The 106,194-nt window shown below is 35.6% G+C and overlaps 8 protein-coding genes and 2 long non-coding RNA genes across 21 annotated transcripts; 5 read left to right on the top strand and 5 right to left on the bottom strand.

The window, feature by feature from the left end:
• Nucleotides 1-4,964: 4,964 nt before the first annotated feature.
• LOC137572405 (ring canal kelch protein-like) lies at nt 4,965-6,524 on the bottom strand. Of its 2 annotated transcripts, none has more exons than XM_068284168.1 (4): nt 6,260-6,524; nt 5,969-6,064; nt 5,687-5,895; nt 4,965-5,622 (listed from the first exon to the last, which is right to left on the bottom strand). In XM_068284168.1, exons 3-4 carry the CDS (start codon nt 5,837-5,839, stop codon nt 5,098-5,100), a joined length of 678 nt encoding a protein of 225 aa, XP_068140269.1. In that variant the 5' UTR covers nt 5,840-5,895; nt 5,969-6,064; nt 6,260-6,524; the 3' UTR covers nt 4,965-5,097. The 2 variants fall into 2 exon arrangements, with proteins under 2 accessions (XP_068140269.1, XP_068140268.1); XM_068284167.1 differs by lacking the exon at nt 6,260-6,524 and adding an exon at nt 6,134-6,255.
• A 1,433-nt stretch (nt 6,525-7,957) lies between these two features.
• Ziz (dedicator of cytokinesis protein Ziz) lies at nt 7,958-35,538 on the top strand. 8 transcript variants are annotated; one of them, XR_011031637.1, is made up of 14 exons: nt 7,958-8,826; nt 12,890-12,937; nt 24,636-24,752; nt 24,948-25,504; nt 25,577-25,880; nt 25,939-27,393; nt 27,457-27,792; nt 28,009-29,472; nt 29,536-31,146; nt 31,209-31,355; nt 33,752-33,962; nt 34,030-34,318; nt 34,380-34,790; nt 35,092-35,248. XR_011031637.1 is itself a non-coding variant. In XM_068284112.1 (14 exons), the coding sequence occupies exons 1-14, from the start codon at nt 8,731-8,733 to the stop codon at nt 35,175-35,177; spliced, it is 6,840 nt and encodes a 2,279-aa protein (XP_068140213.1). In that variant the 5' UTR covers nt 7,958-8,730; the 3' UTR covers nt 35,178-35,538. The 8 variants fall into 8 exon arrangements, 5 of the variants coding, with proteins under 5 accessions (XP_068140213.1, XP_068140210.1, XP_068140209.1 ...); XM_068284112.1 differs by having other exon boundaries at nt 34,380-34,498; nt 35,092-35,538; XM_068284109.1 differs by having other exon boundaries at nt 28,012-29,472; nt 34,380-34,615; nt 35,092-35,537.
• LOC137572401 (uncharacterized) lies at nt 31,414-33,601 on the bottom strand. Its single transcript, XM_068284162.1, has 3 exons — nt 31,918-33,601; nt 31,743-31,851; nt 31,414-31,676 (listed from the first exon to the last, which is right to left on the bottom strand). Exons 1-3 carry the CDS (start codon nt 33,522-33,524, stop codon nt 31,611-31,613), a joined length of 1,782 nt encoding a protein of 593 aa, XP_068140263.1. The 5' UTR covers nt 33,525-33,601; the 3' UTR covers nt 31,414-31,610.
• A 1,777-nt stretch (nt 35,539-37,315) lies between the features above and the next one.
• On the bottom strand, nt 37,316-48,092 carry LOC137572403 (uncharacterized). The gene is made up of 2 exons (XM_068284163.1): nt 47,964-48,092; nt 37,316-38,219 (listed from the first exon to the last, which is right to left on the bottom strand). The coding sequence occupies exon 2, from the start codon at nt 38,203-38,205 to the stop codon at nt 37,546-37,548; it is 660 nt and encodes a 219-aa protein (XP_068140264.1). The 5' UTR covers nt 38,206-38,219; nt 47,964-48,092; the 3' UTR covers nt 37,316-37,545.
• Nucleotides 48,093-58,431: 10,339 nt separating this feature from the next.
• Nucleotides 58,432-65,960, top strand: Gr28b (Gustatory receptor 28b). 3 transcript variants are annotated; one of them, XM_068284174.1, is made up of 3 exons: nt 58,432-59,016; nt 65,021-65,578; nt 65,654-65,960. In XM_068284174.1, the coding sequence occupies exons 1-3, from the start codon at nt 58,432-58,434 to the stop codon at nt 65,780-65,782; spliced, it is 1,272 nt and encodes a 423-aa protein (XP_068140275.1). In that variant the 3' UTR covers nt 65,783-65,960. The 3 variants fall into 3 exon arrangements, with proteins under 3 accessions (XP_068140275.1, XP_068140273.1, XP_068140274.1); XM_068284172.1 differs by lacking the exon at nt 58,432-59,016 and adding an exon at nt 60,276-60,946; XM_068284173.1 differs by lacking the exon at nt 58,432-59,016 and adding an exon at nt 64,002-64,634.
• A 2,708-nt stretch (nt 65,961-68,668) lies between these two features.
• On the top strand, nt 68,669-70,165 carry Gr28a (Gustatory receptor 28a). Its single transcript, XM_068284223.1, has 3 exons — nt 68,669-69,301; nt 69,395-69,997; nt 70,052-70,165. Exons 1-3 carry the CDS (start codon nt 68,669-68,671, stop codon nt 70,163-70,165), a joined length of 1,350 nt encoding a protein of 449 aa, XP_068140324.1.
• Nucleotides 70,166-71,563: 1,398 nt separating this feature from the next.
• LOC137572422 (uncharacterized) lies at nt 71,564-72,726 on the bottom strand. Its single transcript, XR_011031651.1, has 2 exons — nt 72,502-72,726; nt 71,564-72,325 (listed from the first exon to the last, which is right to left on the bottom strand). It is a non-coding gene; the product is annotated as an uncharacterized lncRNA (long non-coding RNA).
• A 3,817-nt stretch (nt 72,727-76,543) lies between these two features.
• LOC137572424 (uncharacterized) lies at nt 76,544-77,830 on the top strand. The gene is made up of 2 exons (XR_011031652.1): nt 76,544-76,855; nt 77,072-77,830. It is a non-coding gene; the product is annotated as an uncharacterized lncRNA (long non-coding RNA).
• A 2,735-nt stretch (nt 77,831-80,565) lies between these two features.
• On the top strand, nt 80,566-89,502 carry santa-maria (scavenger receptor acting in neural tissue and majority of rhodopsin is absent). Its single transcript, XM_068284114.1, has 5 exons — nt 80,566-80,816; nt 87,094-87,277; nt 87,484-87,789; nt 87,854-88,373; nt 88,434-89,502. Exons 2-5 carry the CDS (start codon nt 87,134-87,136, stop codon nt 89,165-89,167), a joined length of 1,704 nt encoding a protein of 567 aa, XP_068140215.1. The 5' UTR covers nt 80,566-80,816; nt 87,094-87,133; the 3' UTR covers nt 89,168-89,502.
• Nucleotides 89,503-93,415: 3,913 nt separating this feature from the next.
• Nucleotides 93,416-104,983, bottom strand: LOC137572392 (alpha-tocopherol transfer protein-like). 2 transcript variants are annotated; one of them, XM_068284147.1, is made up of 8 exons: nt 104,576-104,983; nt 95,488-95,720; nt 95,333-95,424; nt 94,353-94,506; nt 94,121-94,246; nt 93,877-94,055; nt 93,667-93,817; nt 93,416-93,602 (listed from the first exon to the last, which is right to left on the bottom strand). In XM_068284147.1, exons 2-8 carry the CDS (start codon nt 95,672-95,674, stop codon nt 93,553-93,555), a joined length of 939 nt encoding a protein of 312 aa, XP_068140248.1. In that variant the 5' UTR covers nt 95,675-95,720; nt 104,576-104,983; the 3' UTR covers nt 93,416-93,552. The 2 variants fall into 2 exon arrangements, with proteins under 2 accessions (XP_068140248.1, XP_068140249.1); XM_068284148.1 differs by lacking the exon at nt 104,576-104,983 and adding an exon at nt 98,877-99,007.
• Between the last annotated feature and the right edge of the window lie 1,211 nt (nt 104,984-106,194).

The raw sequence follows: 106,194 nt of genomic DNA, 5'->3' as shown, positions 1-106,194 counted from the left end.
CCCATAGGGTATCCTAAAGTTGCCAAAATGTATCTAACAGGCAGAAGCTTCTCCGACCCTATAAAGTATTTTTATTCTTGATCAGGATTAACAGCCGAGTCAATCTAGCCATGTCCGTCTGTCCGTCCGCCCGTCCGTCTGTATGAACCACCAGATCTCGGAGGCTATAAGAGCTAGAGCCACCAAATTTGGTATGTATACTCGTTGGCCACGCCACCTTACGCCCGCAGGAATCACATAAAACTATTTTTCTTAAAAAGTATCACAGCTAGAGACATCAAGCTGTGCGCAGAAACTAATTGTTCAAACTTTTTTGCCACGCCCTATTTAAAAATTTTGCCACGCCTATTTCCGCCTCCATAATTTAAAAAAAAAAAAGCCTCTAAAAGGCTCTATGAGCAAACATAAATTTATACAACTCGTCATCCGTCTTTTTGATGATTTTTTTATTTTTTGTTTTTTTATTTACATTTTTAATTTTATTTTGAAATTAACTTTTTTTTTGTTTTTATTATTTGAAGATATATTTTTAATCAGTATTTTAAGTAATAATTTTCATCCAAAAACACTTTTTAAAATATGCGCCAAAATCTAGAATAACTGCGTTTACCAGCACTAAAATGCAATTAAGCGGAATTTTAGCCGTTTTTCATTTTGCAACACTGAAATCTCGTAATTTAAAGTTATCGAAATCGACATTATCGGAGCAATACCAATCGGTTAATCGACATTATCGGAGCAATACCTATCGGTTAATCGATATTATCGGAGCAATACCTATCGGTTAATCGACATTATCGGAGCAATACCTATCGGTTAATCGGAGCATGTTCGAGCGAGTTCGTCCGTTGCAGTTCGCCTCATCGGTTGGGATTAAATGGTTGCGGTTGCCTCGGTTCGGTTCGGTGTGGTTCGGAAAGGGTATTCGTAGGGTATTCACTTTTTGTGGTGCAATTTAACAAAACATACATTACAATAAAAAAACAATTTTATTTACAAAATGTTTATGAGAGATTCGAAGATGTCATAAAACATGGCAGAATTCGAAAATCTTTAAGATGCTTAATTGTTATCAAAAATATTGATCTTCCTGCTTACAAAAATATATGGCACATCACCATCAATATATGTATGTATGTATATACAATATTATTATCATTTAAAAACAATTTTTAAAAACAAATACATATCCCATATCCATTTTGATATCAGCAACGCATTTCTATTTCCCGCCCAGAATTTTAGGGTGTTATTTAATTAAGATCACTTGCTAAGTCATAGACCATAAAGCTACGCATTCCACCACCCACGGCACACATCTGACTCACAAATGACTTCCCCTTGAGCTCCATCCGGTCGCTGTTCAGTTTTGTCAAAACGAACTCATCCTTATCAATGACTTGGAAAATGTTCTTCAGAGTCTCCTTAATACTGTTCACGAAGGCCCAGAAGAGAGCCAGCGTGTCGTAATTAATGGATCCGCATCCTTCCTGTATTTCTTTAAGCTGATTTCGGTATTCCTCTCTTTTGAATACAGTGTCCACCAGCAAAAGAACATTGTTTTCACAGCAGATATTCGATTCCTTTATAAAATAATTTAACAAATGTGTCACATCGAATACGTGTGGAGCTGGCACGTATGGACATATGTGCTCCACTATACTCAGGGCACGAATGTTCATCCGGAACCTGTCACACACTATGGCCACTATGTTTTGCATTAACATCTCCAGAATGATGTCAGCAAGTTCATCAGAATTGGTCAGCTGCAATGAAGCATAATGGATATATAATCTTGAAATGCAAAATATGTATATATGTATGTAGGTACTTACAAACTCCGTGGAAGTATCGCTTTTTGGACAAGCGCTTTTTGCATATATCAATGCTTGACTTCCAGTGATCAAGTTGGTCAAGTACATGACGAAAATCTGTAAAGAAATATATGTTTGTATGATATAGCCCCTATCTATGCAGATATGTATTTACTTTGTGAACATAGGGCAAGCTATGATGCCAGAATTCGTGTATACTTAGTCAAAACCTAAAAGAAGAAAGGAAGCACAGAAAATTTATAAAAATTGGTATGGGAATTCAATTTGTCTCCGCTTATATCCTGTGCCAATTCCTTTTTTTTTTATTTTTGACAATTTCAGAAATTTTTATTTATGCCGATTTCCGAACTTTGCTTGCCAATTTTCAGATATAATGGAATTCATTTCATTCTTACCTGGAATGGACCAATAGAAGATCCTTTTTGTAGAGCTTCAATTCGCCATGCATATGGGAATTAGATTTACGCAAATCCTTAATATGATTGTAAGTTGCTTCCTATACCTACACTTTTTTTTTTTTTTTTTTTTTTTGCATGCCCGTTTAATTTAATTTATTTTTGTAATTGTAAGCTTTCGCTATACTATGTTAGGTCGCTTGCCGTATTTAGGGAAACGAGGAAAATGAGTGACTTACTATATAACGACTTTTCTGTACTCTACAAAGAAAAAAAACTAATGTAAAAAAGCTTGTGATTTTTCTCAGAATTTCACAATTATGCTTGACCTTGACTTATACTCGTATTTGTACTAAAACAAAAAATAGAAAGTTGCAAAGAATCGCCAAACAGAATGTGGCCAAAGCAGTTAAAAAATCGGCTTGCTGCCTGACAATAGGTAGTATGTAATTTTTAAGCAACTAATTTATTTCGAAATTATTTATATATTGTAAAACAACCACAAAACAAATATTTTGAATTATTTATGAAATTTAACCACACATAAAGGAGAAACCCCCGCCCAAAAAAATTAGTAAATATCCTACACAAGAACACATACCAATATATCAGTTTATAATTGTTATTGTAAGAAATGAATTTGTGTAAATGAAAAATTGGAGAAACCCCCCAAAAAGAATATATATATATTTTGGCTTGTATTAAGAGTGAAATTCGAAAGGAAAAAAAAACATACATATTTAATATGGAATAAATTGATGTACGCATATGAAAAATTTGTATTTTGAAATAGAGAGCTCCTTTTTGGATGTCCGGGAATAAGTAGGTATGTACATATAACTTTATCTTTCAGCTACGAATGCTCGTGTTTTCTATATCCTTTGCAAAAAAGCTGGGAGTTTTTCTGATCTATGAAAAAGCATAGAAGAGATCTCTTTTGGATCTTGGCCAAACATGAAACTGATATTTTCTTTGGAAAGCTAAGTTCGTTACGAAAATTATTGATTATTTTTATCATGCAGTGAGATTTCATATTAAAGAATAATGTATATATGTATAGACTTTTATTTTGAAGCCAAGTACTCTGGATACCATTATATCATTATGATAGAGTCTGATTCAGTCTATAGGGTTCAAGATTGTTTAGAACAAGCTTAATAGCTATCTATTGGAAAGAGTTAATGGGGATTTGGATGGATATAACAGACTTTACACTTTGTTCGTCAAATCTTCAATTAGTGTTCATCTGTAAATTATAGTTAACCCTTTAACATACTATTATAATAATGAAAGTGGTCTATATACGATACAAAAAAGGATTCAAAACTGACATCTCTAATTCTCAAAATCAGGACTTGAAATTCCTTTCCAAGTAAAGATGCAAGCTATGTATTCATGAAGCCTTCAAAATCAGAATCGACAAATAGATCGGAGACAGGAACACCGTTCGCGTTCTAAAATCCAATCAAAAGGTATTTTGAAACTGCATCTTAAATATAAATTTATTGTTTTTAAATTTAAACATAAATTAAAATAAAAAAAAAACGCAAACTAAAATTTTAATTATTTGAAGCGAAGAGAGCTTCAAGTAGATAAAAATAAATAATCTTGTCTTAACAATGATAAAAAAGTTGTCAAATTTCGTGTCAGAAAATGGCATCAAATGGCTTGCATGGCTTTTTGGTATAGGGGAGATGGAATGATATATCCTCCATCCAACCCAACATATGATTGGATATCAGCGATTTTTAAAATACGACCAAAAGTTTACATGAATGTCTTTATCTTAGTTTGATCACAGTATTATAGATCAGTATAAAAACGGGGACTACATTAAAAAGCTCAACCTAAGCATACAAAATACCTAAAAACTCATTAATAACACTAAGATTACGACACACCAGATAAACACAGGAGTACCGAATACTTCTACATAAATCAAATCTTTACCATTTATGCTATACAAACACTAATCGGAATTTAAAAACTTCTAAATCCATATCTAAACTTAAAACCGAACCCATTACAGAAATGAAATATTTAAGCTGAAGCAATATTATTTATTTGTATATTGCTTAGTCTGAAAACTGAATGAATCTGAGACCTAACGTGAACCTGGGCAAATTTTAAAAAGTAATTAGACAAACTAACTGTGGGTCTGATAGCATGCTAGATAGATAACATTTTGAGTGGAGTTTAGGCGACATGATGTCTTAACAACAACTCCTTCTTGAAATATATTGAAAACTTTTTCAGATAAGTAATTGAATTTTACCTTCAAAACTTTAACAATAAGTCCTCTTTGTATTACATTGAAAATTTTTCAATCTAATTACATTCTTTTAGTTTTAGTAAAAAAACTTATTTCTTATTAATTCAACCCTTTCCAGTTGGCAATAAAAAGGACGTTTTCATTAGTTTTGTTTTGGTTTATTTTAATTGAAATTGTTTTTTTTTTTTACTGTTGATATAATCATTCACCATTGGGCCACTATATTTTGTTTGTATCGGTTGTCACGACACTACATGGAAGAGTATACGAAAACTAAGTATGAAAATCTTACACCATTATGCAAATTCTATCTTGATGAAAAAAATCTTTCTTATCTATAATTATAATAATATATATAATATATTCGGTTTGGGGTGTTAAATTTCGTTTTCAATTTTTGTTTTGTGTTTTTGCTTTGTCTTGGGCTGAGATCTAATTTTGATAGGAGGAAAAGTTTTAAAATTTGAGTTCTTACAATCAGTTTATCGAAATTTTTTTAATAACTAAAGCTCCACACATAAATATTATTGGAGTCTTTTTCCCAAATTCGAATACAAATCGATTAAAAACTTACTACACAAAAACAATTTTTTTTTTACTCATTTTGTTCAGTATTTTGGCTATTATTTGTCTCAGTCTCGTTGTCGCTCAATGTTACAGCTGCTTCTGCAGATTCTGCATCGTTTGGTAAGTTATCTACAGGGGCGGCAGCTCCACCCACAGCTCCTTCGAAATCGTCAGACAAGTCCACAGGAGCAGGGGGTGATGCCTGCTGTTGCTGCTGCTGTTGCTTTGGTTTGAAACTATTATTCTCTACATTCAAATTATAGTTCTTAAAAGAGTTGGACTGTGTTTGATTTTGAGTTTGTGTTGTTGCTGCTGCAGCTGCTGCTGCTTGACGTTGCAAGCGTCTCTGTTGATTGCTAAATGTAGGGCTCTCCGATCTAGCACGCTGCAAAAGTGGTCGCTGGTGTTGTTGCTGTTGCTGATGCTGCATCATATCCTGTGGTAAACCCACACCCAAACGTGGTGTTCCATAGGGATTGGACATTTGTGAAGCCACTGAAGCAGTGTCACAACTGACACAATCACGTGAGAACATAAAATTGAAATCGATCACCTGGAAAAGAAGTAAATGTAAGTGATCAGTTACTTCGAAATACGTAAACCAATTTCTCACTCACCTTGCATTCTGGTCCTTGACCCATCCAGAGGGGTAGCCACTTATTATTGACGAGCAGCCACTGCAAACTAGATTTAGATATGCGATTTAAAGCTCCATCACCAGAGGCGTTCGATCGTTGAGCTGTTGTTTTTTTGGCCACAGCGGCTCCCATAGAACCGCTGCTCTTCTTAAGTGTTGCAGAGGCCACAGAAGATGTCTCCACCGAGGCTAAATTCGAAGTAATGTTTTCAAAACTTACTTAAAACTTTATAAATTGATTAATTGTTTGCCCAATGCTCACCAGCTTATCCTGGGAGTATTGTCCACAAATGGGCTGCGGTTTGCTTAAATATTGTAATACATGTGCTCATGCGCACACTTTTAAAAAACAATAAAGCTGCAATGAAATGAAAATTTTAAATAATTTTTAATTGTCTTTGAAATTGTAATGCAAAAACAAATATACATATAGAATTATTTTATATTTTAATAACTATCCAAACGACTTTTCAGCAAACAAAAAAAAAAATTCGATGAAGATAATTCTGTTTTAAAGATAATTCTGTTTTAAAGATAATTCTGTTTTAAATACATTGGAGGGTAAATAATAGAGATGGGAGAAATGAGAAATCTGAACAAAAGTAATATGCGGGAAAATTTCCCTTTAGAGATGGAAGTGAAATCGAAATTCAAATAAAAGGGAGAGAAAAGTCGGGCTTTTTGAAACTGATAAAAGTAAATTCAAAATAAAACACAATAAAATTTTCAAAAGAAGAAGAACAATGGCGTGCCTTAAATTTAACATTTTGCAAAGCGAAATTTCATGTATTAAAAGGATTCCAGTATGGAAAGTCGAAGCTGGAATTACCGAATTTAAGCTACATTTGGAGAAATTTGAAAAAACCAAACCAAGTCGAATTATTCAAAATTTCAATGGTTTGGAACTTTTCATGAATGAGTCTTTTTTTATTAGCATCGACGAACTTTTCTTGCCCACCCTGGTAAGTGTAAAAGAGAGCGAAAATTTTGATACAATATAATATATATTACATACGTTTTAATTACAGACTGCAATTAAACCCGGACAGGGTACTGAGGAAGCCGGATCCTCTACAAAAAAATTCAGGACCGGGGATGTGGGCAAGATATTATGCATGATGGCTGTTTCCTTAGACGGTTCGAAGAGGAGCAGGTATACCTCCCGAATAAAGACATCCCATGCTCATCTTTATTGAACTTCTGCTCCATATTAGCCGTTACCATAAGCGCAATAAGGTAGCAGATCTTTCCCATACTTAAATTCGATTTTTCAAAAATCGTGTCTTTCCTAATACTTTCAAAAAATTTACACCTTTTAATAATTTGTCGCCGATTCTCTACGAATCGGTGTTGACGTTGACATCGGAAATTTAATTCCTTGCTCAATGTCGCTGGATTACCACAGGAGGTACATTTTACTGTCCTCCTTGGTACTCCATGAGCAAACAAAAATTCGAGCAACTCATCATCGGTCATTTTGATGATTTTTTTTTTTTTTTTATTTCCTATTTTTGGTTTTGTTTTCATTTTTAATTTTATTTTGAAATTTAATATTTTTTTTATTAATATTTTAAGATCTAATTTTAATAAGTATTTTAAGTCTTATTTTTAAGTAATATTTTTTTCATTTTTTTTATAGCAGTACTGAGTTGGGGGGAAAAAAATTGAAATTAACAAAACGGTTTAAATTGCCTGCCAAAAAAAGCACTGTTCAAAATACGCGCCAAAAATCAAGACAGTCTGGCAACGCCAAAACCTAGAATAACTGCGTTAACCAACACTAAAATTCAATTTATCGAATTTTTTTAGCCGTTTTTTATTTTCCAACACTGAAATCTCGAGTAGTAATAGTAAACATTTACCGCTGTTTCCGGCTAAAAAAAGCTGTTCAATCTTGAGATGGTGTTGCCAAATGCCGAATTTTGGATACTCGAATACGCGGGCTTTTTGAATCTTTTGTTGGCACTATTCTCAACAAACGAAAACATTGTTGAGTTTACAATATTTCTTGATTTTATAGAACAAATATAGTTTAGAATACAATATTCGGATGCCAGAGCAGCCGAATTTTCCTCGACTTTAGAAATTAGATTAAAATATTTGGCTACCAGGGCGGTCAAACACCGCGCCAAATAAAAAATAGCGTTTGACAACACTGAACTCTAGCTTTACCCGATTTTTCCACTTTCCAACACTGAAATCTCGAGTAGTAGTAGTAAATATTAACCGTTCTGTTTTTTTTTCAGTTTTGTTTTTGTTTTCAAGGTGGGAGGTTGCGGTTGCGTTCGTCGGTGATAATGCCGTTTTTTGAAAATTGAGAATTTCTTATGATAATTCCTATTGAACGAAGTATGAACGTGAAACGTGAAACGGAAAATTTAAAGTTAGTCGAAACAAGTTAATACGCCGTTGCAACCCAAAATAATGAATTGTTAAAAATATTAAATAAAACAACACAATTGGAAATACATAAAACAAATAAGTAAACAAGAGCAACCACAACAACAAAAAGAAGCAGCTGTATTTAAATTTAATTAGACTAGTGTTTAGTTAACAATTTTATGGGATGCTGTACAAATAAACGGGAAAAAGTTGATAAGAACCTGTCACCGACACACCAAAGGAATATATTTATGTGTGTATGTGCGTCTGTGTATATAGTGCGTGCGTGTGTGTATAACAAAAGAAGATTCTCACGTGTCCTTTGAGCAAAATTATAAGAAAAGTGAAAAGCACAGGAGGAAAGAAAAAGTGCAAAAAAAAAACTTTTGGCACAAAAGTGTGAATAATCGTGCAGTAAAAGGACGCAGGATTAGTCATCGACGGCGGCAAAGCATCCCGTCCTGCACTTGTATGTGTGTAGGTGTGCGCACGAGTGTGTCTTGAGCGCGTGTTTGTATGTGTCTATTTTTAAAGTGCTGCCGGTTTTTGCACATCAACAACAACAACAACTTGTTTCCCATGCGTATTTAACCCTTCGTAAACATACACACTCACACACTTCGTCACTTATAAGGGATAAAAATGGAGCGTAAATTTACGCGGGGCTTGAATAAGCATAGCTCTGCTGTCCAAATGAGAGAGAGTGTCTCTCAGCTGGTCCGTGAGAGCGCCGTTTTGGTAAGTTCTTTGGTAGTAGTATGTAGTAATAGTTGTTGTTGTTGCAACTAACTGCATTTTTTATTTACCTTTCATTCCCTTTGTTTTGCTTGTGGGTGTGTCTCTTTTGCTCTCTTTCTGTATTTTGGAATAGTATTTTTGCATTCCTTTTTATGCTATTGCAACGCACACACACACACACACACACACACACACACTAAGTCTCCATCATTCTCATCACATTTTATGCTTTTGGCCAAAATGTTGGAATATTTTTTTCCATAATATTATATTGTGTGTTCTTATGGAATACCCTGTTTTAAAAAAAACAAAAGTTTCATTGAATTAAAGAAGCTTATAAACGGAAAGGGAGTTACTTAGGGGGCGTGGTGGGAACTAACTACTATCTTTAACTTAATAATCCCAATACTTAAGCATACTCTTAGAGTAAGGGTATTTACGATATACAGATTCTTCTTATTCTGCGACATTACATAAGTCAAACAAGTGGGAGAGAGGGAGATGCCAGCCGGGCAGACGCTTGTGATGATGATGATGATGTGATGATAATAAGTATGTTTGTAGGTAGACAGAGAAACAGAGAGAGAGAGAGATGTACCATAGAGAGCATTTGTGGTCCGGCCAAGGTCATATGTTTTGAAATTCCTAAAAAGCTTCCACAAACAAATTTTTGTTTATATTGTATATTATTAATGTTAATGATAAAGATATTCTTCACACAGTCACACCTTGATAATGTTAATGGTTTACTTTGAAACATAATAAAAAAATATTCTTTTAACGACATAAACATATACAGAAATATGTTTGGGGGAGTATTTATTTATTTTAGAGATACAAATTTGCGTATGTTTGTATCTACATACATAAGTATGTGTGTATCTTTGCATATGTAAATTTAGGAATTTAAAATATTTCAGAATAAACATTAAATCGCAAATGCCACAATTGGGCAACGGACTCTAAAAATGTTGTAATTCTGTACATATTTTGTAATAAAATGAACCTGAAAAATCCAAATACAAATAACATGAAACAGTTTTAACTGTAGTTTAGTGTCTTAACATAAATTGGCTAAAAAGGTTGAGTATAATTATTAGATTGAGGGTTAGGTAGTGAAGGTAGAGACTGACTTCTCGATGAGTAAGGTCCAGCGAGTGGATTCTTTTTAGGCGATATGTAGTGATACTGTTGTCCAGCAGGTTAATGGCAAGCGGGTTTGAATCCTTGTCTAATTGTCCCAAGTAGTCTTGGGTGATTATCTTTGAGGCAAATATGGTCCACAGCTTAAGTTGTGGAATGTTCTAAGAAATCCATAATTTCAATATTCCAACGCAGTATTGGAAAGATACCTTCATTGTGAATTTCATTCAGAATATGCCAATTTTTTGCTCAATTGTGTCGGGGTTTTGGCTAGAGCAAAGGGATTTTTTTAAGAAATTATAAAAAACTGGTGCCAAAAGCTATCGTATTTTTGGTTAAAATTTCAAGGCGAACATGCTCTACCTGAGGAAACAGTTCAAATGTGGCTTGTTGCGGTTTAGCAGTAGAGATTTTGATTTAAGACATCATGGACAACAAAAAAAAAAAAAAAGGACTACACGCTTAACTTGATAAAGCTTCTTGCCAAACCACAGAAAGGGCTGGCAGAAACTTTGCCAGTGAGGAAGATGGAAATTTCCATATATCGTAGTTTGTATTTGGATCTCCTTCCAATTATGTCTATTGTCTCACTAATTGCATTATAAACCCAAAATCATATTAGGCCCAAAATTAGCCATGCTCCCTCAATGTCAATTAGAGTGTGCCCCCTGCCTCACTTCCTCTTGCGCCTCTCTCCGTGGCCCGAAGTATCAATAATTCAATTAGTGCGTAATAATTGGCTGTGGTAAAGTAAAAGTCGACTTATACAGAAAAAAAGCAATAAACACAATCAGCCATTGACAGGCTAATCATCATGTCATCGGGAAAATGTGTAATGAAGAGCCACAGAGAAGCCGCAGACGATTTTACTTAAATGTGACTAAATTTTTAGTTGCTTCTGTTCAGTCTTACTCTTCGCCTGGCTTGTTGGCCAAATTGGCCGATACTTATGTATTTGCTTAGGAAATTTCACTTAACCAACATTGTCATTTTGTCGTCATCGTCGTCGTCGTCGCCTCATTACCTTATCAACTTAAATATTCATTAAATATTTCAAAGGGTTACGGTTAATGTAGTTCACATTAGGTCAAACACAAGAAAAGATAATTAAGTTAAATTAAGAAAAATAAACCATTGACATTGACATACATACAAACATTTTGTTTATTTATGAAATTTCACATTATTTTTTTATAAAAATCATTTTTAAATGCTTTCTTTTTGCACTTGTTTGTTACACGATATCGCAAAATGTAATTTACACGAAATTTTTGCGGTTTTATAAGGGATGAGAATGAGAGAGGGAGAGGGACTGAGAACAGAAACAGCGACTTACACAATCAAAAGTTATAAATAAGTTACTGAATATTTTATAAACTGGATGGTAAACCTGATATGTACAATAGAAGTAAATATAACGACGACTTTTAAATCTTTCTTTATATTTATATATTTTTTATAAAAAAGTAGCAATTCATTAGAAATACATTTTAACAGAAGTCATTCCACTTTTTTAACACATGAAACGTATTCATTAAATTCTTCTCTCTTTTTCTGGTTAAAGAGGTTCTTAAAAGTTTAAAGTCAAATTTTTGAAATGTTTAGTCAAGTTTTGTCCCATTGTGCATGTTGTGAAGCTTCTCATTTTAGTTAACCTTGAACTCACTTCGATTACTTCCACTTTCAGCTACATAAAATCTCACCCAAGCAAAATTCTCAAAATGATTTATGATAAAGTGTTTCTAAGATTTTCGCTCGAATGTTTGTTTGTTCATTTTGACTACCTATGAAATGTGATTTGTTTTTTTGAATGACTTCATCATTTAATTATGTTCAACAGAAACATAAGATATTCCTGAAACTTTGAGGATTCGGCTGGCTTAGAAATAGTTTTTTAAAAGGGAACAATCCCCACAACAGTTGAGTAAACGTAATTAAAAACTTTCCTTTTAGAATTATTGAAATTTTTTCATGTTTAATGTGTCCAGTGAAGCATTTGTCTAGCGGACATAAGTTGGAAGTTTCCTCTGTTTAATTGCCGCCCCGACTGACAGACAGGGAGACAGACGGATAGACTGAGACTGGTATTAAGCATTTCGGTGCTATTTGTTTTATTGTTTTCTGAAAAGCACCGCTTCACGTGTTGACTGCTTTGATTCGTGTCCCCTCGCTTGTTTTTACCATGTGGATAGGCAGGAGGAGGAAGTGGCTACAATTCGTCACGGCTCAAATGATTTTTGGCTTTTCGCCTAGGGTTATATTTGTATATACCCTGTCTTTGTGATCGGATCAGATTGAATGAGATTGTAAGCTATGCCATGAAATCGTAAAAATCAAGTTTTATATGTACAAGGGACTTTTTAGGTAATCTAAAGGTACTTAAGGACTTTTGTTTGTATTATTTTTTAACATAGAGTATTATTCAAAAATACAAATAATCTTTAATAAGATAATTTTATATCAGTGGTTTTAAACTTTAAACCTTCATCTCCATTGTATTTACAGATCATCATACAGTCGATCACTTTTGGTTTTATTCACTTTGTTTGAATTGTGCGCTGCTTTTTGCGCATCTCTGCTTTGATATTGTTGATTTTTGTGTATTTATCGTGCTATATTTTGCTCCATCCACCCACATCTCTCTCTGTTAGACTTGCTCACTCACTGTTGACTCTTCTATATAGTATTTACTGGCGGAAATATTGCTTCTATATGTTTTGTATATACCTTTCTCTCTTGCCCTCTCCTTGGTTGTTTGCCCGTTTTGTGTTTCATTTGTTTGCGCTTTAATGAGCGCTACTTTTGATTCAATTTCTGTTTTAGTTTATCCAATTGGCAAACTATAAGCGACCGATATGAAAGAGTCTTCATTGATTTACACCATATATGTTGTCAATTTTGTTTCCTTCTATCATTTTAGATGAAGTCCACTGGCGGCTATCAACAGCAGCGCAGCCTTTCAACTATGGTAAAGGAACTCTTCTGCTGTTTCCTTCCTGTGACCTCAATTTGTCCCTGTAACAAGTGTTGTTTGTGTTTTATTGATTCTTTTTGTTTTCCCCGTCATGACCTTGGCCTGGCTTGACTTTTTCCCCTTAGAAAGTCTGATTTTTTTTGATTTCCTTTTACCCAAGAGGGATAGCGGCTGTTAGTTACAGCTAATAAATTGTTGCTCTAGTTAATATTTATAGTCGCTGGCAGTATAAGAGAACTTTTGTGTATCATATCTTTGACATAAAGAAATGATAGTGCTTGGAACAGCACTTTTTAGTATATTTCGGGTTCCTCTGACCAATTCAACCCCAAAAATATCTTTGGAATATTGCAAATCGAATTTAATAATTCAAAAGATTAATTAAAGTTTTCTTATGACACGAAATTTCGATAGATTTAATAAAAAATAAATATTACACCAAGTCTTTTTTAATTTTAATTTTAAATTTTTAAACAGTTACTGACACAAAAGGCAGTTAAAGTTAAAATATTTTCAGTATTTCATTCGAAATGTATTTAAGAAATGTTCCTTTTATCTTTGGCAATTTACTTTAACTATAAATGGTCAATAAAAGGGAACAAAATAATCTTACAATTTATATTAATATATGTTATCTGTTTGAATTGAATATTAGTTGTGCCTAAGCATAGAGTCTTAAATATTTCTGGCTCTCAGCACGTGTTTGACATAGTTTGAAAATAAAGTTTCATCATCTTCACATGTTAAAAAACCTTCAAGATTCACAGTTGAGGAGAAATTCCCAAATGAATACAGACAATTAAATGCAATGATAATGTTAATATTTATTTTCTAAAGTAATGCATCATTGCCTTGCCTTTTATAGAGACAGAGATTGAAAGACAAATAGACAAAGATTGAGATAGAGACAGAGACAGAGAGAGACAGGCGTGTAACTCTTCCCCATATTGACATTGAAAACCTGAACACATAACGACAACTGAAACTCTACATCAAAACTCAAACTGAAAACTGAAAACTGGTCTGCAAAAATAAATAAAAATAAATTTGCTGACTCAAAGTGAGAACATTTACAAGTTTTTTAGTTTTGTAGCAGGTGCAATATCAGTTTTTAACTGCTTTTTACATGGGGAAGTGTGTTTTGGGTTTGTTTATTCGTTTCTGTTCGTATTGGCACATTGTATCATGGTCATAATTAGGTTTTTTTTTTTTTGTTTTGTTTTTTGCTTTTTTCTATGCTCCATTTAAATTGTAAATTGGCGAGAAATAAAGAGAGTGATGCGAGACCTTCAATTCAATTTTGCTTTTTGCTCCAATTGATGCCAAATAACAACAACAAATAAGTAAATTACCGACAATTGTTGTTAAAGCAAACAAACAAAATGCACAAAAATTTATAATTTTATTATGTTTAAAGAATTGTATCAATTTAAACAATTTGATTTTCTCACCCAAATTCGTTTACTGGTGTGCGAATGCGTGTGTGTGTGGGGTGTTCTGGATGATATGACCCAAAAAAACTTTTTTGTCGATTTCTGCACATTATTCGCTGTCCAATTTCCCGTTTCAGTTCTCAATTTTAAAGTACCCCGTAAAAACGATTGGATAGAAGAGAATTTTAAACAGTCTATTCTATAAATTTCCAGTTCTTATTTCAAAATATTTTAATAACTGATTTATACATTATTCACTCTACTTATTCAACTAGAAAACTACTTTTTGTATTCTTTCAAGTTACAGGGTATCTCGCAGTCTTTAATCTTACATAGTTTATGGCACATGTTAATGCAAATTAATGGCATCTTAATTTATGAGTACAAATTGAAGTGTTTGTTGCTTAAATAAAAACTTGTTGCAGATTTTTTTCTCCTTTACTTCTACATAAATATGACAGTGCGGAAAGACGTCAATTTGAGAGTGTCTTAAATTTTGTGCAAGAGAAACTTTTGCGTCAAGTGAAAGGTGTTAAAAATGCTTGATTTGGCTTCTTTTTTGTCGGCTAATGCTAGAAAGGGCCTTTAAATCAACTGAATGCTTTCTTTTGCATGAACATACAAAGAAAATGAACAGTCAACTGAGAAGAAACAAGGAAATTGATCGGTTTATGGAAAGCGAAAAGGTTCAATGTTGTAAATTTGTAGGTAAGGAAAACAAGTAGAAAAAAATGTAGATTATCATTTGGTCTGTAAGGCGTCCAATTTAAGTGAAGACAGGTAAAAGGAACAAATTGCTCAGAGATTGAATATAAAGATAAAAATGCACCCAAATGCGCTAGCTTATCAACTGTCACTAACTTGCCACCAAAAAAACTGTTAAGTCGGCATCAACCTTAGTAAATTAAAACTAGAAACCGACAACGAAGTTTACAGTACAATTACGATCTACAACCCATGATATTTAAATACTTCCAATACTTTTGCAATGGAGTTTATTTGCCGTAGTTCCTAATAAAACTAAATTTGCTCCACGACATAATCTATTCATGCCCCCTAGATCCATTCATGATGGACACTCCCCAAAATATCAATCCTTAGCCCTAATAAGTGAATCTGCAAAGTGATGGGGCAATTTCGATCAATTCTGATGAATTTCTAAAATATTTTCTAGATCTGCCAACGATCATGTCGGCTGTGTTTCAGTATATATCTTATTGTCGACTAATATCAAAGTATTACAACTTTTCTGTTTATCCAATCTGTTATTCAACAATAAAAACTATCTAAATGGTAAATTTGATAGAGACCCACAATTTTCCCACAAATCGTTTCTGTAGCCCTAAATACGAATTTTCATTCGAGTCATTTGCCTAATTACTTTTTAATTATAAAATAGTGTTTCTACTTTACAAATTCTCTATAAAAATTGTTAAAAACTTAAACCATTAACATTACTTTTTACAAAAATTAATGAAAACAGATGTATGTAACTCATAATTCCTTTTTATAGAAGTTTGTAGCTTTTGAGATCAAAGATGTAAGCAAACAATATATAGGCCAAATGTTGAAATATCCTGTCGACTTTGAAAAATATAATTGATTACTCCTTCGCTGCTGAAAGGAACATTTTTTTAGATATTTGCATATTTGCATATTAATTGTAATATTAAATATAAATGTACATATGTATGTATAACTTGATTGGATTTGTTTGGATTTGTTACATCCGGCATGTTTTGATGAGATCTTTCAAATTATTTGACAAATGGTATTGTTTTCATAATTACGAGACGAAAATATACAAATAATGACGTAGCTTTTAGTGTAGAGGGTTGACTAAGCAACAACAGCACCAAAGGCTTACCAAATTTAGTGATCTTTTCGCCAACTACATATTACGAAATCTCCTATTTTGAGAAGGTGGATTGCTTACATTTGGTTACCACACCCATAAGTTGTATTGCCCCCCCTTGCCGCCACATCGTCTTTATCATTCGCCTTTTTATCTTCCACTTCAGACAACTATTTGTTGTATGTTTTATCTATTGGTTTGTTGACAGTTTTTCTAGACAGCAGCAGCAGCAGCATCCATATCCATGCACTTTGCTCTATTGCGCAATTGAAACTCATCGTCATCTATGTACATCATCTTGATGATGTTTCATTTTTTTTCTTATTTGTCATTTGTTTGAAACGATTTGCCTATGCATGAAATAAATAGTATTTCTTCATTTCCAATTGGCAAATGTCATTCACATTGTGAAATGGGTGAGAGGGGGATCAGTCCAGTGTGTATGTGTGTGACTAAGTTGTTAGCACTATTCTTTGTCCGCCATGTTCCTCCTACATCCATACATCATGTGACACACTTTGTGTTAAAACTCGCTTCCGTATGGAGGAGAATTCACAATGCTGGGCTTTTGTGTCAGAGTTTAGAGTTGGAGTTAGAGTTTGTTCATTGTCATGAGTTCTAGTGAATTTCAACATTTGCGAAAACGGCTTTGTAAAGGCAAATATGACTATGTGACATGTCAGCGACCTGTGTTTTTTTTTTTTTTTTTGTGTTTGCCTTTGCCATTTCTTCTTCATTTTATTTATGTGTGATTTATCACAAAAATTTTATGTTATGGCTTTGTGTTTGAAAGAAAGTTGGCTACTGTCCCCAAAAATTACAAGAGAAACACCTAAAGAGCTTAAGAGGAGGTGATCAGTTGAGAAGGATGTAAGTGGTAAAAAAACACAAAAACTAATCAATGTAGCTGCATATTGCTAACTGTAAAATAATTAAACTGTAATTTAAATGCAAAATATTTTAATATGTACATAAACTCAATTGAAATGTAAGTAAACAAACTTGCCTAAGGTAATTTGAATAATTTACCGTCAATTAGCAGCCGACCAACTACTAGCCCCTTAGCTACTAAACCTCATTATGGGCACTTAAACATTCTCACAAGTTGCTGTTGTTCGACTGGCTTTTAACCTGTCAAGGTCAAATGGCAAATGGCCGGATTTTCAAAGCAACAACTTGGTCAAGTCTTTTCTTACCTTTTTGGAGACAAGTGCCATGAGAAAAGTGAAAAGATGAAGAATGACGGGAGGGTGGGAGGAGTGGTATAGCGGAAAATATAATTTCCCACGGCGTTTGAGCTTATGCTTAGGCTTATGGGCTTCTTCTTTTTCTTCCTTTTCATGTCTTCAGCACAAATGATAATTAAAAGAAAAAGTGAGCAAAAGAAAAAGCCAACATACAAGCATTTTTAGAGTAAAAACGCATAAACAACAAATATATAAAACCGACCATTTTGTTAAAAGAATATTGTGTGTAATGGATGTTGCTGTAGTTGTTGTTGGTTGCTGTTGTTGTTGCTTTAATTACTTTACAACCGGGCGCAATTTTATAGACGACCGACAACTGGAAAGTTGACAGTTTTCGTTAGAAAATTGGGTGTGTGTGTGTGATGAAGCTCTTCTCCCCAATCATCTGTCCATCCATTCCCAGTAGCTTCTTTTTCTTTAGCTTCAGCTTCGGAATCGGTTTCTGTTTCTGCTGCTGCTGCTGCTGTTCACCATGTGTAGACAAAGCAACTTTCTAAAATGTACTTAGCACTTTCAATTACAATTGAAATTGAAGAAGACCAAAGAAAGAGGAGCCAGCCAATGAACCAACATGAAGCAAAGAATCTGCCGTCAAACTAATCACAATTATAGTTGGGGACTTTTTCCCCCCATTTCGGTAGAGTGTGAAATATGTGTTTAATTAGTTGTTTTAGTTGTTCAAACAAAATCTTTTCTTCTCTCTCTTTTTCTCCACTTTACTCCATTCCACCCATTCCCATTAATTGCTCAATTGCAAAGGTGAATAAACCTTTAGTTTTTATGTGAACTTTTCGTTATATATTTTCAATTGAACTTCGACTTGCTTGGTCCTCCCGGCACCATGGCACACCCACAAAAAGTTCATTATGAAATTGACATTTCCATAAAAAACAAAAAAATATATATGTTTGTATACTGTTCGCCCACGCGTTTTTAGACAAACAAGTTTTAAAGCAAGTTGAAAAAAGAATACACAATTATTATTGTGTCTGTGTAGTTGAAACGTCAAAAAGAATCACCAAAAACTGAAGTTTTAAATGTATAATAAATGGCATTACAATAATTTGATTTCCTCTTGTCAGACATATAAAGACTTTTAGACACTTGAATAAAAGGTAAATCCACCTAAATTGACTCATCCAGATAATCTCTAATAGAACTTAACGACGTTTTCATGAATAAGTTAAAAGATGATGCCTGATTACTATTAGCTGATTACACAGGACGTCAGAACTTAGACACAGAGTCCAGAGTTCTTGTTTTTTAATCTGCTGAATCCAAATTCCAAGTCCAGATATTCATATTGAATGATTATTAGGAGATATCCCGAACTAGATCGCTATTTTAGTAGATTGAGGCAGGTAGATTGAGGGATGTTTGTGAAACATTTGCATCTGCAAAATGACAACCTTGCCCATTTTTCAAATGTGTTTTCAAAGTAAACCAAAAATGCTGATTATTGATTGCCTACCACATTTCAGCCTGGTATAGTAAAATTTTATCGATAATTGCCCAATAAATGCAGAACCAATTGAATCACAGCCTGGAGTAAAGAATGCTTGAATTAAGTCATTAAACACCTTAGTTACTTATACCAACTTAAAGATGTTGTGATGGCTATAAAAATCAATGCTTATAATTGGCACACTCTAGGAGTTGGTTGAGATTTTCAAACTTTAAATATTTGCTGCATAAATAAGAAATATCCAGGTTTATAATAAGACTTGTGATTTTTCGAATTTTGTGCTGTCCTCTTATGGAAATAGAATTCTTATTGGTCACTCACTTGACATTTTTTCCACTGAGGCTTTGTGTCATAATTCTAGTCATTATATTAGTATTTAAGCTATTGATACAAGCCAAAATAATAAAGAGTTATCTTTTAGCTGGAAAAAACTAATAGAAACGACGAATTCAGGAAGCTTCTTTTCTTCTACGTTAAGATAACTCTAAAAGTAGTCAACACTTTAACGAAATAAAACGTAAAAAGTGCTTAATACATTTAAATTCAAATTGGCATAATATTACTCTATTTTAAATCTAGTTCTACCAAGAAGTGCCAAATGTAAACACTTTAAAACTGTTGTTCTCAAGTTCTAACCGCGAAGTAGGCGTTATTTCCCATCCGATAAAGCAATACTAAAAGGTACATAGTTTTGTTATGGGTAATGGAAAGGATTGACTTTGGCAAATAATACTTTTTTTTTACCATCTCTACCCAAAAAGTGGAATATTTTAACACATACAACTAATATGTACCTTTATAATGAATAAGAACAACGATTTCGCCTTTTTTATTGAGTTCCGTAGTTGACCATTTCGAGAATAAATGAGAATCCGATAAAGCAATACTAAAAGGTACATAGTTTCGTTATGGGTAATGGAAAGGATTGACGTTGGCAAATAATACTTTTTTTTACCATCTCTACCCAAAAGTTGTATATTTTAACACATATGTATAACTAATATGTACCTAAATAATTAATAAGAACAACAATTTCGCCTTTTTTATTGAGTTCCGTAGTTGACCATTTCGAGAATAAATGAGAATCTTATCACACGATGACCACTTTATAGATAAAACTACCCAATAAATAGATAAATATTTAATTTATTTGCATCATGTGAATAGAAAACAAGTTCTTAACGATCTGCAGATCTTTTCTTGTCATCGTTACATTTCTCTATAAAATCGTATATCAGTTTTATTATGCAATAATGGAAAGTTTTTGCAGCATTTTTACTTAATGTTTAACAACTTATGCAATCGAACAAAAGTCATCGATTAAGTGCATTATAATCTCTATATAATAAGAAACTTAAGTGCCATAGTTATAGTAACATGATTTAAATGCATTTTGTGCGACATTTATTTTGCCATTGTGTCAGTCGAGTGAACAAAAAGACCGTCAATGAATGGGCCTGAACCCGCTGTCCCGCCTCCTCGCCGTCTCGTCCGCCTTTTTTCTCTAATGACAAGCTTCCTCATTTGTCTGGGCCACAGCATGTAAATTTGTTTATTGGAATTGGGTGAAATTTATTTATTGTCGTTTTGCCTTTTTATATTTATTTTATTGTATAAATAAAGAAATTTTCGCTATCAAAGCGAGAGAATAGTTGAGAAGAGCTTAGAAAGTTGTTAGTTGGTGACTTGATTTAAATAAAGTTTTTGATAAAGTTGTATAACCCAAGACAACAGCTGACAATTCGTTGGCTAAAAGCAAATACAGGCAAATAAAAATTAGTTACTTACTTTTAATGACTATTTCAGTTACACTTATTGCCACTAATAGTTTATTGACCCCATAAAGAGGAAAATAACCACGCTGACGATGACCAAAACAAAACACTTGGGCCTGGGATTGGCCTTTTTTGAGCTGTGTCACTTTTTTGGCGTATAAAAACCGGCTTCAAGTTCAGTAGAAAAAAAAAAAACAAACTGTGAAAAAAACTATATATCTCTCTATATATAAAATGACGTATATGTATGTGTGCAGATACTTATGTATATATAAATAAACGATGACGAAGGAAATGTTCAAATGGAATTTTATCAATGCTCCATGTCGTCTCAAGTTTTGCAATTGCATAAAGGCATTAGCAGATGGAAGGGGAGTGCGGAAAGTCATGCTCTGGCATAATTTTATGGCATAAATAACATTCCGTCGGATGCACATAACTTTATATTATTTGTATATGCATTTATATAGATTGCCGACTGCTTCCTGGCATGGCCCGGCATCTAAACAAAGGGAAAATAGATTTTGTTTCTATATTTTCCGAACTCGGCGAAATGTAAGGGCTTCTGACTGATGCAGTCTGGGGAGGGAAAATGCTAAGTGAGGTGAATTCCATTAACCAGATATTCTATTAGACGAACTTTATATACTCTTTGAAAACAGAAACCAATTAGTTGTGGGAGACAGATAAGAGCTGGCATTCAAAAATTTGAATTTAAAGATAACAAGAGAATCCGAATTCGAAATGGTTTGAAATTTTTTTGATTTAGAGACCCACCATTATTGCAACTAGTAAATATTTCACTTTTACTACAGCTTGCTTAGACGTTTGTTCAAAAACAATAAAGGCGATGTACTTGTTCACCTCAAAAGGTCGACGTTTATGTTTTTTTTGCTTTACCTACATTTTCTGGAATAGTTATAATATAATAGTAGTATATAATAGTTGCCATAAATAGTTTTGACTGAAACATAAAACACCTTTCCTAAAATATTGTTTTCAATAGTTGTGAATTGTAATTATTTCATAAAAGAATTTCTAGTAGATGTCACAGAAAAGAGTTTTTCCGTTAATTAGACTTTGTTTAATGGGCAAAATAACAGATTACTTAAGCCCAAAAAATGGAAATTACTAATTTAATAATATTTTAATTTTTCTAATTTGTTGAATGGCTTTTGAGTAAAAGTCATTTAGTACCGCCAAGGCAGTTCTATTTATAGTAAAGCTGGAAGCAAGGACTTAAAAGGATACTTAATAATTTTTATTGTTTTCCGATGAAAACAAAATTCAATACATTTTTAAGTAAAAGTAGTTAAAAAAGACTGATATACAAAAAATCATAGAAAATTATAGTTAAATAGTTCCTACCTAATCTAAGAGCTTGACTATTGGAGTCTATAATATCGAATTCTTCATTTTGAAATGACCAAACATTAATAATTAAAGTCGTCTTTAATATTTTGAAAGGAGAAATATTTAAAACAAACTAAATATACCACTTAAATATATTTGTACCTTTATTGAAAGCTTTGAGTGCATAAGAATAAGTTAATGTTTTTTTTTTCTTGGATTTTTATAGAGATTTTTCTAAATGCTCCAATGAATTCTTTAACAGCCTTTTTGACATAAAAGTCACGAATACTCTTTAGGTAATACTACCTAACTTTATAATTAAGTTTTCCACCTTACTAAGGAAGTAAAAGTCCTTATGTCATGTCTCATGGCACTCGCATCATAACCCTTATCTCGTTGTCTGTGTTGTCCTTATATTTTTTGCAGTATTTTCTCAGCGAGGCTCTTGCAATGTCAATGCACTTGTCCACTTAGCCGCACTGCCAGCCAGTTGTTGGGTGTTTGCCACTTCAGAGAAAGCATTTTGTGCATTGTATAAACCTTTTCTACTCCCCAATGTACAAACTCCCCCCCCCGCTGCGTGTCTCGCTCATCAGTTTGCTACTCCTCCCCCAAGCAATCAACCTACACGCAGCTTGGCATGCAAATTGACTTGCCTTGACGCATTGCGTAATTAAAACTGGCGACGACAGGCAACTACCGATTACCGACCAGTTGGGGAGACAACAAGTGCCAACAAGGAGGCAGCATTACGCATAAACCATCACCAGCGTCAACAAAGGCCAAAATCGAATTTGGTTAGAGCCAAACTTAGCGAGAAAGTTTCGACCGCCCAAAAGAAAATACAGAAGTTAGTGCTAATGACTATGATCAAGACGAAGACGAAGATGATCATGCAACCGCAACTGGTTCAGTGGTTCCCCATTAGCCTATCGTTGTCTGCCTATTCAAGGCGTAAAAACCTCAGACCAAAAAGAGCTGCCTCTGCCACTGAGATTCAGATTTTGGTTAGAGTGAAGAAAACGTGACGTTTTTTATGGGTAGATGCATAATGCATTTTACCCATGGCAAGTGGCAATTGGCAGTTGGTTGGCTCACATTGGCAATGGCAATGACCGTCTAACCATCACCACACCACCTCACCCATCCATCTCACCAACCCAACCCAACCCAACCCAATTGAATTGGTTGCTGCCTTGTGTGGCATGGAATGTCACTTGAGTTGCGGCTTATCAATTTATAAATTGCAACAATGCAGTCCGGCGGCAGAAAAGAAGCTAATTTGATGTATGTAGAAATTTTTCATATGTAAAAAACGGGCGGCCTTTTTTTCGAGTGGAAACCATTCAAGTGGTCTTTTGATAGCCCCTTCTTCTCATTGGAATCCCCCCTTTATCATACTCAGACATTCACTCACATTATGCCCCTTTCGAGCCTATTTGCATTTGAAGCGAAAATTTTGATTATTCAATGGAAAAGTTTTTGTTTTCGTTTTGTTATTTCTGACCAAACTACACTAAGAGAAAATGATCTCTCTATGTGAAATGATTCCAACTTTTTCTAATCTGGTTGTTGGTCTTAGTATGTATTGTTCAAATAACTTGTGTTTCTCTCAGTGTATTTAGCTCACTCCCTGAGTATACACATATATTATGATTTGCTGTGTCTGATTTCTTAAAATGAACTTTTGACCCACTCACAAAAATAGTTTTTCAACTGAACGATTAATATTGAATGCTTCTTAAATTCAGCCAAACCGAAATTCAATTAAAAATGTTCTAAAATAACATTAAGAAAAAGGCATTTGCTACTCTATTTGTTTATTCAATCTGTATACTTTTACAAATATAAATAGTTTAAAGGAATCGTACCAACATGAAAGCTCTGACCTAAGGCAATTTAGATTTTATGTTTCCCCAAGACAATCCTTGTTTCTTCCCCCATGACCACTAACCACTTGCTTCGTTTCACACGCTGAAGCCGGAGAGTTCGAATTTCCACACAGAAAGGGAACTGATACTTTAACCTTAAGCAAATATAAGAAATAAAAGGGTTGGGTCACACCTTTATGGTGTCATGTTGTGTCATGGGCGAACAGTCAGTCAATGGTGTCATCCTCAAAAACTAATACGCAGAAAGAATCCCATTTTAGCCACTGGCTAATGTCGAACTGAAATATTGTTTAAACGGAATCATTTTGTTTAGACATGGAACATATCATTACATCCGCTCAGTCAGCCAACCAGCCAGTCGGCCAGTCGACCATTCTCTGTAATGCGGTCAAGGTCTGACAGAGAAAGAGGAACAGACCAGACGAAGGGTGCAAAAGTATTCCAAACAAAGTGGCCATAAATTTATGGCGTGTCTAGATTCAATGAATCTCTCAAATATTCAATTGGCCTAACATTTCATGAGGGTCGGGAAGGGGAAATATGTTTTTGGGGTCTTCTATATATAGATGTTACTTTGCTTTTACAAGTGGCACGCATAAATTAGCAACAGGCTTAACCAAATACACACAGAAAACTCTAATACCATTTGGATTTCCATTTTGATATTTCCAGAGCAAACCTCCAGTGGTGGAGCCAATAGATTTTGAGGCATTTATAGCCAAAAATAAAACAGTCATCCAGAATGATCCGCAACGGGAATTGCTTATTTATCCAACTGATGATGTTTCGGTGAGTATAAAATTGAAAGAGACTACAGAAAAGTAAATTCCAATGAAATTTCCCAAAGAAAAAACAAAGAAAGTAAAAACATTGATAAATTATAGACAAAGAAAATAAATATTTATAGACATAAATCAATTGTTAATTGCTGCCATTTTGTTTTAAACAATTCATTTTTTTTTTTTTTTTGTGTTGCTTCTATAGGAGATCATTATGCCTCGCAAGCAACGCACAAATGTCAAATCGGTTGCCGATCGATTTGAGCCACCCAATGAGGCGATTGTTTGTCCCCTACATGGACCCGCCGCCAACTTGATGGCCTCCAATAATGGACACACACAAGTGAGTCGTCAGGGCAGCATTCAATCGAATGGAAGTCTACAGAATGGCAGCATTTCGAATGGTGGAACCAATGGGACAAATGGAACTCTAGCGGGAAATGGTCATGGTCACCTCTCACGCAAGAGTAGCCAATGCTCGAATGGTTCAAGCAGTCAAAAACTGTCACAGGAATCATCTTATGAATCTGCCTTATCATCCACCACATTGCGTTCCCACTTGGCCCAGCCGGAAGAAATCGAAGAATTTGCCGACGATGATGATGATGCATGCGGGGAAGATCAATTGGATGGTTATGTACAGGGTAGCAAAGCAGAGTGCACAAGATTCACACGACAAGCTCTATATACATATAGAGCCAAGAATCATTTGATTCATTATAAATATAGTGCTTATGGTGGCAATTGTCACGATTTACCTAGGTGAGTTACAACCGACATAATTTGATACCATTTTAATTGTAACCCGTCTCTCTCTTTCTATCTCTCTATTAGCATCTCACCTGCTGAGGAACTTCTGGAAGAGGTCTATGAAATAGATGCCGATCAGGATCGCATAGATGAACAGATGACACGTTCTCAAGCGGATAGTATCACCAAACAGGGCTATTTACTCAAAGGTCCAGATTCAGCAGCGGATCGCATGTTCGCCAATATAGGGAATAAATCTTTCAAGCGACGCTACTGTTATTTGCGTCAAGAGATCGATGGGACTTACATTTTAGAGTTGCACAAAGATGAAAAACAGGGCGAGGCTAAGGCCACCATTGTGATGGATTTCTGCACTGAAGTGGTGCAGGTGAGTCATCATTTGAAAGTATTTCCTTCAAAACTTGCTAATAAGTTCTTAATTTTAGAATCCCAAACGTGGACGTTTCTGTTTTGAGTTGCGCATGACGGCTGGACATAAATCCTTTACCCTGGCCGCTGAGAATGAACAAGACTTTAAGGATTGGCTAAGTAAACTATCCTCGGTGTTGGCCCAAAATAAGGCTCAGGAGGAGAAGAGAAATGCCTCGCTGGAACGTCAACCTCAAACACAGCCTCCAAGTGCCAACACCAGCGTAGAACCAATTACCTTTGGCACTCTCAAGGGTTTGGACCAATCGTTGCATCCACAGCTGATGAAATATGGCCGGGAGACAGATCATTCCATAGCTCTGGCTAGAAGAGAGCAGCGTCGGCGTCTTTTTGCCTGCTATCAGAGTCCTGTGAAAGCGAGTCCCAGCGAGAACCTAGAGCAATATCGTGAACACTTTGGTACTAGAATCCTGCTTAGTTGTCATAGCCTAAAATTCCGCCTACAGTGTCTGGCAACAGACACTGCGGCAGATGGAGTTGTCGGGGAACAGCTGTGCCAAGTGGAGCCCTATATAACTAGTCTGGCACTGTACGATGCCAAAGCAGGACGTAAAATAAGTGAAAATTTCTACTTTAATATTAATGATGCGGCTGCGGGTCAAATGCTGCCCAATACTCCAGTTCCAGCCTCAGTAGCGGGGTGTGGAGTGCCAAGGAAATCATCGACAGAAGGCGATGCCGCCGCATCGTCACAATCTCCTCATTCCCTTTTCGATGGGGTCTCCTCGGATTTGTTGCGTTGCCCACGCTCACAACTTCAGCAATTGCATCAATGCTTGCTCTCCATAAGTGCTCCGCATTCGGATATCTTTCTGGTTCTCAGAATAGAGAAAATCCTTCAGTGCAGCATACAGCAGGCAGCAGAACCTTATGTTAAGGCAGCGCGTGATTCGAAATTGGGACAAAAGTGCCATAAGGCGGCGAAGAACTGTGCCCAGCATATCGGACACTATCGTCAGCCATTCGCCTGGGCAGCTCGTGCCCTGTTCAAGCCCTACAGTCACGAGTTGGATGTGGAACCACATAAGGAATTCGAATTCTCTACCATTTATCGTCAAGAGTTGCCTAAACTGCGAGATGATGAACTGTTGAAACTTTTGCTTGACTATCGCAAGCCGGAGAAGTTTAGTAAATTTACCGTTATACCAGGTTTAATGAAGATGCAAATCCAATTGGTCGATCAGTCGCCCGTGCCGTGTAGTCTTAGTAAGTCATTGAATCCTCTGGCCAACTTTAATCCTGCCTCAAAGCAAAGTCTCACACTGGAATTGGCTGAATTCCAAACTCAAAATGAACGTGAAGCCTATCCCTATACGAGTTTCTGCAATCATCTTTATGTCTATCCATTGAGTTTGCAATTCGATAGTCAGAAATTGTTCTCAAGAGCCAGAAATATAACCGTCGTGGTGGAGTTACGCGATGGCGATGGCGAGTACAGTAAACCCTTGAAGGTAAACTTTGAAGTAAATCAATATTGAATGGAGCTAATATCTCTCTCTCTTTTGTTCTTTCAGTGCATCTACGGTCGGCCTGGACAAGATTTGCTCGTCTCACAAATTGCCTGCCCTGTGCTGCATCACAATGTCTCGCCCACTTGGTATGAGGAAATCAAGTTACGTCTGCCTTTGGGTCTATTTCCGGAGCATCATTTGCTCTTCTCCTTCTATCACGTGTCGTGTAATTTGAGCAAGAAACGCGACAGTCATGCGGCCTTCGAGACACCCATTGGCTATGCCTGGTTGCCATTGCTGCAAAAGAATCGCGTCTGCCTGGAGGAGCAACAGTTGCCGGTTGCGGCCACGTTGCCAGTGGGTTATCTATCTATTCAGCCCTTGGGCTGGGGCAAAGGGGTAAGAGCTAATCGAAAAGTCACCATCACGGAGCGAAACTCATAAATCGTATTACGTTTTTCTTCCCACCCATTTTCACTTGGCTTAACTAACCTAAACTTTTGCTCTCTCTTTCTCCTCTTCACCACTTCCATATGCATGTGCCTATCACCCCACACCCACCCAACCCACACACTCTTTACCTGGTTGTGCCTACAAATCCTTACAATTTCTTAGCAGAATTGCGGACCGGATATACAATGGATCGATAATCAGAGACCTCTGTATCTGGTGGCCCTGCGTTTAGACTCCACGGTGTTGACAGCTGATCAACATTTGCACAATTTCTTTGCCCATTGTGAACGTCTGTTGGAGGGTGGCAAGACTGGAGCTCTGCCAGCCGAAACGGAAACCTGCAAAATCCTAAAGGCCACCCACGCCATTGACATGAAATCTTTGATTAACTATCTGCCCACGCTACTGAATGAGCTATTCACCCTATTGGTGCATACCCAATCCGAGGAGATTGGTCAAAATGTCATACGTCTGTTGACCAACATTATCCATTTGATTACCGATCAGGCCAAGAGAACCGATTTACTTATGTCGTTTGTTAAATATGTATTCCATGCCCCCTATTATAGTCAACAGACGGCCAGAATGCGTACGGTCCATGGTGAACTGTGTCGCCATTTGCCATATCTCCTGAATCCCAACAATACGGATTTCCTGATTGTCAACAAATTCATGCGCTACTCCTCGATATTTTTTGATTTGATTGTGAAGAGCATGGCGCAGCATTTGTTGGCCACGGGACGGATACGTATGCTGCGAAACGAACGCTTTCCTAAAGAATATTCCGATCGGGTGGAGCAATTGATTAAGGTACTGATACCATATATAATCACCCGATATGAGGATCTGGGCGAGGAGACGCAGCAGTTGAACAAGTCATTGGCTCGCTTTGTGCGTCAATGTCTGACTTATATGGATCGAGGATTTGTATTCAAACTCATACGCTGCTACATGGATGAGTTCTCGCCTGGAAATCCTAGGGTTCTGCATGAATATAAATTCAATTTCCTGAAAGAGATTTGCCAGCATGAACACTATGTTCCATTGAATCTTCCGTTTATATTGAATCCAAAGAATCGTCCACCCGAAATGATGCAACATTTCACTTTATCGGAACAGTTTTGCCGCCAGCACTTTCTCTCGGGCCTTCTGCTGCAAGAGCTAAAGAGCAGCCTCAATGAGGTGGGACACGTTAGACGCCATGCCTTGGCCATTTTCAAGGATCTGCTGGCCAAACATGAGCTAGACTCACGCTATCAGCAGCGCGGACAACTCTCCCGCATAGCTCTGCTCTATGTTCCATGGCTGGGAGTTGTCATGGACAATTTGCATCGCATCGATGATCTTTCCGAATCGGGCGGTGCAGCTTCTACACCCAATGGACATGTCTATGCAGACTCTGCATCGTATACCAAACGTTTGAGTTGTTCCAGCAGTTATGTCTTCAGTAAAGATTCATCCACATTTGGTTCTCTCACCTCGACGCCGAGATCAAAGAATCGTTTGACAAGTCCCTATCGCACGTCGCTGCACATGAAGGACAATAACTATTTGGCTGCCATTGCGGGACAGGCCATAACCAATGGCATATCAAATTTATCCCTTAATTCCAACTCGGACTCTGGGGTAAGTTTCGATTACTCACCAAGCAAACACATTCTGATCCTTTTACATTTCTAACTCCTGCAGCATTCCCAAGACACAACGACCATTGGAGCCTATACAAACGGCGAATCGGATGTGGCTTTGCGAAATGGACACAACCGCTCGGTTAGCGTAACCCATGCTCAGGTTTTCTCACGCTGCGACAAGTTCAGCGCTGGCGAGAGCAAGGACTTGCTGCTCGGCTTCCTGTTCATCATTAAACACTTGTCCCAGGATCAAATGGTGGGCTGGTGGCAGAACTGCAATGAAACGGAAACTCTGCAATTTCTTTCCATCCTGGATCTGTGTCTCCTCCAATTCCGGTATGTGGGCAAAAAGAATGTGTTACTTACGCCGGATACCCGTTTGGGTAGATCCACCAAGGCCAATACATTGCCGGCTCGCACTGCTCCTCCCTGCGCGGAGAACGGTCAGGAACAGTCAAATGGTCTGGGAGGAGGCACTCTAAATCAAACAAGAGAGAATCTACTGGAGGATATGGACATTCTGGCTAAAAGTCAATTGGCCTTATATGAATCCAATTTGGCCACTGAGGTGGGCATGATAATTTTAGACTGCCTGGGAATGTATGTCCTGCAATTTCGTCAACTTCTCACGGATAGCCTTGTCCTGCCCAAGTTGGCTCGTGTCTATTTGCGTTTCCTGCAACTGGGACAATCCGAAAGATTGTCAAAACACGTCTTCGCCGCTTTGAGGGCCTTCATCAACAACTATGCCGTGGCTCTGTTCAAGGGAAATGCCATGTTGTGTGGCCAAATGGTCTACGAATTACTCAAAGCCTGTGATAGTCGACTGGTGGACATTCGCCATGAGTCCTGCGCCGTCTTGTATTTGCTTATGCGTAGCAATTTTGAATTTAGTGGACGCAAAGCCCTCACCCGCGTCCACTTGCAGGTTATCATTTCGGTCTCGCAAATGATTGGCAACGTTATTGGCCTCAATAATGCCCGATTCCAGGAGAGTTTGTCGATAATCAACAGTTATGCCAATAGTGATAAGGCCATGAAGGGCACAGGATTTCCTCTGGAGGTCAAGGATCTCACTCGACGAGTCCGCACGGTGTTGATGGCCACCGCTCAAATGCAAGCCCATCACATGGATCCGGAACGTTTGCTCGAATTGCAATATTCACTGGCCAATTCCTATGCTTCCACTCCAGAGCTGCGTCACACATGGCTAGTCACCATGGCTCGCAATCATGAGCAGAATGGCAATCTCTCCGAGGCAGCCTGCTGTCATCTTCATATTGCCGCCCTCATGTGTGAATACCTGCGCCTACGAGGCGGCTGCTCCCTCAATTGGTCTTCCACGGCGTTTAAGAATATATCGCGTAATATTCCCCTAGACGAACAGGGTCTCAAATTGGATGCCGGTGCCCAGGACTCTCAGTATACAGAGCAAATGCTGCTGGAGCAATTGAAGCAATGCGCCGACTTCTTGGATCGTGCCGAACGCTTCGAGTGTTTGGGTGAACTGTATAAGCTAATTTTACCCATCTACGAGAGGGCCAGAAACTTTATTGAGTTGGCCCATTGTTATGAGCACTTGACACAAGCCTACAACAAAATCGTCGAAGTCAATCGCTCCGGCAAACGTATGCTGGGCCGTTTCTACCGCGTGGTCTTCTATGGCATGGTAAGATTTCATTTGCATGGAATCTCATTTGAATCTGAATTCCTTTGTCAATTTGCTTTTAGATGTACTTTGAAGAGGATCATGCTATTGAATTTGTCTACAAGGAACCGAAACTCACCTCGCTAAGCGAAATATCCGAACGTCTGGCCAAGCAGTACAAAGAGAAATTTGGAGCCGATGTTGTTAAACTTATAATGGATTCATCGCCGGTAAGTAAAGGTTTCAATGTGTTGTGTTTTAAGAAAACCAATAAAAAAGATTCATTAGTTTTGGAATACGGCATTAAGTTCAGAATATTTAATAATAATTGGTATAATAGTAACTACTAAATTCAAATAACTGAATAATTTTTTGTATCGGATTATTAACACAGTTGACGTAACACACACACACATATATAGTAAGTAGGCAGACTACAGGTTTGTAGATGCCTTCTGAAAGAACATAATCCACTCGTCCCATGGCTACTTAAAGAGATATTCGTGCAGAAGCACATCCGAGTCACTTTCGCCTCTCAACATATTCAAACGCTATGGAAACATATATGAAGACAAATATTAGGAATTATTCAAAACTCTTTTTCTTCATGTTCTTACCCTTTTGACCGCCGTCTGTCTCATTAACGAGGCGTTGGTGCTACGTGGCACCATTTTCTGCACTGGAGCAACGAAACTTTTTGTCGAATTCACCTTCTTTGTTTTTGCCCTAAAGATAAGAAAAAGCCCATTCGAAAAGGGAATATCTTTTAGAGTACTGTTTTGAGAGTCTTACCCGTAACTAGTCGATGATGAGGGCGTCTGCTGTTTGCCGCTAGTAAAAGCAGTCGCCAAACGGGCTGAATCCTGACGACGTCCTGTCATTGCAGTGAGAATCGGTGGCGGAATTCCCGATGACCTGGGCAAGGTGGCATGTTGGATTGTGCTGGCTTTCTTTCCACTTGGATAAAGTGCACTCAGCTGAGATTTGGGTTTAGTGGATGCTATTCCAGTTACTTTACTTATACGCATTTTCTGTATATTCAAGTTTATCTTTTCATTTTGCAATTTTCCATTTTTTCGTGGTGGACCATTATTACTGCTGCAGGTCTGGAGACGAGTACTCAACTTTGTCCTGGGTGACTTGCGCAATTTGCTTGGTGATGCTAGACCAGTTATTGTCATGGAAATGGCTGGTGTCGTTGGTGGAGCATCAATGCCTGGCTGATCCCCGTTGTAGATTAATAGTTCGCTTTCTATGACTCCATGTATATCATCGTCTCTATCGTCCACCATTTGATTAACCAATGTGGAGTCACCATTGCTATCATCATATCTATATATCTTGCCACAAACATATTCAGTTATACCTTGTGGATCTTCCTCTTCGGCAACGACCTTCTCCTCTGTAGTCGGAGTGGTGGAGGGCTGCGGTTCAGAAAGATTCACTTGATCGTTGTCTGTAATCAAACCCAATTGGTAGCACAATTCTTTGAATTCCTTGTGAGAGCTCAAGTCTTGAAATTTGACTGAATCGGTTAAGGATATGAATTTCTCAAACGATTTTATACACTCGATTTGCTGCTCAATCTCCGCTTCGGTGTAGCTACGATTGGCCCAGATTATGGAGCATTTTGGACATTTCGCTGAGTTTGAAGCATTCCATTCGTATTTCTCACTCAATAGTTCACTGGCTCTTTGCAAGAATTGAGCCACCAAAACATTTTCGGGTTTATTTTCGATTTTCTGATCGGTTATATCCAGATTGAGAGCCGTCTTACGACATAGATGTTCCTTGAACGACTTACTCTCCTTCAAGTCCTCTGCACTGATTGACTTACCGGGCATAGATAACTCTGGCTGATCTGTGGTAAATTGTATATTTATACCATGGCCTCCTGGTAGTAGAGTGATCTTCATGGCATCCAACGAAAGCTTCTCATCGCCCATTTGGCTAAGGAACTCAAAAATCTGATGTTGTATATTAAAGGTATCCTCTTGATCATCGGCTACCCCATTGTCATTGTCATTGTCATTGTCCTTTTCATCGTCATCGTTTTCCAAAGATGTGGTCGATGTTGCCTCCGATTTAGTGTCCGGCTGTCCGGCTTCTGGTTTATTCAAGTTGCTCTTCAAATATGTTGGCACAAAGACCTCGGCAAAGGGATTAAGTCCAAGTCCATTGCCGAAACTCAGACTACGACTGTAGAAGCTTCCCTCGCCATCGTCATGATCGTACTCCTTATCGGAGCTCTTTGACTCAACATGATTATCAAGAAATGAAAGCAGATTTTCTAGAGACTCGTCGGTCCCACGACCTTGTACTTGTCTAAATATTTCCATGACAGGATCCACGATTGGATCAAATTTAGAACGATTACGGTTTGTAGTTTCTTTTATCATGTAAAAAACCAAAATTTACAAAATAGATATATGGTTCTTAAAACGATACAAAATTGTATATAAACCGACTGGTTATGGGATGTTGAAAGAGCGAATGAAATGTTATGAACATATAACTGGCTTGTTACTGAGGTCTACGTTTGAAGCACCAAAGCATGGGTCACTTGATTTGTATTTTTTAAATTTTTGTTTCAAAAGCAAATGATTTCACTCTTTTTCTGTTTCAGGTAAAAGTTGAAGAGCTGGATGCCAAATTGGCTTATATACAGGTGACTCATGTCATACCTTTCTTTTCCAAGGACGAGTTGGATCAGAGGCTCAATGAATTTGAGCAAAATCACGATGTGGATACATTTATGTATGAGACACCATTCACCAAATCGGGTGCAGCACGGGGCAACGTGGAAGATCAATGGAAACGCAAAACTGTCATTAAGAGTAAGAATCAAGGACATTTACAATGAAGAATTTAAGCTAAATAATCCCTTTTTTATCCCTCCCACAGCGCAATATTCATTTCCTTATGTATTGAAGCGCATTCCTGTAAAGTCCCGCGAAATAATCGAACTAAGTCCCATTGAAGTGGCCATAGATGAAATGCAATCAAAGGTTTCAGAGCTGGAGGAAATTATCTTGCCGCCAGCCGATGTGAAGAAGTTGCAACTACGTTTACAGGGTAGTGTGGCTGTGACAGTAAATGCAGGTCCTTTGGCCTATGCTCATGCCTTCCTCGATGCCAAGGTCATCAAGAATTTCTCAATAGATCGTGTAGGCGATCTAAAAGATGTTTTTCGGTATGCCTGCAACCTAATCTTGGTTTCCTCTCGTCTCATATCATTATCTTATCTTTTCTAGCGATTTCATTGGCGTGTGCCACAAAGCTTTGTGTGTAAATGAACGCATGATTTGTGCCGATCAAAAGGAATATCATTTGGCTTTGAAGGAGAACTATGAGAAATTGTGCCAGGCCCTTAGTGAGTTACTTGACGATGCATCCTTCCAGCCGTTTAGCAACGACGATGACGACAGCATAGCTCAACGTAATAGCATGGCCTTGTTTAATGCTATCAGTGGCGCCTCTAATAACTCAAGTACTGCTTAAGTTAATCACGAACGAAAAAAAAGAAAACAAAAACAAACACAAGAAAAACGCACAGCTAAATACTAAACATATATAGACAAAACGATCATCAAATGTAATTGTAGATGTAGCAAAATGAAATCCTAATATTGTTTGATGTTGAATTCAAGTTATGTTTGTGGCAGGTAAAAAGCCAGTTTCTATTGGTTTGTGTCTCGACTAACCAACTAAAACCAAAAAATGTTGCATGTAACTAAAAAGTAATATCAATGGCTATATTAACACTAACTGAGACCAATCTCAACCCCATCCAATGAATATTCAGGGTGCAGGTATTACCAACTAATAATTAACTTAAATTCCTTATGCTTTTCTCTAATTAATCCCTTGGAAATTTATGCTCTTGAAATTGATAAATGTGTGTTATAATCTCTTCTATTTTTTACAACCATTAATCCAACATTATGAATTCTTCACTTTTTTTAGGATTGTATTTTGCAGAGCAAAATACCAACAACTACCACACCCACCCACACCACATACCACAAACACACACAACCAATCTTAAGTGACCAGTTCCAAATAATAAACGAAAAACGAAAACCTGTTAATTTGTAAATCTTCTAAATTAAACCTTAATTATTATAGTTTTTTATTCTTTAAGACCTAAGAAGCTTATGTTTAAATTAATTGTTGTTAGATTTTTATGTTGCACAATTCGATTTGTTTTTAGTTAATTTTTTTTTTTATGATTTATTGATTCATACATACATTTGATTTTTAATTAAATCGAATCCTAATACTTACTTCCTCTGTGTCTTCTACTTTTTGTGAAAACTTTAATCAAATTATTTAGTTTTAAATGTTAGTTATCAAGAACTATAAACTATTTAGAGATTTAAGTTACAAAACTTACCAAAGTATTCAATATATAAAAGAACATGAATATATATTTACATGCATTTTCTAGTGAAATCCTAAACTAAATAAATGTTTAAAACAGATCAATTTATTATTTTTGTTTTAATATACAAATGTACAGTGATAAGAAATGTATTATTTTTCTTAAAACTAAAGGTTTATAGGTAAAAAAAAAACTTTTAATATTTAAGTCAAATGTATGCCACTTTGTAGTTTCTGCTGTTGTCAATGCATCCATTATAGAAACCCGAGATATGATAATCAGAAAAGCTGTGGTAACTAGAGTCAGCCTCCACACACCTCGTGAGATTGATTACTTGTCAAATGTTCAGGTAGTTCGGTGGGAAGGTTTTTTCATCTACCATACACTACATAATCCGGGTTAGCACCAATTCCTCCTTATGGGAAACGGTTGTAATGGCTCAATAAATTCCTTTCAGTTTCCGTTTGTAATATAAACTTATAAGCTTTATTTTTCCAATTTTGGAGCAGAAACCTGAAACCAGAAATAGATGATCGGAATTGGACTCTTGAAAAAATGTGTGTATTAGCCCACAATTTGGCTGTTTCTTCTAAATATTGTAAGATTTAAACCTACCATATGCTCTTGTGGTTCTCTTTCAAAAGCAACGCAACGCTGGCAGTTTTTTGATTTATTTTTAACAAATTTCCAAAACATATATATTTTTTTTTTTTTAAATTTGATTACTTTTAAATGACATCTAAATATTAAGCCTACTTTGTTTGAGTATTAGCTGAAAATTTATATTTAAATTGACTGAGTTCGCAAAGTTAAGGTTTCTTTTTAATTTTTTAATTTTTTTATATTCTTCGTGATAGCTGAATCAATATTTTAAGGATTAGTCTCTTAATGAAGCAAATTTTAAGATCACATTTCACACCGTCTGGTTTTTGGCTTGTTTTTTCTTTGTCCCTTTTGTTATTTTAGAGCCCACTTTTGTTTTTAAATTGCGACAGGTAGAGATATTTACAATTCAAAACTAGTCTAAAATACTGAAAAGGTTTTGTGCCAGGGCAGAAAGATTTAACACACTTCGTTGAATACAAAAAAAATTAATTAATATCCTAGCCAAAGGATGCATATTGTTTATTTATATATTTTCTTAACTAACCAATGAAGTATCAGAATAAATAAGTTAACAGCAGCCGTTACAATTGGCACTGTTAAGGCATTCGCAGTTTCAGCCTAAAAGCAAACTACATTTTTGGTCTCCTGGTGATGGTTAGCAAATTTCAAGCTATTTTAATAGGCCATTTGTTTCTTGTCACTTAATTGTGTTAGTTAAACAAATAATAAAAATTTTCTAGTTGATGGCCCTGTGGAAGGAACAACAGATATACATGACGACTCGGCCGTTCGTTGTCGTTGAATTGCAGGACGATTTGAATGACTTTGGCCTTAATAAATCCTCTAAAATCTATTCGGTAGAAGAGTGACTAATGTATTTCCAGTGATGATCTTATTATAGTAGTCTAAAATCGTTCAAAACTTAAAAAAAGAACAAAAAATCTGAATTTGACGGCTGTCATATGGAATGGCTTTCACGAAAGAGATCTGTCCAGAGAATTGATTTATACCAAAGGCATTAAAATCGGTCCTTTGGAATTTCAGTTTAGATTGCTTACTGTTTCAGGACATATGTATAAATATACTATATACTAACATACTTTTCTCCCTATTAGCGCATGGTAAAACTGATCTAATTCCTTTCTAGTCACAGCCTAGAATTCTATCCTGCTCAGTAGTCCTTTCTTATAGAAAGTAAACTTCAATTTTAGGTTCAATTTTTATTTCAACAATTTGATAGTTTTTTTTTGTTTTGTTTATAATTATTTAACAATTTTGTTTAATTTTTTGTTGCAAAAAACAAAAGCACGAAAATTTGTTGTTAACAGAATTGACACATCCGCCTTGATTGTTCTCCTCTTATTTTTTTTTGTTTTGTTTAGGGCTACATAAATATTATGATAAGATGGGTTTTAATTATTAGGTATTTATTACAAGCGCACATTCGGATTCCGGGAACGGACAAAGTTCAGCAGCTCGTCGGAGTCCTCGCAGACGAAGGGCTTGATGTGGTGACAGGCCACGTCGTGCCATTTGATGCCGTCGTTATAGAAGTTATTGAGAATGGACAGGCAACTCTCATCGTTGCCCTGGGCTGCCTCACGGTTGTCGGGCTGGGGTTGATTGTAGCCACCCGTCGATGACCAGTCACCGGTGTTGCGCTGCGAGGTGGGACCAATTTTGCCGCCCGATCCGGACCAGAACCAGCCGTTCTCATTAGGGGGCTGCAGATCGGGTCTGTCGCAACCGGCGAAGTTGCATTTGCGTCCCGATGTCCAGATGTATCTCACATTGCCGCGAGCAATGCGTTGCTTAATGAAATCGTTCTCCTGGGGAGTCTCCAGCGAAACGGCGTCCATGCAATGGCGGCGACAAATGTTACGGGCATCCAACCAATCGACCTCCAGACTACGGGTCGGGGCATGCTCCCAGCTGAAGAAGTATGAGTGGGACACTCCGCGAGCATCGCGGTAGGAGGCATGGCGCACACGATTGGCACAACTCCTCGGATCGGGCAGGGCCAGACGACGCTGGGCCAGAGACACGGTGAAGCTCACTGCCAGCAGCAACAGAGTGCGCAGCACAAACATCTCGATGCGGAACACTGAAACAAGTGATCGAAATTGAGAACATTAGCCATCGGTTGACCCAATCGGGAGATGTCACACCCATTTCCATTTCCATTTTCACATTTACATTATTTTATTTTTTTCCACATTTCCATTTCCGCTCCATTGGACACGGCGTTTTTTTTTTTTTTTTTTAAATGCAAAATCAGTGATTGGAAATTTTTGGTTTTTTGATCAATTTTGAGCGGGCTTTTTGTGTATGGAATTCATTTCAGTTGACTAATTGAGTAGTTTTCCATACCAAATTTGCCATATCTACAGAGAATATCTATTCAGTTGGTACTCTCAGTCTCTTCTATTGAGGGGGAGGTCATTCCTATGTCGTAATCGTGAGAATTGTGATTCTCCTGCCCACATCTGGGGCCTGTCAAACAAGTCAAAAGTTTCAACAATATGCAAATGGCTTTATTGTTTTATATATGCAAATTTTAATGGTCCATTGATGGACCGAATGGCAGCTGGGTTTAATTTTAATTCTCAATTTACAATTAGATCCGGATTGGCAAATGATTTTAAACAGGTAATTGAATGGGCCAGAAAGCGCGTGCTGGTTAATTGGCTTCACTCCTCTCTGTCTCTCTCTCTCTCCCACCCGTAAATAATGGTTAACATTTAGTTTAGGTTCATATTCAAAATATAAAGGTCAATCTGTCAGAATGTCAGGCCTGATTGAACTCATCGAGGTTTACCTCTATCAAAATGAAAATGTAAACAAATTATTCTAATTCGACAATGTAATAGAAGAACACAAAAATCTGTGATTGGAGGTGTGTCCATCTCTTGATTTTGGCCATTAGCCTTGCATATTTCCTTTTTTTTTTTTAAGAATGTAATTGAATGTAAGAGCTCTTTATAAAACGTTACAAGTTTAAAGTTTATATATGAAAATGATATTTTTTCGCTATATAAACTTTATTGCCATCAAATGTTGACAAATTTTTGTTGATATTTAAAAATGGTTAAAAAATAACTTTTTTGACTTTCGAAATGGTTAAAGATATTTTGATCTTCGGTTTCCTCTGAAACTTTGGTTAAAAAGCAAAAGGTATGATTTAACATAAAGTAGTTTTCGTAACATTTCAAAATGTTTCATCATTTTAATAAAATTCCAAATATTTTAGTATACAATGTCGAGGAGAGAAGACAAATCGTTTGTCAGTATTGTATGAAAACCAGTGGTGGATCAGCGGGGGGCAAAAAAAGGGTTCCTTTCTCTCAGGAAGCAAAATTTAAGGGCTGAAAGTGATCAAATTTACTTTCCCCCTCCAAAATTCTCAATTTTTCTTTTCGAAATGAAAATCGAAATTCTTTATAAATTTCTTAAAGAGATAATAAAACAATATATGTATGTATATTCAAATTGTTTCTATATGGTTCTTCTAAGATTGTTGTAAAATATCATTGCCTCAAATAGTAAAACTAATAAAAAGTGCTATTAACCTGTTGACAACATAGGCAACATCTTAAGGTTGTTCAATAAATTGTATAATAACTAAGCAAACAAATGTATATATGCTGAACTTTTATCAACTAGGGCCAAAAAATAGATATCTTCCTGTCTGGATCTACAGTTATTTGAATTTGAAACTTCTGAAAATGAATTTAAGTTCAATACTCAGCTAATCCTCCTCTTCTAAATTCTACTTTAAGTCCGGAAACAAATTTAGTTTCTTCTTCTGCCAAATCAAAAGAGGTTCGAAAAGTTTCTGTTAAAAAATTTATTAATCTACCTCATTAACTAGAGTCATATATAAATTTAATAATAATAAATATATAAAATATTATAAATATCTTCCAATTAAAAACACAAAAGATAATTAAATTAATCCTAACTTAATCTTCTAATAAAGCCTTAATGGAATAAGACGATAAACTATCTACTATTAAGTATGAACTCCCAATTTAGCCCAAAATAAAAATAAATAAAAATAAAAAAAATAAAAAATATTCCCTTCAAAGGCTATTTAAAAGCCATGACAAACCCGTGACCACGTAGTCTGTATAGGGGTTTCCTTTAAGAACCAGTCCTTGCTAAAGAGTCCTAAATGGCAATGAGCCAAAGCCAAAACTAGTTAAGAATACTAACTAGTATGAATCGATACAACTAAATGAATCGATACCTTTCCAGGCTAGAAACCCATGGTTCTCAAACTGCTGGACAACAGAAAGCATGCAGATTGGACGTCTGCAAAGAAGTCACTCACCACAGAGACCAGGACTGTTGATTCCATCACCATTTCTTGATTACCTTATTGTTTATTTAGGATCAATTGAAAATTAAAGTATACATAAAAACGCTGTTAACCTGTTCCAAACGGGAAGGCCAAAGAAATCTTCTAATCTTCACCGAAACAGAATTTGAAACTTTGCCAAACTCTTCATAAACTTTTTGCATCAATAAGTGTGTTTTTTAGGCATTTAGTGGGAAATATCAAAACTGTAACTTTAATTTGTCTTATTAAGAGTTTCTTTTAGTTGTTAACATGCCCGAACAGAAACTAGGCTAAACTCCAACGTTTGGCTAAGAATAAGCCCAACAGCACGAGCTCTAAGTTAAGAGAAAATTCAACAAATAAAAGCATAAAAAAAAAATAATTACTTTACAGCACAAGTAAAGAAATATTTCTAGAATTTTGAATTTATTTTCGTTTTGTTTTCAAGTCAAACGAAACGACTTTTGCAAGTTAATTTGCCAGTTCAACACTGACCTATCCCACTAAGAAGTCTGTGACTAACGCAAACTGGGTAGACAAGCACACACAGAGACGAAACGACACTGAGACAGACCAACGGGCCAGATAGACAGACAAATGTACAAGCTCGTATATCACACATTGAGTACGCAAGAGTTTTAGTTTTCTAGCTCAACTAAAGTCAAAAAGTGTGTCTTTGCATACCAACAAAGAGACGATTTTGGTTTTAATGGAGAAAGTTGGCATGTGTGTGTTTAGGCCACATTGTGCCTGTTGTATGTGGTGGTTGTACATAGTTGTTGCCAGCCTTAGTTGTAACAAACTCTTCCGACTGATAAGAGAGTTTTCAGTTTCAGTTTGTTGCTTTTGTCTTTTGTTTTGTTTTTTCTTCTTCTTTTTGTCATTACCAATTACTAGACTCATTGTTGTTGTTGTTGTTGTCGTTGCTGCTGTAAAAATGTTGTAATTTAAATTTGTATTGGCTCATTTGCTGCTTCAACTAATTGTCCAAGAGTCGAACTGTCGAACCAATTGTCTCGAATCTCTCTTCACCTCACTTAAGTAGCTCTCATTTTTTGGTTTTTTGTTGTGGGTTATGCAATATTGGTTCGTTTTTTTTTGGGTTGCACTTGTAAATACAAATTAATGGGGCATGTTGATGGGGGGCACTGGAGAAAGGCACTTTTAGGCTCTTCAAATATTTCATTTATTTTATTGCCAAAAATGGGGGAAAAAAAACCTTCAGTCGAAATAAAAACACTTGTGAATGCGGCTCAAAGACATTTTTTATATATATTTATATATATTTTTTTGGGACATCATCTGTGCAACATTCCATAGTTAAATAATTAATACCCAAGCCAGTTGCACCCCCAGCCCCCTTCCTCTCTCTTTAACAGTCTGGCATATATGGCCATTAATCTTGGATTTATTCAGCATTTTTACAGCAATCTTGGCCAGTTAATGGCAACTTGTTTTAGTGGTGGCAATTTGAACTTTTCTGACTAAAATTTTGTTGGCGAATCTTTTTTTTTATCAAAGACTGTAAGTATGAACAGGTGTCGACTCTAGGTGATTGCTAATTTTTTGAACAAAAAAAAAAAAAAAACTAAACAAAATGTTATGTAAACTTTAATATCCTGAGGCTGTTGCCCATTGAGTAATTCTTTAAAAGGCAACCAGTTTGGCTTCTCCTTTAGATGTATTTGTTGAGATTTCATTTAAGTTCTCTATATTGATATTAGAGAAATCAATCGATCGATATGTGACTCTCTGGAGAAATCTGTAGGCTTGAGTGCAATTGAGTTGGTTGCTGGAACTGTGTAAGTATTTAGAACACGAGACGAGTTTTGCCTCCTCATCTCTGGCCCGCTGACGAGTCTGACTAGCTGATGATGACAGTAATTATACAGAAGACGGATTTGCCAACAAAACAACCAGAAGAGGCGAAAAGAAAGAAAAGAAAATTGAGAATTTTCAATTCAAATTGTGTGAAATTTCCCCTCACTCCGCCTGGTAAGCCATCTAGATACCATTGATAATTGCCCGATTTATTTTGTAATATCCTAAGCATACCTAAAGCAGGATGCTGAAGAAAAAAGCCCAATACAAAAAGTCACTTGAAATTGTTAAGAAAGTTGGCATTGCGGATGCAATGCCTGAGTTGAGGTTTTTAATTGCCTGGTATGGTCTTCGAGTTGGTCTGGTCCGTTGTTGGTTTTCTTTCCAGAAGCTGGTAAACAAAGTCAAACTGGACAGAGTGTGCGTAAGTGTGTGTGTGTGTGTGTGTGTGTGTGTGTGTGTTGGAGTCTTCAATGTAGAAGAAGAAAGTCTGAAGTCAAGTTTTTTTCTGCAACAGACACGGCTAAAGGAGCTTGACAAGGTGCGTTACTTTTACTGGTCACCAGCAGGCATCAGCAATCAGACATCAGGTTTCAGAAAGGGGCCTGTTTTCTCAACAACCAACAACAACATCAGCAACAACAATAAGCCAAAAACAAAAAAAAACTAAAATAACAATAACAATGAACATCAACAAGTTACCAACGCCGCCGCCGCCGCCGCCGCCGCCACCTGTCGCAAAATGATAGTGAAAATGTTTTCAAATGGATTTATCTTGATTTTTTGGTCATGACATAAAAATATATGTTTATTTATATGTACATTCCATTGCACATACGCATACATACATACATATATAAATAAATATTGACAATTGTGCAAAGAGCTGGGAGATGTCTCTGCTCAGCTGTTTTGACCACTTCACTTTCATCTGGCTTCTGGCAGAAGACGTTAATAAATCGTTTATACACCATTAAACGAAAGACTCGAAATAACATTCCCTCTCGACCCCTAACATTTAGCATTTACATAATTAAAGGTTTTATTTTTAATTCCTGGAAAGACTTATAATTTGATAAGCTCTTGAGCCAATATCCACTCATTTGATTTCTGTTTCGACTTGCATAGGCTCAGTTTTTGTCATTCAATTGATGAAATATTTATCTTATTAGCAACTAATTTAAATTATTTTCAAAAACAAAAGAAGCTTTTATGGTCTTTGTTGTCATGGCTATAAACTCTTTTATGTTGAATATATAATATTTATATCTAATCATTAAAAACCCATTAATTATTAGTGACTATAATCATTTGTTGAGTTTAACAAGGGGAACTTTAGGTATGCGAATTACCGATTTGAATGAATTATAGATATTTTAGATTGGCATACCTAAAGTTCCCCTTGTAAGTGGGAAACAAACAATTATATAATATCATAAGATAAGATATTAATAGTTATTCACATAAAGTCATCTTGTTCAAAAGAAATGAAAGGGAAATGTCTTCTGATGTAAGGTAAATTAAAGTATTTTATACCAAAACTAAATAGTTTCATTTTAATGTTTCTTTTTAATTACTTTCAATGTACTAATTCATTTAAAAACAAAGAAATCGAAGGTTCAAATTAGGACCTTGTTGTGAAGGATGTAACATTCCATTTAGCATTTCATTTTAGTTGTCATTCTATACGAATCTCTTCTCGAATCATTTTCGAAACCATTTGAAATCTTCATAAACGAGCTTTTTATTCTAAATACAGAGTCATTTGACTCCTTTTGAATAAGTTTGATCTTTTTCCTTGTTTTAATCAGTTTCGACTCCTTTTAGTGTCATAAGTTTTTGTCATAATCCTTTATATAAAACAAATTTCTAGCATATGAAAGAGTATTTGCTTAAAGTATTAAAATAATCTGCTTTTTTTTAAATTGGCCTCAATGTATCATAATTGAATACAATTTTTAAAACATGGTGATTTCGGATAAAACAATCTTCCAAATGGTTGATGGTTGGGAAAGAAATAATATATGAGAATATATAGTCAAAAGATATTTTTCACATAATAGATGAAGAAAAGCAAAAAATAGTTATAGTCTGCTAATTAAAATAATATAATCTAAAAAAAGTAATTTCTTCATTTCTAATTTCTTTCTTTCTTTGTCTCTTTCTTTGTCTCTTTCTTTGTCTCTTTCTTTGTCTCTTTCTTTGTCTCTTTCTTTGTCTCTTTCTTTGTCTCTTTCTTTGTCTCTTTCTTTGTCTCTTTCTTTCTATCTTTGTTGTGCCCTTAAGCATTACTTTTTAATTGGCATTAAAAAAAAGTAGTGAACTTTTTTTGAAATTAAATAAAAAGTTGATTTCGTCATTACTCTTTTAATTAGTGGACTAAAATTTATTCATTACATAATTAAGAACGACTTGGCTTAATGCCCGAATGGTCACATATTTTGTAGTTTAAAATAACTTGAAAATGTTTAAATATCACAATCTATTCAACCCCAAAAATATGATAAAAACTATATTATCGATTCAGGGTAGAAGAAATCTCAAAAAACATAAGCTTTTCTTTCAAAAAGGACATTCATAGATGTCCTGATTGACTTCAAGTAAATAGTTTTTCATATTCTGATCTTAACTTCAAAATCGCTTTGGTCTTGGAATTAAAATGAAACAATTATGGAAATTTTGTCACATTGTAAAGAAGACTTGAAGAATTATTAAGAAAAAGAATTAGAGATCAAACGTTAGCTAATCTTCTGTTAGATGTTATTGTTAATATTTTTAAGGATCAGCAATAAAATTTTTACAATTTTCCTTTTCTCTTGGTCTCCTAAAAATTGGCAATTCACAACATATGTCTATCCATATTTGAGCCTTTCATCCCACAATCCACCACCCACTAACCCAAAGACCCCCACACACACACACCGCACACACACACACACACACTGGTAGCAAGAAGGCCATACAAAACAGAGGCAAATGACATGCATTCAAGCAGAAGATTGCGCAATATGCGATTTTTATGTGTTTTAGTGTTTTTAGAAGGCACCGTGCAAATAGGTGGAAAAATCTAATTTTCCAAAAAGTCATGCAAATTTTCATATGCCAAAATGTCATGCTGTGGTCATAATGGTGCGGGAGGTTGAGTGGGCGGTAGTGGAATGTGGGTGCTGTTGTTGGTAGCAATTTTGGAGGTCGTTAAACATTTATGACTAAGCCATTCAAAGATAAGGCCCAGTAAATAAAGCAAACATTTGACCTCAAAAGCAAAACAAATGAGTCTTAAGTACTCACTGACAATTGTTTATAATTATAATTTTGCATTTGTTGTTGTTGGCATTTGTTGTTGCTGTCTTGGGTTGTTTGGTAGCAAAATGCAGACATTTAATATGTAGGTAATTTTAATGCAACTGCTGACAACAACAACACAAAAAACGAGATCTCAAGTTGAAGATGAATGCGATTCGTGAAATTCCAATGAAGAAATCACAAGTCACGATTCCCCATTCTCTCCATATGAGCCGCTAGCTCCACTGGCTCCTTGTCCCCTTCACTCTGCCAACCATTCAAACAAAATTGCAAGGCTGCTGCCAATTGACACTAAGAAAATCTGTCTCCCTTCCTCTCGTTCCACTGTTGTGGTATGTGGGAAAGTATGTCCAAATTGCAACATCTTCTTGTCTTCTGTCACTCTTTGCGGGAAAGTTGTGGGCGTGTCTGAGTCCCATTGAGACGCATAATCTGTGATTCTGTTTCGATCACACCAAATTGTTTTTTTTTTAGAGTTTTGTAACTTTTGCGAGTCGCAAAGTCATCCTCATTATGGGTTTTCGTTTCGTATTGTAAACAATTAAAAGATTTTTTTTAATGATCTAAGGTTGTCGTTCGAAAGTAAATGTAAATTGTTATGCCATGGCATAAATAGGAAACAAATATTGCAATAAAACGAGTTTAAATTTGGTCTCAATTGCTTGACTCGGGCATCTTAGATAGCCTGGCTAAAAGTTCGACAAAAGTGGAGTGATTTCTGAAGCGTTTTTTAAGGAATTTTAGCTAAATGGTCTACAATAGAAAGGATAAACTGATATGATATAGGCAAATAACCATAAGTATGTGTTTATTAATAGACTAAAGGCCTCAAAACTATTGAATTTTTATTGTGTATTCATTTAAACCTAATCAAATATTTATTTTATCTAAAGAAATTGACATGAATGGCAAGAAATTTTAAAGGAATTGAAATGTATAACAGAAGAGCGAACAATATAATTATATAATTCTACTTTCTAGTTAAAAAATTAATTACAAACAAATTTCTTAGCTCAACCTCAAAACTTGTGGGACTAGAAGTTCTCAGTGCAATCTTAAGATATGAAGTATTACACTAATAGAATTAATATCTGTCTAAATATATTCCTAGCATCAAATCTAAAGTAGTTAATCATAATTCCCTTACGCTATTGAATAATCGGACTTGTCTCAAAGGAAGTGTCAAATCAACCCAAAAATAAGCGATTAGGACCGCAAATGAATAATTTATGCTCCCTCCCTATCTCTCTCCCTTTGTGTTTCTTCCCCTGTCTGCCCCTTTCCCTGGCAGAAGGATGCGAAGTTGATGTTGTAGCTTGGTCAAAGCCAAATGAGTGCTGGTGCCATAAAACGATGCGAAACCCTGACTACTAACCGCTTTAGATTAAGTACTAGACTAAGAATAGACACCTTCTTGTTTGGCTTTAAGAGAAGATTCAACAAACACATCAAACATATACAAAAACATTCATTTATCTTTCTGTATATATTTTTTTGGGAAGTCTGTCTGACTATGTATGTATATAAATTTTTTCATTGAGTTCATCTGACATATCTACTTAGGAATGTATCTGTATATCTCTTCTTGTGCAGTCTCTTAAATTCCATTCGAATTCGTAACTCCAATGCCTCAAATTATTACACAAATATCATTGTTAGGATATAATTTTTCAAATATTAAATTAACGATTACTTTTTGAGCAGAATTAAGTTTAAAAAACCTGAGTAATTGCTTCCAATTCACTCAATGGCTGGCAATTTTATTTTGAAAAAAAATATATATATTTATCGATCTAAAACAACGTTTAAAATCAAATTGTTTTGATTCAAGCAAGTAAAAATTCTCAAAATTTCCTAAAAATCCCTTAAGCACTTGAAAATGTCAATATAAAGAATTTGCTAAGTTTACTATTAAAATAGTTTGTACTCGATGGCAAATAAGAAAATCTAAAGATCATTTGTTTAGCACATCTCTTAAGGGCTATTTTAACAAAAACTAGCACTTTTGCTATTCTTTCGAGTCAAAAGATCATACAACAAATTGGGATTGAAGTTTAGCTACAATTCGACATTAAACAGAGACTTCTTATTGGAGTCATTATATCTATATTATTTTTATGAAAAATTCTTTAAAAAATTGAAATTGATTACAAACGAAAAGCTTCAAAATAGAAAAACCTAACAACATAATTAATGTCATTTTTTACACTGAATTCTAAATATAAAAATACACAATTGCAGTCCTAAGCAGATTAAAAGAAAGTTAACCTGATCTAAACTAAATAATAATTATTGATCACATTCTTGTTCAAATGGGCAGCACAAGTGAAGGAAAAGTTCTGTTTTGAGAAAAGTCTTTTATCCTTGCAGGATATTCACCTTGAGTTTTAAAACAAACGAAACACGAACTCGCTTCTTTTACACAAATAATTCAATTGGCAATTGAATTGTTTTATTTAGCTTTTCGTGTGTAAAGACAACCGCACGCAACGCTTCACTTTTACCAACTGAACGCACTGACGATCGGATCAGCCAGTTTATAGCTTGTCCCCAAATAACAAAAGCAACAACTACAACTACTTACAGTGGTTGCCGTTCGATGGAGGCTCCGCTCAAACCAAGTATGACTAGTTGTTGCCCACATGTGTGTGTCTGTGTTTGTTTGTTTCTTCTTTGGGGACGCCTCACGCAGTTTTGCTCTTTGGCCACAAGTTGTGGCCAGTTGCTAGCTTGTTGTTAACTGAGTTATGGCCAGGTGAATTGGTTATAAAAATAAAGAAAAACGAAAAATGAGAATTTGCAACTGTGTCAGTAAGTGAAGTTGGAAATGCATGCGAGAGACCAACATGTTGGCTTTACGACAAGTTCGTTGCTTCAGTCTTTCGTTTTGCTTCAATTTGTAAAAATTTTACAAAAAACTGACAAAAAATCATTAAGTCATTTAACAACCGTTATTGATTATTTGTTGCTTGTGTTTTTGATTTTATTTTAATTTGCCCCTCGTTTTGTTTATAATTTTTGCGGCCCACGGCCAATGAAATTTTTGAGTCCCAAGAGCAAATATTTAATTTTTGTTTATTTTTTTTTCCTGCCTTCGATACATTTATGTAAGTTATCCAACAAAGCATACAAAAACGGTGTCAATAAAATCAATTAGTTTCTTTTTTTCAATTTGCTTCCGGCATAATTTGCTCATCATCGTACGTCAAAAGGTGTAAAAGCAAAACCACCAGCAAAAAAAAAAATAATAATAATATATAAGTTAATAACTATATAGCTATGGATTGAATTACCCCCTCTCACACTCTCTCTTTTTCTCTTTTTTAGGCCTATTTGAGGTCGAGCAGAAGGCTTCACTTGATTATATTGATTAATTGATTTAGTTTTTTGAATCTTTCGTTCGTTTGCATTGAAACCATAATTAAAAAGTTGGTCAATATGGGCGGGTAAGTTATTTAATTAGAAAATTTATGATATTTATTTCAAATTATTGAGTGTAAACTATCAAGAGGGTTCCACCAAAGTCACATTTTTAGGCTTTTTCCTCTTTTTTTAGCATTCTCCTTCTAGTTTGCATGGAAATGTTGTATCTTAAAAGGCCAAAATAGACTCTAGATGCAAACAATAACGAACAGGATGAAATCCAAAATTTAAGAAGTCTTTGGAGGATTCTTTGTACAGAAATTATTTCGAAAAGTTGATTTTCACTTAAAGTTCGATTTGGGAAAAACTCAAAAATGGCTCATCCAAATGCTCAAAATATAATTAGTTGGATATACATATTAAAATGGCTATAAAAGAAAGATGCTACCTATTTTTTTATACCCTTGCATAAAGGTATTTAATTTTGGTCACAAGTATGCAAAGCATAGAAGAAGCATCCATGACCATATAAAGTACATGCATAATATATTCTTAATCAGCAGACGAGACGAATTCATATATCAATGTCCGTCTGTCCGTCCTGTCGCGTGGAAAGGACTCGAATTCCTCCTACACCTGAAGAGCTACCGCGTTGAAATTTTGCATGTAGGCTTGTATATACTGGATTCAGCCGGATCAGACCACTATATCATAATATCTAATCAATAATGCAATAACTGGGCGTTTGTGTGCCAAAGTCTTAGTATGATGATGATCCATCTCTTAGGACTTTTCAACTATCAATTGGTTTTTATAGCTTAGGATTTAATATCCTATTTTTACCTATCGCCTAAAGTATAATATAACAACTCTTTAAGGTTATGTGTAGTCGATGGATATATTTGGAAGTCCCACATAAACCAATGGAGGTCCGTAATGTTGTAGGATTTATAAATCAGCGAAGGCTCTTTTCTCTTAAGATGTACTTGTTTTAAGCCAGGTGCCAGGTATTCACAGAACGTCGATTAACCTTAATTATCTGCCTGAACTGCCTATGCGGTTCATTCCGAACACCCCCTAAACCTCAAGTAATGAAAGTATTCCACCTGGTTGCTTAGCGTTTCAATTCTTTTATTTAAGAAATCAAAACACTTAGTGTCAAGCTCCTTCATATCCTCAAGTTAGATGTCATCCATATGAAGAAAGTGATTTCTTTACAACAACCACAAATTATGATCATATACAGAATTCTAGTTACTCCAGATGAGTTTTCATCGCACGTGTGCAGAAAGACATTCCCGTTGACTTGCTCCAAAAAGGTTCTCCTCCGGACCATTAACAATGTGCTCGTTGGTTTTACAAGTTCCTCCTGACTGAATCATCTGCTGGGGTCAACTTTGATGCCTCGGTTGAAAGCAAACACGCTCCACTACGCGATCGTCAGTTGAATCGCAATGCCAAGCAGACATCGACACAATTGTCCATCAAAATGACCATCTCGAAGACCAGTAACCCCACTGCTACAATGCACCTTAACGAAACACCATAGTTGGAGAAACGCTTGGGGCGCCACCAGTTTGGCACAAGTTGAACGTCAGGAGATAATCAATGAGGACAAACAAAAGACCTCAATGAGGTCAGATTGCACAAACTATGGAAGAAGTCATAGAAAACCGATTCCATTAATGTATCATTGCATTCGGCCAGCAACACGGTTGAACTAGTTTGATTAAATCCATAGACGATGCAGTGATCAATCCACCAACGCCCAGAAGGAATCACAGGACAACGCTTGGGCTATGAACTTCCACTCCACCGGAAAAGAAGATATCCAAACCTTGTGGCGATACTGCTGATCCAGGAATAGTCGTGATCCTACCAATATTATCCGATGATGATAGTTCTTCATACATATATAAGCAAATGTATTTATTTGCTTATATTAGTATGAAGAACTATCATTATCAGATAATATTGGTAGGATCACGACTATTCCTGGATCAGCAGTATCGCCACAAGGTTCCATCTGATGATGATGAAGGCAAATCTACAAATCGCTCCAAAGTGGTCAATGAAGAGGATGAAGCCAAACTAATGGAAGTTATGCACGAGTTGACTGCTTTAAGTCGAGTTAAGTTGTTTCACGTTTTATGCACAAGAGTCGGTTATTTTGTGTTTCCAAAGTTTTTCAAGTTTATAAATTTTGTGTTTACAGTTGTGTAGAGCAATGTTTTAATACTAATGTGTAAAATTATTATTTTTTGTTTGTTTTTTGTTCCAGAAAAACTAGTGTTGATGTTGATAAGATTCAGAATAAACTGAAATAAAGAGTCTCTCTCTCTCCGATGTAGAGAAAAATAAAGCGAACTGCCGAAGCAAGGCCTCCTTGATGGTTTTTTTTCAAATATTCAGTAGACTTAATTTAAGAGTAATCGAAAATGTCCACTGTGGTCATTTTTGGGAGCTATATGATATAGTGGTCCGATCCGGCTGAATCCAGTACATACAAGCCTACATTCAAAATTTCAACGCTTTAGATCTTTAGGTCTAGGAGGATCCACGCGACAGGACGGACAGACGGACATGGCTATATGATTTCGTATATTGTTAAGGATCATCCGAACCGAATGATTTTCATATATTATCTTACCCGGGTTTAAAGTATAAATGGAGGCGTGAAGCTACTTCGATTCGGTTCGGCGGACGGGCAGACAGACATCGACTCAGCTATGTTTTTATACCCTGTAGATGGCCAAACATCTGACCCTTTATAAAATACCCTTTGCAAGGGGTAAAATTGGCTTAAAAATTTATGTTTACATGAATTTGTAATAAAAATTGATGAAAATTCTGTAGACATTTAAATTTTGGGTTAATATTGGAATGTTAAAATTTTCATTTCACTTTTCAATGTTTTATTTGATGTTCAAGTTCACTCATAGAAGGCAAGTCAGCTTCACTTAATGTTGGCTCCTGATTCTAATCAAGTAATGGTGATGATGATTATGATGATAATGATGATGATGCTGGCAACTCACGCACTTCACTTGATGCATCTTCAAATATGCAATATAAAATATTGAATTACGACAAACAAACAAACAAACAAACATTTAACATGCTGTGTGAGGTCGTTTGCTAAATTAATTTTAATTGCATTTGATATACAAAGAAAAAACAACAACCACCGAAACAAACAAACAGAAAATAAAGTGGCAACAACTTGAAAATCAGTTCGATATCGGCTATGTATAGATATATGACTTTGGTGTTTGCATCTTACACAGTTTTCTAAAGGCAAAGTCATTAAGTGTGAACATCGCCAAATTGATTAACTTTAATGACTCGAGCCTGACTTGAACTTGAACTTGAAGTGTCTATGTTTCTGCTACCAGAGCAGTCTTTGCCAAAAGGTCGAACCCAAAACATAATAAAATGGACAGACCCCCATAGACCCCCAAAGACCTATAGAGCCAAGCCAACCAATTGAATTAAAACGCTGAGACTGACCAATTAGATCTGCACTTCAGTTTTCAAATGGTTTAGCCCAGAGAAGGCAATTTCAAAATTCAGAGCCGAAAGCCGCTTACCATGAAATTAAGTAGGCGAGACCTTAGCTACATATTTTTTGTATAAGTACCCAAACATATTTAAAGATACATATATATGTATATATATGTGTACATAATTGTATGTGGGTTGCTTTTTTTGTTTTTGTAATTATACATTAGCTAAAATTTCACTTTCTTCACATTGACTAACGAAATTGGCACAAACTTGCCCAATCTTCCCACACTTTGAATGATAGAGACATTTATCTTGCATTTGACATCAAACTTTTTAATTACAATTGGGCTCATTATTTGTGGCGTTATGCAAGATATCCAAACATTGAGTCTTGGATACATCAGTTGGAGCAAGGTCGCCCTCCAAGTGTTGACAAGACAGAATCTCCTCTGAAAAAGCCAAAAAGAATTGTGAGCACAAAGCATAAACCAAGATAAATTACACTAACACACACTATAAAGGCCATAATTAACTTTGGCCTGGGGCTGTGGCTTAATTAACTTCTGCTGGTGCTTCTGTTGTTAGCCCTGCTCCCCTTCCAACCCTTCCCACCAAGCCAAAGTGTGGCCTCTTCTACTTATTCGACTGCCAATGAATGAATAGATGTGGCAAGCTAACCATAACCCACTGACTGACTTTGTTCATCTTGGTCTCGAGCATCACCTGGCTATTTGGGGTTCTTCTGTAAATGAAACTAAAAAACTGATGAACAAAATTAACAAAAATCTCTTTGGCAAATGCCAGGAATCAACACTGAAATACCCTGTAATAGAGTTAGTTATATATCATGAGTCACAAAGTCAACTTGTGGATCTTTGCTTTATATGGAAAAATGTCGATAAGTCTTCTGTATGCTTCTTTCCACTCATTTCCCATATTTAATATACCTTTTGACGCCTCATATGTCTACAGGGTATAAAAACATCTGCTGCACATTGATGAAAACCAAAAAAAACAACAACACCAAAGAGATATTTCGCCACACTTTGCGGTGGTCCGAAATGTCAGCCAGTTCAAGTTTATCAAAATATTTTCTTTTATAATCATTTTATCTTATTATTTTCTGTATTTCGCTTGTCTTTGCCTTGAAGCCAACAATTTTGTACAACAATTTAGAGCTAAATATATAAATACATACTATATACTTTATATTATTTATCTTTCATTGAATTGAAAATTCCATCTCAATTGATCATGCCAAATATGGCAAACTACCAACATTTTCAAAGTTCGAAAGCAAAAGCTAAGCAAATTCTTGTCGGCAATTGGAAAAAGAAATATTTGATATTTGTTCAACTGAGTCAACTAAACGCCAATATTTGCAATGTACAAAAGCCATTAGTAAACAAAATATACTTCCTTGCAAAAATAGTTCCGTATTTTGAAATTCGTTTTGTGTTACTCGAACTAAGCGACTTTCTTTGCGATTCTCTTTGCAAATCAAAGTTTGAGTATCAAAATCGTCCAGTGTGCTCCCAAAGCTATCGAGATTGAGATTATTAAGACAAAAGTTTTGAGATTTCGAATCTATGTCTATTTGTAGACAAGTTTATCTACTCCAGAATGTACGTGGGTTTGTGAAACGATGGTCAAAAGAGTTTGACGATCCGTATACAACCATAATTCTATATATTTCATTAATCCGTCCTATCTTAGAGTATGGATCTTGCATATGGTCACCAAAGTAAAATTAAATCTGTTCAAAAGCAATTTCTGCTTTTTGCTCTTCGCGGACTAATTTGGGATCGCAATATCAATTTGCCATCATACTCTAGTAGGCTTCTTTTAATCAATCTTCCTTCTTTAATTAATCGTGGAGTAATGCTTGCTGCTATCTTAATTCACAAACTTTTAATAGGTAAAATAGACTCTCCTGAGCTATTGAACCAGTTAAACCCGTAGACCTACTAGAAATTTTATTTCTCTATCCTTAAAACACTGTATTCCTAACTATTCCTAGCATGAACCTAGTCCTAGTTCGAGTCCTATGTTCTGATTACAATCTGCTGTATCCCGTAATCAGATGAGAAGCCTCTCTTTCTCTTCTGAAAACCTCTATTTTAGGACATTTAGCTCGTAATTAGCTGTATTTTAATTGTTTGTTTTTCAGTATTATTTGTATTTGTACACGCGATCGTGACCGGAAGTCACGAAAGTCTCTGGCTATGTCCTGGTGTCGAATGGGCAGTTGTACTTCGTCCAGACAATATAATATCGGAGGTCGTTATGAAAAAGTAGTTACCCAATGGAGAATCACACCTCTTAAGATATTTATGTTTGACGAGAGCGAGGAGTTCTCTTAGTCACATCATGAAGTCTCCGGGACAATTTTGGAGTCTAGACCTTATCTTAGTTGCAGTCTAGTAACTTCGTTCGCTTCAATTGACTAAAGGCGTTGTGCGAAGCGTTGGTAGTCCATCAAAGTTTACATTGATTGTTGAAGATTATTATTCAGGATTAATCGAAGTAAGTAAACCGATTTCATTCATTCAAAATAAGGACCACATATTTATTCATTTCCACGTGCTCTGGAGCATTGTTTTTTTAAAATTAATTAAAGAATTGTCAAAAAAATTAAATTGAAAAAGCAACTTTAAAAATTAAAGTCCATATGGATAAAACCATTCAAGTATTAATGTTGAGCAAAATAATGTGATGTTTAAATCTCATTGTTGCTCAGGAATTGATTCGCCTCTTACCATCCTTAAATACGTTTTATAAGCCTTCTTCAAAAATTTGAATAATATGATCTCACATGGGTTCCAACCTACAGCGGTGAGATCCATAACAAATTTTTTTCCCCCCAGGAAAGGTAGAACAAAAATTAAATAACTTCCCCCATCGGTATGTTAAAAAAAGAATAGAAAAACGTAAACTGTACTGACTTTTTGGGGAAAGTATGATATCGCTATAAAAAGAAGACAAAAACCAAGCTTGAACCTGACTCCACAGTGTGTCAAAATTTGAACGCAATCGGTTCAGTAGTTTCTGAAAGCATAGCGGTTGTAGGTACTCACGCCACATTTGTATATATAAAAGATGGGGAAATTTACGGTATTCTAACGTCTTATGATGGGTTCTTAAATAAATCTAACTTGGTCAGTAGATGAACGTTCACTGAAGCTTGCTAAACTTTCATTAGGTTGTAATAGCTCAACCCTTTCGTTTCTTATGTCCTTTTTAACTTAATACAAGATAATTCTGTCTTTCAAAAACATTTTTCTGGGCTATCTGAAAGGTTTCAGTACCATTACATAGTTGGCTTTAACAACAACTGTAATTTATTAAGCTAATACTAAAGATGAATATATTCCTAAGTATCCTGTAATCAGTGTGGTTCAGTCATTGTATCAGCCTTGCTAATCTAACCTTCTATTGGTATTTAGTGCAATTTGTCTGAGATGTTAGTATGATGAACAAGATAGTGGTGACTAATTCTGGCGGTTTACTTTTAATTATAAATTACATATACATGTACATATGTTAAAGGCGTTTTGGAAGTTGTCATCCCTTGTAACAATTGTCGACTAAAACTAGAAACTAAGCTGATAAAAAGACTTACTCTCTTTTTTTCCTTTCATCTAGAAATGTAGAAAAGGGTTTAACCCGGCAGGCACTTGATTCAAAACTAGTTAACCTTCGGTTTGGTCTTTTATATAGTCTTTGTTAATAACAATGCCCATCACTTATTTTTTTTCAACTCTTTTGTTTTACCTCCATCCACTTTATTCAACTCTTGTTTATAAGTTAAACTTGTGCATTTCAAGTTCATGATGTCGGGGGCTTTTTTGGTCCATTTAAAATTCCATTTTATTTTCAGTTTTCATTTCAAATCCAATTTGGTAATTTATTTGCAAATTCTATTCATTATTTTCATCTCGAAAAATAGTTATGTATGTATAAATTTTCCTCAGCGTTGCACGTGGGAAAAATTCGGTTAACGTGGCGCCATTGTCAAAGGAGATGAAAAAAGAGAGCAGAAGACAGGGAAGAAAGGGGAGAGGGAAGTGGAGGGCGAACCGACCAGGGCAGAGGTAGTTAGATGTTGAGACCTTCCATTGCGGTTGCATATTTTTTTTTTTTTTTTTTGTAGTATTGTTGTTGCTAACAAATTGTGCGACAAAATTCTAAGCTTGATTTGTGGCTGACACGAGTGTGACGTAGTTCGCCTAGTTGTTGTTGTTGTTGTGGGTGTTAAAGTTGTTGCAGTTGTTGCTGAGAGCTCATTAACTATGGAGTGTGTGCGGGTCCATATTATGCAATCATCCTCGTTTGCATTGTTCAAGATGGCAGCCAGTTTTTGTCTTGGTTTCCAGTTTGTCTTGTTGCCAACCAAGCTAGTACTTAGTTGGCCCAGACTTACATACATAGATGAATTAACTTTATGTAAAATATTTGCCAAAAGGTGTTAGGTCATCTAATCCTCAGAAGAGCTTTCGAGAACACATTATAAAGTCAAAAATGTGTTCCTACATTTTTTAAGTGGTTAATTTCCAAGTACTCTCATCTCAATTCATTACTCGATAGCATTAAGTATTCTAGTAATAAACAAGTGCAGTAGAAGAAGACACTTGAAACTATAATTAAACTTAATTTATCGATTTAACCCTGACGTTTTCGAAAAAGTCTATTTTTATCATCTTTGCAGCTTTTATTTCTATATTTTACGTCTTTAAGTGGTATGTTTATGAATTGATTTATAACACCAATCAGTTTTGTAATTATTTCCATACTTGTACTTATCTTTAGTGTCGCTGACATACACTGCGTATACGTTATATGTTATTGACATAGGTCAGGTTCAGCCGGTGGACATCCAATAGGGGACATCGCTGAACATTTTTTATAGGAGAAATTAGTTAGAATTAGTTGGGGGATTTCAAGAGTTAAGTTGGGAGTTGATTGTGCCTAACTTTAACTACATTTCTACTTAATTTCCACATATATTAAGATTAAGCACATAGAAAATATGACATTAAGCAAACATTACTTCAAAATGTTTATATTTAAATACACTCTTAATACCCTGATCTCTATTATTCATTTTTTTCCAATATTCATTTATCACACAGCGTAAAATTGAGAAGCGCACAAAGTAAATAAACATTTTTCGCCCATTTTCATACAGAAATGAACTGACGAAGCAGTCAAAAGACATTAAATGGCATAAATATTACTTACTGATTCATCATATATGACCAATCCACTTGGAGTCCATGGAACTAAAGTTACAATTTGCCTCCATAAAATGATGTGCCAATTTATCTTGGCGTGTTTGTTTGTTTGCTTGCTTCTTCTTTCTACACACATTTGTTTTTTAGCTTAATTACTTACCCCAAAATTAAGTTTAAAGAAAGTTTGATTCAAATGTTTTATTTTTTGTTGGTATATCTATGTATTTTACGGACTTTTAATTGAGGGTTGTTCTACCTAATACCTTATCTAACCGGCATTTGTTGTTGTTGGCACCGCACGCTTTGCTCATTAGCCAAAGCAAATTAAGATAACTAAACCCGATTTCATCAAATCCAATCGACCACACCTCCAATTACAACTTCCTATGGGCAAAGCTAAATGCAAATTGAGCTTGTTCCCATGGCGCACTCCATGACGATGGTGATGACGATGACGATGATGATGATGATGACATGCTATGGAGGGCCTACAACAATTACTCGAGCGATACGGATTTAATCTCTGATAACAGCTCAAGCACCACCACCAACAACAACAACAACACCAACAAACACAATCGAATTAAACAAATGCGCAGAAAAGTATGTGTACAAATTTAGTATAGAAAATGTTGCGTTACCTGGCGGATTCGTCAAGCTCTTGCCATAGCTGGGGCATTCGATGGGGCCAACGTTTGTGGCGCTGGCTCTTTAGAGCCAACGATTTCTATGAAGGCACCCGGATGCTGATTGCCCTTGCCTTTGGCCTTGGCATAATACCATATCACATGGCAAAAGTCGGTGAGCCTCAAAATTCGCTGGTAATACGAGAGACTTGGTATGGTTTCGTGAATGTCATTTCACGTTGGTTACTCATTTCCTACTGCTATGCATCCATCAATCTGCGTAATGAGAGTCTGATTGGTCACTTCATGAGCAACAGTGTCTCGGCATTTACCACCAGGGCCCATGATTTGGGCGGCATTTGTGCCGCAATTGTGGTATTCATATTGCCATTGTTTCTGCGCCGCCACTTTCGACGCTCCATTGAAATGATTGTGGCAATCGATCGACGACTTTTGGCCCTACACTTTCCCATGAACTATAATAGAATACTGGGCACAACCTGGCTAGTCCTGATATGTGTAGCAGCTCTGGATATCTTTGTCACTGTCGCCTGTTTGGTATGCCTGGCCAATATGGAAGTGCAACCCTCGTGGCAATTGACATTTCTTATGATCTATGATCTGGTGGCTATATCGATATCAATTTGCCTCTTCTGTGCCATCAGTCGATCGTTACAGCGACGTTTAGCTCAATTCCATATGGTGAGTAGACATACCAATCTAGTTTATTTATAATGAAACCAAAGTGGAAGTAAATTAGTGAAAAATCACTTGCCATCGAACTTTTTAATGGGTTAGTTTGGTCTATGATTAGGTTTGGTACCCTGTTTGAAAAATTCTGTAAAACCTAGTGGGCCTACCCAGCCAGGAACTTAGTTGATGATGTGATTATGTGTGCCTTTACCTTGGACACGGTATTAATACATTTCAATTCACACATTCCAAAAGAGTACTCTATAAAGGAATCGGGGTACACAAGCTAGAATTTTTCAGGACATCTTCAAATACCCTATTAGAAGACTAACTTATATAGACTATATTCTAAATCCAATTTTGATTGTTTTTTTGAGATCACTCTATCATAACTTGTCATTGAAAAGTTATTGTAATGGTTCCTGCTTTAAATGTCGTTTTACAACACTAAATAATGCTTTCGATCCTTTTCCACCCATGCCAAATAAGAAAGTTCAATATCTTTAAATATTTCTTTTCCGATCAATGTGACAGTTAATATAAATTGGATTAGATGGGGTACAAATCAGTCTATCTATCTGTTTGGTTAATATTTGATGGATTAAATAAATAATAATTCAATTCTTAGTTCAATGGCCTAGATACTTTTGCAAGCATTACAAATTATCGTTAATTAAATGTAATTTTTGTAATTAGAATTGAATCTTTTTATCTTTCTAGCTTATTGACCCAAAATGTCCCTCAAACGTCAAGTGCCAAAATAAACTATTTTGCATACTGGTCAAACAGAATTGAAAACAATGATCAGCATATGGCAGGGAAAAGGCCTTCTTCTTCTTCTTCGACACCCCTAAACCTAACCCTATCGTTAGTCAGCCAGTTGAAGTGTGACTAGCCAACTGAGTGTCACATGAGTGTCTGTCTCTACAGTGACAATAATGATTATCATGCTGATGTTGATAACGAATTGCTGGTCACGAGAAGTACACAGCAAACTCATTCATATGTATCCATTGCTCACACACAACTCAATGTCTGGCGTCTGTTTGACTATGCTTCCTTTCCCCAAGGCATCCCCTCGACGACAAACAGACACACAAACACACGCACACTTGTTGGTATCCTGAAACCTCATTATGAGCATGTACCTCTCGTTTTTTCTCTCTGTTATTTTTATTTGCATTTTTCTTCTCTTTTTTACCGCCACATCCAGGCGAAGGTTAGCTCGCAAGTGTTGTCGTTATCCTGGCTGCAGTTCGCGTTGATAGCTAGAGGCAATCGGTCGCCCGTCATCATGTCCACAGCATTGCGTCGCGTACGAAAGTATTTTATCTCGTCACAAGTGTATGAGGCTCTGCGTCCTCTATTCTTCCTAACCTTCTTGTATGGCCTAACACCGTTTCATGTGGTCCGGCGCAAAATGGGCGAATCGTATCTGAAGATGTCCTGTTTCGGTGTTTTCAATATATTTATTTATATATTTTTATGTGGCTTTTGTTATATATCCTCGCTGCGGCAAGGTGAATCCATTGTGGGCTATTTCTTTCGCACAGAAATCTCCACGATCGGTGATCGTTTGCAAATTTTCAATGGTCTCATTGCGGGAGCTGTGATCTATACCTCGGCCATACTGAAACGTTGCAAACTTCTGGGCACTCTAACCATTTTACACAGTTTGGATACAAATTTCTCAAATATTGGCGTACGAGTGAAATATTCACGTATATTTCGTTATTCGATTTTGGTTTTGATTTTCAAACTTTTGATTTTGGGTGTTTACTTCGTTGGGGTTTTCCGGTTGCTCGTCTCATTGGATGTCACACCGTCGTTTTGTGTCTGCATGACGTTCTTTCTGCAACATTCGGTCGTTTCGATTGCAATCTGTTTGTTTTGTGTCATTGCCTTCAGTTTCGAGCGTCGTTTGAGTATCATCAATCAGGTACGAATAAGTAAACATAAACAACAACAACAAAAACTAGTGTTATTTACCAAAGGGGAATTCCCTGATTCAAACCGCTGCCAATGGCAGTAAATCAAGTGTGATAATTAATTTATGTTAATCCTTTTACCTCTAATGAACTGTGTGAGACTTGTTTTGACACATTTAAGAAATGAAGGTGGACAATTTGCAGGTGGCTTGGCAGTTAGAAGAAAAGTATTGCATAGTTTAAGGCGTCATTTATTATTTTCAATTCAAAATTCTAGCCGAATAAGTTTTTGAGTGAAATTATAAGGGATGCCAAGATTTTTAAATTATTAAAAACCATTTTTAAACCTTTAAATAATAATTTTTCTAATTTATAAGAAAGTAAAGCATACTTCTAGGATGTTTATAATATTGAATACATTTTCCACGAACTAACTTAGTGGACAAGCCCCCAAAAGAGTATATAGTACTATTAAATTTTATTATAACAGACAGGCTTTTTCGGCGAATTAATGCCTAAATCTCACCTAAATTTGACAAGCCATTTTTATGGTCATTGTTAGTCAACATAAATACCAGCTAACATATTGTAGTTCATTCACGGAAACGCAAAACCCTTAAATTCATTAGGCTTAACTTTTATGAGAGAAAATAACAATAAGTGTATGAAAAAGTAGTCTCTGGTCATTCATTGATCTAAATAGAGGTGAATACCCAAGAGGATAAAGTCAGTTACGAAGGAAACGAAAAAAAAATGCCGACCGAATAGAGGGAATAAAGTGGAATATCTTATCCTTGGGGAAAAATGTCCACCACCATTAATTAAAATGCAACAGTTTAACCAGAGGCATAAAAATGGGAAAATTATTTACTTTCACTCACCGGAACCCCACCTAAAAACCTCCTGTCCTGTCATTTCGTATGACCGGCAAAGTGAAATGCAAAATATTCTGCTAACCTTCTAGTCAGTTGTCTGACGAAGCTCAAGCGAAGCAGTCGAAATTACAGGGATATTAAACATAATGGAAGTCAAGGAAGTGGAAACCGATGTGGAGGTGGAGTTAAGTCCTTTGAGACGACTTCTGCGACGTTGGTTGTCCGCCAAGCAGCTGTACGAGTGTTTGCGTCCGTTATTCCATGTCACCTATTTGCATGGTCTTACTTCCTTCTACATCTGCTCGGACAGTAAGACGCGTCGCAAGGACATTAAGAAATCCGTGTTCGGCTATGTGAACGGAATTATGCACATTATTCTGTATACCGTCTGCTATTCGTTGACCATTATCAACAATTGTGAATCGGTTGCCAGTTATTTCTTTCGTTCTCGCATCACCTACTTTGGCGACATGATGCAGATTGTCAGCGGTTTCATTGGCGTCACTGTCATCTATTTGGCAGCCATTATACCCAAGCATCGGCTGGAGCAGTGTCTGCAGAAATTCCACACCATGGATATGCAATTGCAAACGTGCGGTGTTAAGATTATGTACAGCAAAGTCTTGAGATTCAGCTATGCCTTATTGATCACCATGTTCTTTGTGAACGTCTTCTTCACCTATGGCACCTTTTCGGTTCTGTATTCCAGCGACATGTCTCCAACTTGGGCCCTACACTTTACATTCATCATTCAACATACAATCATATCCATTGCCATTGCCATGTTCTCCTGTTTCACATATCTGGTCGAGATGCGATTCATTATGGTCAATAAGGTAAGATGCGAATTTAAGCACATGAAAGTGTATTCTCTTTGAAGGAATGAAAAGAGTTCTATGCTTAACTTAACAGTGAATACTTAGTTTTCTTTACTTTAAATAGTTAATGAATTCCTACTAAGATAAGCCACATTCGCGTTGAGATAAAGATTGTTCCTTGAAGGTCTAAGGAAATTCCAAATCATTTCCAATATTATTTTACCAAACCATTCCTGAAGATGGGAGAAAAGTTGCCAGAATCAACATAAAAAGTCTAAAACTAATCCTATTAATATTTTAATTCCAAGAACATTTTATATAAGATAAATTTGTCTGCAGAGAAGTTATCAATTTTCATAAATTTGATATCACTGAGAACATTATCTCAATTCATAATCCATAAGATCTTTTAAACGTTTGGTTTTCGTTTTTGTTAATATAAAAAGTACCCAAAATTTAGATATTGCCTTTGAAAATGTTAAATACTACTTTCGTAAAAGGTATCAATATCTATCAAATGACTTTCAGAGTATTATGTTCCCCTAAAAAATATATTTTTATGTTTTAAAACAATAACTTAGACAAATATAGGTTAGTTTTTGTCAGTCTAATATCTATATAATTTCAGTATATTCTAATCTCCTTTCTTTCTCAAAAGTGTAAGAGAGTTGTCATTCTTAAGAATATGAATTAATAATTCGTTTTTGTAACTAATTATTAAAAAAATTTACAAACAGGCCACAGTCTTCGACGTCTCCATTAGTGAATTTCAATCAAATTAAACAAAATACTTGTATTTGACTTGATTTAAGTCAAAAATTGGGTACATTTTACTTATTGATTGCTGGACTTTAATTAAATTCTTAAAAAGTTCTCTGCCTTTAAGTGAGTCAAAGAATTAGTTTATTAAAAAATAAAATACTCAAATACTGTGGATAAGTCTCGTGAGAAAATTTAATGGTTTACTCGTTTCTTTAACAAGCCAATTATTAGTTCTAGACCGAATTCAATTAATTAAATGACTTAACCACCCCGTTAGCCGCAAGTTGGCAAGTCGTAAACGTTTTTACCTCCCTCCCTGCTAAATATACTTTATAATTTTATGAACAAGACACAAAGAAGGAAAAAAAAGAACAACGCAAAAAAAAGGGAAACAAAAACAAAATTGAATGAAGTAAAGCAAACTGTCCATTAAATGAAAACCGTTGGAACGTGGAACTAACTGACAGGTTTCCATTACCAACAATTTTCAAGGTGTTGCCCTGGTTGATGAAATATTAATAACACAATCAACCCGAAGCTAAGTGAAAGTTTCTATAAAATGTCTGGGAGCCAATCAGTTTTGTCATTTATAGTTTCGGGTGTAAATAAAAATGGGCAAATTTTCCAAAGAAATGTTCAGTGCGAGTGATGCTTATGGAGCAGAGCAAAGTTTGTTATTCTTCACCTATTTGCTGGGCCTGACACCCTTTCGTTTAAAGGGTCCACTAGGAGGTCGACATTTCCAGCTCAGTCGCTTGGGCTACTTGAATGCCCTAATGCAAATGAGTTTCTTCAGCTATTGCTTCCTCTCGGCTCTCATTGAACAACAGAGCATTGTGAATTATTTCTTTAAGTCGGAAATCTCCCAAGTGGGAGATTCTCTGCAGAAATTCATTGGCATGACGGGAATGTGTATTCTATTCACCTGCAGTGCCATTCGCGTGAGACTCTTGATCAAACTGTGTGATTTAGTCTATCACATTGATGATAGACTTCTCGAAATTGGCGTTTGTTTTAATTATAAACGAATTATGCAACTGAGACATGTGAAATTAGTGTTGATTTGTTCTGTGCAAGTGGCCTATTTGGCTAGTTCCTTGTGCATGTTGTTGTGGAACAATGTGAGACCCATCTACACAGCCACCGTGGCCTTTTATGTACCACAAATCTTTCTACTCAGCTGTGTATTGCTTTTTGAGGCTTTCCTTCATCGCTGTTGGCAGCATTTGAATGTTTTGAATGAGGTGGGTTGAAGATATTTGTGATCTTAGATGAATTTTTTGATGTCTACAATGAAAGAAAAATCTTTGAGCAATGAAGAATATTTTGACCCAAAAGCAAACTAGCTAAATTTTAGTTAATCGTGGTGTTGAAGACATTCCCAAGTCCAAGATTAATCTTTATACCAAATGCTGTAATTAAGGACTTCTAGTTGTAGGTCTAGTTCTACTTTCTAATTGTTAGATCATGCATACGCCATGTGTCCTTCATATTCACTTTAACAACTGATAGAGTGCCAATTTCAAAATTTCTTAGAATATTTGCTAATATTTTGGAATTGTATTAAGAAGAAAAACATTTTATGACATTTTAAGAAAGATTTTCATTTATACTTTTTCTTCCTTTGCAGGTTCTTAAGAATCTGGCACATCAGTGGGACTCTCGCAGTTTGAAAGCCACACAAAAGCAGCGTTCCCTACAATGTCTTGACTCCTTTTCCATGTACACCATTGTCACAAAGGATCCAGCTGAAATAATACAAGAATCCATGGAAATCCATCATCTAATCTGCGAGGCAGCGGCCACAGCTAATAAATACTTTACCTATCAGCTGTTGACCATCATTTCGATTGCCTTTCTCATAATCGTATTCGATGCCTATTACGTTCTGGAGACATTGTTGGGCAAATCAAAGAGAGAAAGCAAATTCAAGACTGTGGAATTTGTTACATTTTTCTCTTGCCAGATGATTCTATATCTGATTGCCATAATTTCCATAGTCGAGGGCAGTAATCGGGCCATCAAGAAGAGTGAGAAAACTGGCGGCATTGTCCATGCCCTACTCAACAAGACCAAGTCGGTGGAAGTCAAAGAGAAGTTGCAACAATTCTCAATGCAATTGATGCATTTGAAAATCAACTTCACAGCAGCTGGCCTGTTCAATATAGATCGAACTCTTTACTTCACAGTGAGTATAGAAATAAAATATTTTTAAAATTAGACTTGACTAGTCCCTTAACATTTCGTTTCTTCTCTCAAATAGATAAGCGGCGCATTGACAACTTATCTCATTATATTGCTGCAATTCACATCGAATTCCCCAAGCAATAACAGTCATCTATATTCCTGCTGTGAAGCCTTGAATAATATTACAGCGAATCACACTCTCTAGATGAATATTGTTGAATTGATGAAATGATGATGAAGTAGCGAGAATGGAGCGGGTGAAATATTGTAAAGAAATACGTCCAACTGTGCGCAGCTAATACAATTCGACACATACATATACAAATATTTTTTTAGATGTTATCCCAAATTCAATTATCCTGTTTGGAAATTAATGTTTAGCAATAAATATCGATAATCCCCAACAAATACCAAATTGAGAGTAATTTCTGAGAAAGGGAAACGAAATGGAAATTCAAATGGATTAGTTTAGTATAGAGTAAATTTAGTAACTGCTGGATATATGCATCTCGAATTTAAATAAGTTCCAATTAATTGGATATTCAAATACAATAAAAATGGGCAATAATGTGTTTTTAGAGTTCCTTGATATTTGGATTTTTAAAGCCATTACAGAGGGCAAAAATTTGGACAGATGTTTGTAACACAAAGAAGGATCCTTAAGCCTCATAAGTATATAAATTTTTACCATCACAAGAAGCTGAATCAAAATATCTCTGTTCGTCTACACGATCGCTTAAATCATATATACATATGTCTTCTAGTTTATGAGCTATCAGAATACAAGTTTTTCAATACTTTCAGACTACTTTTATAAATTTTTAAAAAATTTTTTTTTAGGGGGGTGGTTGTTTTTTTGATTGGGATTCCAGGGAGAAGGAAAATAACCCAATCTTCATTCGTTGAATTGAAAATATGAACTGACATTATTTACATAAGTACGGAGTTCATATAGGGAGTAGGCTCTAGGAAAACCGTTTCTTAGAAGAGATGTACGACTCAAACCCACGTATTTGGGGGTTGAAAAATTATTACCATTTTGGGCACTTGACATCCTGCCGTTGTGATATTTTGGGTTAGTTTAAAATTACAAGTGTTTTTCCATAACGTGTGTGATTTGTTGTTTGTGACAAAAGTAGATATGTATTATATTTTCTTTAGTGCATCTGATTTGGTGACGCCACTTCAGATGAAGACGATGTTTATTCTTAAACAATCTTAATGAAAATTATTATTTATATAGTTCTTAATATACGCATCATATTCCCAAACTTCACTAAAATCGGACAATTAAATCTCAAAATGTAGTGAATAGAAATGGATTCGGCTTAAGGAAAGTCAAATTTAAATCAAAAGCAGTCAGTATATTGGAGTTTATGACTAACGGAAATTTAATTGAATTTAAAGTAATTTATAAAAGCAAAATTTTGTTATTTACTTACCCAGTATTCTTCAGATCAGCTACAGGTAAGCTGACATCAATTGCCTTTCATCTACAACTTCATCTTCTGAAACGTCTACTAAGTTACAACTTCTCTGATAAAAGTAAGAACTTTCTCTCTGTCTATCTATGTTTTTTCTCTTTTTATGACTCTCTCTTGTCTCTATCTCTTTCTTTTTTTCTTTCTGTGTCTAGCTCTAAACATACTTTATTTCCATCAATCCCACATACTTATAAATGTTTCTTCTTATTGTTAGTTGGCCTTTTCGACGCTAGTTGAATAATATCCTAAGGCAATACCGAAAATTGTGAATAAAAGCATAGAAAAAAGAATCCACAAATATGTATTAAGTAAATTTCAGTCAAACAGCAATCCCATTCACACCCAATTTTTCATGTTACTTTTCAGTTTTCAGTCATGATTTCTCGTGATTGTCAAATATTGCCACAATAACTTTTTTAATTTCTTACGGTTATAGTCTTAAAGTCTTATAGTCATATAATTATTTAAAAATTTATATTTTTTCTATATGCTATAGAAAACATAGTATTTATATATATCATATACTTCTTGGATACTTGGATACTTTTTGTCCTATTTCAAAAGGAACTCACCACAAAGTATCGTTTATTATTCTTCCATTTGAAACGTGATTTATATATATTATAAACTTTTCAATACCTTTAAATGTGACTGACTAATTGAAAAAATAAGACTTCGTGGGCAATATTTGTTGAGTCTTTAGACTTACATAAATGAATGTCTGTTTAATTCAATTTTCGCTGTAAATATTATATGCATTTGCATTAGAGGTCCTAAACAAGGCGTAAAAATTAGGGTCCCGCTTCCAACCTTAAAAATTTCAAGAGATGTTCAACAAATGCATGCACGATGGCCTTTTTCCAGAAATTAGGAAACTACAGAGCTCTTCTGCCAGCCGAGGACCCATTAGGCCAGACCCATGATAGGCCAATAGGTATTTAGAGGTATTAAATAGATATACATACATACAAACCAATATCTAATCATTTTTCTTACAAAGGTTTAAAGAAAATTAGACTTTGTTTTTAATCTAAAACTTTTTTCTTATTTCATTTGCCCATAATTACTTAAAATAGTTTTCGTAGTTCGATGGCTTGTCTCTTTTTATGGCTGACAGTTTGAGAGGCACTACAGAGTAAAAATTTTTATTAATTTCCAACGAGTTTTAATTTTTTGTATAGTTTTTTGCATGGCTCGGTTAAACGCTTTGTCATGCCCGAAATTGTTTTATTTGTAATCAAATTAGTAAAGTAGGCAAATTACCAGGACACGAACTTAGGTTGAACTCCGCTGTTGCTGATGACCTTGTTCCCCCTTTCCCACCCATCCTGGTCTTGACCATTTAAGCTTAATTAAATATTTGCTGGCAATTGATATTAGCTTAGTAAGGTGTTCAACAGGTATCTGTGTTTGTCTGTGTGTGTGTCACTTTTGATGATTATGATATATGACAAGAGGATAAGGGAGGGGGGAAAACGAATGAGACATAGACCGTGTATAATGGTAATATAATCATCAGACTTCCTTTCAGTTTAGTTGCCCTCGAGTTGGCCCAGTGAGCAGACACAAACGCGTGTGAAAACCGACCAATCGACTTGTTAACTGCAATGGCTTTCAAGCTCTGGGAGCGCATCTCCCAGGCGGACAATGTATTCCAATCGTTACGCCCACTCACCTATATCTCTCTGCTGGGCTTGGCCCCTTTTCGCCTGAATCTTAAAGCAGCCGATAAGGAGGTTCACACATCGACATATTCACTTGTGGCCGGAATTGTTCACTTTCTATTCTTTGTCCTGTGCTTTTTGGCCTCCATGAGGAACGGCGATTCCATAATTGGTTATTTCTTTCAAACGAATATCACCAAATTGGGTGACAGCACCGTCAAATTGACTGGCATTTTGGCCATGTGCAGCATTTTCGGATTTGTCATTATCAAACGTCAGCGTTTCGTTTCCATCATTCAAAATATAATTGTGGTCGATGAAATATTCGTTAGATTGGGCATGAAACTGGATTACAGAAGGATTCTATTAATCTGTTTCCTAATCTCAGTGGGCATGCTAACGTTCAATGTGATCTATTTGTGTGTCAGCTATGCCTTGCTAATAAGTGCCACCTTTTCTCCATCATTCGTGACATTTACCACCTTTGCCCTGCCGCACATTAACATCAGCTTTATGGTCTTTAAGTTCTTGTGTACCACACATTTGGCCAGGAGTCGTTTCAGTATGCTTAACGAGGTAAGAATCGAAGAATTCTAGGAAAATGTTTAAAGCTTTTAACTACTTTAGTTGAGAGGTTTCATTCAGTATCTTCGTTTCTTGTTTTTCTAGATCCTTCAGGACATTCTTGATGCTCATATCGAGCAATACAATGCTCTGGAAATTTCACCCATGCATTCGGTTGTCAATAACAATCATTATGCATACCGTTTACGTAATATGATTAGTACACCCATGAAGCGGTACAGTGTTACCTCGATAATTCGACAAAATCCGGAATATGCCATCAAACAGGTTTCGAACATACAAAATTTACTCTGCGACATTTGTCAAACCATTGAGGAATATTTCACCTATCCTTTATTGGGTATTATAGCCATATCGTTTCTGTTCATACTCTTCGACGATTTCTATATCCTGGAAGCCCAGCTGAATCCAAAGCGATTGGATAAATTTGAGGCTGATGAGTTTTTTGCCTTTTTCCTTAGCCAAATGATCTGGTATATTGTCATTATATTTCTCATTGTGGAGGGAAGCAGTAAAACTATTCTGCAGAATAGCGAAACTGCGGTCATGGTTCATAAGATTCTCAATATTACGGATGATCCAGAGCTACGTGATCGACTATTCCGTCTATCGCTGCAATTGTCCCATCGCAGAGTTAGATTTACCGCAGCCGGATTATTTCCCCTGGATCGTACGCTCTACTTTACAGTGAGTATGAAAATAATTTAAAATAAATCAATATTAAATTATTTTGATCCTTAGATAACTGGAGCTGCCACTACTTATCTCATCATCTTAATACAATTTCGATATACCCATCATATGGAGGAATCCAACGACAACAACAACAATACTCAACAATCTAATATTTTCTAAATTCAGTTGAATGTTCAAATGTTCAATCGGTTGAAATTTTTCCAATCTATAATGGACTTTTGTTACCATTAACAACTTGCACTAAGTATTTTAAATGTGACTATTCCATAGATCTTTTCATTTTGAGTATTAAACTATTTAACTTTCCTTATTTATCATTCCATATTCACAGCTTGCCAAAATAATTTAAGTCCTTTACTTATCAACAGCTTTCCAAATCGTTATCAATCTCAAACAAAATGTTTTTTAAATAAGTATTGAAAAATAAAAATAACCTTTTGTCGTGCAAATAATTTTCACTTATTTATTGGACATTTAAAATGTCCACCTTCGAAATCTTTATAAAATTTATTATTTTGTTAAGTTAATGGACTCGACCACATTAATCACATTTCCTAACTAGTCGATCTTAGTAGTGGTTCGATTTTGACAATGGGAAAAAAGGTTTAAGCAAAAATGCACATTCAATTTTCTACTTTTTACCGTATTATGTAAAGTAAATGAGCTTCAATTTTATAAATATTAAGTTTTCATTAATGTCGAATCACTCAGCGACATCTTAAAGCCATGAATCTTGATACAAACTTTGAACATTTTTTGCCTTTAAATCGGAGTATCAAGGAGATCAGCAATGTTTCCTGACATGGGCACCGAAGGAGTAAGGGTCGATACATGTCCCAATATGCACTTCTGGTTCAAGGACATCAGACCCACACCATTGTCAGAGTGTAAAAAAAGTAAACTTCCAAAACGAAGCTGTGACTTTTTATACCCTTGCATAAAGGGTATATTAACTTTGGTCAGAAGTGTGCAAAGAATAGAAGGAAGCATCTCCGACCTTATAAAGTATATATATTCATATAGCCATGTCCGTCTGTCCGTCCAGAAGCGTGGATCGACGCGAATTCCTCCTAGACCTGAAAAGCTAAAGCCTTGAAATTTTGAATATAGGCTTGTATATACTGGATTCAGTCGGATCAGACCACTGTATCATAATATCTAATCAATAATGCAAAAACTGGGCGTTAGTGTGCCAAAGTCTTAGTATGATGATGATCCATCTCTTAGGACTTTTCAACTATCAATTGGTTTTTATAGCTTAGAAGGATTTAATATCCTATTTTTACCTATCGCCTAAAGTATAATATAACAACTCTTTAAGGTTATGTGTAGTCGATGGATATATTTGGAAGTCCCACATAAACCAATGGAGGTCCGTAATGTTGTAGGATTTATAAATCAGCGAAGGCTCTTTTCTCTTAAGATGTACTTGTTTTAAGCCAGGTGCCAGGTATTCACAGAACGTCGATTAACCTTAATTATCTGCCTGAACTGCCTATGCGGTTCATTCCGAACACCCCCTAAACCTCAAGTAATGAAAGTATTCCACCTGGTTGCTTAGCGTTTCAATTCTTTTATTTAAGAAATCAAAACACTTAGTGTCAAGCTCCTTCATATCCTCAAATTAGATGTCATCCATATGAAGAAAGTGATTTCTTTACAACAACCACAAATTATGATCATATACAGAATTCTAGGATACTCCAGATGAGTTTTCATCGCACGTGTGCAGAAAGACATTCCCGTTGACTTGCTCTAAAAAGGTACTCCTCCGGACCATTAACAATGTGCTCGTTGGTTTTACAAGTTCTTCCTGACTGAATCATCTGCTGGGGTCAACTTTGATGCCTCGGTTGAAAGCAAACACGCTCCACTACGCGATCGTCAGTTGAATCGCAATGCCAAGCAGACATCGACACAATTGTCCATCAAAATGACCATCTCGAAGACCAGTAACCCCACTGCTACAATGCACCTTAACGAAACAACATAGTTGGAGAAACGCTTGGGGCGCCACCAGTTTGGCACAAGTTGAACGTCAGGAGATAATCAATGAGGACAAACAAAAGACCTCAATGAGGTCAGATTGCACAAACTATGGAAGAAGTCATAGAAAACCGATTCCATTAATGTATCATTGCATTCGGCCAGCAACACGGTTGAACTAGTTTGATTAAATCCATAGACGATGCAGTGATCAATCCACCAACGCCCAGAAGGAATCACAGGACAACGCTTGGGCTATGAACTTCCACTCCACCGGAAAAGAAGATTTCCAAACCTTGTGGCGATACTGCTGATCCAGGAATAGTCGTGATCCTACCAATATTATCTGATGATGATAGTTCTTCATACAAATATAAGCAAATGTATTTATTTGCTTATATTTGTATGAAGAACTATCATTATCAGATAATATTGGTAGGATCACGACTATTCCTGGATCAGCAGTATCGCCACAAGGTTCCATCTGATGATGATGAAGGCAAATCTACAAATCGCTCCAAAGTGGTCAATGAAGAGGATGAAGCCAAACTAATGGAAGTTATGCACGAGTTGACTGCTTTAAGTCGAGTTAAGTTGTTTCACGTTTTATGCACAAGAGTCGGTTATTTTGTGTTTCCAAAGTTTTTCAAGTTTATAAATTTTGTGTTTACAGTTGTGTAGAGCAATGTTTTAATACTAATGTGTAAAAATTATTATTTTTTGTTTAATTTTTTTTTGTTCCAGAAAAACTAGTGTTGATGTTGATAAGATTCAGAATAAACTGAAATAAAGAGTCTCTCTCTCTCCGATGTAGAGAAAAATAAAGCGAACTGCCGAAGCAAGGCCTCCTTGATGGTTTTTTTTCAAATATTCAGTAGACTTAATTTAAGAGTAATCGAAAATGTCCACTGTGGTCATTTTTGGGAGCTATATGATATAGTGGTCCGATCCGGCTGAATCCGAGATATAATACCCCTGCAGTATAAAGAAGCCTACATGCAAATTTCAGCTCTGTAGCTCTTACGGTCTATATTGTCTGGACGTTGACGCGTACAATGCGAAGTACGTTCAAGTGGCCCATACGACACCAGGACATAGCCTGTTTCGCGCGAGCCCAAGCAGAGCGCTGTCCACCTCCCGCCCGACCGACCGTGGGGCGCAGCCGCATATCGGACGGCACGATCGCGTGGACAAATACAAATAAAACGGACAAACAATTAAAAATATGATTAACTACAGCTAATTACGAGCTAAATGTGCTAAAATAGAAGTTTTCACAAGGGAAAGAGAGGCTTCTGATCTAATTACGGGATACAGAAGATTGTAATCAGAACATAGGACTCGAAAAGGTTCATGCAAAGAATAGTTGGAGCTACAGTGTTTTAAGGATAGAGGAATAAAATTTCTAGTAGGTCTACGGGGTACAGATAGGTTTAACTGGTTCAATAGCTCAGGAGAGTCTATTTCACCTATTAAAAGTTTATGAATAAAGATAGCACCAAGCATTACTCTACGATTAATTAAAGAAGGAAGATTGATTAAAAGAAGCCTACTGGAGTATGATGGCAAATTGACATTGCAATCCCAATTTAGACCGCGAAGAGCAAAAAGCAGAAATTGCTTTTGAACAGATTCAATTTTACTTTGGTGCATCTCATATTGAGGTGACCATATGCAAGATCCGTACTCTAAGATAGGACGGATTAAAGAAGTGTACAGAATTTTGGTTGTGTACGGATCGTCAAACTCTTTTGACCATCGTTTCACAAACCCAAGAACATTCATAGCTTTACTAACTGTAGCAGAAATATGAGGATTAAAAGTTAATTTATGGTCCATAAGAACACCTAAATCATTGATAATATCTAACCGCTCTAAGGCAGTGTCGTTAAGATAATAAGTTGCTAAGTATGGAGTGCATCTATAAAAAGACATAACTTTACATTTAGAGCCGTTAAGGTTTAATAGGTTTGTTTCACACCAACTCTGAAGATCATTAAGATCCGATTGAAGTAGGCTAGAAGATGATATGTCTTTAAAACTGAGGTAAAGCTTGACATCATCCGCGTACATAAGCACCCGAGAATGTGACACTACCAATGGAAGATCATTTATAAAAAGAGTGAATAGCAATGGACCCAAATGACTACCCTGAGGTACTCCAGAGGTCACTTGGATGGTCTTAGAAAATGAAGACTTAAAGAGGACCTTTTGTGTACGCTTAGAAAGATATTGAAGAATCCAATCTAGCAAAAGGCTGGGGATGCCAAGTGCGTTTAATTTATATAGAAGCAGAGTATGATTAAAGGAGTCAAAGGCCTTGCTGAAGTCAGTATAAATGACGTCAGTTTGCACGGCAGTCTTGAACCCTTTGATTGAGTGAGATGTAAATTCTAATAGGTTAGTAGTTGTCGATCTACGTTTTTTAAACCCATGTTGGGATGACGAAATGATTGAACTACAGAAATGCTGCAATTGAGATGTTATTATTTTCTCAAATGCTTTGGGTATGGCAGACAATTTAGAAATACCCCTATAATTGGAGGCTTCGGACTTCTTCCCCTTTTTATGAAGAGGAATAATATATGATTCCTTCCAGATAGGCGGGAAGGCGGAAGATGTGACGGACAGTGTAAACAACTTAAGTATTGGCTTACATAGGGCCTCCGCGCAAAACCTTAATACGCAGCCTGGAATTCCATCAGGGCCAGGTGCATATATTGGTTTGACGGAACTGAGCACGCTAAGAACCGAACTTTCATCAAACACAGGGTCTAAAATGCAATTAGACGATTGCAAGTGATGAGGATAAGGAGGATTTGCTTGATAAATCGAAGAGCAATAAGTTGTTTTGAAAAAATCAGCAAACATGTCGGCAATTGCCTTATCATTGTCAGCTTTATTGTTTTCGAAAGACAAGTAAGACGGGTGCACCGATGTCTTACGTTTAACATTTACAAATTTATAAAATTGCTTAGGATCGCGAGAAAACCTGAGTTTACATCGCTGAAGATAATCCTTATAGCACTGTGAATTCAGCACCATAAAATTTGATCGAGCAACTACATATAGGGAAAAATCCGATGCTTTACCGGATTTTTTAAATCTTTTATAACATCTCGATTTTACGTTCTTCAAGTTACATAACTCACGTGAGAACCAAGCAGGTCTATCAGACCATCCTAGAGTCACACGCGGGACACAAACATCAAAGAACGACTCAAGAGTTTTATAGAAGACAGAAATGGCCGAGTCCATATCCGTGCAAGTATACAGATATGTCCAATCATTAGTTAACAAAAGTTTTTTAAGTTTAGTAAAGTTTGTCTTTCGAAAACATCGGGTTGGAGGCATCGAGTTATTATGTTGAGACATAACACGAAAAGGAAGGTCAATGGTTATATCCAAAGTTGGATGAAAGTTGTCTTCGGGGATAACTAAGGGATCAGTCCTGGAAATATCGCTGTTGGAAGAATCCAACACAAATACCAGATCTAGTGATCTGTTACGACTATTCCGGACAGGATTTATTTGAGTTAGGGACAACTCAAGCAGACCATCTATGAAACAATGTGACAAGGAGGGCAACAGTAATAAAGAATCAAATGAGAGGGTCCAGGCAATCTCAGGTAAATTAAAATCTCCCAGAACAACGAGCAAGTCTTTGTCAGAGAGATATGAGGATATAAGTTGAATAGCTTCCAAATGGTGAGTGTATACTGCCAAGTCGGACTGTGGTGGAATATACGAACAAGTAATATAGGCAGAAAAAGAATTAAACGAAATTTTAACACAAACAAATTCAATCTCCTGATTGGAGGACTGGACAATTTGAGACGAGAACGCCGAGTCAACAGCGATCAAAACGCCACCACCATTACGGATAGTCCGATCATGTCTATATATTAAATATTTTGAGGGGAAAATTGAAGCATCAGCAATATCAGGCTTCAGCCAAGTCTCAGTAAAGGCAAGAATATGAAAGTCAAAGGCTATACTATCTACATAGAGTCTAGACAGTTTAGACTTTAGTCCCCGTACGTTCTGATAGGCCAGAGTTAGGGACGAAATTAGGAGGAGTTTGCGTTGATCCAGACGGACGGACGGACATGGCTCGTCTCGTCGTGCTGATCAAGAATATATATACTTTATATGGTCGGAAATGCTTCCTTCTATTCTTCTGACTAAAATTAATATACCCTTTTTGCAATTAGGCGGCAAAGATTTACAAAGCAGTTCTTCGTTGAGTTAAATCGAAAATCCAATAACTTAAAATTGTATGATTTAATTGAAGTCAATTATAAATATTGAAATAAAGTAAATGAGCTTCAATTTTATAAATATTAAGTTTTCATTAATGTCGAATCATTCAGCGACATCTTAAAGCGATGAATCTTGATACAAATTTTGTACATTTTTAAAATTTTCCGCCTTTAAATCGGAATATTATCGGAATAAATGTCACTTGAGTATTTCGATTACTCTTAAATTAAGTCTACTGAATATTTAAAAAAAAAAAACAATCAAGGAGGCCTTGCTTCGGCAGTTCGCTTTATTTTTCTCTACATCGGAGAGAGAGAGACTTTTCATTTCAGTTTAGTCTGAATCTTATCAACATCAACACTAGTTTTTCTGGAACAAAAAATAAACAAAAAATAATAATTTTTACACATTAGTATTAAAACATTGCTCTACACAACTGTAAACACAAAATTTATAAACTTGAAAAACTTTGCAAACACAAAATAACCGACTCTTGTGCATAAAACGTGAAACAACTTAACTCGACTTAAAGCAGTCAACTCGTGCATAACTTCCATTAGTTTGGCTTCATCCTCTTCATTGACCACTTTGGAGCGATTTGTAGATTTGCCTTCATCATCATCAGATGGAACCTTGTGGCGATACTGCTGATCCAGGAATAGTCGTGATCCTACCAATATTATCTGATGATGATAGTTCTTCATACAAATATAAGCAAATAAATACATTTGCTTAGTTCTTCATACAAATATAAGCAAATAAATACATTTGCTTATATTTGTATGAGGAACTTTCATCATCAGATAATATTGTTAGGATCACGACTATTCCTGGATCAGCAGTATCGCCACAAGGTTTGGAAATCTTCTTTTCCGGTGGAGTGGAAGTTCATAGCCCAAGCGTTGTCCTGTGATTCCTTCTGGGCGTTGGTGGATTGATCACTGCATCGTCTATGGATTTAATCAAACTAGTTCAACCGTGTTGCTGGCCGAATGCAATGATACATTAATGGAATCGGTTTTCTATGACTTCTTCCATAGTTTGTGCAATCTGACCTCATTGAGGTCTTTTGTTTGTCCTCATTGATTATCTCCTGACGTTCAACTTGTGCCAAACTGGTGGCGCCCCAAGCGTTTCTCCAACTATGGTGTTTCGTTAAGGTGCATTGTAGCAGTGGGGTTACTGGTCTTCGAGATGGTCATTTTGATGGACAATTGTGTCGATGTCTGCTTGGCATTGCGATTCAACTGACGATCGCGTAGTGGAGCGTGTTTGCTTTCAACCGAGGCATCAAAGTTGACCCCAGCAGATGATTCAGTCAGGAGGAACTTGTAAAACCAACGAGCACATTGTTAATGGTCCGGAGGAGTACCTTTTTAGAGCAAGTCAACGGGAATGTCCTGCACACGTGCGATGAAAACTCATCTGGAGTATCCTAGAATTCTGTATATGATCATAATTTGTGGTTGTTGTAAAGAAATCACTTTCTTCATATGGATGACATCTAACTTGAGGATATGAAGGAGCTTGACACTAAGTGTTTTGATTTCTTAAATAAAAGAATTGAAACGCTAAGCAACCAGGTGGAATACTTTCATTACTTGAGGTTTAGGGGGTGTTCGGAATGAACCGCATAGGCAGTTCAGGCAGATAATTTAGGTTCATCGACGTTCTGAGAATACCTGGCACCTGAAAGACAATCTTCCGTAATCGCTGTATACTGAGCAGAAACAAAAGATGACATAGGACCAATAATTAGTTTTTTTTTTTTTTTTTTTTTGCGGTGTGATCCCTTTTTCTGCGATCTGTCCAAAAGTGGACGATCAGCAGAATACTATGGTAGTCGGTATATTAACAAGGTTATACGTAAACAAAAGGAACATCTAACATTTCATTGCAGCAAAAAATTGGGATCATTCAAAGGTTTCAAAACAAGTCCCTAAGAGCTATTTCCGATGCTAATATCCTGACGCCAAATGCTGAAATCCACCGTCCGTTGGGAATGCCATGGGTAACGGACGAAGGCCCACCTGGACCTGCAGGACAACAGCTCAACCACCAGGCGCCTTAGAAGACTCCACGTTCTCGACCTGCCTCACGGACTGGACTAATCCACAGCACTTTCCAATAATTAGTGAAGAGAATTCTAAATTGTGCGTTTTCTTCATCATTTTGAGGTACTTTCGGGTCACACTGGATAGTTCCGGAGTAAAACCCGATTGTTTAAACCTTCAATGCGACTTGTCTTTTAAAATCTAATTTGGGTAATAGAAAGCATGAACTTGATGGGAATCCCATATCGAGTCGTTGCCAATTTCTCAACAAAAGTCATGTTAGCCGTCACACCGTGCGTATACGTTATTCTAGACTAAATGAGGGGAGGCAACAAACGAAAGCCTTGATTGTAAATCCACCACCAAGTAAATTGATGAATTCAAACATGTCTCTTATGAATTGCTAAGAGCAGCGCCCTCAGTTGTCAAGCTTTCGCATTGGGAAAAGCTTTTTTCACAGCTAAAATGTACGACACTCAGTTGGGTAATCGACTTATCGGTTTATTTAAACAAATAACGTTATAAGCTAGTTATTTGCTTTAACTTCGACCCATTAACCCAATTGCTACAATGCAACCACAATCCGATTCACTAACTAAATTTAATTCCGCTCAACTTATTTCGAAAACTAATCCATATACATATATACATATATATAGCTACACGCAAGCATAATCCAATAAGTAAACCCGAATAGTCACCCAAGTAAATTTGGGGGATTGGGGGTGGGAATTAGGGGATGGCGCCTGGTCTCAATCATCCAACTAGTGCAACGACATTTGATTGTTTTATTGCCTCAGCCAATTCTATGTGAACTAAACTCGGTGGGTGGTTGTGCGATATGATAATACTTGTGTTCAGATAGGTATTAAAAATATGTTTCTCTTTGTTTTACATACCCGCAAACGACAGGGATGGATTAGGTAGTGAATGAGGTTTTAAATAACTTGCTGGCGATCACTTTGATAATATTGGAAATAAGGCAATCGAAAGATCGGAACGAAGATAATAAATAGACACTACTGATTCCATCTTTTTCTTTAAGACAGATTAAAATTATGTTAAATTTTACTACAGACATGAAGCTGCAAACGACTTGACTTGACTTTGAAATTTTAAAAATCTATTCGAATTATTAAGTGCTGGGAACTAAAGGCGTAGCCAGGATTCAAATTAGAAGGCGATTTTCCTATAACACACTTTTATCAGTACCAAATCAATCAATCAGTATCAAAGTCACAGGGTGAAAGAGGGTTAAAATTGCAAAAAAGTAGAGTCAATTTGGAACTTTAGTTTTTGTAAATTTCAAATAAGGAACTTCCACTTTCTGAATGTTAGGAACTATAAAATTATTATTTCTTGAGCATCACTTCAAAAACCTTCAATCATAGCTGCGAAGTATCAGAAGAATCTGTTCTCTTAGAACAAAATTAATATGTTATTCCTTTTTAAGCTCAAACATCGTGTTTATCTGAAATGGCTTCACAAAATCAGATAAACAAAACAATGAAAATTATGCCAAGTTTGCTTAAAACTCTGTGGTAAACATTTAAGAATACAACAACTTCATTATATCAAATAGCCAACGTTGAGAATGAAGTATAAGCAATTTAACACCCTAAACCCCATGGATCATTAGAAAAAGTATTTCAAAAGAAGAATTATCGCCTTCCAGATTCTAAGATTGGGAACTAGAATCAGCTTAAAATTTCAATTCAATAAATGAAGACCGGGTTTTCAGTTTGCGGTAAATAAAATGCCCTATCCCTTTAAACCTTCTTATCCGCTCCTGTAAAGATTTGTTGTACTAACAAGGTATGTACATATGCGTTTGGGCTAATCAATACGATTAGCCAAGTTGATAAGAATGATTATTTATCAGTTTCAGAATATTTCAATTACAATTTGTTTATGTTGTGAACTAGAAAGTTTAACCCACTTCCTTTCTAATGAAATCAGTTGTAGTTAAATTTCAATGACAGAAAACTAAATCGCAAATTAGTCCCCACATCCCTCAAACCAACCCACCACCCACCCACACACACACATTTGAAGATTGTCTCAAGCCAGGCAGCCGGCTGCATTGCACTTGACTGACATTCATCATATTCCTCTCACTAATCATCATCTTCTTCATCATCGTCATCATCATGATGAGTATCATCGGGTGTAAAAAAAAACAAACACACATAATATATATATAAAACGACGTAGCCTCCAGTTGGCCGTAGAATCGGCCTCGCCGCTTAGTCGTAATCGAGCTTTGGCGAGTAACGGTCCTATCCAACGGCTGTTTCATTTCATTTCATTCCGTTTAAGTTGATTTTTCTTGGCGCCCGTTTTGGTTTTTTGAGTTCTTCCTGTGATAAGTCCCCAAGTCCCCGTCCAAACACACGCGTGCCCAAGTAGCATGTCCTTAGCCTTATACAATTTCCTTTTGCAAATTTATTTAGTGATTGTTTAACAAAAAATATCAACAACAACAAAAAGCAAAAAGAAAGAACAAAGTGAGTGTAACAATGTGCCTCAAAAAAGAGAACCTACCATCGTCTAGTATATACTTATAGACATATATGTATATGTTCCTTCATTTAATCGCTAGTAGACTTTTCCAGATTACGATTACACTGGCAATTATGAAATATAAATTATTATAAATTCAACTTGATTGGTTTTATTGGTTAATCGGCCTAGACGGGACCAGTAAAAAGCTTATAAACAATCTACCCACCTACTTAAATCGTTTAAATTGGCATTTTCGCAGTGAATTCGGGAATGCAAACAATGAAAAACACCTGTTGAATAAACAGTAACCAAGTTATTTGCGCTGTCTATATTTAGTTTTTGGTTGCCATTTCTTAAGAATTTTGACTTAAGCAAAACATATATTTGCCCCACGACCTCCCATGCAGCTTTCAACTACTTCAGCAGCTTTCAATTACTAATTGCATTTGCGTGCCAAATTCAATTCACTTTTCACACGATGCGGCAGTTCTTTATTTTGTTTAGATTGACTTCACATTTCATTATATTTAACGTAATTGAAGCCCCCCAAGTTACACATTTACATCGTTTGTAGATTATATTTTTAGTTTACACATATCAAATGGCAAACTGATAACTCATTAGAATCAATCAATCTCTTCCTCTAACCAGACAATTGCGTTTTCTCTATTTTCGATTACTCTTCCTATGGTTGTATGTATGTATCTGGGTCTTGAGTTCCGAGTTTTGTAAACTTGCTATTTCTGCGGTTCACTCCCAATGTCAATTTATAAGTCTTGTGGTTTGTTTGGAAATTTGAGCAGGTGTTATAACAGTCGGAAACCAAAAAAATAGAGATTGCAACCTTTTCATTGTTTACTTTATCAGAAACGATCAAACGTAAATGGTAACTCAATTGAGATTAGACAAATGTTTTTATTTTTTTGGCAGCACTTAACAAATTCTGAAAGTTTGTTCAGATACTATAAGCCTTATTGATAGGACAACTCGAAATTTCTTAGAGTGTCGCAGATTGAGATTCAATTTTAACATCCAGATTTGGATATGACTCTTTAAATAACTGTACAGATTAATTACTTTACTTAAAGATATGTTATTCGACTCTAGATCAGAACATTTTTCCCATACATTATTTTGATAGCATCTCTATCTTTTAAAATTAAGCAAAACTAATGAATTTGTAAGTTTTTCTATTGATATGGATGTTTCGCAATCTCAAGGTTTAGCTTAAGGATTAAATAGTGTCATATGGGAAAGATATTTAAACTCTTCCTTTAGGCTTTTATTACTATTTTATTATATTTTTATCATTTCAAGAGGGTCATATTTCATTTTCTGCAGTTTCCAAGAAAATATTCCCTGAATTACAATCTGATAATCTAGTGAAGATATGTGATTTTTTGATTTAACTAAAGTCTATGCTCTTTTGTATTACTTGATAGGCACATTTCATCTTAGTTTCAAGTATAATCCTTAAAATTTCAAGGATTAATGAAACAGACCAAACAACCTCAAGAATTTCATATAAAAACCCAAAATTTCGATTGGCCCCAAAACAAATACGGGGACAAAATTGAACATTTTTGGTAAGCAGTTTATCTTAGATTACCTAGATCTACAACTTCTTCAAAGAATTCACATGTCTAACTATAATATTAAAGATTTTGGAGAGACTGGGCTAAACTATTGACCGAATATTTTAGTGCGGGGCTTTTTGTTCAAATGCATCAGTAAAAACGTCGAAAACTGACATGACAATAATTACGGATCATCATCTAAATATAATATCCAATAAATAACTGAAACAATTTCTTCATTAAATTTCTTGGAAGACGAGAAAATCAAATTCAATCAAAGAGGCTAACCAACTGACCACCACTGTACGTAAAGGTTTTGATTCATAGAACCTTTTCTAAGCCAATAAAAATGTCAATATCAAAAAAAAATTATTTTCTTTCCTTGAAATACATAGTACAAAAACTATTTCAACTACTATTTTTTGAAATCATATGTATGTATATCTACATAAAAAGGTCTTCTAACCATAACAACAATTTGAAGATTAGGCAAATAGTTCCCCAATATCACTTACTTTAGCAAAATAGAACTTAGTGGAAACTCTTCAATTTATGAACAATTGATTAAGTATTAAAGGTTTTTAAATAAATCTTTAATGAAGACAGTTTAAATCAGTACATCATTGGAAAATTACTAATGTATATTTTTTATGCCATAAGGTGTCAAATGGAGTATTGAATTGAAAAGATTCATAGGCACTAGGACTTCGATTTGTAGTCCCTAAATCGAGCTTTATTCAAGATTATAAGCAACTCAAGATTTTCCAAAGAATTTTTTTAAAAATTCTTCAAATTCTTGACTTTTATAGCAAAAACTTTATACGGAATGAGGTATTTTTTCTAAGCACTTATTTTTAATCACACTCGAGTATTCACTCGTATACATTAGCTGAGAATAAATTTGAATAGTTAATCACATTCGAGTGTTCACCCACAGTGTCTATTTAAATGCCTACCTCAATATTAATGCCCTCAGTTCTAGCTTACACTTTGCCAGTGACTTTGGAAGCGATGTATTGAAAACTTGGTTATTTGAACACATTATTTGTATACTTCAGACAGAGACTTCAAGGCTTTGGCCATATAACTCAAACAATATGCAAAGAAAGAAAGTTCAGCTTTGGGTTCAATGCTTTCTTACCCGAAAAATTTGCATCGAAAATATATGATACAGTGTATCGTTCGTGTGTCATTCGAGGGGCAGGCAGATTGGAATCGTTAAAGTCAAAAGATGTGTGTGAGATGCTTAATTTAATAATGACAATATGAAAGACCAAAAAAAAAAGGAACGAGCAGAAAACTTAATTGAAAGCAATTATATAGTGAGTGTTGCTCTTGATTTCAATTAAACCTTGGGGAAGAACTTTAAAAATAGTTTAAGTTCGCCTGCTCTATTATACTTCAATAATCTTTCATAAAAATATGAACAGAATATGTCACGAAAAAAGAGAAAACGCCGACAAATTTGAAAAATTCACATAATCATATCAATTTACCTCCCATTCTGACATGCCACATATATATGTATTTTTATTTATATATATAGATTTGTATTCGTGTACAATAAAACGTAGAGTGTCAAAGACCCAGTCCATAGCTCACCGAGGGGTCAATTGATAGACTCAATTATGATGATATATCAGAGAGAGAGGAAGAGAGAGAAAGAAAATTACCAGAACGAGGAATATTACAAATGGGCACATATATATTTGGTATATATACTACAAATTGGAAGGGCCAAAGTTATTGTGTCTTTTTTTAACATGTGTACTTATTTCAAAGTTCAAAAACCTGTTATCGCCCCAGGAGAAAGAATTATATATTCAAGTAAATCGCGTCGATATCGTCATTGTCTGATTTGTAATTCAAATCCCAAAATTGGATTGAAATATGAAAAACACTTGCTTCAATTAAAAAGCCGGTGCGTCAGGCAACGTTCGGAAATTATCTCCACTGATATGACTTTTATATATACTTTTTGTCTATATTCCTATATATAGGTATATATGTATGTATGTAGTCTGTTTGTCTGGACTGAGTTTACATGAGTGTGAAATGTAATTGAAAGTCACGTTTTTCTCTTTCAATTGATTCAATTCAATTGAAATAAAAATACATATACTAGGTAAAATTATTTTTAGTATACGTATATAAATTATGGTAATTTGTGTATAATTATTCTGGTAAACATTTCGTGCGACTAAAACGATTGAAAATATCGATAAAATTAAATAATTGTTCACACTTAAAAATGAAATAGAAAACGTAATTTCTGAAATATTATTTCATGGGCGTTTTGTACCTTGCTTCCATAGAGTGAAATGGTATATAAGAGGCGTCAAAATGTATGTAACTGGCAGATGGAAGCTTTTCCGACTAAATAAAGTATATATATTCCTGATCGGCATCAACTGCCGAGTCTCTCCCTTCCATATGAACACCTGGATCTCATAGACTTCAACAGCTCAAGCCATCCGATTAAGTACAGTCGGGGCTCGATTATCCGTGATGTTCGGAAGCAGAAGCAGGACGGATAATCTATTTATTGAATAACAATTTTGATTATACAGTTTTCTACTGAAAACATGAGGCAAAAAAAGTTTACGGATAATAGAGGTAATCACGTTTAATCGAAGCAAACAATGTGGAAACATTTCAAACAAAAAACAATAGACTGATCTTTGGCCATCACGGTTAATTGGAACACGAATAATCGAAGCTCGACTGTACTTATACGTGTTTGAATTCGTTCCTTCCATCTTAAATTTAACTTAAATCGTACCAGAAATAGGCCAATTTGATACGTTTTCCACCAGGTTGCCCATAAGAGAGAAATTGGCCAGTGGCGGCGCCAAAGTACACGAAGTCTTGTCCGAGTTAGCTAGATATTATATCCTTGAAAATTACTTACTTAAAAGGACTTGTTGCAATGCATTCTTTAATCTTTTACATATTGGTATAACCTATTTTAATAACAACTCTTTAAAAACAAATGACTTATAAGAATAGATTAAATCGAGGTGTTTATCGGGGTTTTAAACCATTCCGACATTTTTGAGGTCATTAAAAAGTGTTTTAAGTTCAATAGATCTCCTATAGTAATTGGGGGGGTGCTGATCACGGTCCTGTACTTAGTTATTCCTCTGTTACAAATCATAATATCTTACACTTTGGATATGGTTTCATAATGAGTGAAATTTGAATCAAAAAGTATGCTATAGGGATTTTAAGAATTGTCTGCTTTTTAATTTTAAAGAATTGTGGCAATCTGCTGCGTCTAACAAATTGCTCATTAGTTATATGTGCTAATTTTCTTACATAGAATATTCTAAAATCTGTTAAAAAAGTTGAATTATTTTGTTTAAAGTTTTTATAGAATACTTTTGGGTGCCCATTTTCCAACCTCAGATCTCCAGATTTCACAAAATCTAGACGTGATGGCCAAAAAACAAGTATGCAGTCAGAATCAGCGTACCCAAATTACTTAAGAACACCTCTCAAGTTATCGTCAGCGAAAATCATGTCGACCAGTGTTATTATGTAATTTATATCTATATATATTGACGATTTGTCCATCAATCTTTATCCAACTATATAGATCTTCTGATCAAGCGAGGCATTACATAAAACAAAAGAAATTTGTTAGGTGAATCACTTTAAAAACGAATTTAGAAAAATTTCTGCAGCCTTTATAGGCAGTCCAATTAGCATTTATTAAAAATATCCTTGGTTTGAATATCAAAATAATTGAAAACATAAAATTTGTATGCCATGAATGTGTTCACTTTTATTATTCTTTCTAAAAATATAAGACTTCCAAACCGATGTATTGAAAAACATAAAGAACTAAGCGTTTTAATCATCCTCAAATAAATTTATAATATTCCTAGAACCAACTACAATCAACCAGTTGAATCAACTGATGCAGTTTGTTCCTTACACTTATTAACTTGCCCTCGGCTAAAAGACTTTTGGCCAGCATGATTCTAGAATATTTAGATAGCAATTAATTCAGTTCCGTTCGAGCATCGAGCTGAATTGAATCAAATATAATTATCTGACTTAAAATGTAAAGTTTCAAAATAAACACCCAAAATAGTTTCGGAATTTCAGTGCTCCAACGACAAAAAGTGTCCTAAAATAAATTTTCTACTTTCTATTTTTGCATATATTCAAATTAGTTCAGGTTCCCGATAATCTGTCTTAAAATATATTTAAATTGGTTCAGTTTTTCTATCGATTCGATTTAGTTATTTGTCAAGAGAGCTAAGAAGTGAGTGTAGAATAGTTTTTTAAAATAATATATGATTAGGATTTTAAACTATGTTGAGGTTTCTGTTTTACTAAAAGATGTGATATTTAGTTTTCATATTCAGGTTTGGATTATGTGAATTTGCAACAAGTGAAGTTGAAATCAATTTTGGCGACTGGAAAACTCTTATTTATTATTTTGTTAGTCGATTTTCGCTTTTGTTTAAACTTTTAATAAACTGCTATTGAAAGAAACAACAAAATTTCCATTTGTATCTAAAATTTGGTAGACATTAAGATGGCATTTTGCTTGATAAACTCCTGTTTCTATATTTATAATGTTAGTCATCTGTTTATACTATGTAACTAAAATGGCTTCGCTTCCGTTTCTTTCGTTTGGTTTGGCTTAATCTGCACATGGCTAATAATAGTTTATTTTTTGTCCATTTAGTTCCAGACATATTACCATTGGAGGCGTCGACCCCACAGCCATGCCCACACAAAACACCGCCATGTGGGGCCAACAAAAAAGTCATCGAAAATTAATTATCGGCATATTTGGCTTTTGCCTGGGACTGTTCGGCATATTGTGTGGCATGTTCTGGGAGGATTTATTCAATTGCATCATGCATAAGGTTAGTGTTTTGGGTCCAAATCAAGGGTCAAGAGCAAGTGCTAGTGATGGATGGTTAAATCAGAGCCAGCTGCACATTTGATTGATGTGGGGAGACTCTCAGAAGAAACCGCCTTCAATTGCTCGGTTGCAATGCCACAGAGAGTTCGGGGCGAATTAGTTAAGCTTTTGTTCAATTAATTGAAATTGATTTTCATTTTTGTAAAGGAAATGACTTTGTCACCCAACACACGTGTCTATGAGAATTGGAAGACTCCGCCGCTGGAACTTAATTTAGATATATATCTCTATAATTGGACAAATCCCGAGGATTTTGGTAATCTCTCTACAAAGCCCATACTGGAGCAAGTTGGTCCATATCGTTTCAGTGAGAAACCGGATAAAGTCGACATCAATTGGCATCCCGACAATAGCTCTGTGAGTTATAGGAAAAGAAGTTTCTACTACTTCGATGCGGAGGGTAGCAATGGCAGTCTAGATGATGAGATTATAACCCTAAATGCTGTGGCATTGGTAGGTGACTCCATTCGGTTCCATTTATCAGCCTCTATTGATTACCTTTCCTCCTTTCTTATAGTCTGCTGCTGCCACAGCCAAGAGATGGAATAGTGTAAAACGAGGCATGGTCGATGTCGGCCTAAAGCTCTACGATCAGCAAATGTCGGTACGCAAGTCGGTGGATGAGCTCCTCTTCACGGGCTATAATGACATAATGATTGATATGGCCATTGCCATGCCAGTTTTTGGCGATGATGTTAAAGTTCCTTTCGACAAATTTGGTTGGTTCTATACCCGAAATGGCAGTGCCGATCTCACGGGCACATTTAATGTCTTTACGGGAGCCGATGATATCGATAAACTGGGCCAAATGCATACCTGGAATTTCAATGAACACACCGGCTTCTTTGACTCCTATTGTGGGATGACAAATGGCTCAGCGGGTGAATTTCAACCATCCCAATTGCAGCCAGGGGGCAGTGTGGGTCTCTTTACCCCCGATATGTGTCGCACTATTCCGTTGGATTACACAGAAACAATGGAAATAGAAGGACTGAAGGGATTCAAGTACGCAGGTGGACCACGTTCGGTAGATAATGGTGAGGCTGAATAGTTAAATTCTTCTAAAGTATAAATATATTTTCTTTGTTATTACCTAGGCACCCTATATCCGGAGAATCTTTGTTTTTGCGGTGGCGAATGTGTGCCCTCGGGTGTCATGAATATAAGTTCCTGTCGTTTTGGATCGCCCGTCTTTATGTCCTATCCACATTTTTATAATGGCGATCAATTCTATGTGGATCAAGTTGAAGGCTTGGATCCCACAAAGGAGAATCATGAGTTTTATATGGTCCTGGAACCGCGTACAGGCATTGCCTTGGAGGTGGCAGCTCGTTTCCAGGTCAACATGTTGGTTGAACCCATCGAGGGAATCGCATTGTACACAGATATCCCAAGAATATTCTTTCCTCTTATATGGTTTGAGCAGAAAGTAAGAATCACTCCCGAATTGGCTGATCAATTGAAGGTTCTGCCCATTGTTCTGCTGGCAGGACAAATCTTTGCTGGAACTTGTCTGGCAGTTGGCCTGCTCCTACTCTGCTGGACGCCAGTGGCAGAGCTTTTGAACTGGTGTCAACGACGATCTGATCGTTATGATCTCAAGACCCAGCACAAGGGCAATGGTCAGGAGTACAAGAGTCGCAGTTCCAGTGCCGATGATCTTAAATCTAAGGCCTCGACTTTGGTATGTGAGCAGGGTCCAGACAGTTCCCCACTACTCGAAGACAGACGCAAGGAAAAGCCATCGATCCAGCCCATGTCCAAATCGCAGACTGGAGAAAGTGTTGCCACCGCCTCTACAGGAATCAGTGATGAGAGTAAACAAAATTAATCTAAACGATGCAAAGAATGCTTTGATAATTTGCCAGCTTAGCTACTAAGCCGTCCTAGTATAGTCTCTTATTAGTTCTTAGTTTAGTTATAGAGTATTACTACTCCCAATTACATACTCCAGTGCCTATGCCAAAGATTAATGAGGCAAAGATCTGATATACACAATCCAATAATGAACACTTTGCATAGTCTTAATGAATACTCCTTAAATGTATTTTGGAATTTTTGTGAATGTTTTCCTCTTTTGATAAATGTGTATTTGTTAATAACTCTAACCAAAAAGCCAGACAAATCGAATTAAATATATATTTTATATATATACCATATATGAAAGCACTTTAATTTCTTATTTGAACAACATTTTGTTTATCTTCCATGAATATCGTAAGTAAGATATATAATTTGATTCCTTTAAGGAAACCCTGTGGAAGACAATAAAAACTTTGGACTTCTAACTATAAACGTGATTTCTTAAGAAATAGTTGAGTTTTTAATTTGAGTATAACAATCTGACAAAATTCTAGTTCAGCTTCTAACAAAAGTATTAAAATTACATTTTTCTTCTTGAAAACTTGTAAAGACGCTTTCCATTTAGTTCTTTCATTAGGTAAGGCAATATCGAAAAAGCAATCACAATCGGAATCAAGATTTGTTAACCCTGACTTTAAGTGATATTTTGATAGCTCTCTCGAGATCATTTTTAAAGTTATACAATGTAATAAACTTTTTAAAGAACGAACTCAAAGTTTTGTTTAGTCTGTTTTCGCAATAGATTTCAGTTACATTTCCGCCTTCAAGGATTGATAGGCAAAAAAAACTATCTAATTTTTATCAGATTTTAATGAAAAATATGTCATTCGACGGGAAATTCAATTCACTTTCTTTCGTAGTTCAAGGAAAAAGGTACTTTAGTATGAATTGGTGTCGTAAAATAGACTCGCCCAAAGGACCAAAAATTTCCATACAAAATTTAGATTTTCAATTGGCTCCAAATCGAAATTCAATCATTATACCCTTGCAAAAAGGGTATATTAATTTTGGTCAGAAGTGTGCAACGCATAGAACGAAGCATCTCCGACCATACAAAGTATATATATTCTTGATCAGCACGACGAGACGAGTTCAACTAGCCATGTCCGTCCGTCCGTCCGTCCGTCCGTCCGTCCGTCCGTCCGTCCGTCCGTCCGTCCGTCCGTCCGTCCGTCTGGATCAACGCAAACTCCTCCTAGACCGTAAGAGCTACAGAGCTGAAATTTTGCACGTAGGCTTGTATATACTGCAGGCGTTGTATATCTCGGATTCAGCTGGATCGTACCACTATATCATATAGCTCCCATACAAACGGCCAAGTCACAAACAGTGACTTTCTCAATAACTTCGTTATTTTCTGAGCTATTGTCGTGAAACTTAATATTAGAGAGTTTACTACGCCTATAAGCGACTATGCCAAATTTGATCAAGATCGGGTGACTATATCATATAGCTCCCATAGGAACGATCGGTGGAAAACAGTGACTTTGATCAATATCTTCGTTATTTCCTATGATTGTAGGCCTTTCTTTCTCAAGCTTAAGCCTTTTTAGATAAAACGTTCTTCCACATTGATGGCTAATAGGTAAGGAAAGAGTTACCAAAAAGTTGCAAGGGTATACAAACTTTGACGCGGTCGAAGTTAGCCCCGGCCCTCTGGTTTTTGTATGCAGTTTATATTAGTTTTGCTAGATCTACAACTTCTACGAAGATTTCAAACGTCTATCTTTAATGTTTAAGATTTTGGAAAAAACGTCTTAAATAAATGCCCCCCGAAAAAACGGACTTCTCTTTGTTCAAATGCACCTGTGAAAAAACGGATTAAACTATGAAGACCAATCTGACGGTCCATTATCTGAACACAATAACCAACAAATTACAGAAAAAATTATTCCATTAAGTTTGTTAGGAGCCGAGAAAATCAAAAACAAAAAAAAAAATAAAAAAACGTCTTAAATTCGTGTCCGCCACTGTATGTGTGTGCTTTACACTTTGGAAAATGAAATGTGAGTAAAATATGGCTCAATCGCTCAATCTATGATCTGCTGTAAGAAAATAAATGAGAAAACAAGCCCTAAATTAATTTTTTTCATATGTATTTATTCAACAAAACGCTCGCTTCGAAATGCTGCACCAGACTACTTTTTACGCTCTCAAGTGCACATCGTGTTGACTTCGACATGCACACAGATTGTAACACCATCATTTGCTATGGGTGCCTACCCTTGAAGTAAACTATCAAGACACAAATCGGACTGAAACTTTGTGACAATGATGCTTACTCTCCCAATTACACCTCAACTTATTTATATCTTAACCTTAAAACCGACACTAACAATTGCTCACATTTATATGGAAACTTATTAGAAAATATTAGTCTATAACCCCAATCTACAACGGACGAGACCCGATAACAATGTAGCTGTTTTTCTAAGTCACAAAGACTTGGTCATAGAACCCACAAAGCAGTCAACTTTAAGTATGGATACAGGAGTGGGTTCAGCGGTGTACTGCCCAGACCCCACCCAACCCAAGGATCACGTGAATTTCCGCGAGACCAGCTAAGCAGACATTAAAGCCATCCGTTCTAGCAACTTAACAACAGATTTAAGCCACTGCTAGGTATTCTGAAAACTCGCGTGTGTAAATTTATGTATTTTTTACATGTTTTTTTTCATTCTGATATTTGTGAACACCGTTACAAGGAAGAAAATCTCTAGTTTTCCTATTTATCGACCCCTTATTATTATGGGTTATTCAACTCAAGTTTAATAAATTTCATTACTGGCTTTTACTATCTTAGTTTCTGTTTTTAAAATTCATTTTCCTCTGTCAATAATATTTACATGTCACGCTTTTCTCACTTTTTTAGTTGTAACACACTGCGTATGCGCAACGGGAATTTAGGAATCTCTAAAAATATTTAGTGTACGGTTTTTGTACAAAATTTAAAGAAAAGATTAAATAATTTAAAGACATTTCAGAAATAAATTTACACAGTGTCTTTTATGTTTAATTTTTCAGAATTGTGCTTAACAACTTTCTTGTAATTATTTATATGGTTAGAGATTGCGACCTATTGAAATTTAAATTGAATTTAAACCGGCTCGAGGTCAATCTTACAAAAGAAGATTATTTCAAAGGTAACACACAAAAAGGTGAGCAGGTTGTCTGTATAGCTATTTCAAGAACTACCAAGTTCTATCATCAGCAGACTTTGCTAAAGAACTCCAGAATTGCAATAGCCATACCATGTCTTCAACGCTAAAACTAGTTGGGAATTACATTGCCAACTAAATGAAGCGAAAAAAAGCTGGCGAAGCCTACAATACCGAAGACCACCTTTTGTGCATTACCCTTAGGCGCTATGAAATATTAGTGTAAGAGCTTCGCCCTTAACAAACTAAATTCAAGACCTGTTTCTTTTTATACACGGTATATTGTACCATATAGAAAAAGGGTTTTTTTTGGAATAAAATTCCAAAAATAACGGCGTGCCTTCCGTTAGTGTTATCTGGTTAGAGATTGCGACCTATTGAAATTTAAATTGAATTTAAACCGGCTCGAGGTCAATCTTACAAAAGAAGATTATTTCAAAGGTAACACACAAAAAGGTGAGCAGGTTGTCTGTATAGCTATTTCAAGAACTACCAAGTTCTATCATCAGCAGACTTTGCTAAAGAACTCCAGAACTAATCCAGATAACACTAACGGAAGGCACGCCGTTATTTTTGGAATTTTATTCCAAAAAAAAAACCCTTTTTCTATATGGTACAATATACCGTGTATAAAAAGAAACAGGTCTTGAATTTAGTTTGTTAAGGGCGAAGCTCTTACACTAATATTTCATAGCGCCTAAGGGTAATGCACAAAAGGTGGTCTTCGGTATTGTAGGCTTCGCCAGCTTTTTTCGCTTCATTTAGTTGGCAATGTAATTCCCAACTAGTTTTAGCGTTGAAGACATGGTATGGCTATTGCAATTCTGGAGTTCTTTAGCAAAGTCTGCTGATGATAGAACTTGGTAGTTCTTGAAATAGCTATACAGACAACCTGCTCACCTTTTTGTGTGTTACCTTTGAAATAATCTTCTTTTGTAAGATTGACCTCGAGCCGGTTTAAATTCAATTTGTAATTATTTATATTTAAGATAAACAACGTATTCAAAAAAAAAAAAACCATTATTACAACAATAAATGTTTAAGGCCTACTTAAAGTCTTGGCTTCGATGTTTTCCACATTTGGTTATTAGATTTAATAATGTTTTGCAATATCACAAATGACCCAACTTAATATACTAAAAATACGAATCGAAATGGATTAGGTATTAGAGTTGATTCCCATCCCCCAAAAAGATTACTTCTTTTTCATGGAATAACCCTCAGTATAGCCATAACTATCGGCAACTGTAATAAAGAAGAAAACATTTTAAAATTATATGAAACGGAATATAAAGGCTTTGAGGCTTACGTTCATAATCCTTGGAATAGCATTCAAAGAAATCACCCAGCACTTTACCGGGAGGCAACTCCCATGTGGCAGTGCCGCCATATTTCGGGGGCAGGGCATTTGCCTCAATGTGAGAGGTCAGTGACTTCCAATCTTTGCCATGGAAGAAGATCTAAGAAAAAGGAAAGATTTTCAATTATTGGAAAACTTTATTCTTGTAAATCAACTTACTCGCTTGCGCAACTTTTCCCTAATGAAAGGCTTGAAAATGGCAAAAAGCATATTGAATATATATGAATTATTCACAATGTGAACGCCCTTCAGACGCATACAAATGCATTCCTGTACGTAATCCAATAGCATGGCGGCAAACGATGGTGTAAACTGTGTAATATGGCTCAAGGGCAAACCTAAGTAAGTTCAGAGAAATGTCAATGTCATGTCACGAGATCTCATTATCATTATTTTGAATTACCTTCCATATCAATTATGACCACAGCACCGCAAATTTGTGAAAATGGCTCAACCATGGAGCCCAGCACGGTCAACTGTATGCCGCGGAACAGATCAGGCAATGGCACCTGTGAAGGTTTCCATTTTTCTAGACGAAACAACAACCACAAAAAAAATAAAAGAGAAAAATACAAGTTATAATTATTAGACGCCGAGTTTTTTTTTTTTTGTGTCTATTTGATCATTTTACTTACTTCCTGCCTCCAGTACCAGCAAACGACGTCCATGTTGATCTCTTGTGGGCAACAAATTGAGTATATCCGCATCGAAAACGTTGCGCAATTTCGAGGGTATTATATTCTCACATGCTATGCCATATTTCAGTTTCATGTGATAGAAGTTCTTGAGCTGCAAACAATCGAAACGAAAAAAAAGAACAAATTTGTAATTACTTTTTAGCTAGTTTCTACTATACATAAAATCAGCTTAATCTTTTTCGATTGTGATTATCTTTATGGGTTTTCATATCAACTACGATTAGGAGGATTATTTTGTTTAGACCGATTTATACAGCTAAGAATATAAATATCTGTAGTCTTAGAGCGTTAAAAGTTTATATTTTTAAATGGAAATCGACTCAGAAAAGTAATTAGTTCCAAATATCAGAATTAGTTTTAAAACATCAAAATGAAATATCCACTTTATCTTTGAATAAATTATAAACTCCAAGTGCATAGGTTTAGCTTAAAGCATTAGATTAGTTTTTATATTTAAAATAACAAATATTAAGTCAAAGTGAAGCAAGCTCAATGAAGATTATATTGAGAGTTAAAAAAGATTTACTGAACAATTTTAAGAATCACATAAAAGTTTTTTCTACTAATCGATGTATTTTCTAGAAATCATTTTAAAAATAATGTCATCAAATACTCAAAATTGTTTTAAAAAGACATGCACTTAATCTTATTGTAAACAAATAAACTAAAAGTTAAAAAAAAAACGTTAATTCCAAATCATCAAATAAAAATATTGGTCAACTGTACCACCAATTTCTATATGGCTAACGAACTGGCTAATCAGTTATGTGCTAATTGGATTCTATATATGGTAAAGGTCATTTCGTTTCTTGGACTAAAAGTTAAGTTTGCCATAAACTGCCGGCTTAAACGACTCACTTTAGTTGGCTTTAGTTTCCGGTTTTGAATAAACTTTCGTTATTGATTTTTTCACTTACCCTTTTCAAGGCACTTTCTGGATAATAATGGCAAGGCCGCAAAAACATCATCATATATTCATCATCCAGAGGCAAGTTAAGGTATTTTTCATCTAAAGAAAAATGTAAAATTAATAAAACATCTAATCCGAATGGAAGCTCCTCGCTCCACTCACTTTGTATTAGCACTCTGAGTTCCTTGATGGCTTCCTCCTTGATGCCTGGTAGTTCTCTCAGTTCATCCTGTGCCTTTTTTAGAGCCCATTCGGGTGCCTGCTCCTTGTCCATGCGTATCCGAGCACTGCCCAAATCAATGTAGGGCAATTTATTGTCATCGTAGCTTATGCAATCTGCTTTACCCATGGTGTCTGTTGACTGTTGTCTGTCCACTGTTGTTCACCGGCTCAAGCTGAAATCGAGAATAAAAGTCTTTAGTCAGATGCTCAAACATTTTGTCAAAGTTTCTATTTCCTTCTCTGCGAATACCTCGGAGTGACTGACACAACTGGGTTACTTCCGCAGAAGCAGCCAAAGAAGCATAGAGTAGCAGTTCAATGCCTGAGCTCTAAGCCAATACAATAAAATTATGACTCAATGCTGATCTTCATTAGCAAAAGCCGCCGTACTATTGACGACGATGCAAACAACGGAAGAGAAGTTGTCAGAGCAGTAGAGAGACATGGAGAGACAAGAGGCCGGCGAGAAGGCGGTCTTGATGGCTAGACAATAGAGTGCCCAAAACTGGTCACACAACCTTAGAGTCGTGTGCGTCGATAAACGTTCAAATTTGAGTAGATAAACATATACTCTATGGGAAATGAGGGTAATTGATTGATATCAAGGCGTTTGCGCAGAAGGTGATGATCTTGAGGAAACCTATCAGACTTCAAGGATTTTTAGTCTGGCTAGAACATCATCTAAACACAGACATTGAAACCTAATAGTATTAGCAGCTTTCTATATTAGAACTAGTAGGTCAAGGCTCATCATTTTTTTAGTTTTCTGTTTCTTGACCATTTTTGTCAACATTAAGAACTGCTCAACTTAAGCTATTATGAAATTGGAGTCTTTAGGGCCAATATTTATTGGGATTTCCAATTTTTGGGGGCTTTGACCTAGAAGTTTTTTTTTGTACTAAAACAATCAGGCTTTGGGGTTTAAACTTTTCGAGCTACCTACAATAAAACCCTTAAATATCGTTAGTATAAGATTGAGTAGGCATTTTATAGATTTTCACACTCAGAAGTTTACATCAAACTTCATATGAAATTTCGAAAGGAAACAGTTTGAATTTCAAATTTTGAACTTTTACAAATATTTCAGCATGTTTTTTTTTTGTTGTTGGAAACTTAAGTCAATAGATAATCCGACTTAATCTTTTAGTATAATTTAGTTTTATTCATTTGAGTGTTTGTTCCACTTTAAAAAATGAAAATGTAATTAAGCATACGCAGCGTGGGCTCATTCAGATATTGACAACGTTGTAAACAAGTTTTACAACTTTACTTCCCATTAACAAATGAATAAATATTAAGTAGAGTATTCAATATTCGGTGTGCCAACATAATAGCAACAAATTGTGTTCATATTTTATCGATGATCAGGCATTTTTTGTTTTTTTGGCTAAGCAAAGTGAAAAACGAAACGTGGGCTGGCCATTTAAACGACGTAGACGACTTGGCAACACCTTGGCTTAAAGAAACGTCAACAACAATAACAACAACAACAAAATTGATGATGACGTAGCAAGACAATTGATCTATGACTGTTCAGACCTCACTGAAGGACTTGACAATGGGCTTTGATCTGGCGATTAAGTTGGAGCAATTAGTAAGACATTTTGAGTTATTTTCTTACCAAGTCAAGGTCAACATTTAGACAGTTTTTTGAGTTACTAACAGTGTTGTTAGGGTTATTTTTATTATTATATACACATATACATATATAGGTGAGAAACCCGTTCAATGTCCACAAATTTCGTCAAATAAAAGCGTACATTATGTTTGACTTTGGCTTTGAGTTTTATATTTTGGGGCCTTTTGTCTTTTTGTCACACACACCAAGTTCAACAGCCCATAAAGTTATGCGCATAAAACTTTTCATTCGCTTGGACCCTTTCCATCATCCGATTTTGATTCACACATTGCACAAACGTGTGTATATAGAAATCTCCATGTCATATGTACAGAGTACTACAGACATAGTATAGGGCCCCTATACTATAGGCCATAAGTACTTGACATGTCACGAAGATATTTTATTTAATCTTGAAAACAAAGTTGTCATATCACAACAAATTTAATTGCCAATTAACCACATGCAAAGTGTCAAAATAAATTGTTAAAAAACAAAAACAACAAAAAATATTAACTTTACTCAATGAAAGGGAAAAACCATCAGTAAAATTACCTGTCTTCCTACTTAGGTGCTAATTATAGTAATTTTTTTTTATCTGTTGACTAGCTGACCAGCTTATTAAACAATTTAGAAAGGCGTTAACCATAAGGAAACACTTTTGTAAGTATCTCCCATAGTTTTTATCACCATCATTATTTTAGTTTGTATTGTTTTCCGAGAACATGGGCAAGTCATAGTGATTAAGCAGTTCTTTTCATTTAGAACAAGGTCCGAGTTCTGATTGGTGTCTGACAAACACATCAAGTGCCAAAATCAAAAACTGGTTTAAATCTTAAACCTTTGTTTGTTTTCGGACACAATTCAATTAACAATTTGTATTCAAAATCAAATTTCAAGTTCTAAATGTTAAATGTTGAGAACTTTTTAATTTTTAAGGCCTTCAATTGTCTAAAACTTGGAACGTTTTAGAATTAATAAACTATACATAAGGCACTTGGGTAACTAGAACAGATATAAGCCAGAAATGACAGGATCATAGCTAACATTAAGTCTAACGAAAGTTCATTGACATTTTGTCATTGACAGCAGTGGCGTAGTAACGGGGGTGGTTTTGGGGATAAACCCCCCCCCGAAAATTGGTTCATTTCTTATTAAATTGATTCAGCCAATTCAATATCTTTGATCCTAAAACATGTTAACCCCCCCAAAATTTTCTGGCTACGCCACTGATTGACAGAGGTTCCTATCTTTTTGAAAAGTTTTTAATGAAAGCGGACCAAAAAAGCATTAAAGGTAACTGAATGACTGAATAACTTCGTTCTGATTCTATATATAACAAAACAAAACTCATTCTAAAAGTTGATAACAATCAGAACAAGGCAATAAATGATCATATAACTAAACTTTTATAAATAATTCAAAAATTTCCTTTAATTCGCTGATTGTTCGCCTCGATCCAACTATGTTTATATTAATTCATTTAAGCTTTGCCCCCTTCTGGGTGTTTTATGCAATTTTCAATTAACTTGGCTAATTTTGATAGCCTCATACAATTAGTTGTTCAATATCAACTTGAACAACAACTTGTTTAAGGTAAACATCAACAATGCTTAGTCAACTATTTATAAATCAAGAGCTTTAACAACATCATATACATACATATGTATGTAAGTACACAGTAATTTGCATTACCCGTACGAATACTTGCCACAATTTCACAATTTTCCTATGGGGCCAATGGGGCGTAACACGATGTCGACGAGTTGCAACGAAACTTCGAATGAACTGAACTGAACTGAACTCGAATTCCGGAAACTGAAATTGAGTGTTCACTGCAATTGCAATTGCCAGCCGGCTGAAGTCTATCAATGATCGCAGTTAATAATGGCAGTAGCCACAGACGACGACTATGTTTATCATTATGTATATATATATATATAAGTATATATGCTGATAACTAAAAGAACAAAGACTGTAATGCAAAAACATATAATCGGAGGAGCTTGTATGTTATTGTGTTTGGAATAGATTATAGTATAAACCAACTCTTGAACATTTCTGATTAGCTTTTCGACTATCAACAACCATAAAAGTTGATTTCTTTCAAAGAGAATAACTGTATATACTTAAAGCCGATATGATATGCATAATGTATATACCATAAGCACTTGACAATCTTTTCTCAATTCAACTTAATGCAAATTACTGGTTTTAGATCGCAACAAATGACTAAGCAATTACTTTTAATGCTGTTTTTCTATAATATGACAATGACTTGATAATCATATTATAAGTGGAATCAAACGATTGAAATTCGTCTTTACGATCGACTCAAGTTCGAATCTAAAACAAAACACAACAAATAGGCCACACAATGACCCACCTTCTCGTTCGTGTGTCGCATTTTTAATTGTTTGGCGAGTAAATAATTTAATCTTAATGAAAAGGAAAACTTTTAATAGGCACATTACATGTAAATCAAAAGAATAATAACAAAGAGGAATAATTCTAACAAATTCCAGTTAAACGAGGTGCAAGTATTGTAGTTATTGTTGTGCAATAAAATAAAAAAAAAAAAAGCACTCATAAGGAAATCGTAGAAATCGTATTTTTTAGCTAGGGAAACTTCCAAAGTAACAGCTCAATAACTTTTATATGACATTAACTGATTGGAACTTACAGGGCAGATAAAAGCTATTTTAAAATCCTAGTTTAGGGATTTCACTAAAGAAGTCTACAACTGAGCATTTTGCAGTTTAAGTTTTTAGAATAATAAATTAAGAAAACGAACTGCATTGTTTAATCGTGGCATTAAAAGGATATAAAGAAAATTTGTCAAAGAATTACTTAAAAAACTGGAGAAAAAACTTTTTGTAAACAGAAACATTAACCTCATAAGGATGTATGGCATTGGGTACCGCTTCAGGGTAGAAACCCATGACTGGTCCTCAATCTGCTAGACAATAGGATGCAGACGAGGTGCCTGAAAGGATAATACACATTTGAACAGCTGTTTAGACCAGAGACGGACTCGAGATTCGTTCGCCAAAAGCCCTAGTAAACTGCACGACTTCTACTTCCCTGTCATGTATACCTTTCATAGAATTTGCTTATCCTTTTAGGATAGACTGAAATTGAAATAAGCATAATAAGATTAATCTCAAAAATCACTTGTGAAGGTATTTAAAACTATTATTCTTCAATTTTCTCTATGAAGGTCTCTTAGATAGAGAAAATTAAAGAATAAAAGTTTTGGATATTGGTTTAAGTTTTTTAATAAATCTCCATTTAGAGAAAACATGAATGAAGCAAGGACTGAACTAATTCGATTTATTTCAAATTATAGAGCATACTTCGAAATGTAGTTGTTAGGTTGTATTTAATTTGCAAATACTAATAACTACTAAGTAAAAGATTCCAAAAATATGGACCATAAGTTAAATTTTAACACCCAAATTTCCACCAAGGTCTCAAAGGCCATGAGTGTTCTTGGTTTTATTTAAAGATGGTCAAAAGTATTTGACGACCCCTATATATGTCCGTCCAATTTTAGAGTAAGGATCTGATATTTGGTAACCACAATATGACTCCCACCAGAGTAGACTTGAATCCGTTGAAAAGCAGTTCTTGCTATTTGCTCTTCGTGGCTTAAGCTGGGATCGCAATGTCAATTTTCCTTCGTATTCTAGTAGACTTCTTTTGATTAAACTTCCTTCCTTATCTAACCGTGGAATTATGGTTGGTGTTATTTTTATGCACAAGCTCCAAATTGGTGATATTGACTCACCTGAGTTATTAGCTCAGGTTTGACTCACCTATATTGACTCGCCTGAGTTATTAGCTAAAACCTAAGCTAAAGTTCAGCTCAGGTTTACGCTAATAACTCAGGCGAGTCAATATAGAAGACTTTGAGCAGATTACAGGGAATTAAAGGTTGTAATCAGAGCAGAGGACCCTAAAAGGTTCATGCCTGGCATAGTTAGAAGAACAACGACTAAAGGTTATGGATATCTACTCCGTCTTCATGGTACCGACAGATTGGTTAATCTCCGTCCTAAATATACTTAAAACATATATCCTTTCCTAGTTAGTTCATAGGTAGCTACAGTATAATTTGTTTCTCTGTTTTTTCTATTGCACCCCTTGGTCGGTCGGGTGGGAGGTGGGCAGCTATTTGCTTGGGCTCGCGCGAAACACGCTTTGTCCTGGCGTAACGTCAACGTCCGCTAAAAATCTGGTCTAAATAGTCTAATAAGAGGACACCTTGTCTGCCCAAAACACATTCTCAACTCTAAGATATTTTTAAACTTAAGAAAAGAATATTTTGTTTATCAACTATTAAAAAAAAAACCTTCTTGACTGGGTTCTAATCCATTTATCCAAGTATTCAGAAAAAACGCCCTCAGATAAATTTCTTTACCCTACACATGTATGTACTTAGATTTAACATCCCGGCAGACCTTTGGTGTGTCATTTGTATAGAATACATACATATGCCATTTCGTGGCACTTAGTAAGTGTAAACTTAAGTCATCTAAAATGAAATATTTTTCGTTGTAATTTGCATACACAATGTCAGTATGACTTGCTGAAGTTAAATGGGTTTGCCCATCGGGTTTCTTAGGAGATCTGATTAATATCAATCTTTTTTTAGGGATCCGCAGATATATCGTTGTGAGCAATTCAAATTTTCAGCAACCTGTGATGGACTTTTGTCATCTTCGTATTTAAAAATTCCCTTTAGTATCTTCAGCTTCTCTGTAATCACAATTTCGCTAATTCAGAATGGAATAAATGGCGACTTTTGGTAGCCCCTTAATCAAAATACCATATAACCAAATCCCATAGCAAATAGATTGAAATGAGTAGCAGAAAAAATTCAGATAAAAATTGTCAATAAAAACCAAGAAACAATAGTTACTTGTATTAACAACCAGAAATTAATTAAAGCTGTTAACACTTTTCAAAAGAAGAATCTTGGATTCATAAACAACTCATATACAAAAATTTTGAATACTTATTCAATTAGTCAGTATAACTGAAACTAGGACAACTTCAATGATTAATTACCAAGAGGAATTTTGCATAAATTTACCAAAATTGGCATTCCTTAAAATAAAGTAAATGAAACAACCGGCTCAAAAAATGAGAGACAGAGAGCGAGATATAAAAACTTTTTGAGTTTCTAGAATCAGGCATAGCCGGTTTCGTTTTTCGAAATGCCAAACTGCTTTTTCGGTTTCATTTTTGCAGTTTCTGACTGGCTTGTATTACCTTCGATGCCAAGTGCGCTCAGATTCGACTATTTATCTTAAAGACATCAATTTATGTAAATTTCAAAATATAACAACGGCTTTTGTGCATATTTTTGCGACTTTTTGCATCCTTCACTTGACAGAATTGTTAACTGTTTGGGTAAACACACGGGCCCACTCACACTTCATTGAATGAAAAAAAAAAAAAAAGATGTTTAACAGGTTTTCGATTCACTTGAGTTTTATTTTTTATTTTTTTATTAATTTATCGTTCGTTTGGGGTTCATACTCCAATATTTGATATGAAGGTCAGACACGCTTTAGAATACTGTAAATACAAGTGTATGTATATTGGCAAAGCCGACCACCAAAAAAAAAAAAAAAAACAAAAATAAAAGTTGCCCAATTTGATATAGAAACTGAAACTGAACATACGATGATCGGACAAGCCGATCTTTTCAGTTGTGAGTGTCATTAGCCGCAGCGTTTGTTTAGCTCTGCTGCTTGAAATATTTATAAGCCGTTAGATCTACCAATGAATGTAATTAAAAACCTCAGACAAAGGCTACCAAGACAAGTGCTAGAGAGGGATGGGCTCAATTTCTAGAGAGAGGAAACGAGAGAGGTTGAATTTAAAGCATTAATTCAATTTGCATTTCGTTGTCGTGTTACATTTACATGCATTACTTTTTTGGGGGCACCTACAGTGAAGCTTCGTTCGTGAAGAATTACTACAAATGTATATTACTAAGTAATCGAAGTAAATATATGAGAATAGGTTCGAAATCAAATTAAACTTAATGACTCTTTAATATATGGGACATCATAACCAATGTGAGATCATAGTCCATGACTGAAAGGCAGTATACTTGGGATTATATATAATTCAAACCCCTAGAAATACAGCAAATGTTCTCCTGTTCCATTTTAGACTTAACAATCTTTTAACTCCTAGACTTAAATAGGTTACTGGGATCAAAACCTCTTAAATTGTCCCAAAAGCCTTAGCTTTTATCTGTGATATCTATCTATCTGAGTTTTAAGGGTCAAAATCAGTCTAACATTTCGAAATTTTAGAGCTTTAAGGTAAAAATTCTTCTAAGAATAGAATCTTCGTATGACACGGAAGGATACCACATATCCATATCCAACCAATCCATTTCCAATTAGGGCACCTTGAGAAATTCGATATCCGAAATTCTAGTTTAGATTATTTCTCGAAATTCTCTCAATTATTTTCAAATTTTAACAAAATTTTGTTAAATATGGTATAACAATTGAGAATTATGATTAATATTGTTATTGTTATTGTTATAAGTATAGGATATAGTTGTAAACTATCAACCTAACTATATTTCACAAGCACTGGCAACTAAGGCCTTCGGCTTACAATTAGACGAAAACTACATCCATACACTAGCCTGGGATTCGAACCCGGGTCCTCGTTGTTCAGTTGCCCAAATAACTGGGTCACTTACACAACTCATCTACCGAGGACTGCTTATGATTAATATAATTCAGTTTATTCTGATTAACTAAAATGTAGATAACTTTTGGGGTTAATAAACCATTTTAAAAGCTTCATTAACTTTTGGATGTTTTTGAAATATAATTTCTTAGTTTACCATTCAATTGAATATATTTTCGATGAATTTCAATTTAGATATTTTTGTCGATTAGTCACAGTCATGGGCTGTTCCACTGTATTATGAGAAAATTGACTCTGATATTATCAGCTACTGACTTAGATGATCTAGCTAAATGCTATGCCCATTATGAATGGGTTTACATGAACAATGTGAGAGAAAATCGGGTGGGGCAGGGGAGGGGAGGGGAGTGGCTAACTTACATTTTGGATTTTGAAGTCTCTTTGAGCACACGCGCTGATGAATTGCAGCCAAAATGTATGGCCCCGGGCCAGGAGGCAAGGCGGTAATTGTTTTTATTGCCAAAACTTCAGTACTCGAATGATGAGAGAATGGGGGGAATTGGAGTGTGGGGCGGAGTGGAGTGACGCCAAGTGATGGAGGTAGTAGTTGGGTTGGAGGCAGAAAGTGTGTCAACGTAGCTAGGCTAGGCATGCGCATAACCAGGCAGCATAACCAGCAACAACAACAACAACAAAAATGTGTTTAATGTTAACGCAACTTACCGCAAATAAAAAGTTGAATCGTTTACTTGTATATCACAAAACAACAATAGTTTTTTTTATATATAAAAAATTGTAAAAGATTTCCGATTTCACGTTTCACTTTGGCCAAAAAACCAAAAAATTATTTTCGCAATTGTTTTGTTAAGCGCGAGATCGAGACGGCAACAGGATGAGGATGAGTAGCAGCGACGTCAGCAGATGCAAGATATAGTCATGCCACACAATTATTTTTTTGTTTATCGAAAATTCGTGACTCGATGGAGCAAACCAAAAAGGGGGAGTCGAGAAACGGAGACAGAGATGGAGACGGAGACGACGAATTCGCAGATAGGTCCAAATGGCAACGCGGCTAAATTCACTCTGTTTATTTGAGAGCTCCAACCGACTGTCCGACTGTGCTGTGTCTTGGCGGGTCTCTCAAGCTCTTGAAATTAATTAACTGGCCAAGTCAAGCTTAACAAAAGCAACAACTGCAAATACAAATACAAATACAAAGAAGCAGAAGCAGAAGCAGCCAGCGGCAAGCAGAAGAAAAAACAACTACTGCAATAAAAAAAACAACAAAATGAGAGAATCCAATAATCACATAAAAGCTTTCGAGTACTCCCTCTCTCTCTCTCTCTCTCTTTCAAAACAGCTTTTTCAACACTGGCCTCCAAAGGCGGTAAAGCTTTGCTTTAAAATCAAAGCTTTCATGGGGGGATACTTAATTTTTTATGGGGTTGCTCTGCTGGCGTAGAGAGTTTGTGACATTATAAGTCCTAAAGGGGGAGGAGAGAAGAGAAAGATATGAAAATTCAAAGTTCTCCAAGCTTGAGTGGTCATCATAATGAAGAAGTTATTTAGGTAAAGTTGTTAAGCCCTATAAAATAATGGTTGCAACCCTTTGGATTTAGAGAAAGATTATTGGAAACAACAAATTTTTTAAATTTTTACTTATTTATCTTGGATATATCACAGATTTAACCCCAAACAGTCATAGTATTATTTTTTAACTACGATCCGTTCCAAAAAGGCTTTCAAAAATCTTTTCTTGATTTTTAATCGGCAATGATATTTCATAAGTCGATTTTAAGAAGATGATTAACTTAAAAAGAAACTATCTACATACAGATATCTAATTTTATTTTTCAATGCTTTAGCTTAAGGCTTAGTAGCTATAGCTAATCCGAGGGTTGAACGTAATTTGTAATTGCGACTAAATCGTGGTATAATAATAATATTTTTCAATGCTAATCGTTTTATCATCTTTGGCATTATTTAAAATAAAACATATAAAATATTATCTTTAACGAAAAATTCAAAACAATAAGCAGACATTTTATGATCACTTTAATTATTATGAGTTACATTACAAAAATTACATGCTATTTTATTTTTTTAGAATTTTCTTCAAGAGAGATAATTATATTTGAGTACCCGAAAAAAAACCTATTCATTAACAATGTTATTCAATAAAACATAAAAATAATGAATTAAAATTATTCCTTATTTATTATCTCAAATTAAAGCTCGTCTTCTCTATACAATATTTCAAAAGCACTTTTGGATAACCTTGCAAATGGATTTAAGGACCACCTTTTTATTATGAAAAACTTTAGAATATTTTAAAAAACAAA

The sequence above is a fragment of the Drosophila tropicalis genome, unplaced genomic scaffold (genome assembly GCF_018151085.1).
Source record: "Drosophila tropicalis isolate 14030-0801.00 unplaced genomic scaffold, ASM1815108v1 contig_302, whole genome shotgun sequence".
Classification (NCBI taxonomy): domain Eukaryota; kingdom Metazoa; phylum Arthropoda; class Insecta; order Diptera; family Drosophilidae; genus Drosophila; species Drosophila tropicalis.
This window is presented reverse-complemented; position numbering and strand designations above follow the sequence as displayed.

Bases quoted from the DNA above. Each gene is read 5' to 3' on its own strand.
- LOC137572392 (XM_068284147.1), bottom strand. From the start codon at position 95,674: ATGGGTAAAGCAGATTGCATAAGCTACGATGACAATAAATTGCCCTAC. The intron at 94,507-95,332 runs GTAAGTGAAAAA...GATTGTTTGCAG, and splicing joins CAGAAAGTGCCTTGAAAAGG to CTCAAGAACTTCTATCACAT. The intron at 94,056-94,120 runs GTAATTCAAAAT...GAACTTACTTAG, and splicing joins GGTCATAATTGATATGGAAG to GTTTGCCCTTGAGCCATATT.
- Gr28b (XM_068284172.1), top strand. From the start codon at position 60,302: ATGTCCACAGCATTGCGTCGCGTACGAAAGTATTTTATCTCGTCACAA. The intron at 60,947-65,020 runs GTACGAATAAGT...CTTCCTTTGCAG, and splicing joins GTTTGAGTATCATCAATCAG to GTTCTTAAGAATCTGGCACA. The intron at 65,579-65,653 runs GTGAGTATAGAA...TCTCTCAAATAG, and splicing joins ATCGAACTCTTTACTTCACA to ATAAGCGGCGCATTGACAAC.
- LOC137572403 (XM_068284163.1), bottom strand. From the start codon at position 38,205: ATGTTTGTGCTGCGCACTCTGTTGCTGCTGGCAGTGAGCTTCACCGTG.
- Ziz (XM_068284108.1), top strand. From the start codon at position 8,731: ATGGAGCGTAAATTTACGCGGGGCTTGAATAAGCATAGCTCTGCTGTC. The intron at 25,881-25,938 runs GTGAGTCATCAT...TCTTAATTTTAG, and splicing joins TCTGCACTGAAGTGGTGCAG to AATCCCAAACGTGGACGTTT. The intron at 29,473-29,535 runs GTAAGTTTCGAT...TAACTCCTGCAG, and splicing joins ATTCCAACTCGGACTCTGGG to CATTCCCAAGACACAACGAC.
- Gr28a (XM_068284223.1), top strand. From the start codon at position 68,669: ATGGCTTTCAAGCTCTGGGAGCGCATCTCCCAGGCGGACAATGTATTC. The intron at 69,302-69,394 runs GTAAGAATCGAA...TTGTTTTTCTAG, and splicing joins GTTTCAGTATGCTTAACGAG to ATCCTTCAGGACATTCTTGA. The intron at 69,998-70,051 runs GTGAGTATGAAA...TTTGATCCTTAG, and splicing joins ATCGTACGCTCTACTTTACA to ATAACTGGAGCTGCCACTAC.
- santa-maria (XM_068284114.1), top strand. From the start codon at position 87,134: ATGCCCACACAAAACACCGCCATGTGGGGCCAACAAAAAAGTCATCGA. The intron at 87,278-87,483 runs GTTAGTGTTTTG...ATTTTTGTAAAG, and splicing joins TCAATTGCATCATGCATAAG to GAAATGACTTTGTCACCCAA. The intron at 88,374-88,433 runs GTGAGGCTGAAT...GTTATTACCTAG, and splicing joins ACCACGTTCGGTAGATAATG to GCACCCTATATCCGGAGAAT.
- LOC137572405 (XM_068284168.1), bottom strand. From the start codon at position 5,839: ATGGGAGCCGCTGTGGCCAAAAAAACAACAGCTCAACGATCGAACGCC. The intron at 5,623-5,686 runs GTGAGTGAGAAA...CTTCTTTTCCAG, and splicing joins GTCAAGGACCAGAATGCAAG to GTGATCGATTTCAATTTTAT.
- LOC137572401 (XM_068284162.1), bottom strand. From the start codon at position 33,524: ATGATAAAAGAAACTACAAACCGTAATCGTTCTAAATTTGATCCAATC. The intron at 31,852-31,917 runs GTAAGACTCTCA...TCTTATCTTTAG, and splicing joins TCATCATCGACTAGTTACGG to GGCAAAAACAAAGAAGGTGA. The intron at 31,677-31,742 runs GTAAGAACATGA...ATGTTTCCATAG, and splicing joins GACAGACGGCGGTCAAAAGG to CGTTTGAATATGTTGAGAGG.